Source organism: Chelonoidis abingdonii, chromosome 21 (assembly GCF_003597395.2).
Source record: "Chelonoidis abingdonii isolate Lonesome George chromosome 21, CheloAbing_2.0, whole genome shotgun sequence".
NCBI lineage: Eukaryota > Metazoa > Chordata > Testudines > Testudinidae > Chelonoidis > Chelonoidis abingdonii.
In genome coordinates, this window is record NC_133789.1 from 7,370,682 (window position 1) to 7,507,476 (window position 136,795).

At 57.1% G+C, this 136,795-nt stretch overlaps 4 protein-coding genes across 5 annotated transcripts in view; 1 reads left to right on the top strand and 3 right to left on the bottom strand.

Moving 5' to 3' along the window:
* Nucleotides 1–3,350: 3,350 nt before the first annotated feature.
* Nucleotides 3,351–83,891, bottom strand: PPP1R9B (protein phosphatase 1 regulatory subunit 9B). Its single transcript, XM_032791283.2, has 21 exons — nt 82,110–83,891; nt 60,862–60,994; nt 57,764–57,884; nt 51,350–51,454; nt 47,696–47,831; nt 45,012–45,164; nt 43,785–43,838; nt 42,549–42,778; nt 41,963–42,059; nt 40,332–40,354; nt 33,015–33,160; nt 27,599–27,705; nt 16,632–16,683; nt 10,686–10,843; nt 8,921–9,242; nt 7,742–7,820; nt 6,905–6,979; nt 6,140–6,299; nt 5,592–5,711; nt 4,589–4,744; nt 3,351–4,176 (listed from the first exon to the last, which is right to left on the bottom strand). The coding sequence occupies exons 1-21, from the start codon at nt 83,472–83,474 to the stop codon at nt 4,018–4,020; spliced, it is 3,951 nt and encodes a 1,316-aa protein (XP_032647174.1). The 5' UTR covers nt 83,475–83,891; the 3' UTR covers nt 3,351–4,017.
* A 16,082-nt stretch (nt 83,892–99,973) lies between these two features.
* SGCA (sarcoglycan alpha) lies at nt 99,974–120,594 on the top strand. Of its 2 annotated transcripts, XM_032791511.2 has the most exons (10): nt 99,974–100,042; nt 101,761–101,895; nt 104,542–104,696; nt 105,236–105,308; nt 105,635–105,833; nt 106,269–106,431; nt 108,043–108,251; nt 108,949–108,975; nt 119,543–119,728; nt 120,508–120,594. In XM_032791511.2, the coding sequence occupies exons 1-10, from the start codon at nt 100,003–100,005 to the stop codon at nt 120,509–120,511; spliced, it is 1,191 nt and encodes a 396-aa protein (XP_032647402.1). In that variant the 5' UTR covers nt 99,974–100,002; the 3' UTR covers nt 120,512–120,594. The 2 variants fall into 2 exon arrangements, with proteins under 2 accessions (XP_032647402.1, XP_032647403.1); XM_032791512.1 differs by lacking the exon at nt 120,508–120,594 and having other exon boundaries at nt 119,543–119,732.
* Nucleotides 111,944–112,609, bottom strand: LOC142045796 (uncharacterized). The gene has a single exon (XM_075059563.1). It carries the CDS (start codon nt 112,607–112,609, stop codon nt 111,944–111,946), a length of 666 nt encoding a protein of 221 aa, XP_074915664.1.
* Nucleotides 120,595–128,997: 8,403 nt separating the features above from the next.
* COL1A1 (collagen type I alpha 1 chain) overlaps nt 128,998–136,795 on the bottom strand; it is a 32,554-nt gene continuing 24,756 nt past the window's right edge. Inside the window, exons 44-51 of the mRNA XM_032791513.2 lie at nt 134,548–134,601; nt 134,307–134,414; nt 133,761–133,814; nt 132,696–132,803; nt 132,314–132,596; nt 131,911–132,101; nt 131,535–131,777; nt 128,998–130,885 (exon numbers count right to left, since the gene is read on the bottom strand). Coding sequence (XP_032647404.1) covers nt 130,739–130,885; nt 131,535–131,777; nt 131,911–132,101; nt 132,314–132,596; nt 132,696–132,803; nt 133,761–133,814; nt 134,307–134,414; nt 134,548–134,601 — 1,188 coding nt within the window. The 3' untranslated portion in view covers nt 128,998–130,738. The remainder of the gene's footprint in view (nt 130,886–131,534; nt 131,778–131,910; nt 132,102–132,313; nt 132,597–132,695; nt 132,804–133,760; nt 133,815–134,306; nt 134,415–134,547; nt 134,602–136,795) is intronic.

The window sequence follows — 136,795 nt, forward strand, 5'->3', positions numbered from 1 at the left end:
CCAGGCTGGGCTGCACGTGAGCAGGGCCGTGTACAAGCTGCTCTGCATCCTCTCCCCAGCGGCCTCCCTGGACCCAGCTTCCTTAGGGAGAAGGGCTCTGCCCCCCGCCCCCCATGCCTGCTCCACAGATCACCCCCTTGGGCCACTTTCAGTTACGGCGTTGACCACAGAACAGAGTGTCCGGCCTCCGGCTGTGCCCTGGCCCCAGGCCACCTGCTGACTTTTCTGACTCTAAACCTGAGGTGGCAGGCTCCCAGGTCAGGTTTCACCCAGGGCCCCTTCCGGGTAGCTGCCTGGTGCAGTGGGGGCTGAGCACAGCCTCCGGCTGTGGAGGGAGCAAAAGCGAGGCCCTCCCTGGGCCCAGCTCCATTGGCTGTGTCGGGTTTCCCTTCACTCCTGTGGGGCACTGATGTGCCTAGGAGCCTGGCCCACACCCCCCACCTCCTACCCCAAGACTCAGCCGGGAGGCACGGGATGTTTTTATGAGTAGGCTAGTTGTGCCAGCCAGCACGTGCCCTGGTCTGGGTGCAGTTATATCACCCTCAAGGTGCCTTGCTGCAGTAGTGTCGTCCCTGCCATTTATAGCAGGTGAGAGCACCTTTGCTGCCCTGGCTCAGTACCCCGCTGTCGGGGCGGGGGGCACATTGCTGTATCATTAAAGAGCCACAGCTTGGGTGTAGCGCAGCCCTGCCTGACTGCCTTAGAGGGGGGTTGGATGTGGGGCTCTCCTGCTTCTCGTGAGTGGCTGGGGAAACACCCCCAGCCACTGCTCGTGCTGGGGGGGAGGGCATTTCCACCTAACTGTGCCCTTATTTTAACTAAAAGACATAAAAATCGCCTTTAAAGCCCCGGCTGTGTGGGGTGGCCCCTGGTACCTGTGGCAGAACGCAGCGGCTGAGTCTGGTGTGGGACCCGCAGCCCTTGCTGCTCCCGCTGTTAGTGATGGAGGTTACAGCTGGGTGAGGACACTCAGCTGAGTCACTGTCCTAAGAAGGGAAAGACCAGCTGGCAGTTCACCTCTGTGTGGGCCTGGAGCAGCGCCCACTAGGCCAAAGGCTGCTTCTTGCTGAAGCTGGGCGTGGGCCCGGCTGTGATCTCCAGGCAGAGTTTCCTAAAATAAGTGGGGCCCTGTGCTTCTGAGTGGGGTGAGCCTGGCACTGGGCCTGGTGGTTTCAAGGGCCTGGGGAGGTCACGTCAAAGGATCTGTTCCAGCCTGGGGCGCGTTGCTACTAACAACAAACTGGTGTTTCAGGAAAGCAGAACCACAGCTCCCCAGTTCGGAACACTGCCCCGGCCCCTGCCCACGATTTAAGGACCGTGGTGGGTTTAATAAATGTGACACACACACACCCCCAAATGCTGCCAGAGGGTTTACAGCAGAAGGCCCATTACGGCTCCTCGAGGCTGCTCTGCTGCAAATCACAGGCGGGCATCACAGTTTCCCCCGGCCTGTCTTTGTTTTAAGCCAAAGACTTCAGTTCGCCCAAAGCTTTTCACTGCTCAGGCGCTGAACATGCCCCTCCGTTACATATTAGCCCCCGTTGCCAGCCAGGGCCCTGCGTGCTCTGAACAGGGTGCATGGCCAGGGGTCACAAAAAGAACCCAGGAGTCCTGATGTCTACAAACATCCCTGCCCCCTTTGCTCTGACCACTAGACCACATTCCTACCCAGCACCAGGAATAGAACCCAGGCGTCCTGCCGCCCCCTGTTCTTATCAGGGATCTTGTACCCTGGCACAAGGCTGCAGTGTTGGGAGGGGGGGTAGTTGCTGCTGCCTGCGTTCCCCACAGCAACATTTAGGTGGGCACTGACTGCCCCTTTGGGCTGTGGGTGTGCAGCGCCCAGCACAATGGGGGGAGCAGGGCCCTGACTGGTGGGGGCGGGGGGTGCCTGGCTGCACCCCACCCCCAGGCAGAGCAGAATCACGCTGCTTTAAACGTGCCTGTTTTCGCTCACAGTTGCTGCGTGCACCCCGCCCTCCCGTGGTGGGTGTGGGGTACTGCAGGTCGAGGGACCGGCCTCCCTCAAGTCACCGGCCCTTGAGGATCCGATCGCAGCGTGGTTGGCCCGAGCAATTGAGTTTCCCGTCGGGATGCAGCCAGGCCACTGCAGGGCTGATGCCGCCTGGCCCGGTTTCCCCCTTACCTACCTGCTCCAGGATAACTGATGCTGCTGAAATCCCTGATTCCCCTCGAGCCCCGGGGTGGGGGGACACAGCAGGACCCTGCGCCCAGCCAGCAGCACAGAGAGGCGGCTGCTGTGCAGGGGCGAGGCCACAGGTGCCAACTCCAGGGGTGCTCTGGGGGTGAAGCACCCATGGGGGAAAATTAGTGGGTATCCTCTGCCCTAGAGCGCCTCCGCCTTGGCTCTGCCGCCGCTCCTGCGCACACTGCTTCCCCCCAGCTCCAGTGCTTGCTGCCGCCAAAAAGCTGGCAGGCACAGGGCAACTGTCTCATGCCCACCCCCTGAGCAGCCCCTCCATCCCTGGCTACCTGTTCACCAGCACACGCACCAGCTGCTGCTTGTTCTCCATGGCAAGGGCCTGCATGCTCCCCTCTGGCATCTCTCCGTCTTGGCTCAGCCCAGCCTCTGGCGCCCACTGGCTGAACAGGCACCGTTGCCCATTGCTGCCCCTCAGCTTGGGTGGCACAGCCCGTCAACAGCCCCCACACTGCCTTGTTCCCCGCCTTCAAATTCCCCTGGGTGCTGAGAGTGACAGGAAACGTGACAAGGGTCAGGCTGCTGGTGCCCCGAGCCCGCCTGGCCTGCTGCGCACTGCTGGCTCACACGCCCCGGTCTCTGCGCCCCTCCTGGCTTACCCTTCGCCAGCCAGCGCATTGGGGCTGGATTCTGGTAGCTCATGCATCAGAGGTTAGGGGTTGACACCCTATACCGGGAGCTCTGCTACCTTAGCTGCAGGGGCTGGGAGGTGCTGTGCCTTAACAAAGAAGTCCTTTCTCCACAAGGTGCGGTAGGCATTGGAGTTCATAGAGGCTAAGACAGAAATAAGAGTCATTCAAAGAGGCTGACAAAAAATCCTCTCTCAGCCATCCGGGCTTTATAAGCCTGGCTCCCGCTAGTTCTTCACCACTCCTAGCACTCCGAGTGGACCCCAGCGTTCCCACGAGCAGAGCAGAAGCAGGGAGCAGCACCCCCTAGGGGCGGTGGATGCTCCTGCCCCTCTTCGGCCGCCCTAGAGAAGGGCCTAATTTGCTTCCTAGGGCAGGTCACCCCTCCAGGCTTTACCCCACCCCATTCCCGGCCCCCAGCATGGGGAATGCAGAGGTGGGTGTGTGGCATAGAACAGACCCCGGAGGGGCTGGTTGCAATCGGTTTTATTTCCTTCGTGGTTTCTCCCTGGGTCGGTGTCTGCGCTCTCGGAATAAATTGGCCAGGCTGTGCTAGTCCGAGCAATGTTGATCCTGGCCCCTGGGGACCCTGAGCACAACCCGGGATCGCTCGTGGGTGGGGGAGGGGTAACACCATGCACTATCTTCATCCTGCGGGCCCGTCGGGGCTGAGCCATCGTTTTTGGGAGGGAGTGGGGAGCAGCAGTGGTGCCCATGGACTAAGGGGAACGGGGCCGGTGAGGTAGGACAGCCAATCAGCATGGAGCAGGAAGGCCTTGGTGACAGGAACCGATCGGGAGCAGATGGAGGTCAGCAGGGAAACCCGGAGGGGGAAGCCGTGCCAGCTGCAGCCCATGGGCGGGTGCCAGCCACTAGCCAGCTGTAGGGCGGAGTTCAGCAGTGCCAGGAGCCCTGTGCATGGTGGAGTGGATGGGCAGAGTTGGGGAGGGATTTGCTTGTCTCCTGGGGCCAGCAGGGATCCAGGAGGCAGCTGGAAAGTCCGGGCTCCGTGGCAGCACCACCCCAAGCCAAAGACTGACACCTGGGCTGATCCCCTGTGGGGTCCGGTGTCTCTTCTGGTCGGTGTGCCCCTGATTCCCCCTCGCCTGGGCAGAGGAGGTCTCCTGTCCCTCCCCGCGCTGGGAGCCGTGTGCCAACTCGCCCTCCCTAACTCCTCCGCTGCTGCTCCTGCTCTTTCTTCTTCTGCTTTTCCCTCTGCTTCTCCACCTTCTCCTGGGCTTTCCGTTCCTTCTCCACCGCCACACTCAGGTCCTTCAGCTTCCGCTTCAGCAGGGCCCGGTCGGTGGAGCTGCTGATGCCGAGGGCCTGGAGGAGGCAACGGGGCGGGTGTGCATCGGGGGATGCCTCATGATTACAACCACAGCCCTTCCCACCCCCACCCACCTGGAAGGAGCTGGGCTCCAGGGGAGGGCGCTGAGGGGCTCCTGAATGAGACGCTAATGAAGGAGGAATGGATTAACTCTGCCCCCAGCCCCTGCATCGAGTAGCCTGGTGAGATGCCCAGCATCTTCCCTCCCCCCCCAGTGCATCAGGCCAGGTGCCTCTGAATCAATCCATCCCCCAGTACAGCAAAGGTACTGGTCCATCTTGCTGGGGGAAGGCAATGCCTCCCCAAACCTCCCTGGAGGAGGGATGTCTGCAAGGGCCGACCCCGGAGCCCAGCTCGCAGCTGCCGCAGGCCCCAGGAGCCGCAGGGCAGTCCTACCCCCACCCCTACCTTCAGCTTGGCTCCATCCAGGTGCAGCAACTGCTGGCCATCCACCTCGCGGGCCACGAACTCGTCCACGTACTGCTCCAGGTTCAGGCTCTCCAGCCACTGGCCCACTTGCTGGCTGCTCCAGCTGGTGGCGGCACTGAGGGGCTCGTCCAGGAACTGCAGGGGGCAGAAAAGGCGGGGAGGGGTGAGCACCAGTGGGCTCCCCCGCCCCCAGTCAGAGCGCCCCAGCAGGGATCTTTCAGAAGTTCCTCCCAGCCCGGCTCTGCAGGCCACAGGTGAATCCTGGCCAACTTTCTAATCCCTGAAAATGGACCACCTCTGCCCCGCCCCTTCTTCTGAGGCCCCTCCTCCTGCCCCACCTATTCCCCCCCCATTGCTCACTGTCTGCCCCTGCTGCTCACTCCCACATCTCCCGGGACTCACCTGTGGCCTGCAGAGCTGGGCTGGGAGAAACTGACACGGACCCTGCCCAATCAGGGCACACCCAGTCATGGCAGGGGGTTCCCCAGAGTGAGGGGCTGGGGGGGACCTCAGAGCGAGGTACTGGGCTGGGGAAATCGAGGCATAGCTGGGGGGGTTCCCCAGAACAAGAGGCTGGGCTGGGGAAATTGAGGCACACCTGGGGTAGGGGGCAGACAGGTTGCACCCCTCCAGATGGCACCAGTCCCTCCAAGTTCTGTCAGACTGGGGGCCAGGAAGAGCAGCAGCTGCTAGCCGAGCCCCCCCTCCAGGCTCCAGCTGCTCTTCCCACCCCTCGGGGGCCAGTTCCCACAGGTAACTGCACTTTTAATGTCACTGCCAGTTTCCCTTTCAACACCCAGCAGCTCTGAGACACCCCCAACCCTGGCAAAGGATCTGCAACTCCATGGGGCCCAAGGACAGAGTCACTCCCAGCCCTGGGGCCCCAAGAATGGAGTGGCCAAAGCCCCTTTGCCTCCTTGCTGTCGGATTTGGCCAACCGACTCCCCCACGCTGCCCCCCTCGGCCGCCCCCGCGGGCTCACCTCGTCGGAGGACTGGGACAGAGTGTGGTAGGGGTAGGAGCATTTTGTCTCGCTGGCGCCGCTGCTCAGCGTCTTGGGGCTGCTGCTGGGTGGGGTGGAGTCATCGCTCAGCGTGGAGTCCTGCCCGCGGGGAAAGGCCAAGGCATCAGTAGGTGCAAAAAACTGCAAAAAACCCAGCACCCTCCCCCACGATGGAAACTCCCCCCCTCCCTCCAAGAGCCACAGACAGTCTCTAGGGAGAAACCCTGCAGCATCTTTAGCTGGCCCCAGAAACTTTGAACCTCAGCGAGCCCAGTGTCTGGTGAGAATAATGCAAATCTTTACACCCATGTACAAAAACCCAGCAGAGTCAAGCATTATTCCGGCCACTGGCAAAGCCATAAAAAAGCGGCCGAAATGATCAAATACCAGCCTGGTGGTAACCCAAGGTGTGAAAGAGGGGCCTGCCCTGCAAAGGGTCATGGCAGGACTTTGGCCCCACCCCCAGGGCAGCACCCCCAGTCCCCCTCCCCCCAGCCCTATAGGGTGAGGTGGGGATGGGTACTGACCTGGGAGGCAGATTTTTTGGGGCTTAAGCCCTCCCTCTTGGGCGAGCGGGTCGGGGAGATGGTGCTGCCAGAAGAGGCCGAGCCCTTCCCACTGTCCGTGAACCAGGAGAAGGGCATGAACGGGGACACAGACGAGCGGCTGGAGCCCTCCGCCAGCTCCCTGGGGAAAGAGCCAGCAGGCAGGTTAGCATCCTCGCTACCCCGGCTCCCGGGGGCCCACCAGGGGGGCCGGGCTCCCCGGAGCATCCGAGCTGCCAGATGTGACCAGACTCCATCCCACTGAGCCCAGCCCGGGTCTGGATCTATCCAGGGCACCCAGACCATCCCCCAAGTCCTCTGCTCCCTGATGCCTTCATCTCCCCTCTCTGCCAGGTTCTCATCTCTTGAGTGTATCAAACTCCCTCTTCATCTCCTTGCGGCTCTGTGCACCCCAGCTCCATCACTGCAAGTGAACACATTCTCCCATCCGCACCTCCCTGTCTCTCTCTCTCTGGGTCTCAGCTGCTCCAGGGCCCTTGACAAGTCACCCAGGTCTTTGGAGACCAGGCGGAGCGCCTTGATTGCCAGGGCAGCGGGGTGGGTGTGTTCCTCAGGAGCTGGGGAGGTCCGAGTGCCCCCTGGCACTAGAAAAGCCAAGATGGTGAACGGGACACACTGAGAAAGGCAGGGCAGGAGGGGATGGATGCGATTGTGGGGTTCAGGGAGATGTTTTTGGCAGTGGCTTGTGAGAAGCTCAGGGTTCGGTGGAGGCTGGCAGCTCCTCACCTGCTGCCCATGGACAACCGGTTGCTCCCCTTCTCTTTCCTGCTTTTGCTGGAAGAGGCTCGTCTCAGGGTCACCCTGCGGCAGAGAGAGGAGGCTCGTTAGTGGTGTGCTGGGGGGTGGGGGCACCTGTGGGCTGGGAAGAGATGGGCACCGGGCATCTGTTGGATGTCTTAAGTTTTCTGAGGGTTTGGCTACACTTGCGAGTTACAGCACATTAAAGCAGCCCTGGGTGCCCTACCTCACTCCCCATCCACACTGGCAAGGCACGTAGAGTGCCCTGACTCTGCAGCTACAGCCGCTGCTGGTTCTCCACCTCCGCAAGAGGAATAACGTTTGCTGCGCCCCTGTTGGAGCGCCACGGTGCCAGTGTGAACGAGGTGTTGCATTACTGCCCTCTGATCGGTCTTTGGAAACGTCCCACAATCCCCTTAAGTGGCCACTTTGCTGCAGGAATGCGGCTATGCCCTTTCAAAGCTCCGTTTCTGACAGCCAGCTGCTTATCTGCTCCAAGACAAAGCAACCATTACTGTGGATTGGTGCGGGGGGACGGAGGGGGAGGTCTGCTGCTATCTGAACTTGTAAGACAGCATGCGGACGTGCTCTCAGCCCCCCAACCCACTCTCTCTCCCCCCACATACGCACAACACACTCCCCGTCACACTCCACCCACACATTTGAAAAGCACATTGCAGTCACTTGCATGCTGGGATAGCTGCCCATAATGCACCGCTCCCAGTGCCGCTGCAAGTGCCACAAATGTGGCCACACCAGTGCACTTGGAGCTGTTGGTGTGGACAGACGGCAGGGGCTTCCCATCCAGAGTTTCGTGGGACTCACCCCAAATCCAGGAACTTCCTCCGGGTCTTCTTGTCAAGCCCGATGGTGGGGCTGGCTGGCTCTGATGGGCTTGTGTCATCTAGGGCAGAGAAACATGCCAGGAGAGATCAAAGGTGCTGGGAGAACATCCCCTGGGCTGGTGGGGATAGGCCCCGGGGATCCCTCGGAGGTTGGCAATGGGGCCCCAGCAGGGTCCTGCCAAGGGAGCTGGCTGGTTTAAGGGAAAGCCTGAGAGACCTGGGCCGTGGGGAATTCTCCAGCTCAGCGAGAAGGTGTTTTCCCTTCCCAAGCACAGGCAAATCCCGGCTCTGTCTTTATCCGGGTAAAAATGAGCTACCCGACCCCCAGCCCTGCCAGGGGCACTGGACAGGCCCAAACCTCCATCAAAACCACTGGGTACCAACTGGGACTCGGGCACTGCAGCCCATGACCCAACCCAGAGGGGCCTCGCTGTTAGCTAAAGGGGCAGGAGCGCTGGCTGTGGGAAGAGCTGCCAGCTACTGCAGCCCCAGCCTTTCCCAGAAGGGGGCGCTGTAGGGAGCAGGGCAGGAGCACTGGTTGTGGGGCGAGCTCCTAGCCATTCCAGTCCCCCCACCCCCACATCTCCCAGCAGGGGGAGCTGTAGGGAGCAGGGCAGGTGCAATGGTTGTTGAGGGAGCTCCCAGCCATTCCAGTCCCCGCATCTCCCAGCAGGGGGCGCTGTAGGGAGCAGGGCAGGAGCACTGGTTGTGGGGGGAGCTCCTAGCCATTCCAGTCCCCCCACCCCCACATCTCCCAGCAGGGGGCGCTGTAGGGAGCAGGGCAGGTGCAATGGTTGTTGAGGGAGCTCCCAGCCATTCCAGTCCCCGCATCTCCCAGCAGGGGGCGCTGTAGGGAGCAGGGCAGGAGCACTGGTTGTGGGGGGAGCTCCCAGCCATTCCAGTCCCCGCATCTCCCAGCAGGGGACGCTGTAGGGAGCAGGGCAGGAGCACTGGTTGTAGGGGGAGCTCCCAGCCATTCCAGCCCCAGCCTCTCCCAGCAGGGGGCGCTGTAGGGAGCAGGGCAGGAGCGCTGGTTGTGGGGGGAGCTCCCAGCCATTCCAGTCCCTGCCTCTCCCAGCAGGAGGCGCTGTAGGGAGTGGGGCAGGTAATGCCACGGAAGTTTTCCTGTGTAAAAGTGGCTCCCCCATCCAGCCATTACCTTCACTGTGCCGCTCTGCCCGGCGGTCCCTCCGGGTGTAGATGGGCGAGCTGTCCGAGCTGTGGCAGGACTTGGGGGGCGAGCCGGTGGGGGTGCATCCCAAGGCCTCTTGGGAGGAAGCGTTGGTCAGGGGCTGGTAGCGGATCAGCGGGGACGAAGGCTGCTCGTCCTCCTCCAGCGTCCTCCTGACCACGGCGGCGTCGAAGGAGAACTCGGTGGCGCGGAGGAAGGGAGAGGAGCCGGAGAGGGGAGAGGAGACCTGCAGGGTGGCGTGCAGCGGGGATCTCATACGGTGCCGCGGGCTCCCATATTTATCGGCCACCTGTGGGTGGGACGCAGGGGGGTCAGCCACAGGGAAGCCCCTGGGAACCCCCACCCCTGAGAACTGTTGCATTGATATGGGGGACAACAGTGAAGCCCCCTATTTATCCGCAGTGCTGGTGCAGGGACAGGGCCAGCTGCTCCCCCCCCGCACTGGTGAGCTCCAACCCGGACCCGCAGGGACCCTCGCTATGGGCTGATCAGGGAGCGGCGCCTTCCATAGCAGTTCCCCGGTGTCCGGTCGAAAAAGGGAACCTGGCAGCCAGATGACCAGAGGCTAAAAGTCCAGTTGGGTGCAGTAACCGGACTTCGCCACTGGGGGGGCGGGAAGAGCAGCAGCTGGAGCCACGTGGAGGGGCGGCTCTGCTCAGCTGGTGATGCTGGAGGGGGAACAGTGGGGAGGATTCTGGCCACCCGCCTTCTGCTCCACCCTGCCCCGATTGCCTGGCCCCTTGCTACGGAGACTGACCCTCAATTTGCCCGATTGGGCAGGCTCCGCGTCAGTTCCTCCCAGCCTGGCTCTGCACCCAGCAGGTGAGTCCTCGGAGACAGGTGTGTGTGGGGGTGGAGAGTGAGGGAGGGAGGGAGGGAGTGGGGCCTCAAGAAAGAGGTGGGGCCGGGGGCAGGACAAGGGTATTAGGTTTTCAGCTATTAGAAAGTTGGCAACCCTGGGTAGCACCCAGGTGCACATAGAACAGGCCACTGGGCAGCTAGTCTGGTATCTCCCCTCCTGCTTCACTAGACCAGACAATTGCTGGGATCCCCTGTTCCTGCCCCACTGGACCAGACCATTGCTGGGATCCCCTGTTCCTGCCCCACTGGACCAGACCATTGCTGGGATCCCCTGTTCCTGCCCCACTGCATCAGATCATTAGCCCAGCTCCTCCAGTATCCCCTCTCATCCCCCATTGGATCAGGCCACTGGTTGATCAAACCCAGTCACCTGCCTGCAGCCGCAGCCAGGCGCAGAAACCCTGCAGCAGGCAGTTCTGGAACAACCTGTCCTTAAGGACTGTTCCCTCCTGACCCTGATCTGCTAGAGCACAGCTCCTGCCCTGAAGCAGGAAGGTTTATAGCCCCTCCCAGTCACTCTGCTGAGACTTGTTCTCTGTATCAATGTCCGTCTGGGGCCCTGATAGGCTCTCGGGCTGCCCGGCTGAAGCATTAGTCACTGGCCAGACCCGCTGGGAGCAGGTGGCAGGAGATCCCACCGCTTGATCTGTTACTGCACCCAGCGGGATAGAGGATTTGATGGACCCATGGTCTGATCCAGCGTGGCAGATCCTGAGCTCCTGTGGCACAAGAGAGAGGAGAGGGAGCAGCCATTCTGGGTGCAGGGCTTGGGGCTGGTCGCCTCTGACCCGGAGCTACAGTCACCTTGTGAATGCCCGGCCCACCTCGTGTGGAACAACGCAGCCGCCCCCCCGCCTGGGCCCGTGCTCACCTTCCTCTCCAGGCTCTCTTCCCCTTCCGCCGAGCTGACGCTATCTCTCAAGCGGGACCGAGACGGGCGGTGCCGCCTGCCCTTGGCCGACAGCTGGGCTCGGGCCTTCTGCAAACTGCTGTCCAGCCTCTGGGTCTCTGGAATCACATCATTAAAATCTGGGAGTGAAAGAGAGAAGGGGGGCGGAGAAGTGGGAGAGCGAGAGAGCAAGAGCAGGACAGGGCGAGGGGGGACGCACAGAGGGACAGGGAGCACAGGGGGTTGGGAGAGAGCGAATGGGACAGAGCAGGGGGAGAGGAGAGGAAAAGAGAAGGAATGAATGGAAGGTAAAGGAAAGGTGGGGCAGTGTCCCAGCCAGGGACAAAGAGGAGGGAGAGGGTGAAACAGGGGGAGAAAGAGAGAGAGTTCAGAGAAGAGACACACAGCAACATCCATTTCAGCCCCTCCGCCCCAGCTCCCTCTCAAATCTGATTGTCATAGATTCATAGATTCATAGACCCTAGGACTGGAAGGGACCTCGAGAGGTCATCGAGTCCAGTCCCCTGTCCTCATGGCAGGACCATATACTGTCTAGACCATCCCTGATAGACATTNTTGTAGCCAAGTCCCTCCAGAGGTAAGAAGCAGGCTTGAAGATAAGATGGAGATGAGGCATCAGCCTTATATAGGTTTTTTCCAGGTGTAAGAACCTCTTTGTCCTTATTGTGAAAAACTACAGCAAAATGGAGTCTGGAGTCACAGGGGCAAGTCCCTGCATACTTTGCTGAGTTACAAGGCGTATCTGTCCTCTCTCAATGGGTCAGTTGTGTAGCTGATGGTCCTTAATGGGCCATCAAGCAGGCTAGGCAGAGCTAACACCAACTTGTTTGGGATGTCTCCCAGAAGCACAACACAAATTTGAAATACAGACAGTACAGAGCCAATACTCATAACTTCAACTACAAAATGACACATACATACGGACAGCATAATCATAACCAGCAACCCATAAACTGATCTTAGACACCTTATATGACCCCTTTTACATAAGATTTGGTGCCACTACAGAACCTTGGTTGCAACCATGTTCTATATGGTCCCAGATTATATCAATAACGTCACACCAGGCATCTCCTCTGGGGCCTGGGAGCGAGGCAGAAATTAACGCCTCTTTGCACACCAGACAGAAAGGGGCAGGGGGATCCCCATTCCCACAGCAGTGCCAGGCCCCAGCCTCCCCCTCGTCCCCTTTGCTGGAGCGGATCAGATCATCACGGCCAGCATCCCGCCTCCCGCAGCTGCCAAGAGTGCATGCTTCAAAGGACACCTGTCCCCGAAGCTGAATGCAGTCAGGGACCCATGGCCTGGCTTCTGGAGGCCCTAGAAGGGGCGAGTTGAAGATCAGTGGTCAGTGGTGCGACAGCCTTGTGGTTGGTGATGACCCCTGCTTCGCTGGAGAGAATCCCAGGGCCTACCTGTGTCCAGCAGCCTCTGCACAGACACCCCTTCACAGGGCGCACGCAGCCAAGCGCTGCCTCTTCCCCGTCATGAGAGATGGCAACCCAACAGCATCTGGATGCACTTTCCACGTGTCACATTAGCAGCAAAGAACATTTCCCCGAAGCCAGGGAGGCTGCCGGCCATGCCCAGCCCCCACCGTGCTAATGCTAGCAAGCTTTAAAGGCCGGAGATGGAAAATACCTAGCAGGCAGCAGGCTGAGTGCCAGGGCCGGCTGAGCCAGCAGCCGGCTCGGGGCGACTGTCGTGTGCGCCCCTCGCCGCCGTATGGCCATTTCCCCTTGCACGCAGAGCTCCACTTCGGCTCCCAAGGCAGAAGGCTGGGGTGTGTTTCCACGCCATCCTTGATTTCCCAGGAAATGTGAAATGGATCATGAATGTTGTGAAAACCAGAAAATCTCATTGGGTTTGGGGAGGAAATGAGCCATTCTGCCCATTTCAAACTCCCCCAGGCGAGAAGAGACTAATAGGATCCTCCAGTCTGATGTCCTGTATTGCCCGGGCCAAAGAACTGCCCCCAAATACCATCTCACCCAAGGGAGAGCAACTGAATGACCAGCCCCATGGGCGGGGGGTGTGCACCCCTTCTTTGGCAGGGGAGGCTGGATTCTGACACTATTAGACGGCACAAAGGAAGTTTTTGAAAGAGCCTATGGCCTGATTTTCAAGAGCTCAGCCTGGGCATGTGGGGCAAGGAGCTCCACTCCCATTGGGCACCTAAAGAAGGGGCCTTGGCTAAAAAAACACAAGGGGCAGTACGACCTAGTGGGTAGGGTGTGGCGCACCTGATTTGATTCCTGGCTTTGCCACTGAACTGCTGTGTGGCCTTGGTCAAGTCACTCCAATTCTGTGCCTGTCCCAGCCTTTGGCTGTCTTATCTGGTTAGATTGCCAGCTCTCTGAGGGCAGAGAGGGCTCTTAGGAGGTGTCCATACCGCCCTGAGCCCAGTAGGGCTGGGGCTTGGCTGACACCTTGAAACTGTACCCCTGTCCAATTTCAACTCCCTGTGCCAAAGCCTGGGCGCACTAGAGAGGTGCAAAGAAATGGACCCGAGAACGCTTGTTAACCTGGGCTCCTCACCTCGGTCTCAGAAATGGCGGAATGAGTTTTGCTGAAACCCCCTCCCCCCCAACCCACCTTACCTTCTCCAAATTCAATTTGAGGCCGGGGAAATTTTCAGCCCAAACAGATCAAGTCTGGCAAAGTTCTGAGCCACTGAAAACAGGGCCTTCTAATGGAGCGTTTCGGACAACTTGAATTATAGGCAGATGCCACCAATAGCCACCCAGCTCACAGGGACAGTGCTCGCCACACATCACAATACATAACACCCCCCACAGCAACCACCGACTCCTGTGCTCTGGGGTCTCCTCTGGGTCATGCTCCATTTCCCCATCATGTCAGTTACTGCAGCCCCGTATTTACTTCCAGGAACTAAGGCAATCTTCTGCATGCCCCCAGCTCACACTCTGCAGCATTCACCCGCCGACCGTCTAAGCCAGCCTCCCCAGAGCTAGACGCTTCCAGCGGAAGCCTCTGGGTAAAGAGGAAAAGCGGAACGAGAAACAGGCAACTCCTGACGCCTTTGTGTACCCGGTATTTGTACCCGAGCATGCGGGCACGTGCGTGTGGCCATTTGGGACAGGTGCGGGGGGCAAGGGTCTGTGCCACCACGGCTGCGCACCAATGTTGGCACAAGTACATGTGCATTGCACGGACCCATGTGTCTTTGTGGGCTCTCATGCCTACACGTAGGCACAGAATCTCCGTTGTTGGAGGGGTTTGAGAACGGGTTCGAGCCAGTGGTTCTCAAACTGGGGACCAGGACCCCAAAGTGGGTCACGAGCTCATTTGAATGGGGCCGCCAGGGTTGGCTTAGACTTGCTGGGGTTCGGGGCCAAAGCCAGAGGGATTGAGCCCTGGGCAGCGGTGCTCAGGTTACAGGCCCCGGGGCTGTGTCCGAGGCCCTTGGGCTTTGGCACCCCGATCCGGTGTGGTGGGGCTCAGACGGGCTCAGGCTTCAGTCCCCCCTCCTGGAGCCGTGTAGTAATTTTTGTTGTCAGAAGGGGCTCGCGGTGTCATGAAGTTTGAGACCCCCTGGGTTAGACAACAGTCTGGCGGGGACTGAACTTAGATAACCAGCTTCTTTGAGCAGTCGCCGCATCCCTGTCCACGCGGTACACGGTCATCCCCCCCCCCCCCCGGCGGTTAATGAGGGTGTACTCACGCGCTGTCAGTCTCCAGCCTTCCCGGTTGTCTTTGCTACACCACTGCCATACAGCTCGTCATTATAAAACAGGGCATGCCAGGCGGGTGCAAGGCCGAACGGGGAAATCAGAGACTTGTGCTCGAGGGCATTCACGACCCTTCGTTTGCCGCCACTCTACCACTGCTGCGTGGTTATTTATGTTTTTTTTGGTCTAGGTGGTGTAATCAATCTTTCTGCACGAGACAGGAATCACACACCAAGCAATCAGGCCGTCTGCACATGCTCATGTAGTGTCTTCAACTCAGCCCTCATGGAGAGTCGAGTACTGCAGTGCGCCTTGCCAGTAGGCATGGTTCAGCTCACCTGCATACCACGCGCACAGACGCGTGTACTGTAGACACGCACGTTGCACTACTGCCCGGATCGCTCTATGGGTGTCAGCCGACTAGAGAGGCAGAGCGCACACGCAGAGGGAGAGATGCAGACACAAGGCCCTGCCATACTGTTGTTTGGTCTGCACTGGTCAGCTACCACAGCACAACCCATGGAAGACGGGGTCACGCTACTAGCATGCCCACACTGGACCAGCTGCCCTGACGTCCAGAAGCTAGCCGTGCACTTTTGCGATGCTGACAACGATCACTGCTTTGACAACTGTGCCTGATGCCAAACACGTCCACACGGTGCAAACTACGCTCCTGAGTGGAGGCATCAGCCCCAAGAGACACACAAGTACGTGAAGTCGGGTATGCCTGCATCTTTCCTTATTCCTCCTGTGCACCAAACACCGCCTCAGACCCACCTGAGAGCTTAGAGGCCACCAAAGGATTGCGAGGTGGCGGCCGTGTGCAGCCACTTCCGAACGGGCAGAGTCTGTGCACCCCACAGAAGCGGATGAGAATCACGGCAAAAGCAGGAGCCAGCACAAAGCTTCCTGCTGCCTGCGTCCGGCGTAGTGTTGACCCAGCCACAGCGAGGCCTCGAGCCACAGAGGACCGGCGGGAATGGGAGAAATGAGGAGAGTCGGATGGGAGAACAAGAGGGAGTTAGTAGAGTGGGCGGGGGGCGGTATCCCTAAGAGGTGGTAACGCACAGGCCTCCGAGGCAGGCTCCTAGCTCGAGATGAGGTGACACGCTGCACGGATCCAGCAGCCGTGGGGGGCACGGGTGTGGAGGGAGTGGGATGCTAAGCATCTCGGCAGTGAGCGATGGAGCAAGAGCCCCACGTGTACTATGTGATCAGGTAAGGGGCTCGCAACCTAAGCCACTGCCGATCCTCTGACTCCAGAAAGGCACTCATCCTGACCTGGGGCGTGTGCGGGTAGATGGGCCAGCCGTCCAGTTAGCTCCGGGCCAGATTCCTATTCCGCGTCAGGCGCCACGGGATGAGCACGAAGGGATGTGAGAGCTGCTCCGTGTGCATAATAGCGAGACAGCGTCTGATTCAGCAGGTGCTGCCCTTCCCCAGCCAGCAGTCGACCGTCCCTTGTGGGCACTCCCCAAGAGCCGGGCCCAATCTGACCGCTGAGAGGCAACAGAGGCAGGAGCCCCCACCAGGATCGTATTCCAGCCTAGGGCTGGAGGCCGAGGATGAGTCGAGCGGGCAGTATAAGCCATAAGCCGGCGTCCCAGTCCGTCTCCCAGAGGATTCCGGCGGGCCCCTCTGGGCCAGGGAGCCCATAGAGATGAGTATGTGAGGAGGGAGAAGCAGATCGCGGCTTGTGTTGCAGTGGAGCAAGGCACTAGGATTCAGTTCCCAGACTCGCGCGTTCCGTCCGCGTGACTCGTTGCGTCGCTTAGCTAAGCTCCCGCCATAAGCCTCCTCCCCCGAGCCAGGTCCCAGCTCCCAAATCCCCCCTCCACCCCCACGCCCTATGTCCTGGCTCCCCAAAACTAGCTTTATCCCCCATCCCTGGCGCCAGCTCCAGGTCTCCACACCGTCCTCTGTCTCTAGTTCCACAGCTTTCTTAGTGTGCCGTGTTGGCATAGCCCGAGGCTCACTGGCCCCCAGCTGCCAGGCTCTAACACCCCTGCCAACCTCCCTCCCTCCCACCAGACCTTCCCTCCTCAAGCCCCACATTCCCCCTAGCCCGGGTCTGTGCCGTCCCTGCTCCGCTCTGCAGGCCATCAGCACCGAGGAAAGTCTCCCTTGGCTGGCGATGCCGGGGGTGAGCTTGCAGGGGCTCAGAGAGACCGGGGGTGGGGATGGGAAGAGGGTGGAGATCGTGCAGCGGACTTACCGAAAACCTCGTCGGCGTCTCGGCGTTTGGAGGACGACATGGCAGGGCAGGTCTGTGGAGAGAAGAGGGGAGGTAGGGTCAGAGCACTGGACATCCAAAGCCAAGCGGCTGGCACGGGTACCTTTGGGGAGGCGCGTGCGGCTGGGCCTCGGGGTCTCCAAGCACCCACCGGAGAGCACCCCCCATCCGTCTGGCATGCGAGAGAGCTCTGGGGAAGGCCAGTGGGGGCCATCTGGGCCTGATCCTGGCTGCAGTCTACCCAGAAATGGTGTCTCAGCTGCCTGACCTTGTGTTACGGAGGGGAACGGGGCAGCCGGTCAGGGTCACATCGTCCAGCCCGGCCTGAGCTCTTACACGGGGTCGAGCCGGACGTGCCCGGCGCATGGAGCTGCAGCCGTGGGACCCATAGGATCCCCACGGAAGCACCCTGGAGATAGCCAGGCTTCGGAGCTGGACCAAGCCGCTGGAACCTGGGGGCAGTGTGTGGGGGTGGGTGGCAGAGGGACCAAGTGGTATAGCAAGATCATCACGCAGGACTTCTCTCCCTCCCTTTCCCCCACCCCTGCTGCCCCCTTCTCCCTCCCCCCACAACCCCATCATGCTACAAAAGAAGCCAGGATGGATGATGCAATAGAAGACATGGACATTGATTGATCGCCTGCTATTGTCCATCCATTTAAAGAGACAAGAGGCCTGATTCTCCTCTCCCTTCCCCACCGTACAACTCCCTCAGGTTAGCGAGAGGAGACAGCGACCCACGGCTGGTATTTTCCTGACGGGTGGGGCGGAAAGGTTAGTCACTCAGGGGTTTTAGAACTGGATCAGGCTGGAAATACTTTTTCTATACAGCCCCCCAGTTAGCCTGTGGAACTCAGGGCCACAACGTTTCACTGAGGCCCAAGAGCTGAGCAGGACTCTAAAGAGGCTTGACATTTCTGCAGAGAACAAGAATATCCTGGGTTCTAATAGAAAGAATGTAAAAAGTTAAGATTATGGGGAGAGGTAGAAACCCTCAGGCTTCAGGGCATGCCAACTATTAGGGGGTCAGGAGGTAACTTTCACAGGGGCAGATTATCCCATAACTGCCCACTGCAGGGTTTCTTTCAGCTTCCTCTGGAGCAGCTGGGGCCAGCCACGCTTGGAGCAATGACCCCAGATCTAGCATTCCAGTTCCCCTCTCCCTGTGACAATGGCAATGTTCTCCCCAAATCCTTTGATCTTACCCAGCCCTTTCCCTCCAAAGATCTCAAAGCACTTTGAAAACAATGAATTCAGACCCACAGCACCCAGGAGCGAGAAGGTCAGTGTGACCCCCAGTTTTGCAGACAGGGAAGCCGCTGGTCTGAAGTGACTGGCTCACAGCTAGGCAGAGAACCGTCCTGCCTGGGCAGAGAAAGCTGCCCTAAATATAAACCACAGCGCTAATACCGCTGGGCCTGATCCTGCCAGCTTTACTCTGCCAACACTCCCCATGACTGCAGAATCAGGCCCCGGGGGTCAGCGATTCAGTGTGAATTTCCGCTGGGACAGAGCAAGGAGTGGGCCCCAATGGGGAGGCGTTGGGTAACTGTCTCCCCAGCTGCACTCCCATCAGCACCGGGCAGAGGGCAGTGCGTGGCTCTCACATGGGAGAGGCTGGCAGCATCTCTGCCTGGCACAGTTCCCGTCGGCACCATCTCACTTTTGGCCATGGATTTGTTTGCTTTCTCTCCGCCGGGTTTTGCCCACGCTTTCCAAACAGCCGTGGTTCCCTCTCCTGCCGTAAAAGCTGCCACTTGCCAAGTGTGAGGGGCGCAGGGCAGGGACTGGAGATGGGAGACCTTTTCTGCCTCCCCCACATGGAGGCAGACTGGCGAGGGGGCACATGGGGTACCGACATGGGGAGCCACCAAGGCATTGGGGCCAGCATGCAGGGGAGAGCAAGGAGTGTCCCCAAAAGGGGTGTAGGAGCGGGTATATTCCCCCACCTCACTGGAGGCTCCCCAGGTACCCCCACTGCTCCCCTTGGAGCGGTGGGGGGGATGCCTCTGCCCCAGGCAGACCTCCCATTGAACCAGACCGGGGGTGTTTGCCTTTGTTCACAGGGTTAGGGTTAGTGCTGGCTGGACGGTCCTGAACCAGGAAAGCAGAGGGACAAGGTCACTGGGGAAAAGGCCATTTAGCAAGTGGGCGTCTATCTTCCCCAGCCTAGGAATAGGACACTATGGGACTAGCCCCCAGCCGATCCCAATCAGAAATACACCAGCCCCGGGCTGGATTTGCCTTGCAATCACATGACGGTGAATGAGGAGCAAGGCAGCACCTCGCACCCTGCGATCGCCAAGGCCTGTACAAAGCCCTTGGGTGCCTCTGCCAGGGGATCAGCAGCAACATCCCCGTTTTTCTGCACGGCAAACTGAGGCACGGGCCAGCTCTCTTTAGACTGTAAGCTCTTTAGGGCCGGGAGTGTTTACTGGGTACATGCACCACGCCTCACTTGACAAAGTGTGTCACGTGCCTGTGTCCGCTGGAGGATAGCAGCCTGCTACTGCTGACCGCTATGGTGCTGCTCCCTTAGCTCAAGGGGCAGGGGGGTTGGGCGAACAGTCAAAGGTTCAAATCTGGGCTGGGGCGAGAGTTACTGTCCCTGCTGTCTCTGCTCCCGCAGTAGAGCCTTTAGCTGGGTTAGCCCCTCTGTCTTTTTCCCTGTGGTTAGTGCTGGGGCTGGAGGCCCCAAAGCAGCCTTATGGGTGATGGACAAAGCAGTAGAAGAGAGAGCTGCTTTCATGCCTCCAAATATCTCCCAAGTGCCACCTCCCAGCAGCTTGGTAACCCGCCTCCCTATCCTCCTCCAGCACTCGGCTCCCGCTGGCCCGTGGCTCGCACCACGAATCCTTTCAAGCAAGGCCCCTCCCTCCTCCTGAATTCAAAGCCGGGTCTCCACTGGGACCCGCCACCCCACACGAGGCGCATCAGCTGATTACGGGCACAGGCAGAGGAAAGGCTCCGACCGGCCCAGCGCCTTTGAGGACTGAGCGGCTGCTCTGCCATGAGCCAAGGGGCACCGGCTTTTGAAGGAAGGGTGAGTTTGGTGACCACCATGCCAGGGGCTTGTCCTAGGGGGAAGCTGACTGCAACAGCTGCTCAGGAATTGCTCTGGTCACTTTTATTGCAGAGGGGAGGCCGCATGGGGAGCTGTTCTGGAACAGGTATCCTGGAACGCTTTACTCCACAGTAGCTACTCTGCTCAGTTTCCCCAAGTAGACAATCTTTCCTCCAGGGCCTGGCTTGCAGGCAGGAGCTAGGAAATTATAGGAAATCATGGGCCAGCGAAGAGATGGCCTGTTGTGATCATCTGGTCTGAGCCCCTGGATAACACAGGCCCCAGGATTTCCCCCAAATAACCCTGAGACCTGGGCGGCAGGCATCAAAGGCCAGGGGAGGATAAGCCCCCCCCAAACAGCCCTGCATGGCCCTGCCCATGCTGCATCCCCAGCCCCCTCCTGCTTCCCAGCGCTCTGTTACTGCCAGCTCTTCCCCTGTGCTGGGGTTAATGGGGGCCAGCCTGCAGCCAGGGACTCCACCCAGGGCTCTGGGGTTGGGGGGGGCGCTACCCAGTGCTCTGGGGCTGGGCCTGCACCACTCGCCCCACGCTCTGGGGCTGGGGATGCTTGGCCAGGCCGGGGCTGGGGCGGCATAGGGCGGGACCTCGGGCAGAAGAGGCAGGCCTGAGGTTAGCCTCTCTGAGCCCAGGGTTCACCCACCACCCACGCCCCTAGAGCTGATGTCTTAGAATAAACCTCTGATCTTGATTTAACAATTGTCAGTGACGGGGAATCCACCCTCACCCCCCAACCCCCAGCGCCCACCCGCCTTGGTAGTTTGTATCCAGGGGATATGATGCTTACTTAAAAACAAGCACCTTATTGCGTCTGAATATTTGTCTAGCTCCAGCTTCCCGCGCCACTGGCTCAGTTATTCCTTCACGTGCCAGCGATAGAGCTCATTATTAAACATCCGTTCCTTTGTAGGATCGTAGGGCCCGTGTATATCAAGCTAACCCCTCAGCTTCTCTTGGTAATAACTGAAGAGCACTGAGCTGTGTGCAGTCTGTCACTCTGTTTTCTAAATCCTTGTAATCCATTCTCAGGAGCTCTTCCTCTGAACCCTCTCCAGCTCATCAGTACACTTTTGTAGAGGGCACCCTCAGATGGAGGAAAGATGGTGGTGTGTATTTTGAAACCGCAGGCACAGAGGAAGTGACTGCCTCAAGACAACCTAAGCAGCCTCAGTCTCAGAATTGACCGCAGCTGGATTCGTTAGCCACTCAGTTCATATCGTTTTGTTTAGCATACACCATCAGTGCAGTGCAGAGACCACAAAGGGGGGGAAGCCATGCCACAGCCATAGATAGATAGTTTTACCAAACTCGGGAACGCACTCTAAGCTCAAACCCCTCAGCTCGATAATTCAACACATGCACTTTATGAAGCATATCAAGGAAAGAACTCCTCAACCGCTTTACAGCGCGCTCTTTATTCTACAGATCAGCATTACAGGCTGCGGATGCTAGAAGAGTTCGCACGGCCACAGACCCTGACTGGAGCATGGGCCAGGATGTGTGCCTTGGACATCACCCCAACCGGGCAACACAGGCGTGGCATTTTTTCAGATTGAACACGCCTGACGGTGAGCAAAATCCACAGGAGAGTCCTGCTGCCCTGCCTCCACTTGGCGGCAACTCCGCTTCGGCCTCCTGCACCCGCCTCCTTCCACATGCAAACAGTTTGGTGCACTGCGATCCATGTATCCACCAGGAAGTCAGCAGCTCAAAACTCCCCTAGGGGTCTAAGGGAGACAAGAGAACCACGAAGGTTGCCACCATGGCCAGGCAACAGGGTTTCCGTGTGAGATGTCTTCACTATCTATGTCAAGTGGGAACTACATAAGATGTCAAAAAAAAAAGAGGGCTCCCCCAACATAGCTTTTTTTGAGCCACCAGCAGTGTCCCGGGCGCTTGTCCCCTGACAGCGGGCTAGGAATGTGCTTTCCCAGCACTATCACACCTCAATTACAAGAATGTCAACGAGGAACGGGAGAACAAGCGCAGGGGGCTGCTGCCGCTGGGTACCAGACTAAGCTAGGGCGACCATGATGCAAATGTGGAAAATCGGGACAGGGCGTGGGCGGGTAATAGGAGCCATATATAAGAGCAAAAGAACAGACAAAAGATGGGCGATGGAGTCACTCATAAAATCAGGACATCCGGTCACCCGAGACTAAGGCAGCAGGGAACAATGACGAATGAGGTCCCAAAGGCTGCTTGAAAGGGAATTCAGAGCGCCTTGCCCAGAGAAGGGAGCCAGACCGATCCACTGGCCCGCTCTGGAGGGGGAGAACACGACTCCTACTGCCTGGCCTCCCTCCTTGGGCCTTTTTCCTTCCCACCCTACATTTTTCTCTTGCCTACTGTTTATGCACGGGCATAGCACTGCCCCTTCCCGATCAAACCGCCATCACGTGTGCCTCGTTTGAAACTAGAGAGGGTGCATGCTATTAAATTGCCAACGCCCTGAACAGCCTGACGCTGGTACGAAGTTTGCTGGTACGAGTTTGCCAGGTCCCAGAATGGGCTGATCACACCGCGCTCTGTTCCCCTCCCCGTCAGGCAGGTTGCAAGGAAGAGGCAGCAAGAGACACAAGCTGGTTGCGTCTACTCCCTTTACCTGGTTTCACTTAAGGAAGCCGAATCAGACCAACAGCGACTGCTCCAGCCCATCTCAGCCAGCCTCACTTTCCCCCCAGTGGAAGTAATTCCCATCTTTAATACCGACTCAAAACCTCTCGGCCCAGGGATGGAGTGGAGAGGGGGGTTGCTAGGCCAACATCCCAGCTGTCACCACTGACGACTCCTCCGAAGAGCAGACAGAAGCGAGGGGCAGTGTGGTCTGGTGCCCTGGGACCACCTGGATTCTGTTCCTGCCTCTGAACTGCAGCGTGATCTCGGGCAAGCCGCTTTGCCTCTCTGTGCCACAGTTTCCCCTCCCCACTTTTTGGCTAATGAAATGTAACAACACGGGCCTGGACTGTCTCTCACTGCGCCCACCATAATGAGGTTTCAGTCTCCACTGGACCCTCTGGAGAGGAATGCTAATAATGACGACAAGCAACAGCTAGAGTCAGGGACTGTCAAGTGGCCAAATTTTGCCTGGGAGCAGCTCTGTTGATTTCAGCGAGGTTGCATGGAGTTCAGAGCCGCCCAGAGGATTCAGGGGGCCTGGGGCAAAGCAATTTCAGGGGCTCCTTCCATAAGAAAAAGTTGCAATACTATAGAACACTATATTCTCGTGGGGGGCCCTGCAGGACCCGGGGCAAATTGCTCCACTTGTCCCCCCCTGCCAGGTGGCCCTGATGGAGTTACACCAGACTGGAAGTTAGCCCTGGTACTGCTACAAGTTCCCAAGGCAGCTGCCCCATGCCTGGAAGGACATGACAAAGGAGACGCCTCTGTGCTGCTAATCCTAGAGCTGAGGACAAGGGGATAATCGGCACTGAGGGAGACAATGGTCTTTATGGGAGAGACACCTGCCTGCTAGGAAACTGACAGGCACCCACCAAATCCTCCCCTACAAGCCTCCAGCTGCTCCCCCTGCCATCAGCTTTAAATCCCTGCCGGGCTGTATTTGAACCTCTGGTGACCCAGAGGTGAAAGGTCGATTAGGGCATGTCTGCACTGCAATTAAATACCCACAGCTGGGCCGGCCCATGTCAGCTGACTCAGGCTGTGGGACAGCCCCGTTTGGGCTGGAGCGCGAGGCCCTGGGACCATGCGATGGGGGAAGAGTCCCCGAGCGCAAGCTGACCCAGGCCAGGCACGGGGGTCGAATCACAGTGTAGCCACAGCCCCGGTCTCTTAGCGATCCTCCGAGCCAGCCAGTCCCACTGCCCCGCTGGTGGGAAATGCGTGGCCCAGCCCATCCTTGGGTTGGGACTTCAACTGCCTTGTTCCCAGGCTGGAGCGAACGTTCACAGACGAGTTACTCGCCTTGCGGAAGTGAGGTCCCTAGCACAGGCTCAGACCGTCACAGGACGGGAAGCACCCGGCCACAGGGAGGTTTGTCTGCCCCAGGAGGATGCTACTCTTAAGGGCTCCTCTGGATCTGCAAACCTGCAGTCCCAAATGGGTGCAGTGGGGATATTACACTGAACCTTCAACGTGTCTCTAGTGGTGAGAGCCGAGTACTGGGAGCCCAGACTCTGGGGCGATCCCAGCTCATGGGGGCTGCTGGTTAGGGCAGGGGGCTAGGAGTCGAGACTCCTGAATTTCATTCCTGGCTCTGCCCCCAGTTCACTGTGTGACACTGCATAAGTCACTGGGCCTCTCTCATTTCCCCATCTGTTTGATGCAGTAGCTTTCAGCCTTTTTTCATTTGCAGACCTCTAACAAAGCCTGAGTGGCGGTACAGATCCCGTTGTAAATCTGAGTGGACCAGAGGTTGCAAACCACTATTCTATAGGAACAACAACCTTTTGCAGACCCATTAGAAATAATCTGCAGATCCCCAGGAGTCCGCAGACCACAGGTTGAAAACCACGGGTTTAATGGATATAATTAGTCTTGGAAGGATTCGATTTTTATTGGTAAATGTCAATTTTGCTGCAGACATGCCCAATATTTCCGTTGCTAATAATCAACGTGTACAGATAGGGAAAGTAGGGGAAACGTGGCTTGAGAACGGATTCGAGTTTCATTTACCGATATTTACTTCGGACATTTCGACATGGGATGCCAACCATGTCTGGAGGGGATGGTCAGAGAGCTTTAACTTTTTGAATCTCAACATTAAATCATCATGGTCTGAACTCCCCCCACCCCCTGCAATTTCCCATAACTGAATATTTAAATTAATAAAAATTAAAAATACATTAAAAATCAATATCCATCAAATGATTTAAAAAAAAAAGATCGAATTGTGCAAAGCCCCTGTATAAGATCTCGCCTCCCAGGGGCAGGGGTTAGGAGATGTAATGCTGTCATATTTATATAAGATGTCAAACTCCTCCAAGAGAAGTTCCTTTTAGCCGGACCAAGTGGCCAACTCTTTTATCTGATGAAAGGGCCTTCTGGCTAATATCTGGGACCTTCAGGGGCAAGGCTGGTCAGGCTCACAGATCTGGCTGCACCACACGGAACCCAAGCAAGATGGGCATAGAATTAAACACCCCCAAACTCCCTAGACATGCGAGGCTCAATTCATTGTTGCCCATTGCCCCAGCGAGGGTGGTACCAAGGGGCTCTGAGGCAGAAGGGAGGGCCCCAGACCCCATGAGTGTAGGGGTGAGCCAGGGGGTGAGCGAGCAGAAGTGGGATTCCGGGGCCGTTCCAGGTGGGTGGAAGCGTGGCCAAGGTTGACCTGTGCTCCCATGATGTGACAGCCCTCAAAAGCCCCTAGGAGCCCTCTGGAGCAGGTATAGAAGTTAGGACCAGAGCTGTGCAGGTCTGAGTGTAGGGCAGGGCTAAATTCCTTCCTCTCTGTCCCTGCCCCACTGCAGGCTCCTTGGCGTTATCAGAAGGGAAGCGTCTAATGCCCCGTGGGTCTGCGTTGCTCCCATCACCGTTACCAGGAGGCACGTCAATGGGAGAAGCGACCTTTTGATGCCTATGGATTTTCAGTCCCCAGGAAGAGCAGTCGGGAGGCAGAAAGACACAGAAAATTACAGCCCAGTGGCTCATACATCTGCTTTGGCAGCGATTCATATCGATCTCGGGCAGCTCCCTTAGTGTCAAAGTGGTTCGCAAATGGAGCCGCTTCATCCGCCACTGAAATGCTGCCACCTCTGGGGTGGAGGCGCAGTCACTGTTTTAAACAGCAGCATGGCTAGGCCTGCCCAGTCGTTCAAGATGGGAAGTGAAGAATACTAGATCCAGCAGAAAGGTGCAGTGCACATGTAAGGGAGCGGGATGCTGCTTGCCCAAGGATTTCACCAGGACTCTGGTGCTAGCCTCCTTGAGTGCCATGGAAATCCCAGGGGAGCTCTAATGCCACAGAGAGCCTCAGGACCCTGGTTTTGTGTCAGTACCTCCAGTAGCAGTGACCAGAGCCCCCAGCGGAGGCGTTGGGGCCAGTACAGACTTGGGGGTGGGGGCGAGCGCCTCCCGTTGAATCGCCACTACCTGCAGCACCTGGGGTCTCTCTCATCTGGCTAACTGCTTCCCAGAACCCATCTTGCTTTGGGGAAGGAACAAGTTCCCAGCCTCAGGGAGCAGAGCTGGGAGTCCAAAGCCAGTGTCAAATAATGGATCTGGAGAGGGGTCTGATGGCTCTGAGAGGCAATTGTCCCTCCCTTCCAGAGACGCTTCCATTATGGCCCTGCAAACTAATCACCCAACACACAGTCACTTCTAGGAGAGCCTCCTTCCAGCCCTACGAACACGAGGGTGTTAGAGATGCACACATCCCTCCCCCACCCCCCCGGTTGGTTCTCAGACAGAGGCCAGAGCATTAGCCAGGGCCCCCTCCAGGGGCAATGGGGCAATTTCAGTTCAAGTGGAGAGGGGAAAGGTGCACATATGTGGAGGCGGGGGAGGGGGCAGAGGCTGTCCCATTTTAGCCCTGGCTCCAATGCCTCAGAAAGGGCAGAAACATCGAACCAACAGGGCCTAGTAGCTCCAGTCTAAGAAAAAGAAAAAAGGCCCCCCCCTGGAAAAGGAGGGAAAGGAATTGTGTGCATGTTGGGGAGGGGAAGACGAAGAGATGGAGGTGGATCCTGAGGCAGAAAGAGGCCGAGGAGAAAAGAGAAAGAAATCGGGGTCTATGGAGGAGAGCAGGGTGCAGGAAAAATAACAACCGTAAACGAGGAGCTGGGGAGCGAGCGAGAAGGGACGCGCGGGGCAGCCAGGAATGAAGAGCGGAATGAAGGCAGGCTGGATGTGGCGATGTCCAGGGATAAAACTGACCAAGGTGAGAGGGGGGACCTGCCAGGGCGGGCGCAGCAGGGACCAGGCAAAAGGCCCGACTCTCCCAACCCAACCCGGAGTTCAGCCGATCCCCACTGAAAAACCTTGAGAAAGCGCAGATGCGCCCACCTGGACGGGAAACACCCTCATTGCTGCAGGCTAGACCGCTGAAGGGCATCGCAAGACCCCCCCTTGGGCCTAGCTCCATCCAGGGAAATGCCACTGCTTTCAGTCAGCTCACTATGGGGCAAGGCTCTCCACCATGGAGAAACGCAAGCCCCACCAGACTCCAGAGGCGGAGAAGGCTCAAATCTGACCGCAGCCTGGATTTTTAACCCGTGTTTACTTCCAAGAGCCAGGCCAGGAACGGGTAAAGTGAAATCCGCAGGCGACTGCTGAGCATTGGCTCAGAAAGAGGAGCCGGGTGGGTTTTTTTTCATTATCGTTATTAATTTATTGATGAAACAGCGAGGAAGGTGTCGAGGGCGGCCTTATTAATGTATAATGTTTGCTAGCCTCTGCTGGCGAGGGATTTTTTAATAACGCAGGGTGGTTCAACCGGGGGGTGGGTTGGACTCACAAGCACAGCGAACTGCATGTGCATTTCTCTCTCTAACCAACCCCCCCCTCAAGTCTTTCAGATACGTTTATAAACACCCCCAAACGTTGAAGCACTTTCCACCATCTAACCCCCATTCTCCCCTCCCCGCCCCCATCGCTTCCGTTATCCACCCCGAGCGGACCGACAGTGAAAACACTAAATACGCCGCTCCTCCTCCCCTGGTTGCATCAAACTCAGGCGGGGGGGGGGGGGGGACTATTTGGATCTAGACTGCAGCCTTACAAGCCGCTGCGATCCACGCAGCCTCGAAGCAGGCAGGGCTGGAAATAAACAAACAAGGAGCCCCCCCAACCTCCCCCCTACAAAAACCCACCCAGCCGGCAGCCAAACGAGCAGCAGAGCCGAAAGAAGCAACCCTGAAACTGACACGAGATGCTGATGGCCAGGATGAAATTGACCCACACTCACCGAGGGGTCCTTGGCATCCTTAGCAGCGTCCGATTGCGTCCATGCTGGGATCCAGAGGCGTCTCTTGTGGTTCCCCGCTTTCCTCCCCCCTTCCTCTTTCTCTCTCCCTTATTTGGCTCCAACAAGCTTTCAAAAATTCAAGGAGGGAGCGGAGAGGATAAAAGAGGCAGCGGGAGCATCCTGAGAGGTCTGCAAGGGGGGAGGTGCTGCAGAGAGAAATTTCATACTGACCTCTGGATTCTCCAGGCTGGGATGGTCCCAGGGACTGGAGGGAGGGGAGGGGAAGAGGGGAGGGAAAGGCAAAGGAGGGGGGATTCACAGGAACCCGGAAGCAGCTCTGGCAGCCTGGCTTGGAGTCAGGGAAGGAGGATGCAGCCTTGGCCGTGTCTCCCAGCTGCTGGCTTGGCTTGGCTGGGCTGGGCGGGCTGCTGATGTGGTGATGCAGTGCTGAACTGGCACCATGTAGCCATTCCCTGGGGCTGGGAGATCCAGAAAGATGGGGAGGGGGGAAGCAGAGGCGAAGAGAGAGGCAGAGAATGAGAAATCACAGGCTCACAGAGGTTTAAAGAGCAAAGCTTTCCAGAGATCCTTGCAGCCTGCATCCCCCAGCTCGACTCCTTTATGTCAGCACCGAAACAAAGCCTGATTTTCAGAGGTGCTGCCCACCCACGGCTGCCACCAGGGGCAAGGGGAGACATGATGCTCAGCACCTGTGAAGAAGTCAGGCTGATTCAGTGTAGACTTGAGTGACTGACTTTATGCACCTGAGTTTGAGCATTCTGGCCTAGAGACAGTTGCAGCACCCAGCTCTGAAATGCAGCCACCTCAGGGCTGGAGCACAGAAGCCAGTGTTCTGCAGCACTGGAAGGCAGCGACTCTTGTGTTTGCTTGTTCTTAAATCCACTGGGGGGACATCCTTGATCCCACAGAAAGGAAACACTGTGGGATCTTTGTGCCCAGGCAGAGCAGAGAAGGGCCTTAGGGTTTCATCCGGAACAGAGCCCAATAATCTGCCCACTACTCCAGTATACTTGTGTGGTTCCACCTGAGACCTTATTCTCCAGGCTGCCAACTCAGTGTGTTCCCTGGGTCACAAACCATTCGCATGGTTTTGAAAGGCAGGTTGCGGGGGCGTTCCTAGATGAAGCAACATGGGTTGGGGGGAGCAGATGGGTGGTGTCATTCTGGGCAGAAAAAGGCATTGTTTGGCGTGACAAAAGGGTGCGGCCGGTGAGGTGATGATCTGGGACCTGTGAGACCTGGGTGCTAATCCTGACTCTGCTTTGTCAATTGGCTTCTCCGTGCCTCAGTTTCCCCTCTGGCTGCCTCGTTTGGAAGCTCCTCGGGGGCAGGGAGTGTCTCTCTTACGAAGCGTTTGCCAAGCACTTAGCACGCAGAGACCCATGCTGGGCACAGGACAGAAATAACCTGAGATCTGGACCTTGCCAGGACTCCCCCAAATCTCCATTGACGTAACCGGCCCTCGGAGGGGAGTGATCCCCCCCGCCCCTGCATGGGGAGGAAGGGGAGAGGCGGATGAAGCTCTCCCGGGAGCTGGAATGGCTGGTGGTGCTGAATGGACAGCTCCCAGGAGCCTGGCTTGGGAGGGGGAAGGAGGCTCCTGCCTGGGAGAGCTTGGGATGGAGGCGAGAGCCTAGGGGGAGAAAACGGGCTTCTTCCCAGGACAGACGGATTCAGCTGGAAGGCGTCGGGTCTGGGGCGATTTTATTAACCACAGTAGGCTACTGGGTCCACCAGCAAGGCCGAGGCCGAGGCTGGGACTGCTCTGCTCCTTGCCACGTTCTTCACCTGGATGCAGAAGAGTCAGTTTGGTGTTAGGGGCAAGAGAGGCCCAGAGCCGGCCCCATCCCAGGGAAGAGAGGCCCAGAGCCGGCCCCAGCCCGGGGGGAAGAGAGGTCCAGAGCCGGCCCCATCCTGGGCAGATAGAGGCCCAGAGCTGGCCCCATCCCAAGGGGGAGAGGGGCCCAGAGCTGGTCACATCCCAGGGGGAAGAGAGGCCCAGAGCTGGCCACATCCCGGGGGGAGAGAGACCCAGAGCCGGCCCCATCCCGGGGGGAGAGAGGCCCAGAGCTGGCCCCATCCCAGAGCGGAGAGAGGCCCAGAGCCGGCCCCATCCCGGGGGGAGAGAGGCCCAGAGCCGGCCCCATCCCGGGGGGAGAGACACCCAGAGCCAGCCCCATCCCGGGAGGAAGAGAAGCCCAGAGCCGGCCCCATTCCAGGGCGGAGAGAGGCCCAGAGCCGGCCCCATCCCTAGGAGAAGAGAGGCCCAGAGCTGGCCTCGTCCTGGGGGGAGAGAGGCCCAGAGCCGGCCTCCTCCCGGGGGAAGAGGGGCCCAGAACCGCCCCCATCCCGGGAGAAGAGAGGCCTAGAAAATAGGGATTTTCAATTCACTTTTCATTGAATCAAGAGGGGGTTTTAGGAGGGGCTAGTGGTTGCATTCAGGAAGGTGGGTCCCTGCCTGGGGCACCAGGGGCCATCAGCAACGAGACACCAGTGGCTGGAGAGGTGATGGTGGGCGAGACAGATGAGCTGGAGTGAGTCAGGTTAAGGCTGGGAGAGAGGGTGCAGCTGGGGTAAGACCAAGGTGAGCTGAGCAAGACAGTGTGAGCGCGAGGTGAGACACAATTAGGCTGGGTGAACAGGTAGGCTAAGGGCAATGACAAGAGTGAGGCTGGGTCATACAGGTGGAGGCTGGGGCGAGACAGGTAGGCTGGGAACACTGGCTGAGCAGCGGGGAAGGGGTGGGGGGGTCAGTGCTGATTGAGGGTGGGGTCAAGAGCTTGACAAGATGGTGGCAAGAAATACCGACATCACAAGGGATGGGAAGTTCGGGGAGGGTCCTGGAAATTAGGCAGAGATGAAGGCCCCTCCTGAGAGTAGGCGACGAAGAGCTGCCCACTCCCAGGGGGGGCAGCAATGGATATGAGCGAAGACCCCAGGAACCTCGTGGTGCTCTGTCACTTATGCCCCAGGCCTGCAGGTGGCCTCCATTTGCACTTAACTGCTGGGCTAAAAAGGCAGGCCAGAAGCTTCTCCGCGCCACCCAGCCGCGTCTCTGCCCCTCCTTGGGAGCAACCAAGAACCAAGGTTGCCATCCCTAATAGCAAAGCAGAGCAGCACTGCCTGGATATAGCAACATATTGTGCACGTCGCAGGGCACTGTTGGTTTATATCCAAATACAACACTCACACACCATCTTCTCTCTCTCTCTCTCTCTTCGATAGAGCACACAACACACACCACACAGCTTCCTGGCTCAGCAGGCACAACAAGGCAGGCTGCACCTGGGGAACTGGAAAACAGCACAGGGCTAGTCAACGGTCTGGTGGCCATTCACTAAACACCGACGCAGAAAGTAGGGCAGTAGGAGGCCAGGGTTCCCCGTGCCAGCCACTCTCACTCCATGCCGCTGTCAGACAGCTGAGGCAGTAGCAGTCAGGGAGAAGCTCATCTTCTGCTGCATGTTAGCTGCGGGGTTATGATGTGCAGAAATTGATTATAAACAAAGCTTCAGGCTGGCACCATTATCGCTCTTGAACACGATGGTCGCCGCAGCAGCCAGTACCTCACTACCCACCATCGACCCAGGCACTGTGCAATTGAAAAGACAGGACCCTGCTCAGAATACTACAGTGAGCGCAACTTTGAAAAGACATTATCATCTACGCAGGTGGAACCTTTTCTGCAGGAGAATTGTTGAATATTCCCATTCGACAGGGATGAAAAAGTCAAAATCTCAGATTTTTCAAGAACAGAAAATAAAATTCAAAATTAAAAAAATGGATCGGTCAACCAAAGGATTTTTTTTTACCATTAAATCAGTGTCTTTAATGAAACTGATCGTGAAAACATAACTCTTTCCCCCAAACTTTTAAAAATGTCTTTGTTTCGAATATCCAAACCGAGCCTTTCCTTGAAAACGGTATTCAGCTCTGAAGAAACGGAACATTTTGAGGGAAAATTATTTGTAAAATCCTGCCCACGCTTTTTAATTGGATCATTTGAATTTTATTGTAACTCCTGCAACCGCACGCTTACTCCAGCGACAGCACTAAGGACCCAGGCGACAGAGGACTAATATATGCGACATGAAATATAGATCAATAAATAGATGCAATGGAAAGAATAACTGAGCAGAGTATTATGCTTCAGAATAAAGAAGCCAGCGAGGGAAGGCCCCCAGCGGGTACAGCTTTCCTGTCTCTGCTACTTATATGATGACTCGTTTCAACCATAGAGCCTGGGAGCGCCAGTCTGGAGCGGGCCCCCTTATGTGTCCTAGGCGCCGTACAAACACAGAACAAAAAGATCGTTTAATGACCCGTTGCACTAGCCCCAAGGGGATGGAGCATCCATAACTACCTCCTAATCTGATCCTGGTGGTCTTTAGCAGCCGAGCGTCTCCAATCTCAGCAGCCCCCAATCCTCATACAATCATCGCTTTGAAGTCAGAAAGACCCACTTGAGGAGGCAGGTGACTGGATGAGATCTCTGGGGTGCGTGTGTGTCGTGTGTGTTGTTTTGGTCGCACAATGTCAAGCTCACTTGACACAAGAGTCCATACTTCACTTCCACACAGAGCACGCACGCCAATACGCTCGAACACCAAGCACACGCACGGAGTCGTGCCCACAAAAGCACGACTGGTCTGTCGCAATGGCCAGAATTCGTTGCTACACGTGCATTTTCTCCTTTTGTGATCCAATTAGTTACACAAGCCGCTTCGGAAGAGGGGCTGGACAATGTGTACAGTGGGGTGGGGGCTGGACAGCCCACTGCACCAACTGTGAACCTTGTATATGATGGAACCTACTTCCAGCACAGGGTGGTGCCGCATCCCAGCACACCTAGTTCCAGGTTTCTATGCTCTCAGAACGAGCCTCGGTTGAAGATCTAGCTGACGTCACCTGCCATCACCTGATGGCAGCGCAAAAGAACAATGGCTCTGGAAGAGGCCCTGGGGTGCAGGCACCGCTCCTGCCAACACACCATGTTGCAGAAAGATGCAGAATAGGCCGCACGGGCATTTAGCTGGGCACGACGCTAGAGCCCAGGCAGCAGGAGGACAGCGTGACAGCGGCGGAGCAGCAGGGGGGCTCTTGCACCTTCCCAGTCTGGTGTGCGCTGCAGGAGCAATGGTCCTGCACACCCCTGAGTGTTCCACCTAACTAAAAAATGACTTGCAATCGACCTAAAAAATACGATTGAAGTACACAGCCCCAGGCGGTTACTGAACAATTGCTGATCTTTCTCACTTCACAGCATGTGATTATCCAATAAAGCACTTGGAACATAACCGATTGTCCGTTCTTTAGTGTAGGTCATAGAGAGCCTGTAGAGTAACAGTCTGTCTGTAATGAATTGTAGTTGGCACTGACTTCCAGGGCCGGGCACCATTAGGCATGGGCGATTTGGGGGGCGCTAGTTTCTTAGGCAGCGACTGCCGGCGGTTGATCTTCGGCTCCCCGGTTGCGCGCAGACATTTAGTGGTGAGGAGCCGGAGGCCGGGTGACACAGGGTGAACGGTGAAAAGGGGCCACCTGCAGCAAGTGAGGGGGGACGACCGACGCCGGAAGAACTCCCACCCCAGCTCACCCCTGCCTGGCCTCCTTCCCAGCACAGCATACTCAACCCATGGCTCCCCCTTCCCACGTGTCTCTGCCCATGCGCTCGAAGCTGATGGCACCGAAGCCTGGGAGACAGGAGAATGGAATGCTAGCGACAACTATTGTCGTGTGCGTTGGTGCTTGTGCGTGAGCAGGGGTGAGTGGGTGGTGGGGCCTCAGGGGCGGAGGTGGGGGGTGGGGAGCTGCTGCAAGGGGGACACCTTAGGGCAGAGGGGGGCAGCTGCCAGGGGGAGGAGCGCCTCAGGGGGGGCATGGGGGGGCGCAAGGTGGAAGTTTCACCTAGGGTGCAAAACATCCTTGCACCGGCCCTGCTGACTTCGCTAGTGCTTTTTATGTAGGTTGTTGTAAAACTGAGCTGATGTACCCCCTGGAACACCCCTGAGTGCCCCCAGGAGTACACGTACCCCTGGCTGAGAACCACTTGGGTGGAGCAGTGAACTGGGACGCAGGTGAGCTGGGTTGTCTTCCACAGAGCTACAGGATAACCCTGGGCCAGCCACTTTCTCCTCTTTGTGCCTCAGTTTCCCCTCCCACCCATTGTCTGTTCTGATTGCAAGCGCCCCAGGGCAGGGATTCGTCCCTATCTCTGTACAGCACCCAGCTCTCGGGGCTGCTGTAATACAAAGAACCTGGGGGTCTGAACTGAGACTCCTCGGATTCAACTCAGTTCTCAGCCCGTCTGGGCTCCCTGTGGCCAGGACCAGTGCTAGTATTTTTAGCTCCCTAGGCGGACAGCCATTTCGCCACCTCGCACGCTGGTCCACGGCTCCGGTGGAGCTGCCACAGCCGTGCCTGCGGGAGGTCCACCGGAGCCTCGGGACCAGGGGACCCTCCGCAGGCACGACTGCAGCAGGTCCACCAGAGCAGCCTGCCGCCCCCCCCTCCAAAAATGCCGCCCCCCAGTAATCCTGGTGCCCTAGGCGATTGCCTAGGCTGCCTAAATGGAAGCGCTGGCCCTGCCTGTAGCCTGGTTCCTGGCAGGAGCGGTGCCAGGGTTTTTGGCGCCCCAGGCAGGTGTCCTTCTGCACTCCTGGTCGTTGGCGGCAATTCTGCAGCGGGGGAGTCCTTCCGCGCTCCCGGCCTTCAGGGCACTTTGGCGGCAGGTCCCGGAGCGAGTGAAGGACCCCCTGCTGCCGAATTGCCGCCGAGGGTGGCAAAATGCCACCCCCTCAAATCCTAGCGCCCTAGGCGACCACCTAGGTGCCTAAATGGAAGCACCGGCCCTGGCTCCTGGACTCGGTTCTCCGCCTGCCTGGGCTCCCTGTGGCCTGGCTCCTGGACTCAGTTCTCAGCCTGTCTGGGCTACCTGGGCCCTGGCTCCTGGACTCGTTCTCCGTTTGCCTGGGCTCCCCGTGACCTGGCTCCTGGACTCAGTTCTCCACCTGCCTGGGCTCCCTGCAGCCTGGCTCCTGGACTCAGTTCTCCACCCGCCTGGGCTCCCTGCAGCCTCGCTCCTGGACTTGGTTCTGAGCCCACCTGGGCTCCCTGTGACCTGGCTCCTGGACTTGGTTCTGAGCCCACCTGGGCTCCCTGTGGCCCAGCTCCTGGACTCAGTTCTCAGCCCGTCTGGGCTCCCTGTGGCCCAGCTCCCGGACTCGGTTCTGAGCCCATCTGGGCTCCCCGCGGCCTCACTCTTGGACTCGGTTCTCAACCCGTCCAGGGGTGCCTCCCCTGGCCCCATCAGTCCTGGTCCCTCAGCTGAGAGGCAGCTAATTCTGGCACCGGCCTGGCTGATTCACTAGGGCTGGCTGGCCCAAGCCTCCCTGGGCCCGTCAAGGGGCAGGCTGCCATTCCACACACATATGTACACACCTGTGCACATGCACACAAAAATGCCCACATGCAGGTATGCACACACGCATGCCCAAACCCATACCCAGGTGCAGCCCTCCCACCCCAGCACACACACACGGCCCTCACCCTGGAAAATCTCCCATACTCCTGTGTTACCAGGCTCCACAAACAGTGTTTAGGTCAGTAACAAACAAGACTAACTAATGACCAACAAAGACGTCATTAAAAAGAAAAGCGAAAGATCAGAGCAAACCAGCATCAATTTACCCCATTCCCCCCCCCACACACACACACATGTGGGGTGTATGGCTGGGGCTCCAGGGAGCTGGAGGAATGAGCAGCACATATGCTCTGAGGTCCAGCTCCCAAAGGCAGAGGGAAGGAACGACGGGGGTGGGGGGAGGGGGCAGCACAGCACAGTAGCGGTTTGGACACTGCAGGGCATTAGAAGGGGAGCATGAACCTGGCAGGCAGGGAGCTCGGGATAAACCAGTCAAGGCCCCTCTCTCTCCTGCCTCATATCCTTGTAGACCCTGCAGGTGTGTCCCCCCCCCCCCGCAGCGTTCTCCCTAGGAACACAGGCATGGTCGGACTGGATCACGCCACCGGCCCATGCCTGCTACGAGTCAGTATGACATTACCCAGCACCGGCTGCTCCGGAGGAAGGAGCAAGAACCCAGCAGTTGGCAGTTATAGGCTCTGTCCAAGGGGAAATATCTATCTGGCCCCTATCAGGGAGAGGTTGGTTCATGCCCATAGGAATCCATCCTCCCATCCCCATGTTGAGACGTGCCGGCCACGTTCCACCCTCTCTGGGCCGCATCCACAGGGCAACCGTGTTAACGGGTGGATTCTGACCAGAATCATCTAAGGCAGCGTTTCTCAAGGACCGGTCCGTGAACCAGCGCCACTCCCCGAGATCTCCCTGAAGGAAGGCAGCAAGCCAGTCCCTGGCATCAAAAATGTTGAGAAACATTGAGCTAAGAGGTTTTTGAGAAGGGCTACTTTGGGGAGGTGTCTCTGGGATTTGTGGTCTTCTCCACTGCTGGAGAATGAACCACACACCTGGTTTTCGAGAGCTTAAAGCCAATCCCAAATCCTCCTGATGACAGTCCGGGCCTTCTCTCCCTTCCCCTGGGATGATTTGTTATACTACCCTCAGGAGCGGCCCTTTGAATCCCCGTTCAGTTTCTTTGGGGGGCGGAGGAGAAATTGGAGGTTATTTGTCATGCTGTCCTTAATCCGATACTGTCCATCCCAGAACATGCACCACCATGAACCTGGGTTGTTCGTGACATGGATCCGGGGACGTGTGTGGATGAAGGAGCATCAGCTATAGAATTTAAACATCCAGGAGCAGTTCAGAGTGACAAACACCAGAGTTACGAACTGACCGGTCAACCACACACCTCATTTGGAACCAGAAGTATGAAACCAGGGAGCAGCAGAGAGAAAAACAACAACCCCCAACTCTCCCGTAAACGTAACCTACTAAAAACCCAAAAAGCAGCATCTTCTGAACAGTCAAGTTTCAGAGCTGTATTAAATCAATGTCCAGTTGCAAATTTTTGAAAGAAGAAACCTGAGAGTTACGAACATTTCAGAGTTACGAAGAACCTCCATTCCCGAGGTGTTTGTAACTGAGGTTCTGCTGTATGCTCCACAAGCAGACACCACAGGAATATGTACCTCTGACTGTACACTCCCCGGGACACTAGGAACATAAGAGCTGAGGCCCAGGGGTGTCCATTGAGCCGTGTACCTGTTTTCTGACTGTGGCCAGTGCCAGGTGCCCCAGAGGGAATGAACAGAACAGGGAATCAAGTGATCCATCCCGTCGTTCATTTTGTTTCTGACAAACAGAGGGGCACTATCCCTCCCATCCCGGCTAATAGTTGCCCAACCAATCTGATCCCCATCCACACTCATCCTGCTCAAGCCGCCATGCAGAACGCTGCCCTGGTAGATTCTCCCTCATCTGGCCCCCAAAATGAACCCACTACGTTCGCACCTCCGACCACACAACGTGGGGCCTTTCCAGCCCCAGGCAGCTGAACGCCGCTCCTCACTCCAGCCCCAAGGGGTGCTGGGGAGCAGACACAAGTCCCCCCCTTGATCCCACCCACCCCCCGTGCCAGATGAGATCAGCCATTTGAATAACGGAGCCGCAGGGACAACGAGGGCCTGTATTTGATATGATCCGATGCGAGGACATTGCAATACAAAACCAGAAACAATCCATCCATCCATATATATATATATATTATATACATACACATTGATACGTGTGTAAAGAGATTAAATAAAAATTTAAGACAATTTCCCATTGGTCTGTCATCCCATGCGATGTCCCTGTGTCCTTGGCCCATGCCGCCTTGCCAGTTTTTTATCCGTCCGTTTCACAAGCAGCCCGTTGCTCTGCACAAATCCCGCAAGGGGTTTGCCGGTGGGTCTATTCTGCATTGACCTGCCTATCCAGTGTGCTCCCAACTCCACACCAGCCGGGCCCGGTCAGGGATCTGGCTCCCGACGCCCCCACAGCCAGTCACTGTCGGAGACTCAGCCTTTCAGGGCAGCGACAGGGACGAGTGCCGGTTTACGCCCGGAAGGGCCACCGGGGCAAGGGGTTGGCTGGACCCTGTTGATCCTTCTTAGACAGTGTGGGGGTGAGAAGTTAATAAACCTCCCTCCACTCCTGGCAATCTCCAGCTTCCAAAGGAAAACAATTGTCCCGGCCATGTATAAATACTGTGGTGGTTGTTTTTTTTTATTTACAATTTTTAAAAGCGATGGTTTGGTTTTGCAAACATATTTATTTTCCTTTGTTCTTGTTATCGCTTAAAAAAAAAACCCTCATCCGGCCTTTACGTGAGGGGAGGGATGGGCCGCCTTGGCCCAAAGACACGTCTTCCGGCGGTGCCTGTGCAATCCTGTCCGTGTGTGTGTGTGTGCGCGCGCCTGGCGATGCAGGACGCCTCTCGCTTGGACTGGCTACACCCCGCCGAGGGCAAGATCAAGGCCAGAACCCAGCTCGCAGTATCGTCCCTCCAAACTCTGCAGGAACAGGGCACCAAAGGCCGCCCACCAGCTCAGAGGGGGACACGGAGGGGTCACTTTTCACAAGGCTCTGGGGACGTTCCTACCTCTTTTCTCCTTGCCCTAGAGATAAAGGGGAGCTGGGGGCTTCCTCCCTGACTACCCCATGTGCCCGAAAGAAAAGCGCCCGTTTGACCAGAGGCGGAAACGGAGGCGCTGCAGGAGCAGGCAGGAAAAGAAAGAAAAATGAAAAGGAAGGAAGGAGGCTTGAGCCTGAGGTTTTGGCGACATGAGACAATTGCACAGATGTAACTAAACTAGGCCAGACTGTGGGGTGGTTAAATGGGTGCCATGTCCGTGGGCATGGGTGTGAGCGCCAGTGCCCCCATCCCGTGCACAGGTGTGAGCGCTAGTGCTCCCATCCCATGCACAGGTGTGAACGCTAGTGCTCCCATCCCGCACATGGGTGTGAGCACCAGTGCCCCCATCCCGTGCATGGGTGTGAGCGCACCAGTGCCCCATCCCGTGCATGGGTGTGAGCGCCAGTGCCCCCATCCCATGCACAGGTGTGAACGCTAGTGCTCCCATCTCGCACATGGGTGTGAGTGCCAGTGCCCGCATCCCATCCATGGGTGTGAGCGCCAGTGCCTGCATCCCATCCATGGGTGTGAGTGCACCAGTGCCCCCATCCCATCCATGGGTGTGAGTGCACCAGTGCCCCCATCCCGTCCACGGGTGTGAGCGCGCCAGTGCCCCCATCCCATGCATGTGTGAGTGCCAGTGCCCCCATTCCGTCCACGGGTGTGAGCGCGCCAGTGTCAGACCCGTGCGTGCTGTGACCATGGCAATTCCCACGTGCACTGCTTGATGCCAGTCCGAGTCCGACCCCACTTAGTCACCGTGGGGCAGTATTCTGCTGCCCATGGCTTGCGTCTGGATCGTTTGCTCCCCCTCGCCTCCAGAGCAAAGGAACTCAATGTGACCCCCCTGGGCTCCCTCCCACCGGCTCCTCCTGCAGCTGGAAGCCAGCCAGAGCCCGCAGTCCCTGCTGCCTCTGCGGAGCCAAGTGCAGAAGAGTCTTGGCTGGGGCCACTTCCCGTCGTGGTTTTCCTCCCATCGAGCGCCGGCGTTGGGTCTGGGAAGGAGCAAGCCCCACCCCACAGCCCGTGGGTCACTGTATCCATCCAGCTGTGGGGCAAGAGGCAGATGCCCAAGGTCTTTCCCCTGACGGCTGCTCCCCGGGGGTGGGGGTGTCTCTGCTCCAGGATCTCCCCCCTGCCCCATGCTGTCTGGGGAGGTGTTAGCTCAGCCGGAAGCTCACTGTCATTTCCTGAAATCCTCTGGGACAGACTCGCAGAAGAGGCCAAGGCGCTGGGCCCTGAAGTTATCCGGGGTGTCGCCCACAGGCATAACCCGTCCCTGCCAGTGGTGCCCCGGGCCTCCTGTCCCAGCGCCAGCCGCTTGTCTGCCTTCCAGGGTCCCAGATACTGCCCAGCACTGGGCCGAGATCTCAAACGCAGCCACGCTTCTCACCAGCGCACGAAACACAGAGCACAATGGATTGCCCCGAGGATGGGCCAACGAAGAGATCCGGCCTCCCCAAGAGAGTCCTTCCGCCAAGGTGTGAGCTTCGGGCCGGCTCGCCCGCCCCCCCTCTGCACAGGGGGCACTGCCCGCAAAGCCCTTCCCCGGAGGCCTCGGGAGGATGTGGTGCCATTGGCGGGTGAGCTGTCGCCGATCCCAAGCCGGGAAGTTGGCTGGAAAGGCTCCTCAATGGGGAGAGTTGGGTGGGTGTTGGGGGCAGGGGGATACACAGGCAGAACAAATCCCCCCCACCCCCTGCCAAAAATTGCATCCATCAAGTTAACAGGAGACACACATGAGGAACAGAAATTGACGAGGGGTCCCCTGTCCCAGAGACATTCCCCATACTGCCCCCTCCAGGCCAGCTGGGACCCAACCAGCCAATCCCAGAACCCCCCTCTCCCAGCCCCAGCCCTCCTCCCCCCTCTCTCTCTCCCCCCAGAGGAAGGCCGAGAGGAAGGAGGGATCATTATTATTCCTTTCATAGTGGTTTCGATTTCATGTCTCTTCCTCACCCCTCTGTGAAGGCGGCAAGGGGTGGGAGAGTGAGGGAGGAGCAGGGGCAAAATGGGGGTGTGGGGGGGGGTTAAGGAGAAAGTGTCCCTCCTCCCCAAAGATTGCTTCATGTTTGTGTTTGTTTTAAGTCGGGTTTGAAATTTTCAAGGTCTGCAGCTTCCCCTCCAGTTCAGAGATCTGAAAAACATACAAAGGGATAAACGTCTCAGGCAGAGAACCAGCGGGGCCGTCCTGAGGCTGGGGCTTTCGGGGTGCGGGAGGGGGGATGTGGGGGGAAAGCTGAGAGATGACGGGGGGAAGGGGATGGCTGATGGGGGGGTTGCTGCAGGGGTGGATGCAGGGGGTCACTGCTGAGGGGGTGGGTGCGGAGGAGGGAGGGGGTTCTTGGGAAGCCATCAGCTGCCCTACACCAGGCAGTGTCTTCCAAGGTTGGGGTTGGGGGGGGCAGCGAGGAAGGGGTGAGAGTAGGAGCAAGCGTGAAGCCCGATTTCCGTGCCCACCCAGCTCTGCCTCCGGGGTCCTGTGCCGCGACCCCTCCCCCCTGCTTAGGACTGAAAATGCACCCGGCCTGCAGCCCGGCGGGGCAGCAAGACGCAGGGGCGCCTGCGTCCCGCCTCGGCCCCCTCCAGCAGCAGCTCCCCCTCTGTGTGCCCGGGTGGGGGAGCAGCGGCTTTGCCACCTTCCCTGTGGAACCAGGCATGAGCACGGCAGGGACAAGGCAGACAAACGTCACTATGTCTCCTGCCGAGCTACAACTGGGGCGTCTGCCTGCCTGCACCCACGCTGCCCAACGGGGGGCACTGTGCCTCCACTGCAGCGGAGGGCTGCAGCCACTCCCCGGGGAGAGAGAGAGAAGTCAGGGTACTAAGCCGGGGCCAATCAGAGCAATCATTGCGAGCACAGGGAGCCCTAGGAGAGGGGGTGCAAGCCTCTGATGCCCCCCCATGGGCCCATGCTGCCTGACCATCCCATCCTCTGCAGCAGGGAACCCCTCCTCACAGACACGCACACACACACATGGATGTTCAGCTGCAAAACAGTGCCCTGGAGTCTTGACTTGGGCACCAATGCAGGCTCCAGCGTGACCCAGCACGGGATCCGGTGTGATCCAGGACCCAGCATGGGATCCGGTGTGATCCATCACCTGGCGCAGGATCCAGCGTGGCCCACTATGGGATTCAGTGTGATCCAGCACCTGACACGGGATCCAGTGTGACCCATTGTGGGATCTGGTGCGATCCATAACCCGGTGCAGGATCTGGCATGACCCACCATGGGATCCAGTGTGATCCAGCACCCAGCGCAGGATCTGGCACAACCCACTGTGGGATCCGGTGTGATCCAGCACCCGGTGCAGGATCCAGAGTGACCCACCATGGGATCCAGTGTGATCAGACCGATGCAGGATCTGGAATGACCCACTGTGGGATCCGGTGTGATTCAGCACCCAGCGCGGGATTTGGTGTGACCCACTGCGGGATCCAGTGTGACCAGCACCGACGCAGGATCCGGCGTGCCCTGACATCCAACACAGGATCCGGCGTGCCCCGGTGCCCATCGCACCGGGCCACCAGACAAAGGGAATCAAGCCCACGCTGTCATGGAGAAGGCAGAGGAGGCAAATGGAGCCCCCTCCTCACCCCACCCCCTGCTCCTGCCAAAGCCAGCTCTGGTCCACTAGAAGTCCCCATCCGAGCCGCTCAGTCACAGCCAGGGCCCCTCTCCTCTGCAATCGCCTCCTCTGCTGCCTCAGGGGAACCCCGTATCCTGGTCCTTGGTGCCCACCTTCTCCTGGAGCTTGTCCATTTCCTCCTTGTGGGCCAGCTCTGACTCCTCCAGGACGCGCCTCTGGGTCGTCTCCTTCTTGAGGAACTCGATCTCCCTGTGGGGGATGGGGTGAGCAGTCAGCCCAGAGCCTGGCCGCTGCTCCAGCACCAAACCCTGGGAGATCCATAGGGGATGGGGATCTGGGATTGCTAATCCTGGGAGATCCGTAACAGATGGGGATCTGGGACCACTAGTCCTGGGAGATCCATAGAGGATGGGGATCTGGGATCCTAGTCCCAGGAAAGCCATAAGGCATGAAGATCTGGGACCACAAGTCCTGGGAGATCCATAGGGGACAGGGATCTGGGATTGCTAGCCCTGGGAGATCCATAGGGGATGGGGATCTGGGATCCTAGTCCCAGGAAATCCATAAGGGATGGAGATCTGGGATCACTAGTTCTGAAAGATCCATAGGGGATGGGGATCTGGGATGAGTAGTCCTGGGAGATCCATAGAGGACAGAGATCTGGGATCAGTAGTCCTGGGAGATCCATAGGGGATGGGGATCTGGGAGATCCACAGGGGACAGAGAACACGGCCTTACTTCTGCTGATACTCCTTGATGAGCCGCTTGGCCTTGCTGTATTTCCGCTCCAGGGTCTGGTACTGGGCTTGAGTCTCTTTCAGGTGCTCATCCACTGCCTGGCACAGGTTCTGGGCCTCCATCCAATAACCCTCCAGCTTCTCCATCCTCTCCTTGTTTTCCTCCACGCTCTGCTCCAGCTGGGCCTTCTCGGCTCGCCAGCGAGCCTTCTCCTGCTCAATGGACTGCAGCTGGGAGCAGAGACCACAGCGCACATGGTGAGGGGAAGAGGGGTAAGGGAGACTGTGCTGGGGGGTGACAGGTAGGGGGATGGGAGATGAGGGGCATTTGGGGAGAGAGGGGCTGCATGGGGCAGGGGATGGGGGAGCACATGCACCCCAGAAGCAGGGAGTGTTGGGAGAAGCATGGGTGTGTGTTTGTGTTTCTTTGTGCTGTGGACCTGTGTCTTTGGTTGAGTGCATGGTTGTGAGCTGTTGTATCTCAGTGCATGGTTGTGTGTCTGTGTGTTTGTGCTTGTCTCTCTATGTGTGCGCTTGTCTCTGTATCTGGTTGTGTGCTGTTGTATCTCTGCACATGGTTGTTCATCTGTGGGTGTGCTTGTGTCTCTGTGTGTGCTTGTCTCTGTGTGTGTCTGGGTGTGCGGTGCTGTATCTATGCACGTGTTTGTGTATCTGTGTGGGTGCTTATGTCTCTCTGCATGCGCTTGTCTCTCTGTGTGTCTGGTTGAGCGGTGTTGTATCTCTGTGCATGGTTATATATCTGTGTGTGTGCTTGTGTCTCTGCGTGTGCTTGTCTCAGTGTGTGGTTGTGCATCCCTGTATATGTCTTTGTGTGCTGCATATGTAGTTGCGTGGGGGTATTTGCGTGTGAGATTATGCTTGATTGGTTCTGTCTGTGTGCGCGGTTGTGCGCCAGTGTGAGTGTGATGACGTCAGCGTGTGCGGTGGGGTGTCTGTGCATGCTCGTGTGTGTGCATGCGGTTGTGTCTCTCCATGCCTGTGCGTCACTGGGCAGTGCAAACAACGGGGCACACTGAGAGCGAGGAGGAAAGCAGAAGGGCCCACGACAGAGCAGACAGAGCACATGCCGGGTAGGGGAAAGGAGGGAACACAAGAGTAGAGAGGTGCCAGCAGCCCAGACTGGCCGGGATCCAGCGGGTGAAGCCTAACAGGACCAGGGAGCCCAAGGAGGGGACCCTCCCACCACCACACACACGGCCCCTTCTCCGCTGCTCACCTTCCTCTTCAGCTGCTGGATCTCGGCCTCAGTGACGGCATGTTTGATCTGGAGCTGACAGAGAGCAATGGAGCAGTTACGCCCTGCATTCAGGGAGATGCCAGCCCTAGCCATTGCCCTGGCGCCCTCAGCCCCGGCCACTTGCAAGCAGTAAATTTCCCTTAGAGTCAAGGTATGAACCCCAGAGTCCTGGCAACACCCCCACCAGGGGTACATGACATGGTGGTGCAGTAAATCCCCCCCCATGCACGCAACACCGCGCAGTGTCAGGGGGAGACCAGATCCCTGCCCTCAGCTGTCGGGGGCCGTTGCTGTGTGGTGATGCAACAGTGTGCTCCACCTCAGAGGTGGCTGCACTTTAGCACAAGGTGCTGAGGCTCCAGTTCTCCTCTAGCCTCAGCTGCCTTTGCATTACCGTGACTCTCCCGACCCCAGTGGAGCAGCACTGGTGGGAGAGGAGAATCAGGCTGGCAGGGCCGGAGTGCTAGAAGAGGGGTCGGCACCCTCTGCGCAGAGCTCTCCTGGAGATCTGGGCTATGGCCCCTGGTCAGTGCTCTGGGATCCTACGGCTGTCCTGATCATGCCAGGCGCTGCACAGCCACACCTCGAAGCCCTTGGGCCTTTTCCACTAGCCCACAAGCCAATGGGAGGTTGTCGCAGTCGGGATGCACCCAGCCATTCTGCACCGGAGCTGAAAAGGGATCACAGCCTGCTGTGCAGAACTAGGGTCGGTGCTGAGACCTCGCAGCCTGGGGGGGCGGCTGGGCTGCCTTCGACAGAGCTTGCAGACAGAGCTTCTAGCCACTAGAGGGCACCATAACCACGTGCATAAAAATAACCACAGGTGTGCACCACACTCCCACTGAAACACACACATCCATGCACTTGTGCAACACACCCATGCATGAACAGATACCCGTTAGCCCATGACACACATGGACACGTGCAAGTATGCACAGACAGCCTTGCACTTGGGAATACACACACAGGTGCAAATTCACATGCACTCTGACCCCAGGCACACACATGGACACATGCATGCACTGATGCCACCCGTGCACTCACACACACACAAATATGCATCCGCATACACACATGTACACACTCCCATAAGAATAAACACACCCCAATGCACACACACACTCACACCGGTGCAGTACGCCCCTTATGCCTCCCCCCACTCTGATTGAGGGTGTCTTCGGGGAGCTCCCCTTCCCCCGTCTTTACCTCCTTAAACTTGTGCACCAGCTTCTCGGGGTCCATCTCGACGGGGGACAGCATGTCCTCGTTCTCAGCCAGTTCGAAGACCTCGATGGCCATCTCGCTGCTGGGGAACATGGGACTCATCTCCTCGTCCTCGTCCGTAGCATATTCGCCCGTCTGTGGGCACAGAACCAGCTTTGGCCAAGTCCCTCCCTGTGAGCCACCCCTAATCTAGCACATCCCAGAACAAAGCCATTCTTAGTGCCAGCAGCTACCCCCTCAGCACCATCGCTGCTCCCCAGAGCCCCCAGCGCAGAGCCCTAAAACCCAGTCCCCCTCCCTGTGCAAACTTAACCTGCAGAGGCAAAGGACAGCCTGGTGGTTTCTGCACTTGGCTGGCACTCAGGGTCAGGTCCCAGCTCTGCTGCTAACACCCTAGACTGCATACCTGGGGCCGCTGCTGCACCTTTCTGATCCTCATCTGTAACATGGGGCGGGGGCAGTAAGCGATCTGTCCTGTCTCTTCAGAATGTGATGTCTTGGGGACAGGCACAATTTCCTGCTCTGTGTGTGCGTACAGTGCTAGCACGACGGGGACCCAATCTCAGATGAAGTATCCAGGCACAACCGTAATACAAATCATTATTACCTCTATTCCCACAGTGACGAGGGGCCAGGACCCACTGTGCTAGCTCTTGTAAGGGCTGGCCACCTCAACAAAAATCTCCAAAAGGCATGAGACAGCGCCCCTGTTCCTCACAACACCCCCCGAGAAGCAGGGAATTATGAACCCCATTTCACAGGTGGGAAAACTGAGACATCCAGCAAGCTGCCTAAGGTCACTCAGCAGCAGAGCCGGGAAGAGAACTGAGGACATTCTGACAGTTAGCCCCATACGCTAGCCACCAGCTCAGCTGTGCGCCTGCAGTGGTATTGATTTGGGCCAAGATTTCGAAAGGCGCCTAAGTGATTTAGACACACAACTCCTGTTGAAATCAAATTCAATGGGAGTCAAGTGCCTAATTCCACTAGGCCGCTTTGAGAATCTCCATGGGTGTGCGGTGGGAGAGTGGGGGCTGGCAGGAGAGAGTGGGGAGTTGTGTCTGTTCGGGTATTTCACGGGGGGGCAGGGAGTAACTGTAATTTGACACGTCATTATTACAACTTATGACGATGTTTGTCGGAGGGCTCTGAGACGTGTGCTGCTGAAATCAACCAGTGTCACAGACCAGTTAATGACAGGAAGGGACTGGAGCAGAGAGAGCAGGATCTGTTAGATCTGTCCCGCACCCAGCAGAAAGAGGCCCTGAAGGGCCCCCCCCAACCCCAGCAGTGCAATTATTTAATAATAATGAGTGGGCCAGATCCCAGCTTGCTCCACTGACATCAATGCTGCAGGTTTAGCCCAGGTGATGACCTGGACCAACAACAGCCGCTTTCCTGAAGGAGCTGGTGCTACTGGACAGAGCATTTGACTGGGACTCGGGGAGGCCTGGGTTTGTTTGGCTCTGTCACTGGCCCACTGGGTGACCGTGGGCAAGTCACAGCCTGTTCCATGCCTCAGTTTCCCCTGCGTCACATGGTGATAACAACGCTGCGCTCCATCGTAAAGTGCTCTGAGAGCTCCTGCTGCACAGCGTTTGCTAAGAGCGAGAGTTCTAATTAGACGTCGTGACATTCGAATGGAGCGATTCCTTCATTTTCCACTCCTCTCCCACACAACACAAGCCCACCAGGGACCCTGCCAGGAGAGCCCATTAATCCTGGAGGCTGCCACATTCCACCACCCAGGAGAGACAGGCACAGCCCCGGGAACAGGAGAGAGGGGCTTGCACCCTGCGTTTCTCTCTGCTGCGGCAGTACGCCTAGCGATTAAGACACAGGGGCCTGATACTCCAATGCCCTGCACCTCGTGCGTCACTCACACCAGTGCAAAGTGCTTCCAGGTGGAGTCTGGAGCGTTTCACCCCCACTTTTCACTGGAGCAAATGACAACCTGAGAGGCGGGGCAATGAATCAGGTCGATGGTGTCTCACTGGGCTCCTGGTACACAGGCAGGTGAGTCAGTTCTCCTGGCCCCAGAGCAGCATGGTGTGTGGGGGAAGCACAAGGGTGAACGCCTGTGAGCAGGGCAATCCCTCCAGGATACGGCCAGTGGCTCGGGTGGAGCAGGGAATGGGGACATCTGGATTGGCATGGGCCTGGAGCCTGAATTCCCCTCTCATCTCACAAGAAGGTGCCCCAGCCAAGCTAGGACTTGGGTTCTTTGGAGGATCAGTGGGTTTGCTGGTGCACCTGCACAGGTGGCAGTATGGACTAGTGGGTAGAGCCACGGGACTGGGACTCAGGAGACTGTATCTAGTAGGTGATCTTGGGGGGAGTCCTGCCACCCTTTGTCTGTCTTGCCTATTCAGACCGGAAGCTCTCTGGGGCAGGGACTGGCTCTCCCTTTGGGTACGTACAGCCCCTAGCACATGAAGGCTCTGATCTTGGTTGAGGCCATTAGGTGCCACTGCAGAATAACTAAGTATGGGGTTAATTAGCTCTGGGGCCTGGATTCCTCTCTGACCCCAGGGAGCAGGGGAGTCTCTCTGGGGGCCTGTACTGGAGCGGGGGAGGACGAGATTGCAAGGACACCCAGTGCATGCTCCTGTCTCCAGCCCTTGCCCAAAGGCAACCGGGAAATGCCACTCCCGTGCCCCTCTTACTTCTTCATCCTCTTCCGTGTACTGGGTGTATCTCTGCTCCATCATCTCCCGCTGCCACCGCTCCTGCTCCAGCGTCTGCTGGATCAGCTGGGCTACCTCGCTTTGCTCGCCCGGCTTCTCCCGCCCGATCAGGAACCTGCGACAGGAACGGACACGAGGCCAGCGGGTCAGCCTAGAAGGACCCGTGTGCCTCGGAGGCAGAGCCGCTGCTGGTTGATCCCAGCAGGCCCCATCCTCCTCCCCGTGTCTCTCCCCTGCGTCTGCAGCGAGGCTGCCGCTGGCGGCGGGTGACGTTTCGCACCCGCTCCTCACGGCTCTCAACGCCGGGACCAGGGGCAGAGCAGCAGAGAGCCAGGCCCCGTGCTGTGCCCAGCCATTGCCCACCACTGTCAGCTGCCGACCACTTTCCTCACCCTGTTGGACGCTCACCCCTCAGGGCTTTTAGAGGGTTGGGTGGGAGGTGAAGCCGGGATTCAGGGGGGCAGGACCACCTCCTCCTCTACTCCCCCCCTACGGCAGGGTCTCATTTCCTCCCCACTGCCCATGAAAGCTGGGATGGGAACAGGCCTCAGGGAAAGACCCGCTGGAATCTCCTTGCCCACTTGACTGCAGCGTCCAGCCCACTTACAAGGAGGTGCAAATGTTCCCCCCTCCATGACTTCCCCCCCCAAACAATCAGTTTGGCGCTCCCCGGGCTGGCCTCGCCCAGGCCTTGGTGGGCTCGGCCCCACTCGTGGGTGCAGAGGGACGGGCATGGGCTAGCTTTGCACTCCGGGCTAAGCTGCGCTGGCTTGATGTCGCTGCGTTGGTGGGCGGGTTTATTTTAGGCTGATTATTTTAAAAATAGATATTTGAGCGAAAACATCCGGAGCCGTGTGTCGGGCGCAGAGTGAGGGCGGCCCCCGGCCCCTCGCGCTGATCCCTGCCAGGAAGGGCAGAGCCTGAGATGCTCGGGGCGAGATAAAGGGGTCAGCAGGGCCTTCCTGCAAACAGCCCTGCAGCGAGGCGGAAACACCGCAGGCCCATGCTTCCCCTCAGCTGCTCCAAGCATCGCTCACTTCCTCTTTGGCTCCCACAGCCTGCCTGCCTCCTCCCTCTCCTGGTGCACTCCTGGTGTGGGGGGATGCTGGTTTTTCACCCAGCAGGCCCCTTGCTGGTCGTGGGAGGGGATCCGAGGGGCAGGGACAGGGTGTGATGGGAGGAAGAGAGAGGTGTGGGGGTGGTCTGGGATGTTGCCTATGTTCTGGGATGCACTAGGGATGTTCCCTGGGGTTTCCAGGAGATACCCAGTGGAGGGCTAAGGGGGGGCACAGAGGAGTTTATGGGGCTACGGGAGCTAAACAGTGGATTACTATGGGGTGTGCAGTACAGGTTATCAGGGTCATGGGAGATACACAGTGCAGTGCCATGGGGTGCACTAGAGGTTATAGGAGATACACGGCGGGATGTGATGGGGTGCCATGGGGTGCACAGTAGATGCTATGGGGCTGTAGGAGATATATGGTGGGGTGCCATGGGGTGCACAGTAGATGCTATGGGGCTGTAGGAGATACACGGTGGGGTGCCATGGGGTGCACAGTAGATGTTATGGGGCTGTAGGAGATACACGGTGGGGTGCCATGGGGTGCACAGTAGATGCTATGGGGCTGTAGGAGATACACGGTGGGGTGCCATGGGGTGCACAGTAGATGTTATGGGGCTGTAGGAGATACACGGTGGGGTGCCATGGGGTGCACAGTAGATGTTATGGGGCTGTAGGAGATACACGGTGGGGTGCCATGGGGTGCACAGTAGATGTTATGGGGCTGTAGGAGATACACGGTGGGGTGCCATGGGGTGCACAGTAGATGTTATGGGGCTGTAGGAGATACACGGTGGGGTGCCATGGGGTGCACAGTAGATGTTATGGGGCTGTAGGAGATACACGGTGGGGTGCCATGGGGTGCACAGTAGATGTTATGGGGCTGTAGGAGATACACGGTGGGGTGCCATGGGGTGCACAGTAGATGTTATGGGGCTGTAGGAGATACACGGTGGGGTGCCATGGGGTGCACAGTAGATGTTATGGGGCTGTAGGAGATACACGGTGGGGTGCCATGGGGTGCACAGTAGATGTTATGGGGCTGTAGGAGATACACGGTGGGGTGCCATGGGGTGCACAGTAGATGTTATGGGGCTGTAGGAGATACACGGTGGGGTGCCATGGGGTGCACAGTAGATGTTATGGGGCTGTAGGAGATACACGGTGGGGTGCCATGGGGTGCACAGTAGATGTTATGGGGCTGTAGGAGATACACGGTGGGGTGCCATGGGGTGCACAGTAGATGTTATGGGGCTGTAGGAGATACACGGTGGGGTGCCATGGGGTGCACAGTAGATGTTATGGGGCTGTAGGAGATACACGGTGGGGTGCCATGGGGTGCACAGTAGATGTTATGGGGCTGTAGGAGATACACAGTGGGGTGCGATGGGGTGCACAGTAGATGTTATGGGGCTGTAGGACATACACAGTGGGGTGCCATGGGACAGATCTGGAGCTGTTATGACAGGTAGACCCAGAGTGGGGCGTGTGGCAAACACAGGCACAGTGAGGGGATCCCTGACTGTCACACTCAGCTCCTGGGGCACTGAGTCTGGGTCTCCGCAGGACACAGAGGGTGTTTGAATGGGGCGTGAAATCCCAACCGCCCACCCCATGCAGAGGGATAGCACTAGGCCAACGCAGCCCTGCTCCAGGAGGCCCAGCACAGAATCTCGGCCGTCGCCTGCGCTGGGCCCCAGCCTCCAGGAGCTGGACCCAAACATCCATTTCAAAGCAATCCTGTATTCCCATGCCCGCTAGATTCCCCTCTCGCCCGCAGGCACAACCCTGCTGATGCCAGCATGGTTACCAGGGTGCTGGCAAGGTCGAGTCCACCTTCCTGGTTGTAGCATCCCGACCCCTTGGGATGGCACAAGCAGAGGATGCTAGTAGCTGGTGACAATCAAACCCAACCATGTTCCTGGTTCCAGTAAAATGAAACAGGCGGGGGAACGGGACTACCCGGCGCTGGCTGCTATAAGCCCTTCCCAGAAGCCCAGTCAGCTTCTGCAGAGTCCAAGACTTCAGGCAGCCGAGACAACGGGTTCGCCTGTGGTAGTGTAGTTTACACACTAAACAGGGTAGGGAGAAGGGCAGGGCAGTTTAGATTCACCTTTCAACTTGGCCTAATGGCTCAGAGAAGTGTAAACAGCCCCCATGAATTGCAGTGGGGTGTGTTGACTCTGAAGTGTAATGATGACATTTAAAATGTTAACTATGTCATTGCTGATTGTTGAAAAAGAAAAACCCAGCTTGTCTGGAACTGTGGGGCGGGGCTTTGGACAGTGGGTGGGGCCTGGCTAGAGCATCACCCCCTTTTATACCTTTCCCACCCCACTGGGGAGCAAACACAACACAGAAGTGGGTGGAGACACCATGTTTACAGCCAGGGGGCCAGACTAGGGAAGATCAAAGACTCCACCTTGCCGGCGGCAGGAAGTGGCATATCCCAGCACAGCTGCCCCTGGGGCGCCCACCAGCCGGGCTTTGAGCGGTGTGGTCTGCTCCCCTGGGGCCCCCCGACTGTCGAGCTTCCCGGCTCATGGCAAGCATGCTGCACGCCGTTCCCCTACCGGACTCTGCCCCTCGTGTTCCTCAGCACCGAGGCTGCGAAGCTCTGGGTCACGCCCACCAGGCTCGTACCGTCCACCTCCACGATGAGATCGTTCACCTGGATCCTATGGGAGGGAGAAGGCGAGTGAGTGACAGAAAGGGAGGGAGGGGCCTTTGGCAGAGGGTGCGGTGGGCTTAGGGGCAGTGTTCCAGATCAGTACAGGCCCACGAGCTGTCTGAGCTGATGGTGCCCTCCCAACTCCCCCGGATCTCTTGCCAACCTAGGTCAGCCCATTGGCCCATCCAGTCCCGTATCCTGGTTCCTGTTACAGGATCAGCCCATTGGCCCATCCAGTCCCCTATCCTGGTTCCTGTTACAGGATCAGCCCACTGGCCCATCCAGCCCCGTATCCTGGTTCCTGTTACAGGATCAGCCCACTGGCCCATCCAGCCCCGTATCCTGGTTCCTGTTACAGGATCAGCCCACTGGCCCATCCAGCCCCGTATCCTGGTTCCTGTTACAGGATCAGCCCACTGGCCCATCCAGCCCCGTATCCTGGTTCCTGTTACAGGATCAGCCCACTGGCCCATCCAGCCCCGTATCCTGGTTCCTGTTACAGGATCAGCCCACTGGCCCATCCAGCCCCGTATCCTGGTTCCTGTTACAGGATCAGCCCACTGGCCCATCCAGCCCCGTATCCTGGTTCCTGTTACAGGATCAGCCCACTGGCCCATCCAGCCCCGTATCCTGGTTCCTGTTACAGGATCAGCCCACTGGCCCATCCAGCCCCGTATCCTGGTTCCTGTTACAGGATCAGCCCACTGGCCCATCCAGCCCCGTATCCTGGTTCCTGTTACAGGATCAGCCCACTGGCCCATCCAGCCCCGTATCCTGGTTCCTGTTACAGGATCAGCCCACTGGCCCATCCAGCCCCGTATCCTGGTTCCTGTTACAGGATCAGCCCACTGGCCCATCCAGCCCCGTATCCTGGTTCCTGTTACAGGATCAGCCCACTGGCCCATCCAGCCCCGTATCCTGGTTCCTGTTACAGGATCAGCCCACTGGCCCATCCAGCCCCGTATCCTGGTTCCTGTTACAGGATCAGCCCACTGGCCCATCCAGCCCCGTATCCTGGTTCCTGTTACAGGATCAGCCCACTGGCCCATCCAGCCCCGTATCCTGGTTCCTGTTACAGGATCAGCCCACTGGCCCATCCAGCCCCGTATCCTGGTTCCTGTTACAGGATCAGCCCACTGGCCCATCCAGCCCCGTATCCTGGTTCCTGTTACAGGATCAGCCCACTGGCCCATCCAGCCCCGTATCCTGGTTCCTGTTACAGGATCAGCCCACTGGCCCATCCAGCCCCGTATCCTGGTTCCTGTTACAGGATCAGCCCACTGGCCCATCCAGCCCCGTATCCTGGTTCCTGTTACAGGATCAGCCCACTGGCCCATCCAGCCCCGTATCCTGGTTCCTGTTACAGGATCAGCCCACTGGCCCATCCAGCCCCGTATCCTGGTTCCTGTTACAGGATCAGCCCATTGGCCCATCCAGTCCTGTATCCTGGTTCCTGTTACAGGATCAGCCCATTGGCCCATCCAGTCGCCTATCCTGGTTCCTGTTACAGGATCAGCCCACTGGCCCATCCAGCCCCGTATCCTGGTTCCTGTTACAGGATCAGCCCACTGGCCCATCCAGCCCCGTATCCTGGCACCTGCAATATGAGATCAAATCACTGGCCCGTCTAATTCACCGTCGTGTCTCCTGCCACACCAAAGCTGGCAATTCTCCGTGTAGTCTGGCACCCTGCCTCCCAGTGCCCAATTACGGATGCTGCACGGGAAGGCATAAAATCAACCCCCCATGCTGCCCTGTAGGCAGATTTCCTTCCTGAGCCGTGCCCGGCTGGCAGTCAGATGAAGGCCACTTGCCCTTCCCAGATAGCGTAACTGCAGCTAAATCACCCCAGTGCTGTGCCATCCGCTTCCAACAGGGCCCTTGTCTCTGGGGTCAGCCCCTCCTCCCCACACTGGCAAGGGTTAATCGGAGATTTCTCTGTGCAGTGGAAAGAGGAAGGAACATTGCTCCCCGTGTACTCAGGAAGCCAGGGATGGCCAGCGCGGTCAGGGGAGGAAACTCTCGGTTGCTAGATTAAGCGGCACACACAGAGCAAGGCCGCGGAGAGGCTCTCAGATGGTGCCAGGACCGTACTGGGCCCCAAGCTTGCTGGCAGCAGAGAGGGTGAACCTGCCATCAAGCTGTGCCCCCCACGCCCCAGCCATGCCAGCACCCCAGCCCTTTCCCACCACCCCTGCCTCATGAGGGTACAGCATCCTTGTGTCCCCTCCGCCTCTACTGCCTGTCCACCCCTCCAGGGAGAAGCGGTATCTGGGAGCCCCAGAGCCCACGGCCCAAGGGGGAGCTGAGGGGCGGGACAGCCCTGGACTGCAGGGCTGGATCAGGCTGGTCTCGGAAGGATGTGTGGGGCAGGAGAGCCTGCTAGGATGAGGGGAGGCTCCCAGAACAGCCTCCCTGGGGAAGTCCCAAACTGTAAAGCCAGCCCCATCCCCCACCTCACCCCGGAGGCACTCTCCCCCCTTTCGTCCTTCTGCCCCCTCAGGACGGGCCCGCCTTTCCCTCCCTCGGGGAGCAGCGAGGGCAGGTATCCTGGCAGTCAGGGCCTGGGCCCCGCTACGGAGGTATCCCTGGCAGCTCCCAGCTGGCAGGCGGCGGATGGACGTGATTGTCAGAGCCAGGCAGCCAAGCCGGGCACACGATCCTCCCACTGCTGAGACGGAGAGAGTTGGAGGAGAGGAGGGGCATGGCGACCCCACAGATCTGCCAGCCCTAGCCTGGCCTGGAGTGGGGCGCGGGGGCTCAGGCCATGGCTCCAGAACCAGGGAGTAGCTGAGCCGGGATCTCTTGCATAGATCAGTGATGTTCTCTGGTGGGGGGGGGGGGGGGGGGGGGCATTCCAGTGGCAGCCCCAGCAAGGGCAGTGACACCTCTGATGGGGCCCAGGCATCAGGCGGTGCTAGGGGGCTCCCGTGAACTCCAGGCCCGGCCTGAGATTCCCCAAACCCCAGCCTGGGATGTTCTCTCACCTCAGAGCCCCAGCAGATGGAAAACACACACACAGAGCTGTCTCGGCTCCCTGCAGAGTCCCTGCCTGCGGCCAGGAGCTCACACTCCCTGCCAGCCACTTTCTCCTGTCAGCTTAATTACCAGGGCTCAGATTTCTACAGCCATCCACTGTCTGCACCCTGCTCTGGGCATGCATCCGCCAGTGCGCAAACACACCCAGAAACACAACGGACACGTTCACACACAAACACCCGCACAAACATTCGCAAATGCACACCCACCCATGCACATCTATACACCCCCCCAGTGTACAAACACACCCAGAAACACAACGGACACACCCACGTACTTAAAACACACACCCATACACAAATACACACCCACCCATACCCATGTAGACAACCCCCCCATGCAAACATGCCCACGCCTTCACCAGCACTCCCATAGAAATATACACCCTTGTGCAAACACCTCCACTTACAGTTGCACAAATACAAACTCAGCAACATAAACACACACACATATACCATGCTGCGGAGCTGAGGGGAAGGGGGGCATGTCGGCTGTGGCCCTACCGCTTTTAAGCACCAGGTCACAGCAGACTCAGGTTTGGCTCGGCCCAGTCGTAGAATCGTAGAATCGCAGGACTGGAAGGGACCTCGAGAGGTCAGCTAGTCCCATCCCCTGCACTCCTGGCCAGACTAAGTATTATCCAGACCATGACAGAGCCAAGCTGAAGTTGAGTGAGCGGCGTGGTGACCTGGCACTTGAAATGGCAGTCCACAGCTCCTGCCTAAACGGGGACAAACAACTCCCCTAACACACTTGCACACAAACACACAATGTAACACGTACAGACAGTCCCCCCACTGGGCTAATCTGATCCGACCGCTGAGACTGACGTGTATGTCTCCATTTTAAACAACGTTTCCCCTTTGCTCTGCAGAACCTTTCATTGTGAAACTCGCTGTGATTTCCCAATGCCTGCGGGTGTGTTACACAAGCGTTCCTACGCATAGAGCGCCCCTCCCTAGGGTTAGGGTTACTAAGAGTAGGGCACTTGGAGCTATGGTAAGTGTTCCTATGGGTAGGGTGCCCCATCCTTCATTTCACCACGGACCCCCGTGCGAAGCGAGAGCTGGTCTACCAGCGGCCACACTGGTTATGCACCAGTTTGGTCAAAACTGGTACAGCTTTCTGTGGTTGTGATTGTGTTTCTGAGGATGTGCGTGTGTGTGCGCATAAGAGGACGTGTTGGAGCACAAGCATGTCTTTTCTGTGTGTGTGTGTGTGTGTATGGCTGTGTCTGTACTGGGGGGCTGCATGGGTTTCCCAGTGTATTGGTCCATGGCTCGAGGTGTTTACCTGCAAATGGGGTGAGTGCATATTGTGTGTTTATGTGCGTGTGTGTGTTGTCTACTGGTGTGTGATTGAGTTGCCATCACTTTATAGCTGATCTATGTAGGTTTAGCTTTACTGGTGCAAACTGACCCATTATAAACTCGGTTTAAATCCATGTCAGTGTCCCCACACACTGTAGCACTGGTAATTTTGCGAGGCAACCAGAGATCAGAACATACCCACTTTGCACGGGTGTCAGTGGCAACCCATCCGAGACCCTCCTGCATTTGATTGTTTGGGCCTGTGCTGAAGTAGGCTGGGAAAAGATTGTCTGATTGAGCTCTCCCCAGAGACCCTTCTGGGAGGGAGTTATGCGTATGGTGAAGTCCTCCAAGTCAGCACCATTGAAATGAATACAGAAATACGTTACAGATGCAAACTCGCGAACACACAGACATGTGCCCCGCAACTCACCAGGAGCACATGGAGATCACGGTGTGCAGCAGCCGCAGCACACACTAACACAGAGACCTACACGCTACAGTGCTGAGTCTTGCAAGAGTTAGTTCTCTTTTTGAAAGCCCCAGTGCCTGGAGTCACGTGATTGTGTTTGAATCTCATTTTTAACAACAAAGTGAATTTCTAGCTCCTCCGGTTGCAGAGAAGAGCTTGAAAATGCTACTCCTGCCCCGTCAGCCTCAAAACAAGGAGGCCAATAAGAAGCACAACATAAGAATTTTTTTTTATTTTTTAAAAATCTCATGACTTTAAAGCCAATTTCATGATTTTTGGAAGCCTGATGGTGATTTTGGAATGCTTGGGGGTTGGCAATTCTGCATCTACAACCACACAACCAGCATAGATATACACAGAACAATATGCACAACAGGGATACACACAGGCTTGTCTATCATGCCGATGGTACACAACTCAGACTGCAGGCACAAGCAACCTAGGTACACTGAATAATTAACACAACAGGGCTTTGTGAGCAACTCATTTGCAACGCACAAGCTGCACACACACACAACTACTGTCACGCGCACACATAGTGCTTCATACACACTAACACAACTAGCACACAATGCAGAAAGCAGCATGTGTACACAAAGCTAAATAAAGAGCAACACAAAGCCGATAGATACAACGATAGCCAGCCCACCCCTTCACACACACACACAAACCACACCAGCAGACTGGTGTGCAATATACACAAGCTCCCAACCACGCCATTAGGATCAGTTACAAAATACACAAAGTACTGTCTGCAGCCAAAATTTCCAATAATTCCGAAAGGGAGAGTCTGGGACTGAACGTAGCTGGAAGATCCCCCCACAGCCAGCGCTTCTGCCCTCCTCTCTACAGCACCTCCTGCTGGGAGAGGCGGGGACTGGAATAGCTGAGAGCTTCACCCCCCACAGCTAGTGCTTCTGCCTTGCTCCCTACAACACCTCCTGCTGGGAGAGGTGAGGACTGGAGTAGCTGGGAGATCCCCCCATAGCCAGCACTCTTGCCCTCCTCCCTACAGCGCCTCCTGCTGGGAGAGGCGGGGATTGGAGTAGCTGGAAGATCCCCCCACAGCCAGCACTCCTGCCCTCCTCCCTACAGTGCCCCCTGCTGGGAGAGGCGGGGACTGGAGTCGCTGGGAGATCCCCCCACAGCCAGCACTCCTGCCCTCCTCCCTACAGCGCCTCCTGCTGGGAGAGGCGAGGACTGGAGTAGCTGAGAGCTCCACCCCCCACAGCTAGTGCTCCTGCCCTGCTCCCTACAGCACCCCCTGCTGGGAGTGAAGGGAACAACCAGACTGAAAGTAGAGCGTGTGTGCTGGAGGGGGCGGGGGTCCGTGTATTCTGGAGCTGAGCATTACAGTAGGATGCTCAGTTTGGGGATTAAGACTCTGGTTTTGAGACTCATGAGATCTGGATTCAGCTCCTAGACCTGCCGCCAGCTTCTGTGGGTTTGCAGAGCTCCCTTCTGACCTGAGAGTCGCTGACGTCCCCAGGCTTACCTGCCGTCCCGGTGAGCCGCTCCCCCCTCGGTCACCGTCTTGACAAAGATGCCAAGCTTCTCCAGGCCCATGTCCGCTCCGGCGCCCATCCCGATAATACTGATGCCCAGCCCCTCGGAGTCTGCAAGAGAGAGAGAGCCGGGGTCCTCACGGGGTCGCGTGGGCTGCCGCTGGGGGCCTCCGAGCCAGGCCGGCGCTCTCCCCTCTCTTTGGTTACCCCAACAACCACGCCCGGTGAACTGGGGCTGGCGAGCTCTGGGGCAGCAGCGATGCACCAGCTGCGGGATGGGCAAAGGGGCCTGGCACAGAGGGCTCCGGCGCTTGCCAGAACTGTCCCCGGGGGCAGGAGGAAAGCCAGGAAATAGCAAGAGAGAAGAACAGTGTTTGTTACAGCGAGAGGCAAGGACAGATGGCAGCTAAATTACGGGAGGTAGCATGCGTGGGAGGGTGAATGACTGTGTGAGAGAGAGGAAACCAAAGGAACGAGTCGTTGTGAAGAAGAGCGCCCAGGACGGGCAGTGCCAGATCACACCTGCTGGCACATCAAAGCCCCATAGCCTGGCTTCCCTGCAAGATCAGAGTTTGGGGCCAGCTAGCCTGGTTTCTCACCTCCTGAAATATTGGCTTAGAACCCAAGCCCAGCAGGGCAGGCTCATAGGGCTGAGTTGAGGAACCTGAGCTCTATTCCCCCTGGCCCTTGCCAGGTCTCTAGCCCCACCCTTTGCCTCTTCAGATTGTAGGTTTTTGGAGGCAGGGTCTGTCTCTCACTCTGGGTGTACAGGGCCCTGCACAGTGGGCCCCTGATCTCACTTGGGGCCTCTGGGTTCTACCGTAAGACACGTCACAACATTCCCTTTCGTAGCCTGACAGGATCCAAACACCGGCCCATCCAACCCAGTATCCTGCCTCCATTAGCAACCAGCGCCTCATGCTTCAGAGCAAGGCGAGATTTCCTGTCCCCTATGCCTTGCCATGATGCAAATCCCCAACCCCCAGGGGATCGGCTTATATCCAGAAACACGTGGGTTAGTGCCCCTTGTGGCACAGATCTTAGCTACTGACCAGTGCTGCAAACATTCTCCACCCCTGCTAATCTGACCCTCTGAGCGCCTGCAGCTCAATGACACAGGTCCCTCCAGCCAGGGGTGGCAGCATTTCCTCCAGCTGCTTGGTTCCCCCATGCGCCCCTTGCTGTGGACTAATCCCCCTAGGGGCCTCATCTCTTAGTCAAGCCCCCTCCAGCTTGTCTTCCTCCCAGGATCTTCCACACGTGAGTCCGACCCCAACCTCGAACCCTCTTCCCTGTCGATCCCTCCCAGGGCGAGCTCAGTGCTGAAAGGGGGAGGCACCGACGCACCACACACAGGCTTGCCAACATGCTGTCTCTCTCCCGTTGGAAGCACCACAGCATCCTGTTTGCATTCATGCCAGCTGCTGCCTCCCGGCAGACGCCATCTCAGAGCTATCCTGGCCTGCTTCACAGAGCATCCCACGGGGCAGAGAGGAGAGCCTTTCACAAGTGCATTCACTTACACTCAATGAGTGGGTGTGCACAGTATATGTGTGAACTGGGGGGTGTGTGTGAGTGAATATTCAGGCTGTGTGTGTGTGTGTGTGTGTGTGTGTATGCAGGGTATGTGTGTGAACTGCTGTGTGTATGCAGTGGTGTGTATGTATGACTGAGTGTGCAGGGTATGTGTGTTAACTGGGGTGTGTGTATGAGTGAGTGTGCAGGCTATGCATGTGTGTGTATGTAGGGTATGTGTGTGAACTGCTGTGTGTGTGTGCAGTGGTGTGTGTGTATGAGTGACTGTCTAGGGTATGTGTGTGAACTGGAAGGTGTACAGTGGAATGTGTGCATGAGTGGGGTGCAGGCTATGTGTGTGAACCAGGGTATATGAATGCATGCAGGTATGTGTGGAGGGGTACATGTGCAGATTGGTGTGCAGCACAGCGGGGTATCTGTATTTGTGTGTACAGATGTTTGTGTCTAAATTAGTGTGCAAGGAGGTGTGTATGTGTGAACTCTCTGTGTGTGCACGCACCCATGTGCATGTAAGGGTGGGTGTGAACTGGTGTGCAAGAATGTGTGTGTCCAGATGTGTGTGAATTGATGTGTTGGAGTCTGTGTGTGTTTGAGAGAGGAATGAGTGTGCACGAGGATGAGATAGAGGCTGTCTCTGAGTCCCTGAATACTTTGGGTGCATGAAGGGAACAAGTGTGAGAGGTGAACACGTGAGAACTGCGAATAAGTGAGCAGCTTTGTGTGCGTGGGAGGGGCGAGGGGGTGGGGATCAGGGGGAGAGTGCAGGGAGGCTGAGTGTGCACGTGTGCACAAGGGGATGGGTCTGAGGGTATGTGGGATGAGTGTGTGAGGCTGTGTGTGCAACTGTGCAGGAGATGAATCAGTGAGTAGGTGGATAGATGAGTCTGCAAGTGTGTGGATGAATGTGCGACTACAGGGTGGAGTGTGTGGATGAGTTTGCAAATGCACGGGACAGTGTGTGTGTGTGAGTGTTCAAGTTCAGAGTGGAGTGTGTGTGTAAGTGTGCAGCTGCATAGGGGAGTGTTTGTGTGTGAGTGCCTGGGGAAGTGTGTGTATGAGTGTGCGAGTCCATGGGGGAGTGTGTATATGAGTGTGCATGTGGGGGATGAGAGTGTGAGGGATGATGTGCAAGTGTCTGGGTGAGGATAGGGGGACAAGTGTGCATGTAGGGGGATGAGTGTACAAGCATATGGGAAGCAGAGGCCCAGGTGTGCCCCAGGTCAGATGGAGAGGTGGGAGGCTCACGCCCAGGCCCTTTCAATGCGGCTCCGGCCTGAACTGGGTCAGAAACAGCCCTGAGACTTGCCCTGCGCAGGCGCCTCCCCCACCCCCACCCCCGGCTGGTGGAAGGGCTCCCCACCTACTCGCTCCCCACGCCCGGCACTGCGGCTATTCTCTGCACTCACGGGACGCCCCAGGCCCCCTCGACCTCTCCCCGCAGCCTAGCACCAAGCCCAGGGCCAGGTCACTGAGTATCCAGCTCTTAGCCTCCCCAGTGCCAGCAGGGAGAGCCCCCCGCGGCCTGGGCAGTGCCAGCCTCTTCCTTCCTCACCTTTCTCCAGCTCCACCGGGAAGAGGTCTAACCTCTCCACCCGCTTCTCCAGCTCGTACTCGGCCGAGGCAGCCATGGGGTCCACATCCTCGTTCCGGCGGTCATAGTCCTCATTGGAATAGGTGCTGAACACCTGCGGGGAGCCGAGAGGGAGGGTGTTAGGGGTGCCTCTGGCGAGGGGGGAGCCGGGGAGGAGAGAGGACACAGCATCCCCACTGGCAGGCGAGGGGATGGCTCCCTCTTCCCATATAGCCCTACAGCAGCTAAGCCTGTGGCCCCTACTCCCAAGCTGGAGTGTCCCATGGCCCCAGGGGCTTATAGCCCTGCAGAGGTGAAGGGCTCCCCTCAGTTACAAGGCCCGAAGTGCCACCGGGGCAACCTAGTGGGCGCCTAGGCCTTGGGCTTAAGACACTGGCTGTGGGTTAGCTCCCCAATCCGTGTGTGGCCTCAGGCTGATCCCCCCACTTCTCAGAGTGCCTGCAGGGCCCTGCTGAGAGCCAGGCCCCGTAGTCTCTGCTGCCAGGAGCTTACAATCTAATGCACAAGGGCGACAAAGGGTGGAACAGTGCCACTGAGAGACGGCCTGGGTCCTCAAAGGTATTCAGGCTCCTAATGCCCATTGATACCCTGGAAATCAAGGGGAGTTAGACGCCTGGATACATTGGCGGATCTGGGCTGAAATGACTTGCTCAAGGGGAGGGCCTGGAATAGAACCCACGTGTCCCGGTTCCTCCCCACTGGACCACCCTGCCTCAGCACAACCCACATGCCGCTGGGGCGCTCAGAATGCGCCGGACTCAAAGCCCCGGGTTTCGGCTGCATTCACAGCGACCGAGCTCCCCGCTGCGAGCTGCCCTTCGCATGCTCCGAGGCTCCGGTTACCGAGAACCTGTGTAATCATGAATAAATGACAAGGTATTCTCCTCCCGGAAAGCCACCGTACCCACAGCTGTAATTACAATGGGAATGGGATTGCCCGGCAGTAACGGGGGTGCTCCTCCTGTTGGGTCCCTGGGGGCACATGGCTGCCTGTCTCCTCCCGCCCCCGGCACTGGGAGCCTGCCAGCCCCAGGCCGCCCAGGGGTAGTGGTGCGTATGAATGAGCACGCAGGGCACTTGTGTGACCGCGGTGCGCGACAGGCCAGGGCAGCGGCTGATTGGCTGGTGAGAGGGCAGCTGGGTGTTTGTAGGCAATGCCAGCAGGCGGATCAGGTTGCAATGTGGGGCCATGCAGAGCTGCCGTACTCCCCTGGCTTTTCGCTCGCAAGTCCTGCCTGCACCAAGCAAGGGCCCTGGCTCCTTCACCCACAGCAGGGGCCTCGCCTGGCGTCCATCGCAGCAAGCTTTGGGTCCCCCCAGGTAAGGGAGCAAACAGCTGAGGGGAGACCAGAGAGGACCATGCCCACGTGCAGATGGAACCCCTCACCCGCTTTAGCACACACAGCCTGGCGCTCCAGCGACCCACTAACCTGAGCAGGTAGAAATCAAGCTTCCACTCACCTGTCCAGGCATTTCTACCAGTGTTGGGGGGTCCAAGCACCTGGCTGCAGGGTAGGGGACATGTACCGAGTCCCTCCATTAAGGACCAAGGGGCTAAATCCACCCCCAATCTGCCCCCAATTTTCTGTCTCCACAGCACCTGGCCCTGGAGGGAACCGTCATATAGGGCAGGTGGGAATCCCACCTGCATGTCTCACCCCAGCTTGCCTATGGGCCCTGATCCCGTTCTGTGGAGAAGACCTGGAGTAGGGGGTTGGCTGGAACGGCTCCGAATCAAACATTTATCTCCTCCTCCGGGCTCCTAGTAATTCCCAGCCCCCACCCCCTCCTCTGGCACCACTCGGGGCTAATAAGGCCTGAAAGATTTCCATTAGCTGCCTTGGCATTGCCTCTGCCATTCTCCTGCCAGCTTCAAGTCCATTCCCGGATGCCAGCAGCACCCACAGCCGGGCCGGCCCTCGCTGACTTTGGCAACAGTGCCAGCTTGGAAGGCAGAGGCCCTTTCGCAAGCGTCACCTCGGCAAGTTAAGTAAGTTACTTAACTTACAGTAGCACCTAGAGACCCTGATGGAGACCAGATGCCCACCATGCCTGGAACTGCACACACTCTGAGCTCAGATCCCCACCATGCTAGGAGCTGTACGCACACACAGCTCAGATCCCCACCATGCTAGGAGCTGTACGAACACACAGATCAGATCCCCGCCATGCTAGGAGCTGTACGAACACACAGATCAGATCCCCACCATGCTAGCTGTATGCACACTGAGATCAGATCCCCACTGTGCTAGGAGCTGTACACACACAGAGATCAGATCCCCACTATGCTAGGAGCTGTATGCACACACAGATCAGATCCCCACTGTGCTAGGAGCTGTACGCAAACAGAGATCAGATCCCCACTGTGATAGGAGCTGTACGCACACAGAGATCAGTTCCCCACCATGCTAGGAGCTGTACGCACACACAGATCAGATCCCCACTGTGATAGGAGCTGTACGCACACAGAGATCAGTTCCCCACCATTCTAGGAGCTGTACGCACACACAGATCAGATCCCCACTGTGATAGGAGCTGTACGCACACAGAGATCAGTTCCCCACCATGCTAGGAGCTATACGCACACACAGATCAGATCCCCACTGAGTGGCTAACCCAGGTTGCTGGGTCTACACTGCTATTTTAATCCAAGTTAGCGAAGCCAAGTTCCGAACCCACCTTGGCTTTGCAGTGAAGCCCTATCCTCCAAGTAAAAAGCTGCCCTGGAGGATCACTGACACTCTAAACGGACAAGACAGAAGGGAAGTGATTTCTCCAAAGCAGCTGAGCTGGTCAGCGATAGAGCTGGGACTTGAACCCAGCATTAGGCCAGAACCCTGCTGGGTGGTGCACCCCGAGTCCCCTGGGCAAGGCACTCTCTGTCCGTGTGTCTCCTGATGCAGCCTGGCTGCGTGGAGAACTTTCCTGACAAGTGTCCTCCACATTCATGGTGCAAAGGTACCCAGAATATTGCCCAAGCCAGCCTGAGCTAAAAGGCTCCTAAGTGACACCCAGCGTAGGGTACCCATGCCAAGGCTCTCTCTGAGATTAAGGTGCCAGGGAGCACCCACCCAGTGGGTCAGTTTCAAGCGGCTATCCCTGAATTACTACAATCCCCTGCATGTTTGACTTGGGGTCCTGTCTCGCTGGCAAGCTGACCGGTTCTCAGCCATGGCACCCAGAGGAGGTCCCTGCCCAGGGTTGTGCATGGATGGGTGGCATGGGAGCGGGCAGGGGCCGTGGAGGAGCCAAGCTGGAATGGAGTCAAGCAGAAGATGCTGACAGGCAGGAGGAAGGGATGGAGGAGCTGGAAATGGGACTTTCCCTTGAAGTTAGATCTGGGGGTCAGGTTACGGGGTGGATACCTCCTCCTAGAAGGGACCTCACGCAGCCTGAGCAGAGCTAGAAGGATGGTGGGGGACACACCGAGCAGGCATGTCATCCCCAGGCTTTGCAGGTGACGTGCGAGCTGGGAAGGCCCGGACGCTGGCAGGCGGAAGGCCGCGCTGGCAGATTAATTAGCACCGTCCCGGGTTTCATGGGGAAGAGTTTTCATGCTTCATTTCTCCTGCGACAGCCTGCGGGGCTCGATTACAGGATGGAGCGAGCGTGAGAGATGAGAGGGGTGGGGAAAGAGCGGCGCCCGCCACTGTGAGACACAGCGCCCCTGGGAGCTGCAGGCTGCTGGAGGGAGCGGGGGTGCCGGGAGCCGCACAGGGCAGGCAGGGCTGGAGGAAGCTGTGGTGCATGGGGATCGACAGAGAGATGTGCACACTTGGGATTAGCTAGCTAGACAGAGAAAAAGCTGAGGCAGGCAGATCCATGGTCTGGTATTTGCTCATCCAGAAAACTCTTTCCAATCCCAACGCATGGCCTCTTCCCCTGGCATGGGGATTTCCTGCTCTCAGCCTGGTACCCGGCAGCTTCCCCTTACCCCAGAACCGACTGAGCATGGCCCTGGCAGGGCACCTCTGGCAGGAGGACAACCCTGCCCCGCAGGGCTGCTGCTTCTCTCCGGAGAGAAGCAGGCATGGCCATTCCCCATGGAGAAGGAGGTTTTAGCATTATAATGAAAAGCCAGGAAGTAGGTCAGGGGGTCTTTGGCAGGGAGTCGCACGGTTTGTCAGAGGCTGCAGGTTCGCACCCGGCCCGGCTCACTAGTGACTAGAAGTCGTGACCATTTGGCGGCTGATATGACACCAGTTGGTGTCGGAGCCTAGTCCTGAGTGAGGGAGGAGTCTGCAGCTCCAGGAAGAGGGAGCGCTGGGAACGGCGCGGGGGGGTGGTTAACTGCAGGGTCAGACGCCGTTGTTACATCTCCTGGGTCAACGGAGCCCAGCCCAGAACCAGCCCCAGACAAGGACCCTATACAGCCTGGTCCAAAGCCAAGAGGAGACTTTCTGGTACCAGCAAAGAATCAACAGCTTCCGCAGGTGTCTCCTGCCCCTCATCCTGCCCCAGTTAGCTAATTAACGAGAGCAGGACCCCAGCCTGTGGAGGCACAACACAGGCCCTGACCTGGGTCCTAGTGGGACTAAACTCTTGCTCTGTGTTACTCTCCCGAACAGAGCAGGACCACAGATGCCCTGATGATTGCAGGAGACCTGCCACGCGCCAGACCCCCTCTCCCACGATGGGAAGATCCCCGTGCACTGCAGACCCTCCCTATCCTGAGGACGTGAGAATCAAACCGAGCTGTACCAGCCGCCCAGCCCACACACAAGCTGCCAAGCATTCCCAGCTAGGGAGTTAGTGGCAATCTGAGTGCTCCTGGTACAGCACACGCAGGGGAGTCGTGCCTGGCAGCCATCTGAGGAAAGCACAAGCATTCAGGGCAGGATTTCCTCATGCGTGTGTCCAGCAGGGAGTGCAGACTGGGGTCAGAAAAGCAGCCACTTCTATTAGGTTGTCTATCCCCAGGGAAGAACCGGAACTGGATCTCTGTGCCCACCTGGAATGGACTCTGGTGCAGCCCCTACCCCCCCGGAAGAGATCTAGGAATGGAGTCTACCTCGGGCATGAACCTTCATCTGTGTGCACGTGCACATGTATGTGTACACATGTGCACATGTGTGTACACATGTGCACATACTGAAATGTGCATGTGCATAGAATCAGAGAAACATAGGACTGGAAGGGACTTCCAGAAGCCATCTAGTGCAGTCCTAGTCACTGAGGCAGGACCCAGTATTATCTAGACCATCCCTGACAGGGGTTTGTCTAACCTACTCTTCAAAACATCCAATGATGGAGATTCCACAACCTCCCTAGGCAGTTTATTCCAGTGCTAAACCACCCGGACAGTTAGTAAGTTTTTCCTAATGTCCAACCTAAATCTCTCTTGCTGCAGTTTAAGCCCATTGCTTCTGTTCTGTCCTGAGAGGTTAAGTGGAACAATTTATAAATCTTCTCTTTATAACAATCTTCTTCGTACTTGAAAATCACTGTCACGTCCCCCCTCAGTCTTCTCTTTTCCAGTGCACATAGTTTGTTTCAGTCTTTTCTAGTAAGTCGTATTTTCTAGGCCTTTAATCATTTTTGTTGGTCTCCTCTGGACTTCCTCCAATGTGTCCACCTCTTTCCCGAAGTGCGGTGCCCACACCTGGATACAACTACCCCACCTGAGGCCTTATCAGTGCTGAGGAGAATGGAAGAATTCTTGCCTGTGGCTTGCTTACGACGCTCCTGCCAATATGCCCTGGGATGGTGTTTGCTTTTTTGGAAACAATATTACACTATTGACTCATATTTCATTTGTGGTCTGCTATGACCTCAGATCCTTTCCAGCACTGCTCCTTCCTAGGCAGTCACTTCCCATTGTGTATCTGTGCCACTGATCATTCCTGCAGGACTCTGCATTTGTCCTTACTGGATTGCATCCTCTTTATTTCAGTCCATTTCTCCAGTTTGTCAGGCTCTTTTTGAATTCTAATCCTGTCCTCCAAAGCGCTTGCATCTCCCTCCCAGCTTGGTATCATCTGCAAACTTTATGTGTGTGCTCTCGTAAGCCAGTATTTAAATCATTTATGAAGATACTGAATACAGCCAGACTTAGGAGAAACCCCTCCAATATGCCCCTCCAGCTTGACTGTGACCCATTGAGAACTACTCTTCCAGTACAATTTTCCAACCAGTTGTGCACGCAACTTATAGTAGGTTAATCTGGGCTAAGTTCCCCTGTTGATTTCTGAGACGGTCATATGAGATAGTCTCAAACAACACCGTGTTGCACGCAAGTACGTGTGTATTTGTGCATGTGTGAGTGGGTGTGCACACAGATGGGCAAGCCCATGCACACGAGTATGCATGAAGTATGCGTACACTTATGCACATATAGAAACGTGGGTGCACATGCACAGGTGTGTACTCTCACATGCACACACAGTTCGTGCCTGTACACACGTTTGTGTGTGCCTGGGCACATACACATACATGTCTGCTGGTACCTAGTGCATTATCCAGGAGGTGAGCCCAGCTCCCTGCGGCCTGTGATTAAACAGGCACAGCAGAGCCTCAGACCCTCCATTTGTTCCCTTCCCTCCCTGCATTCACAGACCCAGTGAGTCCATAAACAGCAACCCCCCAACTTCCGATCAGGGGGGAGAACGCTCGGATTCCCATCTCTCTCACTGGCTGCCAGCACCCGGAGAAGCTCCCCACTCAGAGCACAGAGAGACCTTTATCCGCAGGGCTTTGGCAGGCGAAGGCCCCGGCCTGAGTGTGCAATGGGCGCATGAGGCTGCAGGAGTCGCAGGATGGAGAAGGCAGCACGGAGGAGATGAGTAGATCTCCTGGCTGACGGACAGGGAGCATCTGCACGGTGCTGCTGACAGGGGAAAGAAGGTTCCTCTGCAGAAAAGCATCAGGACTAGGAACCGAGGTTAAAGCCCTGTGAGTGAGGAGTAGGGCCCTAGCAAATTCACGGTCCGTTTTGGTCAATTTCACAGTCATGGAATTTTAAAAATCGTCAATTTCATTATTTCAGCTATTTCCATCTGAAATTTCACAGTGTTGTCACTGTGGGGGTCCCGACCCAAAAGCAGGTTGGGGTGGGGCAAGGTTATTGCGGGGGGTCGCGGTATTGACACTCTTACTTTGGCGCTGCTGCTGGCAGCAGCGCTGCCTTCAGAGCTGGGCAGTTGGAAAGTGGCGGCTGCTGGCCAAGTGCCCAGCTCTGAAGGCAGAGCCACCACCAGCAGCTGCGTAGAAATAAGGCGGGCATGATATGGCATTGCCACCCTTACTTCTGCGCTGCTGCCTGCACAGCTGGACCTTGGGCCAGCAGCCGCCACTCTCCGGCCGCCCAGCTCTGACAGCAGTGCAGAAGTAAGGGTGGCAATACCACAAGCCCCTTACAAACCTTGCGACCCCCCATGTCTCTCTTTTGGGTTGGGACCCCCAGTTTGAGAAACGCTGGCCTCCCCTGTGAAATCTGTACAGTATAGGGTAAAAGCACACAAAAACAGATTTCACGGAGGGAGACCGGATTTCACGGTCCATGCCGTGTTTTTCACAGCCGTGCATTTGATAGGGCCCTAGTGATGAGGTTCTGTGGATGCTGACCAGGGCCCTGGTACCTTGCAGGGTCTAGGGCTACAACACTCTGTGCAAAACCCAACCCCCATACTCCATATCTGGTGGCCTCTCTTGGAAGAAATCCAGGGGTCCCTCGCTGCCCTCTCCTCTGCCCGAACAGCTCGGCCAAATGCTCCCTACTTGTCCTTCCTCTACTCTCGGCCCAATTAGTCCCCTATGCCTGGGACCTCCTTCCCAGATACAGTCACAGCCAGGGGCAGCTCTATGTATTTTGTCACCTCAAGCACGGCAGGCAGGCAGCTTTTGGCGGCACGCCTGCAGGAAGTCCGCTGGTAATGCAGATTCGGCAGCACACCTGCGGGAGGTCCGCTGGTAATGCAGATTCGGCAGCAAGCCTGCAGGAGGTCCGCCGGTAATGCAGATTTGGCAGCATGCCTGCGGGAGGTCCGCCGGTAACGCGGATTCGGCAGCACGCCTGCGGGAGGTCTGCTGGTAACGCAGATTCGGCAGCACGCCTGCGGGAGGTCCGCTGGTAATGCAGATTCAGCAGCACACCTGCGGGAGGTCCGCTGGTAACGCGGATTGGGCGGCTTGCCTGAGGGAGGTCCGCTGGTCCCGCGCCTTCGGTACACCTGCCGCTGAATTGCCGCCGAAGCCGCAGGACGGGTGGACCTCCTGCAGGCATGCCGCCGAAGGCAGCCTGACTGCCGCCCTCACAGCGACCAGCTTGGTGCGCTGGTGCCTGGAGCCGCACCTGGTCACATCCATGCCACCCTGTCCCAAAAACCCACTGCAGGGCTGGACTGCCCAGGCACTAGATCACTGGAATTGTTCTGTTTGTTCTGCAGGGTCCTGGGTTCCGAGTCGCGGCAGTGATACAAACAATAAATACTCATCACGATGCCGACCTCTGGGCTCTCCTTCTCCGCTCAGAGTGCTCAGCCCTCTGCAGCAGGGATGCGACTGCGGCGAGCCTAGCGCCCTCGAGGAGCTGAATGTATTCTGCACTGCCAAGCCCAAGCATTTAAAAATCACAAGTCAGGCTCCAGCCCCCAAAAATCATGAGATTAAAAAAAGTCTCCTGTTTTTAAGGCAAATCTGATGCATTTTAGGTTCCTTTTGTCCACCTTCTGCCTTTCAGGCCTTTATGGCTCACATTTTCAAGCTCTCTCAGGAACCACCAAGGTCCCCAGGTATCAAGCAGGGCTAAAAGCCAGAGCTCCTACAGCTTGACCTAAAGTGCTAGCACCCCCTAGATTGGGCTGTAAGAGACTCAGATTCTCTGCAGATCAGGCACTTAGGGAGGGACCAGTAACACACACTGACCCATAGGTTATGCTAATAGATCTACACAACCCATCAATTCACAGCAAACTGGGGCGTGAATCTACCTTGCACTAGCCTACGGTGGACTGACCGACCGTGTAAATCTAGCTGATGCGCATTAATAGCTGGTTAAAGTGCTTTGATTAGTCCCATTTCAAAGAGGACTAGATCAAAGCACATTAACGACTGTTAATGCACGTCAGGAGGGTCCACATGGACAGTTAGACCATGGCAGGTGAGTGTGGGGTAAATTCATTCTCCAGTTTGCTGCAAACTAATTATGTGGCCTGGTCCACACTTGAAATGTAGAGCAAGTTAGCTCAGTGTGAAAAATTCACACCTTGAGGCGGTGTCACTAAGATGAGTTAACCCAAGGTGTAAATGCGGCTAGGTTGATGGAAGAATTGGTCCGAGGCCCTAGCTACCGCTGCTTGGGGAAGTGGGATTACCCACACTGATGCAAACATCTCTTCCATCAATGCAGGAAGCGTCTACACTGCGGAGCTACAGAGACATAGCCGCAGTGCTGCACTCACTGTAGTGTACACATGGCCGTGTAAACAAGCCCTAGAAACTTATTTGTTCATTTTTAAGTGAAAGGGGAGGCTCTCGTGTAATCACATGAGTCCAGGAGCCGGGGAATTACAAGCACGCAGCTCCCTCCCCCATATCACCAGACTCATGATCAAATCACAAGAACTGGTAGCTCCATACGTAAGACCCGGCATGAAGAAGCTGAGATCTGCCCATCTCCTTCAAGAGCTGGAGCAAGGGGCACAAAATTGACTACGGCAGAGGTCTGCCTGGCAAGCTAACAGCCAATGGCAAGGGTGTCTTTGCCAGTCCATGCTGCTCCGCTACAATCACACCTCAAGACCAGTTGTAGCCTGAAGCCGCAAAGCCCTGGAGGCTTCGGGGGTGGGGGTGGGGGAGACACTTCTTTCATGCTAGATGAAGGAAGGGGTCCAGCTTTTCTTGTAGCCCTTGTGCTGGTCAGTTTCCAGGCAGTCACCAAGGAAACCAGCAACAAACGGAGGAGACCATGGGGAGTACATTTTCTCTTTCATTTTTGTGCAGCCGGTGCCAGAGCTGGGGGAGTGTGCAGGATTGGGGGGGTGGGGTGGGGAACAGGCATCGTGCTCAGCCCAGACAGCAGCCTCCCAGAGAAACAGAAGCACAAGGATCAGGTACGGGTGATGCAAGTCATGCAACGATTACTCATGTGCTGATAAACGCAAGGATCATACCCAGCCCGGGATACATTCCACGCATGACCTTTGCAACATGCATACTGCATGCACGGCCCTTTCAACTTGTATAGCCCAGGGATGATCTTTCCAGCTGGCAAATCCCATGCACGATCCTGGCCCCATGTATGTCTTACCCTGCATGCATTTTTGCCAGAGTCGGAGCCCTTGATCTCTGTGCCCGTCAGAAACCTGGCCTTCCCAAGGTCACCCAGCCAGGCTAGAAAACTGCTTTGCTCTGTAAGAAGTTGCTTATTTTATCAAGAGTTTTGAAGATTTTGCGTCAGCGCAGAACTTCGTCCCGCCGCCTGCTGCTGGCCGTGCGTTTGTACAATGGAAAGGCTCGTTACAGTCTATAGACCTCTTTGGAGACCTTCACCCAATCCCCCCAACCGTCCCTTTCTTGCTTTATTCTAAGGAGGCCCCACATGGAACAGATGAGCTGAGCTGGACACACGTGCGCACACACACACAACCAGGGAGAAAAGGGAGGGAAGGAGGATTTATAGGCCAGCAATGCCCTGCCCCCAGACAATAGGCTGGAGGAGAGGTATTGATCCCACCAGCTGTTCAAAGCTGGAAGAAAAAAGCAAAGACTCACTGGAGCTGGGCCTGTATGTTCGTCTAATACAGGAAATCCCAGGTCCCATTAACTCTCATCATGGGGCAGCTTCTGCATGGGGCATCTGCTATCCTTCGGGAGATCAGAGCTGGAAGCTGGAAGCTTCCCCGAAGCTGGAAGCTAACAGCTCCAGTCAAGGTACTGCAGATATCCCTGTTTGGGGGTGAGCTGAACTACCTGGCACCATCAGGGCCGCCCAGAGGGGGGGGGACAAGTGGGGCAATTTGCCCCAGGCCCCGGGCCCCACAGGCCCTGGCCCGGCAGCGGTCTGGGTCTTCGGCCAGCATTTCAGCAGCAGGGGGCCCTTCAGTCGCTCGAGGTCTTCTCAACGGCGGGGGGCCCTTCAGTGCTGCCGAAGACGCAGAGAGACTGAAGGGCCCCCTGCCACCGAAATGCCGCCGAAGACCCGGACCACCGCCGGGTGAGTACAAGCGCTGCAGCTCCCCCACTTTGACCCAAGCCCCCTGAATCCTCTGGGTGCCCCTGGGCACCATGACGCAGCTGGCTCTCTCCCGGTGGGGGTCATACAGACTCACCTCACTGCTCTCCCCAAACACACACACACTCCCATCCCTGCCGGAGCCCTGAGGCCATCCTGTCCCACCCACACAACAGCGAGATCCTAAGCTGACGTGCAACTCGGCCAGGCACCAGGGCCACCCGATGGCACCAGTGGAGGATCTGCCGCCATGTTTCCACTCGTAAGGCCCCAAAGGGCTCCCAACGGGCTATGCCCCCGTGAACTCAGCAGGGCTGCAATGAGGGGGAACAGGGGGTCAGTTCCCCCTCTGCCCTTTGGCTCCGGACTGGAGCTGGGGGGTGGGGAGGGGGCATCACATTGCAGCCCCTTCCCTTGGCCTGGCCACCTCCGTCATGACGAAAGGGCAGCCAGGCCAAGCTTGCAGTCCTGCCGGCCCCGCTGCTAAGGAGGGATAAAGCAACCCTACCATCAGGCGGGACTTCCTCTTCCACTCCCTCTGAAGCAGTGCTGGCCTGGCTGCCTCTGCAGGAGCCCCATAAGCAAGACTCGCAGGCCTGGGGCCTGGCCGGCTAACCACCCCCTCCTTTCAGTTCAGCACGGCTTTAGGCTAAGGGAACGGGTAGCTGCCAGGGTCAGCTCTGCAAAACAAGGGGAGCAGCAGCCCGCCTGTCTGAGGGCGTCTTCTCCTTGCAAGACCCATGCAGACATTCTAATGCTCCCTATGGCAGGGCAAAGGCTGCACCGCCGCCTCTCTGGTGGCCCGAGGAACAGTCCACATTCCCCCCTCGGGGTCCTCCAGGCCCCCCACATTCAGCTGGCTGGGAACGCAAGCGGGGCAGATGGCTCATCAAGAGGCAGCAGGGGCCACCCCAGCCAGGCTCTCAGATAAAGCATCTCCCGCTCACAGAGAGAGGATTACAGCCATAAGGGGCTAGGGGGAGAAGGGATAACACCACTCGGCTAAACCCTCCGGACGAAAGAGTATTAGGGATCAGTGTCGTGGGCTATAGAGCAAAGTCCTTTGATACCCAGTGCATGTAGCGACCAACACAACGGCCTGGCTGGCTGCATTCCACGCAGCTGGAGAGGACGGCCAGAGAGTTAACTCCCCGAGCATTCATCCGCCGAGCGAAAGGACTGCCCGGCAGTTAGGGCACTAGCTCAGGACTTGGGAAACCAGCATTCAGCTCCCTCCTCTGCCACAGGCTTCCTGGGCAACCTTGGGCAAGTCACCTAGACTGTTCTCTAGGCGAGGAGGTGTTGCTGTGTTCAGTGTCCCAACACCCAACTGATTTAGGAGCCCGAGTTTCATTTTCAAATGGGATTCACGCACTTGGGAGCCTAAATCCCCTCAAGTTTCAATGGGTGTTTGGCTCATGGGTGCCTAAATCCCTTCTGAAAATGGGACTTGAGCTCCTAAATCAGTTAGGCGTTGCAACACCGAGATACCTTGAACACTCCGGGTGGGCCTCGGCGTCTCACTTTCTCCTGCATCAAATGGTGAGACCAGCACTGCCCAGCCTCCGGGGGGAGCTCGAGAGGCGCTCAGATGCCCTGGGAAAAGTGGTTATATAGGAGATGGACAGGCTGAGGGGTGATCACGGGCTTACAGAGCTCGTGGCTTGCCTCCGAGGCCACAATGATCCCCCTCTGGAGAGGGAGGCCTGAGGCTTCTCTGTTGGGCCCCTGGTCCTGTTCCACATGGGCCAGCTTGTAAACCAGAGCCCTTTCCCCAACGAGCCAGCTCCCCTGGACGGTTCTGAACCCAATTCCCTACCTGTGGATTATTCCGATCCCTGCTCACTCGCAGCGGTGCCTCGCCCACCCCCTCAGAGCCTGTGCAAATATCCGCCCGGTAAGCCCCGGGCAGGCAGGGCAGAGACATTCCCTCCCACTTTACAGAGAGGGCCAGGGCCTCGCTCCATGTCCCCCAGAGGATCAGGGCCACAGGAGGGACTAGAACCTTGGCTGCGATTTTCAAAGGCGCCGAAGGGATATCAGCATCCAAATCCCACCAAAATTCAATGGCAGCCAGGGGCCCTACGCCCCGAGGCCTTTGTGCAGATCCCAGTCCACTACCCTCTGCAGGCGGAGCAGGCCTCCAGGAGCAATGCAGCCAGCTGCACCAGCTGCAGACACCGAGAAATTATCTCCCCAACCCACCATAGCGCTTCCTAGGCAATGAAGGGCATAAGAACAGAAGAACGGCCAGACCGGGTCAGACCAAAGGTCCATCCAGCCCAGTATCCTGCCTACCGACAGTGACCAATGCCAGGTGCCGCAGAGGGAGTGAACCTAACAGGTAATGATCAAGTGATCTCTCTCCTGCCATCCAGCAGCTGACAAACAGAGGCTAAGGACAGCATTCCTTACCCACCCTGGCTAATTGCCATGAAAGGACTTAACCTGCATGAATTTATCTAGTTCTCTTTTAAACCCTGTTATAGTCCCAGCCTTCACAACCTCCTCAGGCAAGGAGTTCCACAGGTTGACTGTGCGTGACACAAAGGGATGCATTGAGGCCTAGTTGACAAGATGCTGACCCAAGGGCCATGGTTTGAGCACCCTCCAGCACGTTCTGGGATGTTGCCCAAATATCTGACAGCAGCCGCTCGGTCCACGTCCTGTCCGGATGAGTTAATACTGAGCTGGAGGCTGTTGGATGGTAACGACCAGGGACTTCGTTTTCTCTGGGTTAATAACCAGACCAATACATGCTGCCACATGCCCAACAAGATCGGCCAACAAGACATCGTGGGCAGTGGTGCATGCTGCTGCGTTTTGGGCCCTTCCGCAGCCGCTGCAGGGCTGTCATGACCTCAGGCTTGCTGTGAAACTGCAGATCCCTGGAACCAGGGTTATACCAGCTCTGCTGTGCGGAGGCACGAGGTGGGCACGGAGGAAAACGGAGGCGCACCAGCTCGGTGCTCGTCGTCTCCGTCAGTGGCTCCAGATCATGCGGCAGGAGGAGATCAGGAATGAGGACATGCGAAGCCACCTCCATCAGCGCTGGTTCGGTTTGGGCAGCTTTCTGGAGATGGAAGACCAACAAACCCCAAAGCGTGCGCCCCAAGGGACGCCGCTGCGCTGGCGATCACGTGGGTGCCAAAAGCTTCGGTGGTGCGACACAACTGCCCGCGATGGACGTTGCGCCGAGGTGGGGTGGTCTCATTCCGGCACAGAAGGGTTTATTCACCCTATTGGACCCAGTTAGCCCTGTCCCTTCCCCCACTTCCTGCAGGGACAGGGCAGGAGGGATAAGGGCTGGGGCCCCCAGCCCAGCTGGAGGCAGAGCAGGGAAGGAGCCAGACGTCCTTGCAGGGAGCTGAGCCACCCACAGAGCCCACGACCAGCTGCAGTGGGTGAGGACGCTCCTTAGCCAGCTTGGAGGACAGGCCAGCCGCAGCCCCCCGAGCCTGAGAGATCCAGAGAGGGAGCGCAGAGGGAGCCATTCAGAGCGGAGACGGGGAACCAGGCCCCAGTGGCCACGGAGCAACCCAAATGGATGCTGGCAGGAAGCAGCCCAGGGAGATGAGACATTAGGCCTGTTGTGTTGCCGGGAGGCGAGGCTGCAACTTCCCGTTTCCTTGACAACCCAGCAACAGGCTCACCCCTTGCCTGAACCCCTGACCCCCCAACTTCTCACTGGCCCAGCTCTCATCCAGGAGGTCTGAGCTACCCCATGCCCAGCAGCTAGGCTGCGACCCAGGACGACTGATCCCCCCACTTGGCACCAGCACCAATTCCCCAACGCCGTCAAAGGGGGCCCCTGCAGGAGACCCCAGGAACATTACAGACATAACTAGCATCTGCAATCACCTTGCCAGAGATCGACAGGGGCAAGGAAGCTGCATCCCTTTGGGATTTGCCAAGATGATGGCAGGCTGAGCGACTGTTATGACTGGTGGGGGTGCATCTGAGCATAACAGAGACCCAGGTTTTAACCCTGCCTCCCTGGTGAGTTTGAGCAAATGAGTTGAGCACCTCCCTGCCTCAGTTTCCCCATCAATAAGGTGGATGTCTGCCTCCTCTGTTAGGGGCTTGAAGATGCGTGGATGGAAAAGGCTGTTATTTATGACGATGCTCCTGGCCTTTCAATTGCACAGATTCACGATTCCGAACCCTACAGCGGAGCAGCCTCTGCCCCCCAACCCTGTTCCCTTCCCAGGCAGAAACTGGACCCAAGCCCAGCCCTCCCAGCTGTCTGCGCTCTAGCCAAAAGCCCCACCCCCTGTCAACTGCACCCCCACATGTTTGTTGAGCAGCCCTCCCTGCTCAGCAGCCCCTCTCCACGTCTGAGCACACGCTGCCTTCTGCTGTGGGGCGGGGGCCAGGACTTGGGCCTGGCACACTTGTTCCCTCGCGGCAGGAGGCTCTGTGCAGAGTACCAAAGGGCACTGCCAATTCTCTCCTTGCAGACAGCTTCTGTGCACACGGAGCAGATCATCACATCGCCTCAGCTCCTGCTGCTCCCTTCACGATAGGTATTCTAGGTATTTGGGTTGTCTGGGGAGGAAGCTGTTTGGAATGAAGCTCCCTGGGGCACTGCGTGTGGCAGAGAGAAAAACACGCCATGCCAGCTGATCGGAACATTCCACCATCTCGGAACATGCCCGACAAGCCCTCACCTTCTCCCCACTCGGCCCAAACAAGCTCAAACAGCCCATCCATGTAACAAATGCAAGGGCTCGTCTCACATCCAGTCCTCTTGGGCGGGGGGGCGGGGGGCACAGTAGAGGAAGAGGCCAAACAGGACAGCCCCCGCCCTCTGCTCTGTGGCCCACATGCTACTGGTCAGTGAATACTGCAGGTGCCCCGCTGTGCCGCTCCACAGATATAAGAGTGGCACAGCAGCAGCTAGGGACCAGCTAGCGCCTCTCCTGCCGCTAGCTCTGGAGGTGTCCAGTTCAAACCTCCATGTTGGCCAAGATGGCTTCCACTGCCTGCCCTGTTCAACGCTGCTATCTTGGGGCAGATGACAGCAGAGGTTGGGGTGTGTGGAACCCATGCTCCAGGGGGGAGGGCCTCCTTCCCCGGGCTTGTTTTACAACGGGGCCATGCTCAGAAAGCGGACAAGCTCCTCCCTCGGCAACATGCGGACTCTGTCGGCGTGATTCTGCGGCATGATCGGAGCAGCAGCCGGATTCTCTCTGCCCTCTTGCCCCCAAGGCAGGGGATCCTGTTAGCAGGACAGCTCTAAGGAGGGGAGCACACCCAGCCAGGGGGCTCAGTCCTTGAGTGGGGGACTGCAGGGCTGCCGGCTGGCAGAGCTTCTTCGCCATGAGCGAAGGTGCGATCGTAGCCCGGGCAGGCACCAGCTTTACCATGTAGCTCACTATCGTGGGTAACAGTAGCAGCAAAAGCCAGCTGCCCCAGGGCCAGCCGGCTGGGGGGTTTGGTACGTCCTCACTGTGCCATGGGCAAAGACCAGAGGGCAGGTGGGATTAGCACTCGTCTCTGCCACTAACTTGGGCCAGACATTTCCTCTGTCTGTGCCTCTGTTTCTCCTCCCGCCCATCCTTGGGCTGGCCTGGTTAGATTGCCAAGCTCCTTGAGGCAGGAACGGTATGTACAGAGCCTAGCACAACAGGGCCTCTAGAAGTACCATAATACACAGAATAGCAGCTCCACTGGGTTGTATGTTTCCAGCCGGGTCCTGATCTTCTCCCTCATTGGTTTGAAGGGGAGTTATGGTGCTGGTCTCAGTGATCAGAGGCTAGGGTGCTGTGTCCACATATGACGCCCCTGGTGTGATGACATAAAGAAGCAGTCGGCGGGGAGGGACTACCAGGTATGAGAAGTCTGGGAATGACAGGAGGGAGATGCATCCCCTCACTCCCATTCCCCATGGGGGGCTTGCCCATACATTAGGGGGTCCCAGCCACCTGGGGGGCCTGGCAGGGGAGAGCATTTTAGAGGCGTGTGGCTATGGCAGAAAGTCCAGCCTAGCCCAGCTCCCAGCGTGAGAGAGAATCGCAAGGAATCTAGGCCCAGAATTTGTCCTCCCTCCAGATTGGCTGAAGGACGCCCTCCCGATTCAAAATGCACCACTCCCCCTACACCAACCAGAAAACAAACACACCAGCTAACTGTTTAGGCAGGCCCTACAATAATACATGCCCGGCGCGCCTAACCTCCGTCTGCTGCCTGTGCGTTTCAATTTTAACAGGCTTTAAAATACAGCACTTGGCCCCCTGCAATCAGAGTCCTCAGGCCTCATTTCCAAGGGTTTTGCAGCACCACAACCAGGGACTGATTTTCCAAAGGGCCCAATGCTCGTTGAGGCACCTAAAGGGCCAGGTTTTCCCCAGGAGCTCTAGCTGTGACACCAGTGGCTAGATGGTCACAGGATCCCAGCACCCTCCATGGCGCACTCCTCTGAACCCCCCGGTTGCTTCGGCGTCTGGGGAGGAGCGGGCCTCTGCGAACAGTTCCTCAAACCCAGCCTGCCAGTGACCCGGCCCCAGCACGCCCCAGGTGCAGAGAGAAGTGATCCAACTGACTCAGCAACAGAATCGGGGACGCAGCTCTATAAATAACCAAACTCAGAGACAAAGCAATTGTCAAGGAGAATACAAGTGCGAGCAAGTCGCGAATGCCCAGAAATACGGCCCGGCCCCCGGTGAGCTCATCATCCCCCCTGGGCATCGCCACTCCACTTCATGGCATCACAAGCCCCCAGCCATGCCCCAGCACAGGGATCATTAGCAATGTGGCAGGAAGGTGGTGTGCCGCAGCTTCCGTGGTTTGGCTGGCCCCCGGTGGCACTGATGTCCGCCTTGCCAGCCCCGGTGACAGCTCTGAATGGCTTGTGGCCCGGCTACCGCCTCTCAGACAGCAAGAGCGAAGGGGCTGCACTGAGTCCAACACCCGTTTGCTCCTCTGCCCTGGGTCAGCTGGCACAGGCAGCTCCCGGGTCCATCTACAATCAGGAGCCAGTCTGAGCCCTGCCAGCTCCACCATGGCCCCACGTGGGGATGTGGGGCATGGTAACTTCCCTGCCAGCTGACAGCAGTGGCCCCCTGCGTCCCTTTGCTAGGCCACCCAGGCATCTCCCTCCATCTATGTGTCCCCCTCCCAGGCACGATGTATGTGTCTGTCCCAGATCGCCGGCACAGTCGCCCCTCCCCTCCCTCCTCTCCCCATCCCTGGCTCTCCCGTGCTGTCCAGCTCGGGGTGAATCTACAGGAGGGCGGTTCCGCTTGCTCAGAGGCTGTGATGATAAAGCAGGCACATCTCGCGGGGGTGAGACTTCCTCCTTCTCACTTCTGCTGCACCCGGGCGGGGGGTAGCGGGGCGGTGCGCATGACAGGCCAGAGATCAGCAGAGTACTGATGCCAGGCACCCTGCCACTCTTTCCCCGCCCCCACACCCCTTCACAGTACAGCTCTGCCTTGGAGCTCCTTCTCCTCTGGGGACCCCCCAGCCCCCTGAAGGCCACCCCACAGGGGAAGAGGAGTACGTACTGCACCACTGCCTGTTAGCTCAGGGACATGACCAGAGGCTAGCCCTTCCTCCCAAGAGAGCCCATGCTGAGACCCGCCAAACAACGGATGAGAGGCAGCTGTAGGCCAGTGGAGCAATAGGCAGTCCTGTCCAGAGGACAGAGCACTGGACTGGGGCCCAGGAGACCTTGCTTTGCCACAGACTTACTGGGTGACCCTTGGGCAAGTCTGTTTCCCTTTGGCTGGTCTGTTTAGATGGTGAGCTCATGAGGGCAAGGACTCCGACTCTGTATGCCCAGCGCCTGGCGCAACGGGGCCCTGATCTCAGTCAGAGCCTTCATTCACGATGCTCAGGCAGCTCGGCATGGGGAGAGGGGGTTTTCCAAAGATCGCTGTCCCCGTAAGGCCAGCAATGGGAGAAGAGCCCAGTCAACCCCTGGGACACTCATCACATGGAGAAGAGGGGTGCAATCCAGAATCACCTCCCACAAGGCCAACACAACCCACCACTGCTCAGCCCAGCAGCCATATGCTCCCCACCTCCTACCCCGACAGGCCACTAAGGAAACCCGGCAGGGCTCATCTGCATCCAGTTCTTCTCCCGGCCACGGCACAAAACACGAGCAAAGTCTTAATGTGCTTCCTAGTTTATTCCTCTAACTAGGCAAATCTCCCACTCTCCTGCTATGGCCACACACCCCCAGGATGACAGCAATGAGTCCTGCTCTGGCACCTGTCACCCAAACGTTAACAAGCCCAGCCTCTAACCCTGCAGGGTGCCCGATCAGCCAGACGGCCCCATGCTCTGCAAGTAGGGAAACTGAGGCACAGAGACAGGAGTGACTCGCCCAAGATCGCCCAGTGAATCAATGGCAGAGCTGCACATGGAACCGGACTCTCCTGACACCCAACCCTCTGCTTTAGTGAAAGGTCCCTCTGCCCCGCAGCTTTACCTCCCCCGCCAGGCGCACCAACCCATGGGGCTGCGTATGGATAACAGCACTGCCTGGCTCCTGCCAGCAAGTCTCTCGTGGCCCGATTCCCAGATCCTCAGAGTCAGACCCAGCCTGGAATGGCTCGCGTGCCAGCCGTGCACTGATCCCCAGCTCTCTCCAGGAGCAAGGGGTTGGGTGGGGGAGCAGGCACACCCCAGGCCAACGATCTGCAGAGAAAGTCACCTCCCCACCACTTCATCAGCTGCGCAACCATAGTTGGGGGCGTGGGAGTGGCTGCTGTGATAATGCACCTATTCCTGGGGGATCCACCATCCCCTGGATCTAGGGTGGGTGCAGAGGGTCGGTTACGCACCAGTGGCGAGGGCACTGGACCAGGGTGCCGGCCGATATGCACACACATCCATCCACGCCAAGCGAGCCCTTCTGGCTCCCATTCCCAAATCACAGACACTGGGCCAAATACTACCTTTGCTGTAACTCCAGAGAGGAATCCGGGGTGATTGTAGCCCCTTCTCGCAGGCCCTCAAAAGAGCAGAGGAGCAGCGTGGGGGGGGGAACCCAGATGCCAATGGAAAGACCTCCCCTGAGGTAGGATCAGACAGCTGATATCCTCCCTTCACCCTCCTTGCCAGCTTCATGATCTCATCCTTATCCTGAGGCTGTCCATCCCTGAGAGAAGCCAGGCTCCTGGGATACACAACACACTCAGAGGGCCCCGTACCCAGAGATATCCAGGATGTTCTCCTGCCCCACACCGCTGAGACCACTTCTCGAGCTAGCAACCTGCCTGCCCCATGCCACAGACCTGCCCACAATACCAGGGGGGCAGCCTCATCCGGCCTGCAGAGAATCCAGCAGCCTCGGCAGCTGCCCAGGCCTGGCTTGGCTTTGGGCTCTGGGCAGGCAGGTGGTGTCTGAAACCAGTCTGCGCCCGGCCAGCGGAAGAGGAAGGCGGGTTCTGCTTGCTCCACCAAATGGGGACGGCTTAATGGGCTAGAGCCCTGCACCCCCTGGAATCACTAGGTCAATTCACAGCAGGGCTGGCTCAGACCTCCACCGGGGTGCGAGGGGTTGGGGGGAGGGGGGACGACCTACACCCTGCCCAGCCCTTGATAGCCCCTTGGCACTTCTCACCACAGCGAGGGGTTGGATCTGCTGTACCTGACCAATATTTTCGCTCACCCCCAGCCTCGCACTAGTGTGTATTGGGTGGATGCTGTCCAGCCACCCCAGCAGTGGCTGCATTTCACAGGTGCCGGCGCACTTTGGCACAGATAGCATGGCACCCGGAGAGTCCAATATAAATGGCATCCCACCCCAGCTGGACCAATGCTACCTGGGGGCGATGGCATCACAATCTGGAAAAATCCCCAGGCAGGGAGCTACCAGGTTGGCAGGGGAGGGAGGCGGTGCATGGGAATTGCTGGGTTCTGATCCCAGCTCTGACACTTCCTTGCCATGTGCCCCAGGGTGGGAATGACACCCCCGCCTAGAATTGTTCGCACCTCCCCGCGGGCGCTGAGGCAGCTCCATTGGCTGGCGCGTCCGGCCCGTTATCTCCACCCTGGCGAGGCGCGGGGACGCCCGGTGGCCTACCTGGATGGGAGCCGTGCTGAACTGGATCTTGCGGTTGGGAGCCAGCTCCTCCTCCTCCGACAGCCCAGGGATCTCCACGCAGCTTGACTCGGGCTCGTACAGCCCGTCGGCCTCCTCGTCCTCGTCCAGCCCGCTCCCCCCTGAGTCCTCCCCCAGCCCGCTGTACGCACTGATGTCCACCAGGTCGGCCTCTGAGAAGTCCTCCTTCTTGGACTCATCGCCCAGGTCGGCCTCCTCCTGCCCCTCGGCCTTGCCCTCCTCCGTGGGGTAGGCATCCACTTCCGGGGCCTGCCCGCTTTTCTCCGCAGCCAGGCCGCCGTTCTCCAAGGCCGCATGCACCGTCACCTCGGCCTGGATCACCTCGGCCCTCTCAGGCCCAGACGCGAAGGTCTTGCTCTTGTCCTGCTCGGCCGCCGTCTCCTCTGCCTGTTCGGCGGCCTCGAACTCCTGCTCCGAATCCCCGCTCTCCTCCACCTCCACCGGCTTGATCTTCCGCACCTCCTGGACGCTCTGGGTCCGTGGGCCCATGGCATCCTTCTCGCCCGGCCTGGGTGCAACCGGTTTGGGTTGGGCCTTGTCGCCCTCAAGTTGCCTGGCTCTCAGTTGGAGAGCCGGCCCGTCGCCCCCCCTGGCTTCCGCCTTGCCCCCTTCTGGGCCTTGGAGGAAGACCCGGGACCTCTTGCTGACAATCTTGGAGTTGAGGGGCCCGACTTTGCTGGGGGTTTTGTGCAGGTTGTTCCTCAGGTCGGCCTTCTCGAAGACGGCGCTGAGCTGGCTGACAGTGGGGGACACGGCCTCTGTGTCCAGCTTGTCCAGGGACTCCGTGCTACCGTTGAACCTCACCACCACGTCCAGCTTCCTGTCCTGGAAGCCGGCCCTCTCCTTCCTCAGCAGGAGCTTGTTGGTGGTCTCCTTCTCCTGAAGGCTCCGCTCGAAGATCTTCCGGGTCTCCTGGAGCTTGGAGACCGGCTTGTCAGGCTTGGAGTCGAAGCGGCTCACCCTCTCCGACACGCTGGTCCCCAGCTTCAGCAGCGCGCTGTGGTCCACGTTCTCGTTCAGGCTGCTGGCCCTGGGCAAGGAAAGCCGGACGGGCTTCTCCTTCACCTTGGCCAGGTCACAGGTTCCCTCGCCCGGCGGGGCGGTCCCCATCTGCAGGAACATGTTCTTGATCCGGTGCACGTTGGAGCCATACTTCTTGTTTCTGGCGTTCTTGGCTTCTTCGCTCTCGGCGGCCCCAAGGGCATCCTTTGTGGCTCGGAGGGCCTGGATCCCCGCTTCGTAGGCGTTCCTGTGGGGAGAGGCGCTTCTCAGGCTACCGCTGCTGCTGTTGCCAGGGCTGGCGGTGTGGGGCTCCGTCTTCATCATGGTTCAGTGAGGAGCCTTCTCCGGTCGCCCACACCTCATAGCCTCGCTGGGCCTTGTCTGGCTGGCTCCTCTTCCCCACAATGGCTCTCCCTGCCAGCCGGCTCACATCCCCAGTGGAGCCCCCCTAGTGTAGGAAGGGGCTACGCCGTACAGCTGGCATTGTGCAGGCGAAATGGGAGCAGGATGGCGAGGAGGCAGGGCTGGCCGGTCCACAGCTTGGCAGGCAGAGCAGGGGTGCTGGATCTCCTAAGGGATCGGCTCAGGCCATTGCCAGCAGGGGGATCAGATTCCCTCCCCCGCCCCTCGCCCCTTCTCCTCCTCCTCTTCTTCCTCCCTCTCTCTTTCTGCGCCTGAATGGCTGGTGATGGAGACCGAAGGCTCCAGCTCTTCTGCAATCAGCACAGCCTACTGCCCCGGCCTAGGCTCCCTCTGGGTCTTAGAGGGATCACACAAGCTGTTCTCTTCTTCCCTGCCTAAAGGAAGCAACAGGGCCATGCGTCCCCTGCAAAACCCCTAAGCCACTGAGCTAATCAACCCAGTAGGAGGGGGCTGGGACAATGAAAGCCCCCCAGATCTGCCATCGACTTATTAAAAACAGCGACAAACTCCGTAACTCGACTCAGCCCCCTCTGGTGCTGCCTGTCACAGGGGGACAGATCCGCTCGTCCCACTCCAAGCCAGTTACCACGTCCCCCTTTGGCTGCTCCCGACCCCGTCCCGCCCTCCATGGCACGAAGGCTCATTCGCTCTCAGCCTAGCTCCGGGCCTGCCCATTTACAGCAGATGTGCTGTCCCGCAGGCCTGTCCTTGCTCTAAGCGGGGGCGTCCCCTTTTCCCCGGTGATCTAGGGGACCCCCGCTTGGAGGGAGGCTGGGGGCAGCGCTTCAAGGGGTCGGAAAAAGGGGTGTGTGGGCAGGGGTGGGACTATCATAATAGGGGAATAGCAGCTTTGGTGGGGGAGGGCTTCAGGTGCACTCCTCAACTCCCTGGCTTGATTGTTCTTGATTTGCCAAGTCCGTTTCCAACGCCCACCCCACAAACACTGGCCAAGGGCACCTTTTAGGTTCTGCTGCGGTTGTTCCTTGCAGCCTTTGCAAGGCAGGCCGGCTGAAGCCCCAGCTGGGATCTGGTTTTCAGAGGGGCAATTGCATTAGGCGCATTCATCTCCTTTGAAAATCAGGTTGTGGGGCACCTGGCCAGAAGAGACCTGTTTTGCTGAGGCGCTGATGGCAGAAGCTGTGGCTTAGCTCCCTGGCGAAATCAGCCCCCTAAATACCGTGCTAGCCGCCTAGCGTTAACCAGGTGAGTTAGAAGACGCTGGCCTGTGGTTTCAATGCTTTGGCTCAGTCACCGTACGCTGCCGTGGTGCCTAGCGTCTCCCCCCTTAGAAATACTCTGACCCTGACATGGCCACTCAGTGCCATCGGACTGTGTCCATTCAGCATGCACTCTGATTGGCATTGTGGGATTTCCAGCCATGATCCCACTGGGGGCAGAAAACAGGGAGTTCCCAGCATTACCTCGCAGTGGAGAGCTTTGAGGGGCCAAATTCATCCCTGGGGAAACTCCACTTGACCCCCTAGGGGCGTAGCTTCGCCTCTCCCTTACCCCCATGTCAATCTGGAGTAACCCTTCTGTTTATTACTTGCATTAGAGTCGTGTCTAGAGGCTCCAGTCAAGCTCAGACCCCATCCCACTAGGTGCTGCACCGACACACCGCAAGAGGCAGACTCCAAAGAGCTCACAAGCTAAAGAGACAGGCAAAGGGTGGGAGGGGAAACTGAGTCACGGAGCAGCTGAGGGACTTGCCCATGGTCAGAGGCACACTCAGGAAGAAAACCCAGACCCATCCAGCCCTACACACTGCCTCTCTATGTTCTAACCAAGTCACAGAGGAATCAGGCCCCACAGGGTTTGCTTTCAGCTCCCCTGCATCCCACAGCACGGTCCTGTGAGATCCTCAGGAGGCAGAATCTGTCCCACAGATACATGAGGGTCAGGGTGTGGGGAGGAACGAAAGGCTGCAGGGCTCAGCTGCAGTGGGTCACAGCTAGTCCTCCTCTTCGCCATGGCATGCCAGGCAAGCAGCGCCCATGTGTCCTTCAAAGCACAGGGCTGGGAGCCAGTTGTGTGCCCAGATGGATGCATCTGGTCACCTCCCTGTGTCTCAGCTGCCCCAGCTGTAAAACGGGGCTGGCAATCGGCCCCCGTCGGCGCACAAGACTGGCTCCCCGCAAAGCCCTTGGGGGTGCTCATTGGGAACCGCAGTGCGCTGTCACTATCGACCAGTCGCTCCAGCAACACGGGGCAGCGCTCCCTCCAGGCTCTAGTCTCCAGCCAAGACTTCCAGCAGCGAGGCGTCAAACTGGGGCACCTCGATTCTGGGAGGATCGAGGTGAGACGCCTTAGAGGGGCTGGATTTTCAGAAGGCACCTACCCCTTTAAGGGGTCTTGACCTGAGCCCCCCAAATCACTGGTCCCCTTGGATAATCTTAGCCCCGAGATAGGCAGGAGTGGGTTCCACCAGCCACGCCACGTCTGGCCTGGCTCCTCTCCCTTTCCCAAGGCCCCCAGCGCGGGAACCAGGCGGCACCAGGACCCTGAAGATGCCAGATGACAAAAGCTCCCCCTCCGCTACGTTGCTTCCTGCATCTTCTGCCTTTTTGTGTGTGAACCAGCACAGTTATACGTCCCCCACCTTTTCCTTCCCCCTCTGCAGTTCTCCCTCCCCACCCCCTTCCACCCAAATCCCAGCCCCACTGCAGCTGCAGGGCGGACAGGGGAGGGTTTTGTACGAGGATCCAGGGCAGAGAGTAGAGGAGCAGGGATCCAAACCCACACCACCCCATGCCAGGCTGCAATTGATTTTTACACCACAAACACCTCCCCCCCGCCCCGCCAACTGCAAGAGCTGATTCTACCTCTGGCCTGACTCATCTGTCCTGCAAACCCACCGACCACAAGCCTGGGCATTTAACCCTTGCCAGACAAGAGGCAAGAGTTATAGAAAGGGAAAAGACACGTTATGAAACTCCCCCAAGCGCCCTTAGCCCCATGTGAGCTGCATCCCTCACCTTGATTTATTAGGCATTGGGACTACGGTCACCCCTGCAGGCCCCAGCTGAGATCAGGGCCCCATTGCGCCAGGCGCTGTATGCGCGAATAGCAAAATAATACCTAGATCTTACATAAGAACGGCCACACTGGGTCAGACCAATGGTCCATTTAGCTCAGTGTCCTGTCTTCCAGCCGTGGCTGGAGCCAGCCGCTTCAGAGGGAACGAACAGAACAGGGTAATTATCGAGTGATCCACCCCTCGCCGTCCAGGCTCTGCTTCTGGCAGTCAGAGGTTTAGTGATGGGGTTGGGCCATGACCATTGTGGATAATTGCCATTGATGAACCTCTCCTCTGTGAATTGATCTAATTCTTTTGACCTTCACAGCATCCCCCGGCAATGAGTTCCACAGGTGGACCGTGTGCAGAAGTACTTCCTTGTGTTTCTTTTAAACTCGCTGCCTATGAATAGCTTTGTGTGAGCCCCGGTTCATGTCGTACGTGAAGGGGTAAATAACGCTTCCTTAACTTTCTCCTCACCATTCCTGATTTTATAGACCCGCTTCATCATCTCTTTTCTAAGCTGAGCAGTCTCAGCCTTGTTCATCTCGCCTCCTTTGACAGCAAGATCTCCACAGTCTTTGCAAACGAGATAAGCATCACTACTCCTACGTGGGGAAACTGAGGCCAGGAGAGGCGACTTAAGAGACAGTCTCTCCCCCAAAGAGTTTCCAGGCTAAGTAGACAAGACAGATAAAAGCGTAATCAAGCAGCGCGGAGGCAGAGTTGGGAACAGAACCTGGTCTGTGATCTCAGCTCGGACACCGGAGCCTGTGGACTAGACCACACAGGCCTTACATGAGACAAGATGAAGGGAAAACAGAGAGAGGCCTAAGCAACAGCAGAGCTGGGCCGAGCACCCGGGCCTCCTGAGTGGTACCTTCTCCCCCCGGTGGCCTTGTACTGGGGGCAGCTACATCCTCACTACTACTGCTACTGGTGCTGCAGGAACCCCTTCGTCTGCAGTGTAGCCATACCCATAGCAAGAGGCAGCCCTGCCCCAGAGAGCTACAGTCTAATAGACAAGACCCAGGGAAGGGCTGTTATTCCCATGGCAAATGGAGGCCCAGAGGGAGTCAGTGACTTGCTCAAGGTTCAGCCAGCGCCAGGCTTGAACCCAGATCGCTGATCCAGGGCCCTGACCACTCACCCACACTGCTTTAGCTTGTCATGTCCCTCTCCCCTGGGTGGCACAGGCTTTTCCTGCAGTGCCAAACAATTCACAGTCATCTGGGCCAAGCAACTGGACCGTGGCTTGTAGACGTCCATCAAATGTCAAACCATCCTTCTGCTCTACTCCACGCTGATGAGGTCTCAGCTAGAGCAGGGTGTCCAGTTCAGCAAAGATACGGACAATTTGGAGAAAGTCCAGAGAAGAGCAACAAAAATGATTAAAGGTCTAGAAAACATGAGCTACGAGGGAAGATTGAAAAACCTGGGTTTGTTTTGTCCGGAGAAGAGAAGACTGAGAGGGGATGTGATAACAGTTTTCAAGGACATAAAAGGTTGTTACAGGGAGAAGGGAGAAAAATTGTTCTTCTTAACGTCTGAGGACAGGACAAGAAGCAATGGGCTTAAATTGCAGCAAGGGAGGTTTAGGTTGGACATTAGGAAAAACTTCCTTTAACTGTCACGGTGGTTTAACACTGGAATAAACTGCCTAGGAAGGTTGTGGAATCTCCATCATTGGAGATTTTTAAGAGCAGGTTGGACAAACACCTGTCAGGGATGGTCTAGCTCAGGGGTAGGCAACCTATGGCACAGGTGCCGAAGGCAGCACGTGAGCTGGTTTTTAGTGGCACTCACACTGCCCGGGTCCTGGCCACCAGTCTGGGGGGCTCTGCATTTTAATTTATTTTTAAATGAAGCTTCTTAAACATTTTAAAAAACCTTATTTACTTTACATACAATAATAGTTTAGTTCTATATTATAGACTTATAGAAAGAGACCTTCTAAAAATGTTTAAATGTATGACTGGCACGTGAAACCTTAAATCAGAGTGAATAAATCAAGATTTGGCACAGCACTTCTGAAAGGTTGCTGACCCCTGGTCTAGCTAATACTGAGTCCTGCCATGAGCACAGGAGACTGGACTACACGATCTCTTGAGGTCCCTTCCAGTTCTATGATTCTGTTAGCCCCAGATTGCTCGCCCACAAACTCCAGTACACGTCCAAACTGAGCAATATTAGTCATTTCAATACCAACAGGATCCCAAAACATTTTAACAAACTGATGTATAGTCTACACACAAGGATCATCGTAGCCACTGCTGAAATGCAGCCACTTCTTGGGGCGCAGAGCCCAGCCGCCACTGAGCAGCAATGCCATGCCAGACTGCTGAGCCAACTGGAAACACAGGGGGAGAATTTGAAGAAGACAGAACGCACTTTTCCAGCCAGGACCCTGGGATCAACACCCTGACTCTCGTCCAACTGCAATGGAAATTAACAAGCGCAAGGAGGCAGGAATTTGGCTTCACGGCTCATGCAGAGGACGGCTCTTCCAGCAGCACGACCTCAAGCTGGAGGATTGATTCAGCCACGAGTCAGTGGGAAGACCAGTGAATCACCCGCAGCTCTGCCTGCAGCGCTCTTCGGAGGTCTCCTTCAAGTGCTGCCCTGGATTAGCTTGGGAGGTCACACCACACGCGCTGGGATGGCGGCCAGGCAGGTCTGTTGCAGGTGTGCTGCAAACTCGCCTGGCACCGCTCTGCCAACGAGGCTCCGAGCGGCCCTGGAATGCTGCTTTCTATTCCAGTCCTTCTGTTCACCGCTCCCCCAGCCCAGGGAGACCAGCTATTCTAGTACCGGAGCGCCAAGCGTTTCACTTCTGATCGAGAGCCCTTCCAGGCCTGGGCCCCTGTCCCTCCTCACACGCCTGCACACTGACCCAATCTGGCCCAGCCCTGGGGTCCCCCACATCTCTGCTGAGGCCTCTCAACCATGACCTGGTTATTCTGACCTGCCAAGGTCAGTTCTCTGCATGGTGCTGACCTGCCAGGATCCCCACCCCATCCCCACAACAGGTGCTGTCAATCATCCACAACCAAATCAGTCATTGGGGTGGTTCTGTGATGCAGGCAAATACCCAGGAAGCTGGGAGCCCTTGAGCCTTTTAAATCAGGAAATACAGTTTCTGCTCTCCCGGGGGCGGAAAACATTCAGTGTCAAATCAATTACAGCTGGCCACAGATATCCCATCGTATCAGGCCGGCCTCCCTTCCTTTCCACTCCGCGGGGAAATCCAGGGACAAAACTATGCCAGAGTCTGCACCCAATGCTGTATTTGCCCAGCCCGTGTTAGTATTTCCACTAGAAGGATAATGGAGCGAGGGCTGCCAGAAACACACGCCGTCCAACTTTCCCCGACAAACAGATGTGCTCACCGAAACCGTCTGTGCAGAGAACGAATCAAACACAGGTCGAGGCGGGGTTCTCTGCATTGGGCCAGCTCCAGGGTTTTTGCCACCCCAAGCAGCAAAAACAAAAAAAGGCGCGATCTGCAGCTCTACTATCGCTGCTTCAGTCTTCAGCGGCAATTCGGCAGCTGGTCCTTTGCTCCGAGAGGGAGTGAGGGACCTGCTGCCAAATTACCGCCAAAGACCCGGACGTTCCGCCCCTCACCGTTGGCCGTCCTAAGCAGCTGCTTGCTGGGCTGGTGCCCGGAGCCGGCCCTGTCTCTGCACACACTGTGCAAGGGCCAGGGCAGATACCGTCGGATTCTGGTGGGTGAATAGCTGCTCTGGAAGCAGGAGACGGGGACCAGCAAGGGACCTGGGGAGAATGAAAATGAGTCATATTGACCAGTTCTTAGCCTGTCCAGCAGGGATCCCTGCCTAAGAAAAGGAGCTAGGTGGGTGATCTACGCCAGTCTGAAACCAAGCCAGCAGGTAGCCTGGTAGGGGTCCAGAGGGAGAACGAATGAGCAACATGCACCAATTCCTAGGCTAGGGTGACCAGACAGTAAATGTAATCGGAGCATATATAAGAAAAAGACCCAACGATCAGGACTGTCCCTATAAAATCAGGACATTCGGGCACCCTAACCTAGCCCCTCCAGCAGGGGTCATTGCAAGAATGGGATGGATGGGACACTCGAGGCAAACGAGCGCCTCCTTGAGCCAGAAGGGGCACAGCACAGAATAAAACAACGAATCCGGTGAAAGCTCCCCCCCCAGCCCCGCCGGAATAATACTGGACAGGGTGTCAGGCTCAGCTGGAGGAGCCGGGTGAGTTCTGTAAAGCCAGGACTATACACACCCCACAATGGAGAGGGGAGTTCACACCTCTGAGTTATTGTTTCAGGCTCTCTGCAGACCCAGACGGCCCCGTGTCAGTTACGTGCAGCCCTGGGGGTTGAGGGAAGTGGAGATTCGGCACAATCTGAGCATGTTTTGCAGGCCACCTAAATGTACATTGCCGTATGCGTCCAACCCCCTGACTGCATGCCTGCTATGGCTGAATTAGGAGGTCGAGTTTAAACGTTGTCAGATCTGAGCACTGATCAGGCACTCATGGTGTCGAGCCGGTGACGCTCACTGAGGAGATGGGATGGGGAGAGTCAACAGATGAGAGGCACTGATTGGACAGCCAGGCATACCCAACGTTCCCCTCACAAGGATCACAGTAGAACCCAGGAGTCCTGACTCCCAGGCACCTGCTCAAACTGCTCTTTGCCCCCTCCTATGCTGGGTTAAGCTACCTCCACTCCCAGTGTAACTCCATTACACTCACTAGAGTCTCACCCCGAACAAACCCCTCGCATCATTCCCTCCCCACTGTGGTTTCAGAGTGAAACATGGGATCCTGCTTCACTTCCTGTCCTAAACTCGCTGCCACATCCCACCCCCGAGATGGCCGCACATCAGCGCCAGGCGGGGCTCTCGCGGCCTGCGCTGGGGCTGCTAGCTTCTCTGAAATCAGCACATTTTCTCCGGTGCCAAGGGGGTGTGATGGGGCATGAGGATCGACCCCTGCCGTTTGCAAACCAGTTTGTCGAGATGAAACCAGGGGATGTTCGGATGAAAGGACTTCATTAAACGGCAGCTGTTATTAATTATTAATCATCATTATTAATAGTTCCATCACCACGGAGGGGGGGATTTCTTTTCTGCTCACTGGTTCCCTGCCAGTCCAGCCCCATCCATTCTCCCCTGGGGTGCAAACGTTTTCCAGATTGCTTTCCCAATGCCCACTCATCTGGGGTTTCCCTGCCACAGGCCCCTTCCAGGAACTCCCTTTGCTTTCCAACTATTTAAAGGGCCTGGTGCGTTCGCTAGTACTACAGTCACTTTGGATTCTTCTCTCTAGACCTGCTTACTCTTGCTTTGACATGAAGGCAGCTCAGTTGAGGCTTATCCCCAGCTGGTAACAGCCTCCCTGATAATCTGCCTCAGCAGCCAGCTGGCGCAAGGGTACTGGACTGGCCCTACTCTCAACATCCAGCACAGGGAGAGTGTTGGGGGGACGGCTGGGATGCCTAGCACTGTGGTTATCCTCTGCTTCCCTGAGGATCATGGGCTACACAGCACGGATTTAGAGCAGCCTAGGGGTTGCTCTAATTTACACCCGGGTCCTGCATGGCCCTACCCAGATAAAGGAAGTGCATATGGGCTTTAAGCCATCATCTTACCCCGTCCTGTCCTGGAGTAACTACGAGTCAGGGTCACTGACTTCAATGGAGCCATTTCCAATTGGCACCAGTGTGAGATGAGACTCAAGTCCTCCGCTCCAGGTTTGCCGGAGCTCAGTACGTTGGCTGCTGATCACTTTAGCAAATCTGGGCCCAGAGGCAGGCCCTGAGCCCTTGGGAATCCACATGTGGTTGCTTTCTTCCCCAATCCCTCCTGCAGAGCCGGTCGCACCCAGGGAACAGATTCCTCGCTCTAACAGCCCCCATTTGCATTCACACGGGGGCTCCCTCGCAGCCACCTACAATCTAGCGCACGATGGCTATATTTAGCCTCCTTTTTTCTCTTGATAACAGCCCTGCAACTATGTATTTCGGAGATCAGCCACACCAGCGCGGGGGCTGCACCTACCTGCAGGGAAAAGGAAGGGCTGGAGGGAGCTGATGCTGACAGGCATTTGCAGAGTCTGCAGCCTGAGCGGTTGGCGGAGCTGCTCACAGCAACGGCGGCATTTCAAAACACCCAAAGCCCTGAGGGAGTTGCATCCGGTGGTGCGGGCTAGTGGTTAGTGCAGGAATCGAGGCAGCAGGACACCTGGGTTCTGTTCCCACCTGGGAGAGAGGGAGCTCACACAGCCAGAGAGCTCCCTAAAATGGAGTTTAATCTACAAGTTAGAGCCCAACCATCTGGATTTCTGGGTCCCATTTCCAGTATTAAGGGGGAAGGTAATCTCATGGTTAGGGAAGGGGCCCGGGTGCCAGGACTCCTGGGTTCAACTCTGGGCAACGGCTTAGGGCAGGAAATGAAGGATACCAAATCGAGTCGAGGCTGCAGGGGGAAGTTAGGGGGCGCAGAACATAAGCAAGCGAACGTGTTTTAAAATAATGGGCTAAAAACATGGTCAGCAGAGTGATCTAATGGGCAGAGACGGGGGGTTAGGAGTCAGGACTCCTGAGTTCTAATCTTGGCTCTGGACAGGAACTGGAGTCTCATGGTTCAGGGGAAAGGGGGCTGGGAATTGGGACTCGTGGGATACAGTCTTGCCTGTGACACTGACTGATTCACTGTGTGGCCTAAGGGGGAACCACTTACCTCGCTGTGGTTCACAAATGGGTATTAGACGTAAGTGCCTCGCCTGGGCATTGGAGCCGTAATTCGTTAATGGGCTGAAAAGGCCAGGAGCATCCAGTGAGAGATGCTACGGCAGGCATGAGAGGGGTCAATCTCCTCCACTCTTAATACCAGGGGGCTGCAGAAATGCACAGCTGGATATTCATGTGCACAGATAGACACGCATGTACACACATGGCCACGCGTGCATGCACAACAGAGCGGCGTGTGCACGGAGCAACATGTAGATGGACACACGAGTACGCGCACCCGCTTGTGCGCACACAGGATCACGCATCGACACACTCTTGCACACGCACGTGTTCGTCCACACACATGCACAGCTCTCTCCCCGTGCCCTGGAAACATGTGGGCCAGATTCCAGCTCCCAGAGGGTTTCTAGAGCAGGTCCACACCCTGGAAAATAGGGCTCTGTAACAGGAGCGGGGCCGGAGCGGCCTACGTGAGCATAGCTGCCCCTAGGGAGCCCCGCAAAGGAGAGAACACTACAAGAATCTTAACGGGGACTAATGAGGCTACTGGCTTTGCTGCCTGCAGCTCCCCCACAACCAGGGCCGGCGCTAGGATTTCTGACGCCCTAGGCGCCGGGACATTTCGCCGCCCCCCGCGCGGGTCTCGCGGCTCCAGCGGAGCTGCCGCAGGCATGCCTGCGGCAGGTCCACCGGAGCCGTGGCTCCCTGACTCGGGGGGGGGGGCGCCCGGGCCTGCGGACGCGCGCGGCGGCTCCCCGACCCTGGGAAGCGCTAGCGCCCCGGGCTGCCGGACCACCAGCGGCGGCTGCCCTGACCGAGGGACGCCCTGGGTTGCCGGCGCGCTGCGGCGCGCTTCCTGACCAGGGCGGCCCTGGGCTGCCGCGGTCTGCGCGCTGATCCAGGGGCGCCCTAAGCTGACGGGCTGCAGGCAGCTGCTGCGCCGGCAGCTCAGACTAACGCACGGCCGCTGCAACCATTTTAAAAAAAATTTGGGGGACCGCTTTTTGGCGCCCCCAAATCTTGGCGCCCTAGGCAACCGCCTAGTTCGCCTAAATGGTTGCACCGGCCCTGCCCACAACTGAGACACACCTCCCTGCAGCCTCCACCCCCTAAGATTATCCCACTAGCTCAGGCCCCACAGCTCATACCCCCGCCTGCAGCTTCCCCCCCAACTTAGCCCCTCCCTCCCTATGGCCACCCCACAACTCAGACCAGCCCCCTAGGGTTACCCCACTAGCTCAGGCCCCACAGCTCAGAACCCCCACAACTGATCTCAGCCTCCCTCAGCTCAGACCCGCCCCTGCAGTCTCCCTCCGAGTTCAGATCCCCCCCTCACTACAGCCACCCCATAGCTCAGACATCCCAACCCCCCGCCCATGCCTCCCCACAACTGATCTCAGACCCCCCCAGAACAAACACCCAGCTGTGGCCTCCGCCCAAGCTCAGATGCATCTCCCTACAACCACCTCCAGCTCAGATCCTCCTCCGCGGTCTCCCCACAACAGATCTCAAACTCCCTCAGCTCAGACCCCACCCCTGCAGCCTCCCCGCCCAACTCAGACCCTCCCTCCCTATGGCCACCCCACTAGCTTAGACCCGCTCTCTCTGTGGCCTCTCCCCGAGCTCAGACCTCCCTCCCTACGGCCACTCCACAGCTCAGACACCCCAACCCCCCACCCGCGCCTCCCCACAACTGATCTCAGCCTCCCTCAGCTCAGACCCCCCCTCTGAAGCCTCCCCCAGCTCAGATCTCCCAGAATAGACCCCCTGTGGCCTCCCTCCAAGCTCAGATCCCCCTCTCAATGACCACCCCCAGCTCAGATCCCCCTGCCCCACGATCTCCCCACAACAGATCTCAAACTCCCTTAGCTCAGACCCCCCCACAACCCCTTTCTGCATCCTACTCCCACCCAGCTCAGACCCCCCACACGCTACAGCCACCCCTTCAGCTCAGCCCCTCTTCCCTGCAGCCTGCATCCCCACCAAGCCAGGCCAGGCCCCACTCCCTGCCCCACCCAGCTAAGAGACGGGCCAAAGGGCAGCTGGGTGAGAACCTCCCGCAGCAGCTGATTGTGGCCCCTCTCCCCCTGGTGGCCGTCTGCCCACACTGCACCCCCCCAGCAGTACCAGCTCCCTTCTGCCCGCCACCCCCCCCAACTCCGGGACCCTCCCCGGGTGCTGTGTTGGCCCTGCCATGCAGGGTGCATCTTCCGTGTACAATGTGCTCTCGGCACGCGTGTCTGTAGCCTGCTCCCACGTCCTCCTCCCGGGCTAGCACATCCCTCCCCTGCCCCCGGCTGTGCCCAGCCTCAGGGAGGGGGCAAAAGCTGCCCCCTTGACTAGCAGCTGGCGAGGCAGATGCACCCGCTTCCCTGGAAAATGCATCCTCCTCCGGCAGGGTCATCGCTGAGGGGCCCCATCCTGCAACTCGACAGGAGCGTTGCCACCGAACGGAGGGAGCAGGATCTGGGCCTCCAGAGCTGGACGGAGGCGCCCCCCCCCCCATTTCCCTAACTAGGGTGTAGCTGGGAAAGCCGGCCATCCAGCACGCAGGCTGCTCCGCAGTTATCCCCCCCGCCCCCACCCTGGCCCCGCTCTCCACCCACCCTCCTCTGCCGCATCCCAGGGCGAAGCGGGCCAGGCGGCTCAGGAGGCAGGGAGCTGCAGCCATGTGTTAATTACAGGCCTGTTGCAGAACATAAAAAGCCATTGCCAGTGAGTCACACATACCCCAAGAACAAATAATCACAGACCCTGGCATGGGCGGGCACATACCTGCCAAGCCTGCTGCCATGCTGAGATGGCGGGGAGGGGGTTAAAGGACCCTCCCCCTCACCCCAGCCTGCAGCCTCGTTGCTTTCACTCTGCAATGAGAGCTGCCCTGTGATGCCCATGTTGGCAGAGGGGGCAGGAGCTCACTGACAGCAGGATGTCAGGATGGAGTGGGGGGGGCAAGGCCATGGGTCGGCCCAGCCCCATCCTCCCCTCTCCAATCTCTTGCTCTTCCTCTAAAGGTGTCGGGGGGTAGCTCTGGGATGGGCTGGATTTGTCCAAGGCCACCCAGGAAGTCCATGGAGGAGCCTGCAATTGAACGCGGTTCTCCGGACTAGACCACCTCTCCGCCCCCACCCAGGCTGGGATGGGACACCAGCAACGCTGTAGAGATTCCACCATGAACAAGTGGAAGGAACACACCCAGCACCCGAGTCTTCCCATTCGCCCTCATTGTTCCAAATCAAGAGTGGCGGGTTCCCTCCTCAGAGACAAAATATTGCAGAATCACTTCCTAAACCTGTGCAGTGCAGGGCTCCCGAGCTCCACATTGTCCTGCCGGGCAGCTCGCATGCAGTCGGGACACGGGAGAGGAAAAGACAAAAAGCTGGGCCCGGAGGGAACAGGTGACCTGATACGAGCCTTCGCCGGTCAGAACGTTGCAAAGGTTTTACTAAATTTCAACATTAAAGGAGGAAGAATCAGGGGGAAAAAACAGATGAAATTTTTGCAAATTTCCTTCACCCTCCCCAATTTTTGATGAAATGTTACAGATTAAAGGAGAAAGGGGGGGTTGTTTTAAAAATGTCCCTCTCTCTAATGATTTGGGCTTGCACTAGGGCAGCTGTAAATAACCCAGAAACCCTAATGCAAGACCAGAGCCTGATTGCGCCAGGAGCTGTACACACCGTTTTGGGGGTGAGGAGTTTGCAATATAATTAGATGAAAGATTATTTCTCCCCATTTTACAGGTGAGGAACTGAGGCAGAGAGGAGGAGAAAGGAGAGAGACAGACTGAAGAAAGGAGCAGGGGGAACGGGAGAAACGTGAATGAAAAGATATATGGAACCTAACTGTCCAGGGACCCACTCAAAACAGCAGCCACAGTTTGCTCTTCCCCTGCGGTTTGGTTTCCCCTTTGCCCTTGTTTCACATGGCTTTGCAAGTCTAATATTCACCCCTAAGGGGTTGTACTGTCACTGCTGCCCTCTAGGGGATGGAAGCAGAACTGTTGTATATGTCCTAAGCCCCATACTGCTGAGAGATGAGGATGATTCTCCGCTCCCTCACCACAGGGGGCTGTGGTCTGCAAACAGGAGGAGCTGAATTTTGCCCCCACTGTTTTCCTAGCGGCCCGTCACCTGCAGCATAGTGACCAGTGTGTAGCCTTTATCCTCTCCCCGTCCCTGTTTCACTGTGCTGGAGATGGCCTTTGCTTACCCACAACTCACGGCATCTGTCCAGGCTCCCTCCCCACCCAGCCTAGTGGCACTTCAACCCAGCCCTCTAGGGCTGGGCAAGACAGGAGAATCATTCAGTCCTTGGCTTTTCCGTACAGATTGTGGCTCTCCTCTGAGAACAGTGGCTTCAGGGGGTTGGTCTAGATGCCCTCCTGAGGTCCCTCCCAACCCTGATATTCTATGATTCTGTGATCTGTGTGGTTTGTATTTTATCCACTAGATCCCTTGAATTGTATAGTTAGAGAAATGGGAGCTGCCCCTTCAAGAGACCCCGGAGTGGGGTCTGTGGGCAGAACGGGCCGGGCGTGGGAGATCTGGACGACTCAGCTCACGGTAACGGTAGTGAAACTGAGGCCTGATCAGTGAAGGCATCTCGCCGAATTCTGCCTCTCTTCCCCACGTCGGTGAGTGGCCCCTGGCTCCTCGAGTCGCTCCTCTGATTTCAATGGGAGCCGTCCAGGAGCAAGACCCTGCTTGGCGTGAGGACACTAAGACCTGAGCCACGGAGATCGGTTAGACCCAGAGGGGACACCTGCCCTGGCGGAGCTGGGCTGAGACCCTCTAGCTCATTCCATGTACAGCACACGCCCAATGGGCATGGTGGTCAATCACGCCCGCCTGCTGTGGTGCCCTAGGGGCAGGAGGCTCCGCCGGTGCTACACCAACGCCCGGAGCTTTCCAATGGCGTCTCTTCATCCCTTCCCTATCTGACAGGAGATGGCAAAGCCAACAGGCTTGAGAGCCGACATCACTCCAGCTGAGATGCTTCCATTAGTCTTTGAGACCCGCTGCAGCACGGCTCCTGCCGCCCACTGTGCAAGCGCAGGATGGCGTCATTAGGGTTAGTTGGCCTCTCTCGGGTCGGTGGGGGCTAAGACCTGAGCCCCCCACAGTTGGGGCCAGCTCTTCCCAAGAGCTCAGCAGGCCAGGGAATGGCCCTATGAAACCATCGCTATCTGCTCTGTATGCAGTGACCTCCGGGGGAAGATTTGCTTGGGCTCACTGCAGCTCCTAGGGACATCCCAAATGCCCACAAGCCACAACTGCCCTCCCGGCTGGCAGCCTTGGCAGAGAGGCCGGGGGCTGAAGAAGCTACAGAGATCACACTCCCAGCCAGAGTTGGCTGCATTTTAGTGCCAGATGATCCTTCTGTGAAAACAGGTTGCTACTCTCTAAGGACTCCCTTCTTGCCCCCGGGATGAATCGCAGAAGTGTGGGGGGAGTTTGTACTCAGCACTACGCACCAGGTCACGGATCTGGCTGGCCTCTGCTTGTCAGTCCCCCCAGGCCAGGCGGGGCCGTTGGAGGGTGGGACGCAGGGCTCCCCACCGGATAGAGGGAGTGGCTGCTCTGTGCACCATGCCACCACAAGCCAGCCACAATGGGCAGATGAGCCCGGGGCAAGTTCACAGGGAGGTTAGAGGAACAATCCAGCTGGACGCAAGAGATGGCCTCTGAGCCAGCACAGCACGCGGGCAGGATCCTCAGCCATGCATGCAGCCGGGGATCGCAGGCTGCATGGCCAGGCCCCCTCTCCCTGGCAGTGCCATCCCCCGAGCCAGGCAAGGGCCCCGGGATCCCAGGCACAGCAGAGAATCAGAGCAGCAAGTGGTGACTCTGTCCTGAGACAGCTGGTGCGTGGGAGGTTTCACCTGGCCGGGAGATCAAGGGCTCAGCGGGAGGAAGAAAGCATGGGGGGAGGAGAAGGCTGGGAGGTCAGGCAGACAGGGGCCCAAAACGTGTCTGGATCCAGAACATCAGTCGCCCCTTTCTCCCTGCCCCGTACGAGTGCTGGCAGGGCTGGGTCCTCCCTGGCAGAGGCCCTGGGCCCGCAGCCAGACCACCTTCACCTGTAATCCCGTTAACTCTCCCAGCTAAGCCGGGGCAGGCAGGGGGCCTGATTGCCTGGGCGGGGGTGTGTGAGGGACTAACAGGGATTGCTCTGCCCAGGGAGTTGCCACTGAATCCGGCCAGCAGTTCTGCGGCAGGTCCCCTCATTCCCAGGGGACTCCTGTGAAAACAAGGGGGGTGGTTGGGGCAGTGCCCCTCCTGTGCCCGCTGGCTGCAGCATGGTCCTCCACTCCAGGCCCTAAACTGGCCTCGCTCGCCCTCTCTGCCGCCTGCTGGCTCTCCCCTCAGAGGTGCCAGGGCATTGCTGCTGTGCGGTACAGCCTCTGGGACTCGTAGCTCTTAGAGAACAAGGCGCTGAGCAGTCAGGTTAATCAGCTCTCCTGTTATAACCCCCTGGGCACACACCCCCTGGGCACATACCCAGCGGCACCTGGCTCCCCTGGGGCTGTTAGCCAGACAGCCAGCTCTGGAGCTCAGTCCCAGCTTGTCTAGACTCTCCCCACCCCATCCCCTCCTCGCCTTGTCTGTCCTGACGGCCTGTCCCTGTCGATCAGAGCGCGGGTTTGGCTGGATTCCCAGGCAAACGGGGCAAAGATGGCAGGACGGAGGCTGCTGTGGACTCCTTTCCTTACGGGCAAGTAACGTCTTCTCTCTGCCCTGGGGTTTCTCTGCAGCGAGGGGAGGGGGGATGTAGCTGTGTGGCAGAGCCCTGGGGCTTGGGGGGCTGGGGGAGATATCCCAGGAGCCAGCCTAAAGGCCCAAACAAGGAGAGGAAGGGGGTAGGGCAGGCTATTCTTAGCATGACACACGGTGCTCAATACAATGCCCTTCCCTAGGGGCGAGGGGTACACAGACAGACACCCGCCCTGCTGCTGGCCCCAGCCCGGAGAGCCACGGGCGACTAGCAAGGAGAATCCAGAAACTCGGACCAGCCCAAGCAGCACCAGCTAAATATAGCCAGAGGCGCCTGTGCCCCAAGCTGCAGGCGGAGTGGGACGGGTTTGACTTCCATACAGGCCAGATCCATCCCCCAGTCCCCCCGTCTCCGCAAGGCGGAGAGGCAGGAGGTTTCTGTGGGAAGGTGGTGCAGAGCCAATTGAGTTCAGAAGCAGCTGGTGGCCTGAAGCTGGGTCTCACTCTAAGCTTGGGGGGGTTCTGGCTGGGGTCCAAGCTCCCCGCGGGGGCTCAGGAGGGCCTATTTGGGGGACTGTAGTTTGATCTGTGGAGGCTGTTATAAGGTGACGAGGTGTACACCCAGTTGAAAAGGGACCCTGGTGGCTCCGGTCAGCACTACCGACCGGGCCGTTAAAAGTCCAGTTGGCGGTGCTGTGGAGCTAAGGCAGGCTAGTCGCTACCTGTCCTGGCACCGCACTGGGCCCCGGAAGCGGCCACCAGTCCGGCTTCTAGGCGGGGGGGCCCCGGGGCACTGCGTGCTGCCCCCACCCCAAGCACCGGCTCTGCACTCCTATTGGTCAGGAACCGCTGTGGGGGCGGTGCCTGCAGGCAAGAGCAGTGCAAAGAGCCGCCTGCTGTGCCTCTGCAAGGAGCCAGACCTGCTGGCTGTTTCCAGGGCGCAGCGCAGAGTCAGGATAGGCAGGAAGTGTGCCTTAGCCCCCCCCGGCCCCCACTGCGCCGCTGACCGGGTGCTACTGGAAGTAAGCCTGCACCCCAACACCCTGGCCCAGCCCTGATCCCCCCCAATCCAGAGCCTTCTCCTGCACCCCAAACCCCCCACCCCCACCCCAGAGCCTGCACCCCCAGATGGTGCACTCACTCCCCCAGCCCGGAGCCCCCTCCCACACCCTTAACCCCTCATTTCTGGCCCCACCTCAGAGCCCACACCCCCAGTTAGAGCCCTCACCCCCTCCACACCCCAACTCCCGGCCCCAGCCTAGTGAAAGCGAGTGAGGGTAGGGGAGAGCGAGCCATGGAGGGAGGGGCAATGTAGTGAGCGAGGGACAGGGCCTTGGGGCAGGGGGTGTGGCCTCAGGGAAAGGGCGGGGCTTGGGTGTTCGATTAGAAATTTAGCAACCCCAAGCTGCTCCCTCCCCTTGGGCTCTTGAGTTGGGTGTTTGATCCCCAAGTCTCTCAGTGCTTGGAAGAGGGAGGTGCCGAGCTGCTCCCTCTTTGACACAGAAGGAGGGGTCAGCTTGCCCAAGATCACCCAAGCTCTGTGGACTCACAGGCCCCAGCCACATCTACGCTGCCACACCGTCCCCCCAAGCTCCTCGTCTGGCTGGTTGCCCCTTGCACCCCTTGTGTCCTCCTGGCTGGACCTGGGGGAGCCCACCTGGCCACAAGGATGCTCGCATTCCACCAGGCCGCCGGTTGTAACCCCGTCCCTCCCCGCAGCCGTGTTCCTGGCTGGGATCCTGGCTGCTCTCCCCGATCGGAACGTCTCCCCGGTGGCCGGAGCCATCTTCGTCCATGAGCTGAAGAGGGAGCATTTCCAGGGGGCCTTTCCCTCCATCCGCAAGAACTACAGCGGTGAGTGAGTGTGCCGGGAGGGTCTCACAGCCCCATGCCTGCCCTGGCCCCACGCAAACGGCTTCCTGCATTCCTCCTGTCAGCTCAGCCTCATAACCGGCCCACGAGGAGGGCTCTCCACCGGGAACTGGGTCCAAAGGTGGCTGGTATCATCTCTGTCCACCCCCAACATGGACTGACCAAGCAGTACGACTAACAGCAAATGTATAGATCAGCCCTTCATGTACCCCAATATCTAATCTAATCTGTCACCATACACTTCCCATCTATATCTAATCTATCGACATAGCCCAATATTAATCTAATCTATCTATCCCCATACACCCCCAATATCTAATCTATCCCCATACACACTCATCTATCTATATACATATCCCAGTATTAATCTAATCTATCACCAGACACCCACCAACATCTAATCTATCTATCCCCATACACCCCCAATATTTAATCTATCCCCATATGCCCCCAATATCTCTATCCATCCCCATACATGCTCATCTATATACATATCCTGTGACACAGCATGGCCAGAGGGCAGCATGAGAGTGTTAGCAGGGGGCCTTATTCCCTGCCAAGGGAGGAAGGTTTGCTTTAGATTAACTAGAACACCTGACTCCAATTAGAGCACCCTGACTCAGTCAATGTGATAGAAACCCCTTGCTCAGTCATAACAGTGTGGAGTTTGAAGGAGCGAAGGTTTGATGGAGCAGAATGGCAGGTTGCAGAAGAAAGAGTTTGATAAGAGAAGAAATAGATAGAGTTTGGAGAGTGCTTGTGGTAGGATTGTGAGAGATCCAAAGAAGAAACCAGCTAGGTAGATGGGGGCACCAAGGCTGTGTAGAAGGGCAGGCAAGAACCCTTCACAAGCTGAATGGATAGAGAGGGATAACCTCAGGGGAAAGGAACCGCCTGAAGTTCAAGTGGTTCAGCACAATCCCTAGACGGCACCTGGGTCGGGACACTGGGTAGAGGGTGGGCTCAGGTCCCTCCTTCTGCAGTCCTCCCAACTCGCCTTCCAAGGGCTACTAGTGGAAGGAATAAGAACTGGTTCACCTAGGCAGGAGTCATATAGCCCTGACACACCCCAGGAGAAAGAAGCGTGAGACCGCCAGCAGAACCGTCCTAGGCCAATTTGCTCATGCAATAAACTTGACAATCAATTCAATCTATCACCAGAAGCACCCATCTATTTATCCCCGTACACCTGATATCCTGTCACGGAGTCCTGGGCAACATGCTCTGGAACTGCTCCACAGAACCAGTCAGGACTTGGGAGCCCTCCTCCCCTTGAAGCAGAACTTGTTTCAGGGAAAGAAGCCTCACACAGTCTTCACCGCGTGGGCTCTCCCTTGGAGGCATATCAGCAATCCACTGCTGCCCTGCCGTTGCTTCCCACAACGCAGGAGCCCTAGCCCAGGCGGGGCCTGGGGAGCCACAGGGATCTTGTTCCTAGCAACCCGCTACTTTTGCGATGTCAGCAGTACCATCGAGCTCTCACCAGCAAAAACAGAGGTTTATAACTCGATGCACAGTAACAGGGTCTAACAAGAAAGCTTTAGACCCTACAGCGAAACCAGACAACACCCGAGCCCGGTCCATTCGTGGCCGAGGCAGATGAAGCCGAGACCTCCTACAGGTCCCCGCCTTTCACTCCATCAATGCACTTCTCTCAGCTAAGCTCGCAGACTAACTCCCTCCCTCCAGCCCCTTCTCGCTCTCAGGCTCCTTTCCGGTGACCAGAGGTCACCTGATCCTGTTCGTCTCACCTAGACTTCAGTTTGCACCTTGCAGAGGAGGGGCCCAGGCCATCAGCTGCTAGGAGACAGAGTGCCAGGCATTTAGGTGCACTGGCCCTTTGCTCTGCAGCAATCACACACCCTTATCCCACCACCTAGATACTTAAGAACTGCCTAGGGGACACTGAGGCACCAACACAGTATTCAGAGCAAACATTAAGAACAGTCCCAGTTCGTCACATCAGTACCGGCAATTTGCCACAATCCCAATATTAATCTATCACCAGACACCCCCATCTATTTATCCCCGTACACCCTGATATCAGTCTAACCATCCCCATATACACTCATCTATCTACATATTCTAATATTGATCTAACCTATCATCACCTTACACTTCTCTCTGTCACCATACATACCCCAACATCTGTCCGGCTGCAGTATCTCTCTCTCATATACTGCAATCTACCATTATTATTGTTCATTCTGAGTAGCTCTTACTCTGGGTCAGGTCCTTTCCAGCCATTCAGTAAGGGCCGGTCCCTGCTTGGAGGCGCTCGCCGTGGAAGGACAGGCGGACAAGCCGAGGATAGGGAAGGGGACCAGCATCTCTCCAGCTTCTCTCTAGTCACCCCTGGGAGCTCTGGGGGGAGCGGTCCACACAGCAATGCAGGACGGGGCTCCATATACGAGCCAGGCCATGGGGTAGGAACTGGCTCCATGGAAGGTCCCATCGCTGTTGGGGTGGTACGAAACTTGGGATGCTGGGATGGTGTCTCCCCTGTCTGCCTCTCCTCGGCTCCCCTCCCTTCTCCCCAGGAAGTCCACTGGTACTGATTTTACATGGAAGGCGCCCAGATACTGTGGTGATGGGCAAACCATGTGCATGTGTAACGGACCCTTTCAGAGATCCCGTCCGACACCCCCATCACCTTCCATGCCCAGCTGCTGGGATACCCCGACCTGCCCAGGTGGCTGCGGTACACCCAACGCGGGCCGTACCGGACAGGTTATCTCTACGGGTCGCCCACCATGAAGGACGTCGGCAGGCAGCTCATCGAGGTACGGGGCTGGTGCTGACCCCCGCAGAGCCCTGGGGCACTGGATGCTGTTGGGAGTGGTGTGGGCGTATGGGGCTGGAGGGGGGTTCTGGTGGCCTTGGTTGCCGTGTGTGTGTGTGTCTGAGGGAGTAAAGACCGATGTTGCTGGGGGCGGGCGGTGCCTGGCTGTGTCGGCGTAGCCATGGGGGGCAGTAAACGCTTGGTAATCTTGACTAAATCTAACACAATAAAGCTAAACAGCTCCAAAGTCCTATGGAGACCTGAGCAGGCCGCAGCCTGGGGGCTCCCTTCCTTTTATGCCCAGGGCAGCCCCCTATTGACCAGGCTGCTGGAGATGCTGTCTGGCACTCGTGAGCTATCTCCCCACTCAAGGACAACAGGGCAAACCCCCTGGAGCTTGGATTTCTCTGGCGCCTGCCCGTGCCTGCCATTTCAGCCAACCTCCGCAGCAGGAGATGGCCGAAGTGGGACATGACCTGGCCGGCGGGCATTTTGTTCCATGTGAGGATCCGAAACAATTTCTTCTTCTCCATATGGCAGGTGACAGCGTATAATAGACACACCTATGAGACTGTGCGGCAAAGGGTCATCTTCACCATTGTCCCCGCCCCAGGTAACGCCTCCACCTTCCCTACCATTGCTACCCATACCCCTTTCCTTGCAACCAGCTTATCCCAGGCCCATCACCATCCCCTCGCCTGGGCAGAGCAAGGAGGAGCCAACAGCCCTGACCTGATGGTGCAGCGCTGGACCCATCTGCCATGTCAAGAAAGTGATACCGCCCAGCCTTCCCAGCATCCACTGGAGCGTGCCCCTTCCCCTAGGCACCTAAGCATGATGCCAGAGGTCCTGGCTGTAAGACTCCAAGGCCTTTATGAGGTTGTTGCAGGTCCAACCTCAATGTCTTCCCAACGGGGTCTTTCTGCTCCCTCATTGCAGACACCCAGATGCCGTACCAGGCGGAGTTTTTTGTGAAGAACCGAGACGTGGAGGAAGTGCTGCCGACGGACGCACAGAAGCAGTTCCAGCAAGCCCTGGACATCATGCTGGAGCAGAAGGACTGGAGTATCATCAACATCACATCGGCCTTGGACCGGGGAGGCCGTGTTCCCCTGCCCATCGAGGGCAGGAAGGAGGGGTAGGGAGAGGGACCTTTCCCATAGAACATCAGCTGTGACGGGACAGACTACTAACAACCCAGTGGCTTTCATGGTTCTGTTCCTTCTCGAGGTTGCCCAGTGCAAGGGCTCCTGGGAGCCCCCAGGCTGGCCCCTCAGCTTACACTTCTGGGACACTCCTTAGAGCCAGGGCTTGGTCCATGGGGCCAAAGGGTTCCTAGGCTGGTTCTACCAGTCAGAGAGCTCCCAGACTGTTCCCCACAGCCAAGGGGCTCTCGGACTTTTCCCCACAGCTGTGGGGTTCCTGGACCATTCCCAATGGCTGGGGGGCTCCCAAGATGCTCCCCACAGCTTCTCTAGCTGAGGTAGGCTGGGGCAGCCAGGATCAACATTCTCGTGAGCTGTTACACCTCTTCCTCCCACCATTCTTGTCCCTCTGTGCATCTTCTCCCCAGGGTTTACATCAAGGTGGGCTCCCGCAGGCCTTTCTCTGACTGCCTGCTGGAGACCAAGTCCTTCGACAACCAGTTCAGGTGCAGCTTGGATCAGCAGCCGGTCATTACCTGCTACGACAGCTTTAGCCCTCAATTCAGAGTCGACTGGTGCAACATTACTTTGGTGAGGGGCTTTGACAATGTCTGCATTGGTCGGGGTGTCTCGCATCCACCCCTTACTACCGGGGTTGGGGAGGGGGAGGAATCGTGGCCCAGCGAAATCTATGGGAGTTTTTCCACAGATTTCACCTGGGTTTCCTAGATCCCCTGCCCCAAAGCTGGCATCCCATCTTAGTGCACTAGGAGATGCCACCGATTACATATCTCTGTGCAACAGCAAAGGTGAATCTTAGGACCTCGCACGGTTGATTGGGAATTGTGCTGGGAATCAGGAGACTTGGTTCTGTTCTTGCCTCTGCTACTGACCTGCTCCGTGACCTCAGGCAAGTCTCTTCCCCTCCCATCCTTGTCTATTTAGGCCATAAGCTCTCTGGGCAGGGGCTGGCTCTCGCAATGGCCTAGTCCACACACAAAGCTGCACCTGGTTTAACTAAATAGGTGCCTTTACTTAAATGGATGCAACCTCTGTGTGTAGCCTGGCCTTTGTGCGCCTGTACAGCCCCTAGCACAGCAGGGCCGTGATCTCAGTTGGGGTCTCTAGGTGCTGCTAGAAGCCAAATGCCAGGTCTCAGTAAAAGGGAGGGCGATGCTGTGCAGAGGGGCGCTTTACGCCGCAGCGGGACGCTAGCCACGGAGAAAGAGGAACTCTCTGCAGCGTAACAACAAATCAAACTGTCGTGTTCCCAGGAAATCCCCAGTAACTCAGCTCCCGAATGTATAGAGCCAGCCACACTGCTCCTTTCCGCCAGCAGAGGGAGGCGGCTCCTTTGGAGAGGGGTTGTAGGGGGGCTGTGCCAGGCCCTCATGCAGGGTCTGAACCATGGGGCTGGCACAGTCTCATCAAGTCCAGGGGGTGGGGGGGCTGGCAGGGGATAACTGCAGATGCTTATGGGCAAATCCCAGAGGAGTCGATAGGAAACGTTCCCCTGGCTGTTCAGCTCCCGATCCACTTTATGGGATTTAATAGGATGTTTCACTAAAGCTCTCCTCCCGCTGCCGCAGTCAAATGGCAACCATTATTATTAGGGATCTGTATTAGGGCAGTGCCACCTAGTGGCCCCAACTCAGACGAAGGCCCCGGTGGGCCAGGGGCTGGACCCGCAGCGTGAGTGGCAAAGGGCTGACAGGCAAAGGAAGAGCCGAGCCCTGTTTTACAGCCGGGGAACGAAGATGCAGGAAGATGGGGGTGGCCAGGGAGTGTGCGGCACCACCGGGGTACATGCCTGTTCTCCAGAGTCTCAGTTCACTGCCTTAAACTTCAGCCCACCATCCTTTACTTCCTAAGTCCATAGTCACTTCTAGGGATCCCGAGAAGTCTCATCTCTATTCAGTCCTCCATGGGGGAGGCTTCTCTGGTTTCACGCCCCTGCTCTCCTCTCCATCCTGGACCAGAGAAATCCCGTATGGCTAGAACTCATCTCTGTGCAACAAGGCCTTGGCGTGACTCAAGCCCAGAAAGCCTCACATTGTTCTGCTGGCAGCGAGCGCTACCGTCGGCCTGTATAAACTCTACTTCCAGGGCGGCTGCCGAGACAGCTTCCCCCCACCCCCCTGAGAGACCATGATCGATCCTGATGGTGTTCTGGCTCCTTCTCTTTCTCCTCTTCTCCTTCAGGTCGATCTCTCCAGCCTCAGCGTCACGGAGCGGATGCCCGTCTGGGGCGACGGGGTGCTGGAAGATGACAGCGAATACAACCCCCCCACGGACTCCCCGGAGAAGGCGTTCTTGTCTGACTATCTGCTGACCATCTTGCTACCTCTGCTGGTGGCCCTCCTGCTCTGCCTCCTCCTGGCCTACATCATGTACTGTAGGAGGGAGGGCGTGTAAGTTGTGCAGATGCCCCTGGAGCCAGGAAATGGGAAGGGATGAAGCAATCAGCTGGAGATCCCCCCTTCCCCCATCTGATTGGGGTGCTCAGGATTTCCTGGTTTGCTGATGGCTGGAGCCCCCTGGGGCTGAATGAAATCCACCCTTGCCAAAGCACTTAGCACCCTAAGGGCTGCAGATGTGCCTGGATTTTCAGCTGGCCCCTATGCTCTGGGATGAATTTCCCCCCTCTCTGGGAAACTGATCATGCCCCCATCTGTCACAGTGGCGGGGAGAGAGCTCAGCTCCCGCAGCTCATCTTTTGTCACATCTTATGGCCTCTTACATACTTCTAACAGCTGAGCTCATGCTGCAGGTAAATTTCTTGGCTCAATTGTCGCAACAGCCCCCCTTCAGCCACTTGTGCCGCAGGACGATCTCCACTAGCTGTGAGCTGTACTGGGGCTATGACACACAGCAGCTCTGAGTCCCTCCAACGGAGGGCAATGGTGCGCACCCACTTCACTTCTTGCTGCGCTTCACGTGGCTGGGGCCAGCCAGGCTGTCTATAAACACTTGCTCAAGGGTTATTTTAAAGTTATGCTTTATCTCTGCTGGGGCCTGGCGGCAAAGTGGGCTTAGCTGATGTCAATTTTAAGCTCAGCTCTTGGCAATGTCTCATGACCCCTTTCACCTTTCTTTCCCCCCCGGTAGGCACAAAAGGGATCTGAAGACTTCTGAGTAAGTGATTCAGTGCTCACCATTGTGTCTGCATGGGTGTGGGTGAGGTTTGTGTGGCTGATTGGTGCGTGTGTGCGTGCCTGCCTTGTGTGGGGTACGCTTGTGAGTTTTCTGCCTGTTTGTGTTTTAACACGTTTCTGGGCTTAGGCAGGAGCCCAGGCTCTGGGATTCCACAAGGGGGGGGGGGGGAAAGAGGGTCCCAGAGCCCAAACTGCAGCCCCAGCCCCTCGCCCCCCCCACTGCAATTTTATAGCCCAAGTGTTTGCTGAAGCAGGCCACCCATGGCTGTTTTACTGCAGTGTAGACATAGGTGAAGGTCCTACAGGACCTCACCCTGATCTGGCACCTATGTCATTCCTCCTCTTTCACCGGCTGCTATCAGGTGGGTTTCAGACTCATTCCCACCCTTCATCCCTCCTGGGTGCCAGAGGCCGAGCCTGGCTGTAGGAGAGTTGAAATGCCACCTTGTATTCATGGCAGTGCTAGAATATATGGCTCTGGCTCCCTGGGAAGATCCCTCAGCACCAGCCCTCCTCTTTCTGCCAGGCTTCCTTCTCCCAGTCTTTGGGGGGCCTCCCTTACTGCTTTCTCTTTCTTCTTTCTCACCCTCTTGCCGATTCCAAAGGAGCCCAAAGCTCCTTTGCCTTTTAGCTGTTGCAAGACTCCTTTGGAGACCAGATTCTTGAGCACCCTCTAGAATAGGTGCTTGTTCCTCCTCATGTGGTAGCTGGTGGTCGCAGTTATTGTCACCCTTCAGGGAGAGGCCTGAGCGCCCCTTAGACATGGCTACAGCTTCCACAATAAGCTTGGAGACACTTTGACTCAGTAGCTTGGAAAGGTTGGTATTAGCTAGCTGGCTGGCTGAAGAGCCTAGAACGTGATGGCTTGGGCTGGTTAAGGAGCCTAGAACCGGATGGCATGGGCTGATTTGAAAAGGCGGAATCTATGGACGGGAAGTATCAGTTTTCTCAGTTATCTCTGAATCTGGCTTATCTGAAACCTGAGTGGCTGCATCCAGGCTGGCTGACTCTGAGGACAGGACTTGAGAAGACTCACTCGTATCAGTCATTTTGCTCACTGCTCCTTGCTTGGTGGGCTGGCAGCCAGAGGTCTTTCCTGCCTGTTTACTGTGTATTTTCCAGCTTGAGATGCAGCACCGAACCCTGGAGTGAAGTAGGCAGCCTGGTTGCTCCAGCTCCAGCGCTGTGCAGATCGGCCTCGGTTCAGCAAACCCAGACCCTGGCGTGGGCTCCACTTTCAGACCCATTTCCACAGCTCCTTGGGTTTAATTTCCAGGAATCTGGGTTAGGAGAGGACCCTGGAAAGTGGCTGATTCACTGTTTCCTGAGTGAAAGTGCTGAATTTTTGCAGCTACTTTTCAATTTTGGTTCCTCACAGGCTGACTTAGAGATCCAGGATCCTGGCTTGGCTGCTGTTTTCTTTGAGGACTTTTTCCCTCTAGGATCCTGGGGAAATGGACTCAGCTCGATCCCTCCTGCTAGATTCCAAAAAGTTGGCTCCCACTGATCAAGTCAGCTAGTTCCATGCAAGGTTGCTGGCCTATCACAGATATCCCTGGGCTCCAGGACAACGTGGCGGTAACCATGACAGCAAAGGTGGGCCAGTTGTGATGTCAGAAGGACCCTGTGATGCCCGTGTGTGTATGTGTCACCCCATATCGCAGTTTTCCCAGACTGTGATTTAGAGATTTGAAGGATCTGCCAAGATGTAATTTGTCCAAAGGCCCTTGATTTGATTGAAAGGCTGCCCAGCAGGCCCATGGGCGCGGGGTTCGATGCTTTCCTGCTGCTTGCTGTGGAAGTTCTTCTTATCCAGGGGTGGCAGAAGGCAGCTGACAGGCTCTGTCCTGAGTGCGTGTCTGTGGACATGGGCTGGAGCGGGTCTAAGTGTGTCTGCGATGGAGCGAGAGTCTCCAGAGCAGGAAGCTACTGCGCCTCTGTCAGAGAAAGGGACCCAATCCCTGACATGCCAGCCTGGTCCTCAAGCCAGCTGGCAGCAGGAGCCAGCCCCAGTGCTCATGTGATCAGAATCCAGGGATAAAGGCCAGCGGGTATGTCAGCATCCCGGTCTCTGCCTCCCAGAGGGCACTGCACCCAGCTCACTGAAACAGGCGGGGAAGCCAAATCCCTGGCTAACCAGGGCCAAGTGAAACTCACCAGGCATTTTGTGCCACAGCAGGTGAATCAAGTTACAGCTGGTTCTCATTAATGTGCCCATGAGGTAATATAGTTTACCGGAGCCTTGAAACCAGAGGGATGGGCAGTCTCTAAATACCACTGACACACTGAGGGGGAGGTAGGCACAGAGATGGTTAGGGAAAGCTCTCCTAGGATGCAGTGTGGGCGAGCAGCAAGAACACTAGCTTGGGACTCGGTGGGCCTGGGTGCTAACCCTGGCTCTGCCAGTGACTCATTGCATGACCTTTGGTGAATCACTTCCCCCGTTTCTCCTCCCACTTTAGCCTGCAATCTGACCAGACATCTGTTTGCCTTCCTCCATACTGGCTCCTATGCATGGAAGCCCTCCCCAGTCCAGGCTCTCTCGCCTTCAGGTCCTTCCATAAAGGGCACCTCTTCCCTTGGGGACTATCAATCCCTACTTTTGCAATAACCCAGCACGCCCTTTTTGATCACCGCATGTCGTTTGGGCCTTGGTCCTCTGGCTTATTGGAGTGACAGAGCCTTGCAGAGCCGAGGGTCCCTTGCCCCATGATCAATGCAGCAGCTCAACCAGCAGCAAAGGGGTGCAACTTGCCCCCCGCCCCCATAGCTTGGGAGATGTAAAGGGATCAGAGCCCCACGTGGTGTAAATACATCACCATTCCTTCAACCCCTCCCCCTCTCTTCTCCTGGTGGCAGGTTCCCAAGGATGACCCTGGACATGGGGAGTGTTTAAATACAACCATCATTTTATTTCTCACAGGAGTCAACCTGTGGTAGGGGAGGGTCTATCCCTCAGGCATTGGCTGGCTGCTGCCCCACGTGGCTGGCTGACCGCTTGGCTTCCTTAGAAGATCCATCGTCAGCAGCTGCCCTCTTTCAGCCAGGCTTGTTGCTGCTATGCCAACCTTGAGGGGCCTCTGTCTTTTCTTGGGTGCCTTTTTCTTCTTGTGCCCCGTGCTCATCTTCTTGGCCATCTCCTTGCTGATCCCAAAGGAGCCTGAAGCCCCGGTGCCTTTCAGCTTCTGCAGGAGCCCTTTGGTCACTAGGCTCAACAGCACCCTCTTGAAGTGGGTCTTCTTCTTGGCCATGTCGTAGCCCGTGGCCACGATGATCGTCTTGAGAGCCTGCAGGGAAAGGCCGGTGCGCTTCTTGGAGGTGGCCACAGCCTCCAGGATGAGCTTGGAGAGTCCTTGACTCGGTGGTTTGGACAGCTTGGCGAGGCTGGGGCCAGGCAAGCTGGATGGTTTGGAGATCAGGCTGCCCGATGGCTTGGTCTTTTTGGGGAGACTGGAACCAGATGCCTCAGGCTGTTGGGGGTTCTCATGGGTCTCTGCCGTTGGGTTAGCTGAGCCTATGTCAGCAGAACCTGAGGCTTCTGGATCAGGATTCCCTGAAGCTGGAGTGGCTGAATCCAGGGGAAGAACCTCAGAAGGGTTTTTTGCATCATCCATTTTGCTTGGTATCCTGTACCCCTCTCTTGTCCAAGTCTATGGTCTGCCCCTTCAGACCAACTAAATGTCTGTATTGTCTGTGTGTTCCGGGTTGAGATGTGGGACTCACCAGGTGGCTAAAACCCTGTAGTCCTGCTGTCCCAGGACCGGCTCGCCGTGCGTTGGCCCTGCTCACCCAGCCCAGCCTCTGGCTGGAGTTGCGTGTCCAGCTTTTGACAGCGCTTAGTACAAAAGGATTGGCTTCTAGAGAGGACCCAGGAAAAGCTGCACCCAATGGTTGTGTTTGGGGATGCACTGATTCTTAGCTCTGGCCTTGCAGCCTTCACCTGTCTCGTCCTGGCTGCCTCGCACCTTTTCCCACCAGGTACCCACCTTGTCTGACGCACCGTGCTGGATTCTGGGGCGTGGTCAGCTGTGAGGCTGGAGGCGAAGGTACAGGGCAAGCAAGCAATGAGCTATAAGGCGCAGCCCACTTGGCCACACCTCTTGGGCAGCTAGAACATAGTGGTTGCCATGAGAACGGAGCTTGGTATATTGTGACATCAGGTGCACCCTGTGATGTCTGCATATGAGTGTGTCTGTGCATGGGCACCCTTGTATAAGAGCAGGGTAGTATCCCTTTAAATAGTTTGCAAGCCCGCTAGCGGTGCGCACTGTGTTCTGGTTACGTACAAGGATAAATGGACACAAATCAGATATTAGGAATGGCAATATACACAAACCTGTAGGAGAGCACTTCAACCTCCCTGGCCACACTATAGCAGATTTAAAGGTAGCCATCCTGCAGCAAAAAAACAGGACCAGACTCCAGAGAGAAACTGCTGAGCTTCAGTTTGACACCATCAGCTCAGGATTAAACAAAGACTGTGAATGACTTGCCAACTACAGAACCAGTTTCTCCTCCCTTGGTTTTCACACCTCAACTGCTAGAACAGGGCCTCATCCTCCCTGATTGAACTAACCTTGTTATCTCTAGCTTGCTTGCTAGCATATATATACCTGCCCCTGGAAATTTCCACTACATGCATCTGACGAAGTGGGTATTCACCCACGAAAGCTCATGCTCCAATACGTCTGTTAGTCTATAAGGTGCCACAGGACTCTTTGCTGCTTTTATAGATCCAGACTAACATGGCTACTCCTCTGATACTTGTGTTCTGGTTGTTAGAAGCAGCCAGGTAGAACACTGCAGAACGATTGGCCCTGCCCAAGCCAGCCTGCCATCCGTGGGGTCTGTCGCAGTGTTTCCTCTAATTTTTCCCCACACGTGGGCGGAATGAATTTTGTTATGTGCACCAATATAGTGTGGCACATCACCTCCATATTGGTGCACATAACATTCACATTGTGAGGGTGGGGCCCAGGGGTTCAGAGTGTGGGGACTCAGGGTTGGGGTGCAGGGGTGTGTGTGTGTGTGTGTGTGTGTGTGTGTGTGTGTGAGGGCTCCGGGGTGGGGCCAGGGATGAAGGGCTCAGGGCTGGAGTGCAGGGTTGGGGGGGTGAGGCCAGGGATAGAGGGCTCAGGGCTGGAGTGCAGGCAGGGGTTGAGGGCTCCGACTGGGGGTGCAGGATCTCGATTCTCAGCTCTCTTCCCCCTGCAGCAGCACCTGGGCTGGGGGTGGGGTGGGGTCAGGGGAATGCACCAGCACCCAGGAGAACTTGGAAAGGAAGATTCCAGCAATGGATGTGAAAGATCCTCGCAAGACCCCAACCCTTCAATCCCAGCATCCTGGGCTTGTAGGCATGGGCCTGTGTTCGGCCATAACTCTCAGACTAAAGGGCCACGCACTTGGGCAAGTCATCGGTAGCAGGGATCGAACCTGGGACTTCTCTCAGCTTGAGCTACCAGCAGTTGGGTGCCAGGGTGCTGAATGCAGCAGGGTCAGTGCTCAGGGAAGGAAGCAACCTCTGGCACTGCTCAACAGCAATGTTAGCCAGAGCATGTCCTGAGTGAGCCTGGCTTACACCCCACAGATCCACTGCCCCTAGCCACAGCAGCCCTGGGATTTCCTGGCAGACCCCTCACAGGCCAGAGCCATCCCTGCTGTGCAACTCCACCAGGGAATTGGCTTGACCCAGGGCTGCCTTGGGGAACTCAGCTGGCCCCCTCCGAGTCAGCCAGACCATTCTGCACCCAGAAGAGGTGAAATACAAACAGCCACTTTACTGAACTCTGCTTTCAGCTAGGCTTGAGGGGGCTTCACCCTTCCCATGGCCACATACTGGAGATGACCAGATCTTGGCCACCTTCTTCCTCTTCCCAAAGCAGACCATGGAAAGCGTCTCCTCGATGGTCTTCTCCCCTTTTCTGGATGCCCACTTGTCTTCTTGGTGGCCTTTGCCCTTCCCCTTGGTGGCTTTGGCAGCACCCGAGGCCTGAGTGCCCGTCACCTTCCTCAGGAGCTGCCTGGCCACCAGCCTCGCCAGCACTTTCTTGAAGCGGTGCTTGTTTCTGCCCGTTGCCATGGCGTAGCCTCCAGCCTCAAGGGCCTCCTGGATGGTAGCCAGTGGAACGGGCGGCTTGGAGTTCGCCATGGCCGTCAGGATGGCCTGGGAGAGGCTGGGACACCTTGGTTTGTGCTGCCTGGGGAGCTTTGGCCTGCAAGCCCCAGCTCCAGCAGAAGAAACGGAGCAAGGCTCCTTGCCAGAGGCACTGTGGCTGGTCATTTTGCTCCTTGACCGAGTGTCCTTTGCCCCTCACGGGCAGAGCTGCCCGTTCTCAGGGTCAGTCTGGGCTTGAGGGACAATCACTAGCCCTGAAATATTGTTCTGGGTGTTGGCCCTGTTCGCGATCACTGCAGCTTGTTGACTTTGCTGGTTGGTTTCTCGTTCTCACCATTTGGTCCTGTGCCTCCTGGCTGGGTCTGGCCCCCAGTTCGGCTGCTGCCGTCTCTCTGGGCCTGGTTCCCCCGGGGAGCCCTCGGTCCGGGCTGCTCTAAGGAGGCAGGCGATGGGCAGGTGTGGCTAGCAGGGAGCTGCACAGCCGTTGCCACCCCAGCCTATGAACCCCGGTAACCACGGCAGCCCAGCTGGTGATGTCAGACTAAGTACCCTGATAGCCCGGCCCCACTGGACGGGTTCCCCATGGGGTGCTTTAGGGAGGGACGTGTTGATTTCACCCACCCACGTGTTGATTTCAGTCACCTCCGCCCTGATCCTCCTCAGCATGCCTGAGCACAGGAACGTCCGTCCATGTTCAGCTCTGTGCTGGGGGGGTTCTCTCTGCCCTTGGGGGGGTGGGAGGTGGATCCCTTGGAGACCTGAGGACTCATCCCCTACCTCAGTTCCACTCGCTTTCCCAAAGTGACCTGGTCTCAGGGCAGGGTCTCTACCTTGGGACACAATTGCTCCAAGCATCCCCCAGCAGCTGTACTCAGAGGGATGAGAAATCGGATCTTTCCCTTCAGCCCCATCCAAGGAGTTGGAGCTATTCCGGTCTCTAAAGGTTCCCATGCTGCCCTCATCCCTGCAGTATATGAACACCTTCTGGTCAGGCATTCAGCAACGTAGCCAGCATCTGTTACGTGCGGATCATGTCCTCTCCCCTGGGGAAGGAGAGTGTGGGCAGTGGAGGGTTCTGTTTTTGTAGGGTTGGGTCTTTGAAATGCGTGGGAAGGCAGATGGGAGCAGTGCTCCGCACCTTCCACTCCAAATGCCAGGTCGCTTGGGATGGGCCTTACCTCCTGGGGGAGTTCGCTCCACAGACTGGGACCAGGCCCTGTCAAATTCCATCTGCCCCTCTGGGTTGATCTGACCCCCTCCTCCCCTGGGTGTTCATAAAAGAGAGGTGCCCGAGCACATCTAGGGACTCCACTCCACCTGGTTTCTGCGATCAGCTCTTTGGCCTAAGTTTTCAGCATCATGTACCCCAGGTTGGTCTCCCATCCCCTCGTAGGTGTGACTAGATGCTACTTAGTTCAGAGCCTTACAAAGGCCCCAGTCCCAGGAACACAGGTTCCATTCCACCCCCACCTTCCTTTCTTGGGTTTCAGATGCTTTCCCACCCTTCATCCCTTCTTGGTGCCAGAGGCCGAGTGATAGTTGACATGCAATCTTATATTCATGGCAGTGCTACACCCCTGGCTTTGGAGGTTTTCCCTCCCACTTTGACTGGCTGCTGCTCAGCCTGGCTGGCTAGCGTCCTGGCTCCCTGGGAAGATCCCTCAGCACTAGCCTTCCTCTTTCTGCCAAGCTTCTGGCTACTGCTCTGCTCCGAGCCTTAGGGGGGTCTTCCTCTTTTCTTAGGTGCTGCCTTCTCTTTCTTCTTTCCCACCCCCTTGCTGATTGTGAAGGAATCCAAAGCTCCAGTGCCTTTCAGCTGTCGCAGGAGTGCTTTGGAGACCAGGTTCTCAAGCATCCTCTGGAAATGGTGCTTGTTCCTCCCCCTGTGGTAGCCAGTGGCTACGATAAGCCTGCAGAGAAAGGTCAGAGTGCTTCCTGGGGGGTGGCCATAGCCTCCAGAATGAGCTTGGAGACACCTTGACTTGGTAGCTTGGAAAGGTTGGCAGCAGCTGGCTGGCTGGACAGCCTAGAACCTGATAGCCTGGGCTGGTTGTGGAGACTAGAACCTGATGCCTGTGCGGATTGGAGAAGCTGGAAAATGATGGGGGATTGGAAGTACCAGCGTTCTCAGGTATCTCTGAACCTGGATTAACCAAGGCTCCAGGGTGACTGAATCAGAGGAGGGAACCCAGGAAGACTCACTTGTATCTGTCATTTTGCTCATTGAGGGCACTCTTGAAGGCCAGATGTGGCTGGTAACCATCGGCGCTGTGGTTGGTGCATTGTGGTTGGTGCATTGTGATGTCATAAGAACCGTGTGTGTGTGTGTGTGTGTGTGTGTGTAGCCTTAGGTCAGATTTCCCCATATTGGACTGAGGCCTATTAACCCATTAACAGAAAACATCCCCCTGTCCCAGGCACCTCTTGAGCCCTGACAGATCATTCCACCTAGCTGCCACCTCTAGGGTGGCACATGATGGCTGTTTAACAGCACTCAGCAAAGCTACATGATAGTAATGGCAGGGGAGGAAAACACTGTACCCACTGAACGTACAAGAGGAACTTATAAATTCATTCCGCCTCCCTAATTTGGGCTCAGGAGAGCACAGCCAGCTTGACTTGTGCAAATTATGCTACGAGACCTTGAGTGGCCTGAAGCCGGATTTCCCTTCTTCTCTGAAAGAGGAGCAGGCTGCCCTCAAAGCACAGGGAGGGACTCCAGTTCAAGATGAAGCGGGGGAGGATCAGCCAAGTTCCCAAGCACCAATTCTGTAATCCCACAGAGTTCTCCCCACCCACACAAGGGCCCAGACTGCTGCAGAGGGCTGGGAAGGCATTCAACCCCCAGCCTCCTCCCCTCCTGACTTTCCTCTTCTCATCTCACTTTGAAAGGATTCGCCCAGACACAGGAGAGCTTTTAAATACCCAGATCCCTTTATTAAGCCTCGTTTCACAGCGGAGCCCCGGCGGGGGATGCAGTCCCTCACTCGGCGGCTTGCCGTTTCCTGCCCCGGTGGGCTGGCCGGCTGGCTTTGGAGGACATGTGTTTGGGTGCCTTCCTCCTCCTGGAGGTCTTCTTTTTTTTGCCAGCTCTTTGATCCTTCTTCATGACTTTCTTCTTCTTGCCGGCGTGAAAGGAGCCTGTGGCACCCATCCCAGTCATCTGCTTCAGCAGCCCTTTGGAGACCAGCCCCTTGAGCACCCGCAGGAAATGGGTTTTGTTTCTCACCACGTCGTAGCCGGCCTTGGTGATTATCTTCTTCAGGGCCTCCAGGGAAAGGCCTTGGCATTTTGGGGAGGTGGCCACGGCCCAAAGGATGAGCTCCGAGACACTGGGGCTGGCTTGCTTTGAGGTCGCGGGGGCTCCTGGGCTTGTGGTTGACTCTTGGGACTCTGAGCCCAACGAGGACCCCTCGCAAGGTTCACACAAATCAGTCATTTTGCCGGCCGATAGGAGACGCTGCTCCTTGACTTGCCTTCAGATTGGAGCCACCTCCCGGCTGCCCTGTCCTGTTTCCCACTGGAGGTGCAGCCCCAAACGCTGGAACGAGGCAATATGAGGCGGCTGGCCCTGGCGTAGCTCTCCGGGTTCTCCTCCTCTGATCAGGCTCTGAACGTTCACGCGGAGTCCTGCTTCCCGGGGACCCGCAGCTCGAAAGATGCAGAGGACCCAGAGAAAGAGTCTGTTAACAACCCCTTTATGGAAGCGCTGGGTGATGCCCGTCACACGCGAGGGCTTTAGCTCCTCACGGCTTGGCTCAGCAGGGCCAGTATTCGATTGCCTCTCTTTAATGCTGGAGGTACCCTTGCCTTGTTCCTCTGCTCCCCGAAATCAGGCCCTCTGGTTCCTTGCACAAAGGAGGCTGGCCAGGCAGTGGTGAGCTCCAAGGCAGAGCCCATCCCTGGCCCCAACTGGTAACCGTGGTAGAGCAGCCTGGTGCATTGTGAGGTCAGAGGGGGCCTGTGATGTGTGAGTGTGGCCCAACGTGACTGGTTTCTCCGATGGTCTGTCCATGCAGCTAAGGAATAGTCAGAGATTTTAAAGCAGCAAAGCAAATCGGAGTTCAAATCCCATCTGTGCTATTCCTGCAGAGCTCAGCTCACAAGCGTGTGTGTGTGTGTGTGTGTGTGTGTGTGTGTGTGTGTGTGAGAGAGAGAGAGAAGCTTTTTGGGACGAGGGCCATATCTTTGTCCTGGATTTGTACAGCACCCTGCACGCTGGGGTCTGGGCCCATGATGGGTTCCTAGGGGCTACCATAATACACCTAATACATAACGTACAGCGCCCTACGCACGGGGCCCAGGACTAGAGTTCCAAACTGCTACCAAAATACAAAAGCAATTATTATTCCCCCTCCCCTCCCACCACTGACATCCCCTGTCGCCTGAGTAATTGGGTCCTCTCTGCTCTCCCCCGTCTCTTGGTTGTCAGTGTCCAGATGGTGCATCACAACACAATCCACAGCAACACGGAGGAGCTGAGGCACATGGCCAGCAGCCGGGACGTGCCCCGCCCTCTCTCCACCCTGCCCATGTTCAACGTGCGCACGGGCGAGAGGATCTCCCCACTGCAGGGCCGTCAGGACAGAGCCCACGTCCCGCTCATCCTGGCCCAGCAGTGAGTGTTCCCCGCCTGCCTGGGTCAGGGCCCACTGAGTGGGTTTGATGATTGGTTGGGTTGGGGGCAAAGCTGTGGCCTGAGGCAGGGGGCTCCTCCTCTTTAAGGGTTAAATTGCTCCCCCTGAGCAGTCAGTGGGCTGAAAATAGGGGGAACCAGGGGAGAATCAGGCCTCCCGGGCTTGGTCTGTCATTGCTCTGTGGCCTCTTCCCCCCCAGCAACGAGGCTGCAGGGCAGGTGGAAGGGCTGCGTGGGGAACACCCCACAGCACAGGCCTTGCCTTTCGAAATAGGGGTGTATTAGGCCCCATGGGTGGCCCTACTGACTGATGGGCCCTGGGGCTGTAGCTACGCTACCTTCTCAGCACATGTGGGGTCGATAGGACATAGGGACCGACCCCTTCTAGGGCCAGGACAGCAGTTCAGCCTCTGGGGTCCATAGAGACCTTGGCCTCTCTGCTGGGGCAGCCAGCAAGGGGGTGGGAAGCTGCTGTAGTCAGGTCTCCTGCTTCCTTTGGACTAAAACACTGGATGAAAAGTGTGGCTGTGAAGGCTATTTGAGAGCTGGCCCTTTAACTGAAGGTAGGGTGGCCTAATGATTAGCACACAGGGCTGTGCAGTAGGGGTCTCGAGCTGTAGGCCCTGAGCCACCGCCTGGTCATTTCCTGGCCTGGCTTCCAATATTTACCCAGGCTGAGCTCTTCCGGGGAGGCGGGGGGAGATCTATCCCATGGTAAAGCAGTGCTATTATTAACAAGGCTTTTCTCCCCTTTCCCCCAGGTAAAGACCAGCACGGGGCACTCCTGTCTCTTGACTCCAGGGGATGCGCTGCAACCAGCCAAGGAATCTTTTGTTGACTGGGGAAGATGGGGAAAATCTTGTTTTTCCCCTGTGAAGAGCTAAACAGATCAGTGTGTGTCTGTCCCAAGCAGGAGAGAGGCGGGGAAGTAATAAACAGCAGTGATAGATTAAAACATCAAGCACTGATTCATTAATGCACGTTTTAATATGAAACTCTGTCTTTGTGCTCCAGGCGGCTGCTCCCAGAGGCTGTTCCCCAGGAGATGGGTGTAAGCTGGCAGACCTTTTAGGGTGCTTGCCAGAACAGCAGTTAAGGAGTTAATATTGCCTGCCGCCATAAGGACCTCAGCTAGGGTCACTAGATGTCCCAATTTTATAGGGACAGTCCTGATTTTGGGGTCTTTGTGCAATCACAGGCACCCACCTTTGCACACTGGTGCCCTCCCACCCCCCATATGGCACAAGGGTAGAAACATGCTCATGCAGCTGGGTACGTGGGGACCACGCCATGGTGACCTGGCTTGGGAAAACTAGCGCTTCTCTGTAGCATGGAGCCGGGTAAGGTATTGAAGATCACAGAGGGAGTATGTAAGCTATATAGACACGAGCCAAGATTTCTGGAACCTCATTAGCCAAAGCAGAGGGCTGAATGGAAGAGAGAACTGGGCCTCCAATGGAGAAGTGAACTCTCTCTATATAGCTAGCAGCCCATTTGCAGTGTTATTCTAGCCATGTTGGTCCCAGGATATTAGAGAGACAAGGTGGGTGAGGCAATATCTTTTATTGAACCAACTTCTGGTGGTGAGAGACACAAGATTTCAAGCTCCACGGAGCTCTTCAGGTCTAGGAAAGGTACCAGAGTGGCACAACTAAATACCAGCAAGAACAGATTGTTTAGCATAAGGAGTTAACATATGTTGCAAAACATCCTTCATGCTGAAGTGGGCAGTTAACGCCTCTGTAGTCCAAGGCCAAAAGAGGGCTAGTGGGTTACAGAATGTTGTAACAAGCCATAGTTAAGGCTGTGTTTATGTCAGGGAGGTCCAGCAACAGGTGACAGACCCCTGAGTGGAACCTCCTCAGAGTTCCAGCCACAGGGGACGCTTCGGCGAGCCATGGCAGGGGTGTCCCCTTTTCTCTTTGGGAAATATGGTCACCCTGCCGCAGGCAGAGGGAGAACCCCACAACTCCGAGCCATCACGGTGGTGGGGAAAAACCAGGGAGCCGCAGCAGCAAGAGTCAGACAGGTCACAGCTTCTGGGAATTTTTGTTTCTTGCCCGTCACCTGTCCAGGACTTTTACTAAAAATAACCATGAAAAAAAAATCTTAGCCTTAGTTGTGTGGCATGTTCAACCCGAGAGCTGGTGGAGAAACAGAATTTCCATGAGTTTGGGAAAAAATTAATTCCCAATTGGAACAAAACACCAAATTTCTAAATTTCCAGCAAAAGAAAATTTCTCAAAACCCTTTCGCTTCGTGTCAGTTGTAGGGGTTGGCTTCCTTCCGCTTTGATTACATTTTTTTAAAGCATTTTACAAACCCATGTCCTATGAAATCACTCATAAAATGCTAAAACATTTTAAATGCTCTTATCCAAATGCTCTGTGTCTATCCCCCCCACCCCCAAACAAAATTGTTAAAAAGTGACAGGATGTTTTGATCTTGATGAAATGGCATTTCCCAGTGGAAAAATATTCCATGGGAAGATTTCTAACCAGCTCTATTCAATAGCAGGCCAAACTAGTCAGCCAGACGTGCGTCAGGTTGTTTGCTAGATGGGTGGGATTTCTGGAAAAGCCCAGGGTACATTTGCTTTTAGGGAAGTCTCTTGCTCACGCTCCCTGCCCCCCTTTCCCAGCTTATAGTCCTATATCAGCTCCATCCTTCCGTTAGACTCCAGAGATCAGAGAGCCTGGAATAGGGAAACCCACCTGGACAGGTGTTTCAGAACCCACCCGAATCGTATACCCTCTCCCAACCTTCCCTTTAGCATAGCATTCAGCAGAGGCTTTGTGCCACGTTGGGGTGACCGACTTCTGCATAGCGAGGAAGGTCTTCACTGAGCAAAGGGGGTTTCAGACCCCAGATGCTGGCCCCCCTGTTAATCGTACACACAGTCATGCTAGCAAGATCCCAGGGCTCAGTCACACACAGGAGCACAGACTCACAACCAGTCTCCCACCTGACAAAGCTCACAACAAACCACACCACAGAGACTCACAGGAATCCCAACACATGACTAACCGCCCCAGCCCCAACTCCTAGAAGAAAACAGACTCACAAGCATACATGGAAACAGACTCACAACCAGCTATGGACACAGACTCACAATCATACATGTGCAAAAAACAGATTCACAACCACATCGACCAACCTGACAACCACGCACAAGAACACATATCAGAGGGGTAGCCGTGTTTGCTGCTTTTACAGATCCAGACAAAGAGTCCTATGGCACCTTATAGACTAACAGAAGTTTTGGAGCATAAGCTTTCGTGAGCGAATACCCACTTCGTCAGATGCACAAGAACACAGGCTCCCAAACAGCCAAACACACTTCTCTCTATTGAGCTCTGTCCACATAAGTGTCATTTTATAGCCCACCACAGATACACATCCATGTGATAAGGGAGCTCCCCCAATTCAGGTACCCATCTGCAACAACAGGTATGCCTTGCCTCAATTTCCCTTTCACTCCATCCAGGAAATGAGCACAGCCACTCACTGTCCGATACGACCTTGATTCACATGCACCCATTCAGTAATCCCCCTAAACCCTTGTAACAAAACCCTTCTCCAGTTTCCACACTAACCAGAGAAAGATACAGCAGGATTTTCCAGGCCCCTCTCCAGGGACACCACCTCCAGCTCCCCACCCAAGAGTCAAGAGCAGCACTGGGGTCCCCATTCCCTTCCTCTGACCCTGGGCCCCACTCTGGCTGCCATCAAGGAGGCCTGCAGTCCCCTGAGTTGTACCACAGCCCCCAAATCAGGTCTCCTACAAGACAGCTCCCTGCAGAGCTCCACTCTCCAGGTCCCCCTGCAGATTTGAGTCCTACCCCTTCCCATGACACCTCTCTCTTGCTTCCAGGCTTGGCTTCCCCTCACTGAGCTGGGGCTTCCCCCTTTGCTCCAGGGCCACTGCCCTATCCTTCCACCCAGCACTGGTCAGTTCTCACCTGTGGTTCTGGTCCAGGTCTCCTCTGAGCTCGGCTCTGTCTAGGCTCTCCTGGGGCTCTTTTCCTGGCAGCTCCAGCTCCCTGACTCTGAATCGCCCAATCTCCAGCCCAGGTGCCCTCTCTTAAGCCTAATTAGATGGGTCAACTGACCAGACACAGGTGCACTGGCATCTCCCTTCTTAAAGGGCCAGTGACAATCCATATATGAACGCAGATCTTTAGCTCCCCCCCGCCACACACACACAGATGCAGACTCACAATTTCCCCACCACACAAAAACTCAGATTCCCAGACAGCTGCAAACTTACACAACCCCCCCAACACACACACACCCCACAGCACAGACTCACAGCCACCCCTTATCCAAACTAGACTAATCTCACACACACACGTACCCAAGACCAGATTCACAACCACCCCCACCCTCCCACAGTCATCTCCCCCAATACATCTTTGGGAACCCAGACTCAACACAACCACAGGCACATGCAAACAAAGACACGCACTCGCAACCCTCCCCACAAGAAGACGGACTCAGAAGCATCCGCACATGACAACGCAGCCTCCCCAATGCAGACTTGCTCACACACACACCCTGCGTTCATACAGAGGTGTGTAGCTGTGGCCGGCTATCAGCCGGGTCTTGTATGTACAGATGTGCCCATTTTCCCAGCCGCTCTGCTAAGAGGTTCTCATTCCTTCAGGCATGCAGCCTCCCCAGGCTTTTCTCTGGTCCCCCAGCAGTGAACACCCGTCCTCCCCTCTGGGCCCGGCTTTCCCTCCTTGCTTCTGAAAAAGACCCTCTCACACCTGGCAAATTGCTGCAAGACACCCCACATCTCCGAGGCAACTCGCCGGACCTCGTCAATTCCTAACGCGCTTCCAGGCCCTGGGCCATCACTCAAGCTCCAGCAGCTGCTGTCAGTGCTGAAAGAGCATCTTTCTCTCCTCGCCTTGCTCGAGAGCGGACGTAAACCAAGCCAAAAATGCCGGGAGTGGGGAGAGACGTTAAGAAAACAAGAGGCGCCAAAGAAGGAACAGTACAACCTTGTGAAAACTCAGACCTCTGGCTAGTTCCTAAGGGTGCAGGCAGGACTGGCTCTAGGGTTTTTGCCGCCCCAAGCAAAAAAAAAATTTGGCTGCCCCCACCCCAGCCCTGGCTCTTAACCCCCCACCAAGTGCCCGTCAACGCACCGCACACCCTTGCCGCTCAGCCAGCCCTGTTCTCTCTCCCCTCACACCACGACACCTCTGCTGACCCCGCACTGGGTCTTCCCGCCGCACCCAGCGAGACTCGCCTAGCCTCCTCCCCTTCACCTCCAGCCCAGGTCCAGCACTGGCAGGAGCTTGGTCGGACTCAACGAGGAAGCAGAGCCGGGTACCGCCCCTGGCTCGGAGGGCTAAGGCAGCTGGGGCGGAAGGCTAGCCCAGAGGAGCCATAGCCCGGCAAGCGGGGACAGGTGGTCGCATGCGTCAGCACCCCGCTCCACTATCTGCCCATGCTGGGCTGCTGCTGTCTGGCCGCGCTGACTGCAGTCCCTGGGCAGCTCCGGGAGCTATCAGCTCCGAGTCCAAGCTGCAGCCTGAGGGGTGGGGCCCTGCGGTACCGCAGGAGGCTTCCGTGTGCCCCGCCAGGCGGGCCCCCACCCAAGGTCCCCCCACTCGGAGCGCTGCCTGAGCTCAGCCACAGGTGTGGGCAACTGCGTCCTGCAAGACCGCGACCGAGCAGGAGCGCCAGGCCAGCCCCCCCAACGTTACGCGACCGCTGGTGCAGGGCGGCTTTGGCTTTTTGCCACCCGGAACAAGAGGAAAAAAAAAAAAGACTGGGCCGAAGATTGACCCGCCTCTTGAAAAAAGTGTCTGCCGCCACAGCATTGTTTGCTGTTGCCTAGAGCCGCCCTGGGCTGCGCAGGAGAGGTTGGGAGCAGAGTCCAAGTCGCCATTAGGATCCTCAAGCTGTCCAATTCAAGAGCAGACCGAGTCCGTCTGGCGAGTCCGTCGGAGCGCGCTTGACCATCCTCTACCCAGGGCTCGCACGTCCCACATAAGATCCGACTGGCTTGGTAGAGAGTACAGCTGCAGCTGCTCCGTCACTCCAGCCTTACCTAACCGGCGTTAGATAAAGTCCTTGTGTTCTCTGATGGGGTCAGTTCCAAAAGAGCTCCAGTCCCTTCGAAAAGAGGGCAAGGGGTTGGCTCACTCAACATCTGCAGGTCATTCTCTAGCCCCTGTTTTCAGGCTGCGAAAGCGGCCCATCCCATTGTATGCTCGGGTGGAAGGGAGATTACGTGGTTTAAAAGTAGTCTAAAATGACGGTGGAGGAAAAGGAGAGAATACACACTCCGCCACAACACACTTAGCACACACACGGCAATGCAGCGTGGGACGGGGAACCAGCTAGGGAAATGACTCTGAACGCGACGTTATATCGGCCACCAATATGGTCCCACATCATGCTCATGGCACAGGCCTCCTGAACAAGGGATTATCCCGCAGTCCCAGTGCTGCTCCCATGTCCAAACCCACAAATCTCGCGGAGTCTTCCTTGCTGCCCCACAAAACCTTAAGCCCAAGATTCACCCTCCTTTCACTCCTCTTTTGCTCTAAGGAACAGCAGCAGCAGCCAGCGCAGAAAATGACGCCAGCCTCCCCCGGATTCTCCAGCTCTGCAGGGAAATAGACAACATCTGCGAAGAGGGATCAGTTCAGATCACAAACTGGGCAGGGAGAGACTCCAGGAAAAGCGAGCGACTCTCTTCTCCATCCCGCACTGGGAAGCACTGCGGAGAGACGCGGCAATGCAGTGGACCTAGAGCTGGGGGAGCGTTTGGCGACCAGCCTATGATCTCATTTTGGAGGAGGGCACGGGGCCAGCTGGGTACAATGGTCTCATTGTAAGGCCAAGGTGACTTGGGGCCTCAGCAGAGCTCAGTGGTTGGGTGGGGGGATCTGTGCACCGGCATCGCTGGCAGGTGTGCAAGCCTCTGTGTGTGTGTGTGTGTGTGAAGGTCTCCATGCAAGCGCCAGTGCCTCTGTGCCCATTCGTGTGTTCTTGTGCACGGTGCGTGGGCACAAGTGTGCTCTCAGCCTTTCGGTGCTGTGGGCGGAGGTGAGTGGTGCAGGCAGTGGAAGGACCTGGGGTGTGTGTGTAATTCTGTGCATCTGGCCTATGTGCATGTGGGGATGCCCTGTGGGACCCTGGGCGTGGGTCTGGCCCGTTGGCACAGTAGCTGATTTTAATACCGAGGGGGTTATACACCAAAGACACAGTAGCAATGCATGGAAAAGCCTGTTTCCAGGCAACCATCCCCTAGCAAGCCAGAATGGGAGAGAGAAAAGCCCAGGAGGTTCGAGAAGCGCCATTTCGAAACAAATTTTCCCAAGGCACCAGGGGCCCTTTGAAGCAGAATGAAACAGACAGTGAGATCCACACAGCAACGAAGGTCAAAGCTGCCAGGAATCGGGCCCCGTCTCTGCACTCGTCTCCCCAGCAGCAGAACCCAGAACTCCTGCCTCTCCTAGGCTCTCGAGATCCGGCCGGTTCACTCCCAGGCCATCAGCTACAAAGGGACAGTGCAGCTCGCCCGCCAGGCCCCAGCTCCCAGCCTGCCCCCTCGGGAGCAAGTCAGGTGGGCGCTGATTTCCCGACGAGTTCAGCGCACGCCAGCCGAGCCCCCCACATCCCCAAGAGGGCAGTCACTGAAGAGGGGTTGGTTGGTCTTGGCCCCGCTCTGCTGGAGCCGGTTCTGTCAGACTTGCACCGTGTCTCCGGTGAGCCCAGCTCCCGCTCGGCGGCTGGGGGATGAGGGCATCCGGGCCATGGCTGGTTCCCCAGGCAGAGACGCAGTCAGCACTTGCTGGCTTGTGTTTTTGAGGCTTCTATCTCTCTGGCCCTTGGCTAAGGTGGGCTCGGGCCGCCGAGCCTTTAGTCTGGTCCATGGGAGGGAGGCGGGGTGCAGGGACCAGCTTTGATTGACGCTGGCTCGTCCATAAGCATCCGCCCTGGCGTGCCTCCAGTTTGCGATTTAGGGGCTGCTGGTATCTGAGAGGAACCTGTGGGACCAGGCTGGGTTTCCCCACCAGTAGCTCTGGGGAACTGGGCCCTGGAGAGACACAAGCCACTGCTCAGCATTACTCACCTCAGCAGGGGTCAGGGCCACGGGTGCCAACGTCCCCATGCCAGCGGCTAGCGCCCGCCTTGTCCTCACGGGGAGCAGGAGCTCCGTCACGTGGCCAAGCAGGCGTTGATCTCAACAAAGGGAGGCAAACGCCTGGGGGCCCGATTCTGTGCAGCCCCACTCGGGCCTCTCAGCTTGAGGGGACGGGCAGGGCGAAGGCAACTTTGTACCGCTTCTGCGTCCTTTGGATTCCAGGGCTCAGCTGCCCCCCAAGCTCAGCCCTATGCTGTTCCCCAGTTTCCCCATCCCCCTCTGTTCTTCCTGCAGAGGAAGCTGGCCTTGCTGTGGATGGAGAGGACCCGTGTGGCTCCTTCCTTCCAAGCATTAGGGAAAGAAAACAATACGTAAAGGGACTTGCTTTCCCCGGCTCCTGGCAAGGGGAGTGGAAAGGAGTGCCGGGAGCAGCTGGAGGACGCCAGACATAGGGGAGAGAAGGGAAGAGACAGCCGGCCACACAGAGCTGGCAGAGGGGCTAGAGAGAGAAGACGGAGGAGCGAAAGAAGGAGACAGGTATTGAGGGGGAGAAAGGGATCCAGGCCCAGGCACTCCGGCGGGGCAAAGTGCAAGAGACGTGGGGGACAGAGGGTGGGGAGAGAAGGAATGTGTTGGGGAAGGGAGCAAAAGAGAGAAAGTGGCAGAGAGAGCGAGAGGTGTGAGAGCAGGGATGAGACAAGGAAAGAAAGGGATGGAAAGCGGCAGAGGAAGAGAAGGAGCATAGGAGATGAAAAAGAGGAGAAGGAAAGCGGGAGGAGGTGTGACAAAGGGGGAGGCTTGGAAGTCCCACCTCTGCGACTGTGGGGCTCCGGGCACCTGCCTCTGAAACAGCCGGTACTAGCCACCGGCCGCTGGACTACCTGCTCCAACTTGGCAACCCCTGTGTTCCTAAGTGGCAGAGCAAGAGGCTGGCTCGGAGGTGAAAGAGGAAAGGACAGAGAGAAAGGAAAGTGGAGCGGAGACAGACAGAGCTGGGGACAGGGCTCATCTTCCTCGTTCCCGTTGGCCCTGCCTATGGGGCACTGCCCAACACCTCCCTCCCCCACCCCACCTCCCAGGACCTGTCTGCCGATGCGCCATGCGCGAGAGAAGAGTCCAGAGCACCACAGGTTTGTTTGGATCATTTCACATGCTTTATTTCAGCAGTCAAAATAATTAAAAACATCTCAAATTATTATACATATACAAAATAGGTACAGAATCCTCGGTTGCTCTCCCTCCCTAGAACATCTGCTTCTGGCTAGGAATGGGGCTTTGTTGCGGGGTTGCGTTGAAACCCATGGAGAGAAGCACAGAAGAGGAGGACGGGACGAGGAAAGGGAAAGAGAGAGAGAAAGCAGCAGCAGCGGCGGAGGATGGCGGGAGAGCGAGAGGGGACAGGAGTGTGCATGGAGGAGAAGAGGCAGCAGGATAAAGGAGGGGGACAGAGGGATGGGAAAAGAGATTGAACGGAGGAAGGGAAAGCAGAAATGGAATCCACCTGCTTAACTGGAAAGATAGGATTGCACACACCTTCGTTCCCTTCCAAGGCTACTTGGATCTAGTTTGCATTAGTTCCCGTCCTTGTTTTTAGGGATTTTTTGTTTTTTGTTTTTAAATAGCACCTTCAGAAAATTCACAAGTTGACCCTGGGCAGCAAAAGAACTGAGTTTCTTTCCTGAAAACAACAGTCCTATCTCTATAGCACCAATCGGTCCCTATCGCAGCCTCTCCACGTGTCGGACTGTGCAGTTTTAAACCACCAACAAACCGAAAAGGGACCTAGAACTGAAAAACATTAACACAGCGAACGAGAAAAAAAAAAAAAAGAAAAGAAAAAAGAAAAGACAAAGTTAGCACCTTTGATTGAAACCTGAAAGCCGGGCCCCCTTCTCCACAACCTGGCGTCAGTTAAAAAAAAAACACCCCAAAGCAACTTAAAACTACTCGGAAAACACAGTTGAGAGGTAACCTTCCATACAACAACAATATACAGTTTGAACATTACATTTGCTCTGCTTTGGGTATTATTATCATTATTAATCATTTTTCCCTTCATTGTTCACCGACAAAACATTTGCTTTTTCTCTAAGCGGATTTTATCTCCCAGCTGTCCTGCTCAAAGCGCGTTCTGCTTAAAAGTCAACACACCAAATGCCAGATCTTGGCTGTTTTCCACACGACTGGGTTTTGCTGAGGAAAACAATTACGACACCTGGATTTGAAGTTTTTCTCATATTTATTTCTTTTGCCAACTGAACAAATGAAAGGGAAAAAAAAACCGGTACATTACACATGATTTTAGGTGCCTTCCTTTCAGTGGTATAAAAAATATATATATAGTAAAGACACCAGCAGGGAGAGTTCGGCTGTAGATGAATTTTGGTATTTTTTTCCAACTCCAGGTTATAAAAAGAGATTTTTGCATTGGGGGGACAGGATTAGGAGCAGGGGAGCAGGTTCTAAACCATTTGGACTAGCTTAGCATCGCTCTTGTTGCTGCAGAATTTTCAGAGCAGGTTGTTGTGATTTGGGTGTTTTGGTAGGGTCGATTTTGGATGGTATTTTTGTTTGGATTGTGCAAGCAGTGGTCCCAAGATATTACTTTAAAAAAAATAGAACCAAACCAACCCCAATCTGTCTTCAGGGATTAAAAAAAAGAAAAAATAGAACCATGTCAAGCAAGTGGACCCACTTTCTTAATTTTTTTGAAAAGTCATTTATTTTTATTTTTTTGGTTTAATGCTTTTTTTTTTTTTAATGGAAACAAAATAGTTTTAGAGATGATGGATAGAAAAAAACACGAATTCAAGTCCATGTGAAATTGTCTCCTTTTTGACTGTTTTTGATTTTCTTTCCGGGGAGGTTTTAGCTCCGGTTTACAAGAAGCAGACGGGTCCGATGTCAATTCCGAATTCCTGATCTGGCGCGCCAACGTCCATGAGGGCCACGTCAATGACGGGCAGGCGAGAGGTTTTCGTTGTCTTGTATTCGATGACTGTCTTGCCCCAGGTGCCGGTGTGACTCTGTGGGGAAGGGACGGGGAAAAGGAGAATGTTAGGGTCGCTGATAGAGCCACTTCTCCAGGCAGCAAAGCTGGCTGCAAGGAAATGCTGCCTGAGCGTCGGAGACAGCGTTGCACAATGGGTGTCTAGTGATTAGAGTAGGCGGGGCCTGGGAATCACAGGGGAGGGATAGCTCAGTGTTTGAGCATTGGCCTGCTAAACCCAGAGTTGTGAGTTCAGTCCCTGAGGGGGCGATTTGGGGATTGGTCCTGCTTTGAGCAGGGGGTTGGACTAGATGATCTCCTGAGGTCCCTTCCAACCCTAATAATCTATGATTCTATGACTCCTGGGTTCTCTTCCCAGCTCTCAGAGGGTGCAGGGGACCCTGGGAATCAGGACTCCTGGGTTCTGTTGCTGGCTCTGACACTGACTCACAAGGGCAAGTCACCTTCCTGAGCCACCATATACGAGCCTGTACCAGCCCCGGGGACTTACGCAGGTTGTAGAGAACTCTGCCAGTCATGTCCAGGGCTGGAGAGACTGATTCTGACGCTCTGCCTCTCCACCCTCAGCCTCTCTGCCCTCTCATTGCAAGGGCCAGGGGAAGCATGGATGCACCAGCTCACGCTACCACCCCTGCTGGCAGAGCCAAAGGCAGTGGGACACTCACTGTGCATCCATCCTCGGTGACTCCATAGGTGAAGCGGCTGTTGCCCTCTGCTCTGATCTCAATCTCGTTGGAGCCCTGGAGGAGCAGAGCCTTCTTCAGGTTGCCAGTCTCCTGGTCCATGTAGGCCACACTGTTCTTGCAGTGGTAGGTGATGTTCTGGGAGGCCTCAGTGGACATTAGGCGCAGGAAGGTCAGCTGGATGGCAACGTCAGCTGGGTTGGATCCCTCGCCACCATATTCGAACTGCAGAGGAGAGAGAGAGAGACCCCCGGCAGGAAAGCAATGTTAATCCTCAGGTCCTTTTCCCCATTCCAAGTCTCTAGATCGAGCCCTTTCGCTTCCCACCCGTCCTGCCTCGCCAGTCCCCTAAGCTGACCTGGAAGCCATCGCTCATTGTCTCGCCGAACCAGACGTGCTTCTTCTCCTTGGGGTTCTTGCTGACGTACCAGTTCTTCTGGGCAGTGTTAGCCTGGGTTGGGTAGACGCAAGTCTCGCCAGTCTCCATGTTACAGTAGACCTTGATGGCATCCAGGTTGCAGCCTTGGTTGGGGTCAATCCAGTACTCGCCTGGCGGGGAGAGGAGAAGGACGAGTGAATGGGTGAAGAAAGAAAGAAAGTGACGGAGGAAGAAAAGAACGAAGGAAGGAATTCAGTAGTAATGGAGGAGGCATGTGAGTTAGTGAGGGTGGCTAAAGGCAGAGCAGGACAAGAGGAGCAAGACAGGCTGCTAAGAGAGTTGCTCAGTGACAATGTGCCCAGGATGAGGCTGGGAAGCTCACCGCTCTTCCAGTCATTGTGGCACATCTTCAGGTCGCGGCAGGTGCGGGCTGGGTTCTTCCTGGTGCCCTCAGGGCTGCGGATGTTCTCGATCTGCAGGCTCAGGCTCTTGAGGGTGGTGTCCACCTCCAGGTCGCGGTCACGCATCACGTTGGCATCATCAGCTCGGTAGTAGCGGCTGTCGGTGTGGGCCTTCTCCTGAGGAGGCTGGGGCAGGAAGCTGAAGTCGAAACCGCCGCTGGGTGGGCCTGGGGGACCTGGGGGTCCGGGAGGTCCGGGGGGACCCTGTTGGAGGAGGAGAGCAGAGCGAGTTGAAGGCAGGAAGCCCTTTCACCCAGCGGCCAGCAGATCCCAACCACCCAAGCCCCAGAGAGGGATACGTACAGCAGGACCGACATCACCAGTGCGACCACGTGGACCTGGTGGGCCAATGGGGCCAGGGAGACCATTCAGACCATCTTTGCCAGGGGAACCAGCAGAGCCAGGGGGACCCTGTGTGGAAAAGGCAAACACAAAATGAGATTGGTGGGTTTTGGAGGGAGGAAAGTGGGGTGAAGGTGTGTCCATCTTCAAAGACAGACCAAGGGAGAACATGCCAACTCCCATCCTTTCAATCAAGACCCATCCCATAGCCCATCCTTTCACCCCTCTTGTCTGTTCCATTCACCCAGCTCTCTCATCTAGCTTACCTCCCGCTATTCTTATGTCTCACGAATTAACAGAGCACCAGTGACCACAGGACCAAGGACAAAGCTCCACTGGAGATGCACTTAGATCCACTAAAGCCACTGGAATACTCTGGGTTTGCCCAGGTCCAGCTGAGAACAGAACCAGGCCCTGTCCTCGCCAACTATCTGGGAAGCCCTCGGCACACAGGGAGTGCTGAGAGAACCTTACAATGACATCTCCTTATGGGCACTGTGATACCTGCAGGAGGACTTTGATTTTAGGAGTCTCTTTATCCCCTGGATCATTTTGTTCCCTTCCCAGCACCACCTCTGCCTGGGAAAGGATTTTCTAAGGCTGACCCACACTGTGCAGGGCCTCTCTTATTAAGGCATCTCCCTGCTAAGGTGGAAGAGTAAAGTGTCAGTAGAAAGCAGCAGGCATCTATCCTGGGTTCCGTGTCTCCTTGAAAGAGGACCAGTGCTTACAAGAGTCTCTGCTGCATGCTCAGAGGCTACACGGATGGTTTTTTAAGCTACTGGCTCCACTAAGGTCCATATTCTGCCTCTGGCCGATATCCATGCCACCCCAGCTCGGGGATCAGGCAGGATCTGACCTTTAAAAGGTGATGCCACCTGTTGTGTTGGATGCCAGCTTGAAAACGGTGCTGATTATATCATTCATGAGCCCTCTACCCCCAGCCCAGAATTTCCCAAGGCATCAGGTGTCTGCACTGGATGGGCTCATGAAAGCGGCTGTTGGCTTCACTGGGGTGGTACTTACTCTTGGACCAGCGGGACCGGAAGCTCCAGAAGGACCTTGTTCGCCAGGAGAACCCTGCCCCAAACAGGAAAGCAAACGTCAGTTCTGCAACAACACTGGAGGCCCGTGAGGCCAGTGCAGAGGTGCTAATAAAACCGACGCGTCTATGAGAAACTCCCACTGGGCTCCGATCAGCTAGGCTGCTCCAGTGGCTGAAGCTCATGAGAGAGGGCAAACAACATGGCAGCTTTGGAGGTTCTAGGGGGCAGCTGTTGGCCTGTGGCCTAAGATCAAGGGGCAGAGGCAATAGCAGCAGGCCGAACGCCTGCCCTTCCCAGCCGCTGTGTGTGCGAGGGCAGTCGTGAGCTGAAGGTCTAAGGGCAGCCTGAAACTGGGGCAGGCCACGGCTTGCCCATCTCCTCATCAGGTGATGGCCTTCACTGGGATTCTCCCATGATTCTCTGGGGCAGTGAGGAAGAGGGTCCATACTCTTCTCTCCAGAGACCTGCTATGGGCTTATCTCCCAGAGCCGGCTGTATCGGGGGAGCGGGAGGCAGCCATACTCACGGGAGGACCAGGTGGACCCTGGAGACCAGAGAATCCTCTGTGACCCTTCAAGCCTCTGTCACCTTGTTCACCAGTTTCACCTTTGTCACCGCGGGGACCTTGTGGGCCCTGGAAGAGGAAGCAGAGTCACCTTGCTGAGTGGCTGGGAAGGATACCATCCTGCCCGTTGCTCAGCAATGTTTGTGCCAAGGCAGTTGCTTTTTCATAGCAATAAAAAGCGGAATCTGAACCCATAACTTACAGCAGGACCACGAGCACCAGCAGGACCAGCGGGGCCAGCGGGACCAGCAGGGCCCTAGGAAAGAAAAGAGAGAGAGAGAGGAAAAGATTAGGACATTCACTGGGTTCATTAGCATCCCCTTGTGTTCGTTTCTCTGCACTATTGTGGGGAGTGAGTCCTATTGGTTAGAGCAGGGCAGACTGGGAGTCAGGACTCCTGGGTTTCGTTTTCAGCTCTGAAAGGAGAGCGTAGTCTCATGGAGAGAGCTGGGGCGACTGGGAATCAGGACTCCTGGGTCCAAGGCCTGACTCTGAAAAGGAGAAGTGTCCAGTGATTAGAGCAGGCAGCTGCTCTGCTTGATCCTGTCTTGATAAACTGGGCTGATTATTTCATATCTCCCCAATTCTGTTCCTGGGGTCTGTTCCCAGCGCAGGGGATGAGCATTGGCTGGGGATTGGGGCAGGGGACTCGGAGGAGGACTCCTGGGGTCTGTTCCCAGCTCTGGGGATGAGCATTGGCTGGAGGTTGGGGCAGGGGACTTGGAGCAGGACTCCTAGGGTCTGTTTCCAGTGCAGCGGATGAGCATTGGCTGGGGGTTGGGGCAGGGGACTTGGAGCAGGACTCCTGGGGTCTGTTCCCAGTCCAGCGGATGAGCATTGGCTGGGGGTTGGGGCAGGGGACTTGGAGTAGGACTCCTGGGGTCTGTTCCCAGCGCAGCGGATGAGCATTGGCTGGGGGTAGGGGCAGGGGACTGGCAGCAGGACTCCTGGGGTCTGTTCCCAGCTCTGGGGATGAGCATTGGCTAGGGGTTGGGGCAGGAGATGGGGAGCAGGACTCCTGGGGTCTGTTCCCAGCGCAGCGGATGAGCATTGACTGGGGGTAGGGGCAGGGGACTGGCAGCAGGACAGGACTCCTGGGGTCTTCCCAGATGCAGCAGATGAGCATTGCTGGGGGTAGGGGCAGGGACTGGGCAGCGACTCCTGGGGTCTTTCCGCCAGCGATGGAGCATTGCTGCGGGTAGGAGGCAGGGGATTGGCAAGCAGGAACTCCTGGGTCTGTTTCAGCACTGGGGATGAGCATTGCTGGTGGGTTGGGCAGGGGACTCGCAGACAGGACTCCTGGGGTCTGTATCGCAGCTCTGGGATGAGCCATTGGACTTGGGGGTTTGGGCAGGGGACTCGCAGCGAATCCTGGTTTTCGCATCGATCTGGTGGTTGAGCATTGGCGGGGGTTGGGCAGAGGACTGGAAAGCAGGCATCCTGGGGTCTTTTCCAGCTCTGGGGATCATCATCGAGCATTGGCTGTGGGGGTTGGGGCAGGGGACTGGGAGCAGCGATGCCTGGGTCTGTTCCCAGCTCTGGGGATGAACATTGGCTGGGGTTGGGCAGAGGACTGGAAGCAGGGACTCCTGGGTTTCTATATCAGCGTCTGGGATATGAGCATATGGTGGGGGTTTGGGGCAGGAGGACTCGAGCAGGACTCCTGGGGTTCATGTCCAGCTTCTGGGGGTGAGACTGGCTTGGGGCTGGGGCAGGGGACGGGAGCAGGACGTCCTGGGTTCTATTCAGCATCTGGGATGAACATTGTGCTGGGGTTGGGGCAGGGACTGGGAGCAGGACTCCTGAGTCTCGTTCCCAGCTTCTGGGGATGAAGCATTGGCTGGGGGTTTGGGCCGAGGACTGGGAGGCAGGACTCCCTGGTTCTATGTCCAGCTCTGGGTATGAACATTGGCTGCGGGGTTGGGGGAGAGGGGACTGGGAGCAGGACTCCTGGAGTCTGCTTCCCAGCGCAGGGATGAGCATTGGCTGGGAGTGGGGCAGAGGACTGGGAGCGGACGCCTGGGTTCTATCTCCAGCTCTGGGGTGAGCATTGGCTGGGGGCTGGGGTGGGGAGGGACTGGGAGCAGGATCCTGGGTTCATTCCGCTCGGGATGAGCATAGCTGGGGGTCTGGGCAGGGGAACTCGGAAGCAGGTGCACTGGGTTCTATTCCCAGCGCAGGGGATGAGCATGCTGGGGTTGGACAGTGGGACTAGGGAGGGACTCCGTGGGTCTGTTCCGGCAGGGATGGCATTGGCTGGGGTGGCAGAGGGACTGGGAGAGGACTCCTGGGATCTGTTCCAGCTCTGGGAGCATGAGATTGGCTGGGGGTTGGGGCAGGGACTTGGGAGCAGGAACTCCTGTGGTCTACTTCTCGCTCAGGGCAGGAAGTCGGTTTTATATTTTGGGGAATGTAAAGAAGCAGATTGCACTTACAGTCTCACCACGATC

Excerpts from the sequence above, each read along its gene's own strand:
- PPP1R9B (XM_032791283.2), bottom strand. The coding sequence starts at position 83,474 with ATGATGAAGACGGAGCCCCACACCGCCAGCCCTGGCAACAGCAGCAGC. Across the intron at positions 42,779-43,784 it reads TCCAGCAGCTGAAGAGGAAG|CTGCAGTCCATTGAGCAGGA; the intron begins GTGAGCAGCGGA and ends CTCTGCTCCCAG. Across the intron at positions 40,355-41,962 it reads TGGACAAGCTCCAGGAGAAG|ATCTCTGAACTGGAGGGGAA; the intron begins GTGGGCACCAAG and ends TATGTTTTTCAG.
- SGCA (XM_032791511.2), top strand. The coding sequence starts at position 100,003 with ATGGCAGGACGGAGGCTGCTGTGGACTCCTTTCCTTACGG. Across the intron at positions 105,834-106,268 it reads ATCGAGGGCAGGAAGGAGGG|GGTTTACATCAAGGTGGGCT; the intron begins GTAGGGAGAGGG and ends TCTTCTCCCCAG. Across the intron at positions 106,432-108,042 it reads ACTGGTGCAACATTACTTTG|GTCGATCTCTCCAGCCTCAG; the intron begins GTGAGGGGCTTT and ends CTTCTCCTTCAG.
- LOC142045796 (XM_075059563.1), bottom strand. The coding sequence starts at position 112,609 with ATGGATGATGCAAAAAACCCTTCTGAGGTTCTTCCCCTGGATTCAGCC.